The sequence below is a fragment of the Prionailurus viverrinus genome, chromosome D1 (genome assembly GCF_022837055.1).
Source record: "Prionailurus viverrinus isolate Anna chromosome D1, UM_Priviv_1.0, whole genome shotgun sequence".
NCBI classification, from domain to species: domain Eukaryota; kingdom Metazoa; phylum Chordata; class Mammalia; order Carnivora; family Felidae; genus Prionailurus; species Prionailurus viverrinus.
Window position 1 is genome coordinate 111,163,811 of NC_062570.1, and position 138,029 is coordinate 111,301,839.

The following is a 138,029-nucleotide window of genomic DNA, read 5'->3' on the forward strand; positions in this document are numbered from 1 at the left end:
CAAGTGAGCATTGAAACCAACCGCAGGGCCTTTCTGATTACTGGCTTTTGTGACTGCAGGGGTGGCCCACCCATGAAGCTGGGCCTGCCTTGAAGGCCTCCTAAATCTGCACCTGAAGGCCACCCAGCTGCAAACCTCAAGGAATTCTGTGCTCACCCCACTTGCTGCCTCTGGGCATCTGTTCCGAATGTTCCTGCCGCCCAGGGTGCCCTCCCCACTCACCTCATGTATCTGCGCAGCCGTGGGCTAGATGCCAGAAAGCGAGATGGGATAAATCAGACCTTGTCCTGACTCTGCAGGGGAAGTGCTCAGAGGGCATCTGAGTGCCAGCTCGGCTGCGGCCCTGCCCCCCTTCGAGGGCCGGAGCACACTGCTCTCTGTCGCAAGATGGACGGCACGGGGGGGGGGGGGGGGGGTGCCACCCTCACCCATCCATGTGGGGCTTTGCTCACAGCCCCTCCTCCCTTTCTGCAAACCTGAGATATGACTCACTATACTAGAACACTCATCCTTTTAAAGTGTACAACTCAGTGGTTTTCAATATATACACAACATATGTCGCTACTGTGTAATTCCAGAACATTTCCCACACGCTCTCCTAAAAGAAGCCTCGATCCCAATAGCGGAGCTCCTGCCTCACCTGCTGGCCCTGGCAAGCACCATTTTACGTTCTGTCTCTATAGATTGCCCAGAGGCGAGAGGTGCCGAGCCCCCCCCCCCCCCCCCCCCCCCCCCCGGCTCCCACTCTGACCCTGAAATACCCTCCTAGGTCTCTCTGGAAAATATCCACTTCGCCTTCAAAGTCCAACTCAGATACCACCTGCACCAAGAAGCCTCCCCAGATTTCCCCGGAAGAGGACTGATAACCCCTTCTTCTGGGTCCTCCTGCAGGGCCCGGTTCCAGGACACTCCACCCTTTCTAAGACACGAGGCGCCTCCTGCCCCCACCCCAGATCCGGAACTGCAGTCGAGTCCCATTCCTGAGGCCCCGGCTCAGCCAACCGGCCAGAACTTTTGTGGAATGGAAAAGAGGGAAATTGGCTGGACGCTAATGGGCCGCCAGATAAGCTAATTATTTCCTTGAGATCACTAGCTTTTGCCGGGAGGAGAGCAGGGCCGGGAAATTCGGGGGAGGGGTGGGGTGGGTGGGGACGCGGAAATGACAGGCGTGGAGGGAGATGGGGCGGGAACAGCAGGCCGGAGGCGGCCGGCCGTGGCAGGAGGCAGCTTCGTCTTCAAACGCCCAGTTGCGTCGCGCCCTAGAATTTGTGCTTTTCGTGCAGGAAGCTCGGTGAGCCTTATCTGTGCTGCAGCGCCCTCCCCTGCCGGCCCGGGTGCCCCGGGAGCGGCCCGGGCCAAGGGCGCGGCCAAGGTCCCTGGCACCCCGCACAGCCGGAGGTCCTGGCGGCGGGAAGGGTGCGGGGAGGCGGGGAGGCGGGGAGGGGCGCCTCCCCTCCCCGCCCCTCTTCCTCTGCACTCCCTCCCTGCTCGTTGCCGGTCCCCTCCCGGCCCACCCACAGCCTCATTTGCGTCCAGGGTCTCGCAGGGCCGCTGCTTTGCGCTCGGTGGGGGCAGCGGGCGGTGGGAGTTAGCTGGGGCGGGGGGAGAACGAGATCGGCCTTGGCCGCGGGGGCCGCCCCTGCCCGCCGGGGCACCACCCCCCCCGGAACCCCGCCGGCACCCCGAGCGCCGGGACCCCAGGTGCAGAGCTGCTCGCAGCGCCCCCGGGGCGGGACCGCCAGCTGGCTGCCCACAGGTCCCTCTGTAAGTTTTCACATTACACGGTGCGTTCCTGGTGGAAACACGGGAAACCCTGAAGGGTCAAATAAAAAGCTTCACAAAGTTGCCTCGCGCTCGGCGGCATTTCCTTTACTGCCTTTTGTGCTGCTTTCTATGGATCTTTCCACTGTCCCTTCGTGCCTGTTTACAAAATGGAAGTCGTGGGGCCATAGAAACGTTTCTGTTCTGTTTTTCCCGGTGTAACGTTATTCATTCTCCCCAGTAGATGGATTGTCTTGGGAATATAAGGAAACTGCACAGAAGCCCCCTGGTCACCTACCACCCCCCACCCCACCCCCCTCTATCCCACTCCCCTCTCTGGAAGTAACCGAAATTGTTAGCTGTGTCTTCTTCCAGACCTTTTCACTTCTGACACCAACCTTATATATCTCTCTCTAGAAATGGACAGTTTTATTTTAGAGATCTCTTTTAGGCAGATCAGATTGGGTCGTATATACAGTTCTGGAACTTGCTTTCCACCCACCCCCTTAACAGTAGGTTTTGGAAATCAGTTGGTCTGGACCTACCTCCTTCGCTGCTTTGATGTTCCACAGTTTGAGTGCACCTTTATTCATTTCGAGCATTCTCTGTTGTTGTTAGTTTGTCTCACTCTATCCAACCATTCATCCCAAGCATGTTTCTTTTTTTTTTTTTTTTAATTTTTTTTTCAACGTTTATTTATTTTTGGGACAGAGAGAGACAGAGCATGAACGGGGGAGGGGGCAGAGAGAGAGGGAGACACAGAATCGGAAACAGACTCCAGGCTCTGAGCCATCAGCCCAGAGCCCGACGCGGGGCTCGAACTCCCGGACCGCGAGATCGTGACCTGGCTGAAGTCGGACGCTTAACCGACTGCGCCACCCAGGCGCCCCCCAAGCATGTTTCTTAAGCACCTGCTGTGTGCCCCACCTCTTCCAGGCTGGGGAAGTACAATAACTGACCGAAGAGATGCCACCCTCTTGGGGCTCACTCTCTAGAAGCACAACGCACGTATGTGAGGAGGGGATATTGTATTTCTTGAACAGGGAGTATGTTCGAATCACTAATATGGTTCAAATAGCAAGTCAGTATTTTAAAAAATATCTAGAGGGGCGCCCTGAATGGCTCAGTCGGTTAAGCGTCCGACTTCAGCTCAGGTCATGATTTCACCGTTCATGGGTTCGAGCCCCGCGTCAGGCTCTGTGCTGACAGCTCGGAACTTGGAGCCTGCTTCGGATTCTGTGTCTCCCTCTCTCTCTCTCTCTCTGCCCCTCTCCTGCTCATGCTCTGTCTGTCTCTCTCTCAAAAATAAATAAACATTAAGGAAAAAATTGTTTTAACTATCTGGAGAAAAGTCGTACCCCCACCCCTGTCTCCTCTGACATACAGGAAACCACGTTTATGCTGCTTTTATTATGCTTCTGGTATTTCCTTATAAAAACCCAGGGGGGAATAAACAGGCAAATCCAGCAGGTCTCGCACTTATCAGGGAAATGCAAATCAAAACGACGGTGAGCCATCAGCTCCCACCTGTCAGCATGGCTAAACTCAACGACAAAGAAACAACAGACGTTGGCAGGGATGTGGAGAAACGGGAACCCTCTTGCGCCGTTGGTGGGAATGCCAACGGGTGCGGCCGCTCTGGAGACCGGGACGGTGGTTCCTCAAAAAGAACTACCCTACGATCAAGCAATTGCGCGCCTGGCTTTCTACTCAAAGAATATAAAAAATACTATTCCCAGCGGGGGGGTGGGGGTGGGGGTACGGGGATGGGTTAAACAGGTGACAGGAATTAAGGAGGGCACTTGTGACGACCAGGGGGTGGTGTGTGGAAGTGTTGAATCACTATATTGTCCACCTGAAACTAACATCACATTGTATGTTACCTAACTGAAATCTATTTATTTATTTATTTATTTATTTTTAATGTTTGTTTATTTTTGAGACAGAGAGAGACAGAGCATGAACGGGGGAGGGGCAGAGAGAGAGGGAGACACAGAATCGGAAACAGGCTCCAGGCTCTGAGCCGTCAGCCCAGAGCCCGACGCGGGGCTCGAACTCCCGGACCGCGAGATCGTGACCTGAGCCGAAGTCGGACGCTCCACCGACTGAGCCCCCCCGGGCGCCCCTGAAATTTCTTTATTTATTTTCCTGGCTGCTCGGAGTTTATTTTCCACTCGGTGTAAGGCACACGGGTACAGGGTGTCGGGAAGGCTTGCCTGCTGCAGCCTGCCTGGTCTACGGGGAGGGGTGAGGAGGGCAGGGGGAGGGTTTCTGATGAGCCTAGCACCTCCAACGCCATAGCCGCGAACGGGAGAGTGGACTTCTGAAAAAGCAGCTGGCCCACCAGTGACCTGGGTCGGCCGCCGGGAGACTGGGGTGGTGAGTTCTGGCTTCCCCAGGATACAGTGCACTTGATCGGTTATGTCACTGGCAGTGGAACCCAGGTGGTGCCGTGAGCGGCGGGCGGGGACGGCTGCCACGCTGTTGCCTGTGGGCTGGTGGAAACCTCTAGCGCGACCCCTCGAACCCTCGGGGGGCCTAGGCGTGCGATTACAGATCACAGGTGGCGGGGACAGGGACACTAGGCCACGGAGTCCATTTGCAGAGGAGGCTGCCCAAGGCTGCTCCAGGACCCCAGTGCCAAGTGCGTGCGGGGAGACAGTTAACTAACTGGAATTTAAATAAAAATGCAAGAGGCCTGGGTGGCTCAGGGGGTGAAGCATCTGACTCCTGATTTCAGCCCAGGTCATGATCTCCTGGTGCCAGCCCTGCATCAGGCTCTGTGCTGACGGTGTGGACCCTGCTGGGGACCCTCTCCCTCTCTGCCCCTCCCCTGCGTGTGCTCTCTCTCTCTATCCCAAACTAAATGAATCAACTTAACACAGAAATTATCATGACAACAGCAAAGAAACCCGAATATACCTCCCTTCTTTCTCTCTCGTGTAAAAGGAAGCTTGCTAGGACTTAAATTTAAAAAAAAAAAAAAAAAGTGTCTTGTTGTTATTTTCCTGTAATTGCATAGAGAGCTTCCTTGAACTTCATATATCGTTTGAAGGTACACAGTGTTCTATCGTATAGTTTATTTTACCGTGATTTATTTGTGCCTTGTGACATTTGATGTCTCCTGTCTTTTGCTTTAGAGACATCGCCACAATGAATAACCGTACAACGGTCGTTTCTTCCACGGACAAGTCTATCCACAGGTTAGATTCTCAGAATTGTGATAGTTGGGTCAAGGCCACGTGTGTGAACGCTGTCGATATATATTACTGAATGGCCGTCTGTACTTAAAAAAAAATTTTTTTTCTAATGTTTATTTATTTTTGAGAGAGAGAAAGAGAGAGAGCAGGGGAGGGACAGAGAAAGAGGGAGACACAGAATCCGAAGCAGGCTCCGGGCTCTGAGCTGTCGGCACAGAGCCCGACGCGGGGCTCCAACCGATGAACTGTGAGATCGTGACCTGAGCTGAAGTCAGACGCTCGACCAGCTGAGCCACCCAGTGGCTACTAAACCAACTAAACCCTGTATTAGTTAGGGTTCTCCAGAGAAACACAACCTATAGGATATTATACATATACCTTAATATAATACAGTGATTTTTTTGTAAGGAATTTGCACCTGCAGTTATGGAGACCGACAAGTGCCAGAGTCTGCAGTAGGCAAGCTGGAAACCCAGGAGGGCGGAGGGGACAGTTCCAGAGTGTGAAGGCCAGCAGGCTCAAGACCTGGGAAGAGCCAATGGTTCTCTTTGAGTCTGAAGGCAGGGGGAAAAATCAATGCCAATTCCAAGGCAGTTAGTTCCTTCTTAGGCAGTTAGGAGTGCCTTCTCGTTCAGGAGAAATTCATCCTTTTGGTCTATTCAAGCCTTCAACTGATTGGATGAGGCCCACCCACATTAGGGAGGGCAATCTGCTTTACTTAATCCGATGATTCACATGTTAATCTCATCTAGAAGCATCCTCACACACACACACCCAGAATCACGTTTGACCAAATATCTGGGCCCTCCTTGGCCTGGTCAAGGTGACAAATAAAATTAACCTTCATATACCCTCCTTGGACTTGTCCCGGTTTGCCCTCCCCCCAGCTAGGGATGAGAGCAGTGTTTCTCCTGGTCTCACCAAAAGTGTGTGCCAAAGTGTTGGATTTTCCCCAGTCTGAGAAGTGATTCCTGATGTCTTAGTGCGGTCTGAGTTTGCGTTTTTTCATTATGAGTAAGGCCGGCTATCTTTTCACAAACTTGGGGGCGATTACTTTTCAGGGTACTGCTCAGATACTTTGCCCATTTGTCTACTAGCTTGTGGACCTTTTCATAGATTGAACTGAACAGTAACTTTTTTAACCAGCATGTCTTTTTTTTTTTTTTTAAGTTTATTTATTTATTTTGAGAGGTGGGGAGGGGCAGAGAGAGGAGGGAGAGAATCTCACGCAGGCTCTGTGCTGTCAGCGTGGAGCCTGAGGCGGGGCTTGATCCCACGAACCCTGAGATCATGACCTGAGTGGAAATCAAGAGTCAGACGCTTAACCGGCTGAGCCACCCAGGCACCCCAACCAGTGTGTTTTTGTTTTTTTTATCATAGCATTATCAAAATAAAACTCTGTATGATACAATTCATCCATCTAAAGTGTATATTTCAATGGTTTTTAGTATAGTTACAGAACTGTGCAGCAATCACCACAATCAATTTCAGAAAAATTGCATTATCCCCTGAAGGAAGCTTTGGCCATCAGTAGTCACTTGTCACTGACCTCCAACATTTCTAGGCCTCAGCAGCTACTAATGTCCTTTTGGTATGTGTGGATTTGGTGTTCTGGACGTTTCATACAAATGGGATCATACAATATGTGACCGTTAAAAAAATTTTTTTAATGTTTATTTCTGAGAGAGAGAGAGAGAGACAGAACATGAGAGGGGGAGAGACAGAGAGAGAGGGAGACACAGAATCTGAAGCAGGCTCCAGGCTCCCAGCTGTCAGCACAGGGCCCGATGCGGGGCTCGAACCCAGGAACCTTGAGATCATGACCTGAGCCGAAGTTGGACGCTTAACCGACTGAGCCACCCAGGTGCCCTGATATGTGGCCTTTATTGTCTGGCTGCTTCCATTTAACATAATGCTTTGGAGGTTCATCCATGTTGTAATCGGTCCGTACTTAATTCCTTTTTTAGGATGGAACAATGTCCCGTGGTGTGGACAGACTACATTTTGTCTTTCCATTCATCTATTGAGCGACACTTGGCTTCTTTCCACGTTTTGGCCGAGGGCCATCTTATATTCCCAGCAGCAGTACAGGAGGGTCCCCTTTAGCCACATCCTCACCAACACTTGTTATCACCTGCAGCTTTGCTTGTAGCCACTGTTAAAAAAGGAATGATAGGCCCCCAAAGGGGGTCACCTGTGCCAAGCCCACGTCAGCAAATGGAGGCTTAACGCCTAACTACAGTTTCAGCCTTCCCAGAAGTGGGATTTTAAACCGATCAGTCTGGAATGTCCTGATCAATACGGGGGGGGGGGGGGGGGGAGATGCTTAATCGCCCCCTGCCTTCCCCCAAGGGAAGGTAACCTTGCCTGAAGCAGTCCACTCTTTGCTAGAAACTTCTCCGCCCCCCCCCCCCCTTCTGCCTGTGAAAGCCTTCCATTTTGTACAGCTTCTCAGAGCTCCTTTGTATTTACTGGGTGCGATGCTGCCCAATTCACGGATCATTAAATAAAGCCACTGAGATCTTCAAGTTCACTCGCTTGAATTTTGCTTTTCGACACCATCCTTGGGTATGAAGGAGTATCTCATTACGGTTTTGATTTGCGTATCTCTGATGGCCGACCGGTTTGTTGACCTGGATTTTCTTATGAGGAGTGTTTTCTGTAGTCAAGTCCACTTTCTTTTCTAGCTTCCGAATATTAACTCATAGAGAAAACTGTCCCCGCTCTAGGATTATAGAGAGATTTTCCTATATTCTCTTCTAGCACTTCTATGCTTTCAGATTTTACCTCCCAACTTGGATCATTTGGATTTCAATCTGGCAAATGAGGGGAAATATACATCAGCCTCTCTCTTTTTTTCCGGAAGCATGCTGTGTCCTGGCACCGCTGTGGGGAGGGATTCTGAGCAGGTGGTCAGGAAGCCCAGTGCCAGGAGGTGACATTTGCACGGGGACCCGAGTGGTAGGCGGAGAGAGCAAGCCTGCGTCGCAGGTGAAGAGATCTGCAAACATAGGGGCCTGAGAGTGGGAAAGAGCTCGGCAGTTTCTAAGAACAAGACGAGGGTGGCTGCGGGGGGTGAGAGTCCAAGAATGTAGAGATGGTTCTCGGAGGTGGCCGGGTCACGGAGGGCCTCCTAGGGAACTGTGAAATGGGATTTTATTTTGGGTTTAATGGCACTGGACTGCTGCAGGTAAGAGCCTGACAGCTATTTCCTCGGTAAGAGAACACCTAGAAAGGTTCAGGGCAATTCGTATTTTTCAGCGCATCGCCAAATTGTTCTCCGCAAAGGCTCTGCAAAATTTCCCCCTCCCCCCTCACTCCCCTCAGTTTGTTATTTCAATGTTATTTGCTGCCGAATTCAGGATTTTCGAAACGTGGTTTAATGACAACATTAAATGTGGTTTTTTTTTTTTAATTTTTTTTTTTTCCAACGTTTATTTATTTTTGGGACAGAGAGAGACAGAGCATGAACAGGGGAGGGGCAGAGAGAGAGGGAGACACAGAATCGGAAACAGGCTCCAGGCTCTGAGCCATCAGCCCAGAGCCTGACGCGGGGCTCGAACTCCCGGACCGCGAGATCGTGACCTGGCTGAAGTCGGACGCTTCACCGACTGCGCCACCCAGGCGCCCCTGTTGTTTTTTTTTAATGTTTTAGCATTCATTTATTTTTTGAGAGGCAGAGAGAGACAGTATGAGCAGGCAAAGGACAGAGACAGAGGGAGACACAGAATCCAAAGCAGGCTCCAGGCTCTGAGCTGTCCGCACAGAGCGTGATGCGGGGCTTGAACCCACGAACAGTGAGATCACGAACTGAGCCAAAGTCAGGCACTTAACCGACTGAGCCACCAGGGTGCCCTGTTTTGTTTGTTTTTAACATTTTGTAAAATGTTTTTTGTATCCATTGGGAGAAAGGTGGGGAGGGGCAGCGTGAGGGGAGAGAGAGAATCGCAAGCGGGCCCCGTGCTGTTAGCGCAGAGCCAGATGCGGGGCTCGAACTCACAAACCTCGAGATCACGACCGGAGCCGAAGTCGGACTCCCAACGACTGAGCCACCCAGGTGCCCCTCCCTGTGGTTATAATACTAGAAATCACGCTCAGGGGGTGGAGCTTTAACCTGCTCAGTAGATGCCCCACACGAGGCAGCACGACCTCTGAGCGTGCGGGTTGGTAACGAATCCCCCCCACATGCTTCCACGGCACTCTTTTTCTCGTCGGTTTCTTTAAAACAGTCCGTGGGGAGTCAGCCTGAGAATTCTTTGCTCTGTGTGCCCCGCACCCCTTGCAGGAGCATAAGCCCCAACAAAGCCTTGATGGGGACCGGTTTGGCCTCTTGTCAGTTTCTTATCGCTTGGCGAGGCCCCGGGTGGGTTGGGTCACTCGCCCTCCATCCCCAGGGAAAGACCAGTCTGCTTTTTTGATAACCGCACAGTGCCCGCCATATGGCTGTCACCTACTTGAGAATTCCTCTATCGCTGGGCGTCCACATTTATTCTATCTTCGCTATTTCTTAATCCAGCTGTGATACATGTCCTTGCACATGTGTATCTCTCCACACACCTGATTATCTTCTTCTTTTTTAAATTTAGTTTTATTTATCGGGACGCCTGGGTAGCTCAGTCGATTGAGGGTCCGACTTCGGCTCAGGTCACGATCTCATGGTTCATGGGTTTGAGCCCCCCCCGCCCCGCGTCGGGCTCTGTGCTGACAGCTCAGAGCCTGGAGCCTGCTTCCGATTCTGTGTCCCCCTCTCTCTCTGCCCTCCCCTGTTCTCGCTTTCTCTCTCTCTCAAAAATAAATAAGCGTAAAAATAAATAAATTTATTTGTATTTATCTCTTTTTGAGAGAGAGAGTACCATGCATGTGCCAGCGGTGGGGGGGTGGGGGCAGTACAGAGAAAGCGGGGGAGAGAATCCCAAGCAGGCTCCTGGCTCTCAGCGCAGATCCCGTGAACCGGGAGATCCTGATCTGAACCAAAATCAAGAGTCGGATGCTTAACCGACTGAGCCACCCAGGTGCCTCTTTCTGACTATCCTCTTCTTCTTTTTTTAAATGTTTATTTATTTTTGAGACCATGCGAGAGGCAGAGTGCAAGCAGCGGAGGGGCAGAGGGGAGACACAGAATCCGCAGCAGGCTCTAGGTTCCGGGCTGTCAGCCCAGAGCCCAACGCGGGATTCGAACTCACGAATTGTGAGATCATGACCTGGGCTGAAGTCAGTCGCCTAACTGACTGAGCCACCCAGGCGCCCCCGTTGAATCTTTTTAACACACACATACACACACACACACACACACACACACACACACACACCCCTACCTCTCCAGCTGTGGTTCAGATACTTCTGCTGGCTGTTTGGGGAGAGGTACGTTTGCGGCTGAGAAAGAGACAAACATTAACCTTTGATGGGATTGCCTTTGCCCCGGGACTCTAAGGCAGTCCGTGCCTTGATGGGGTCCAGCCCGCCACAGCCCTCCCTCCGCCACCCTACAGAATTCTGGGGGCTCTACACCCGGGATGGCGAGATAAATACCTAGGGTCAACTTCTGTACCTGGCTCCTCCAGGAGCGACCGGGGCGGGGAGGGGTGGGGGCAGTTCCGAGGCGGGTGCAGGGGAGAAGTGGGTTTGGGGCACCAGCACTCCCCACCCCACAACAGGCCTCTTTGGCCTTTGGGTTGCTTTGAGCTAAGAGCCATTGAAAACCAGCAGGTTCAGCAAAAGCTCTAAAAGCCGGGCACGAGGGTTTTGGGGTTTTTTTGTAAAGGAAATTTACATTTATAAAGGTAATTTCCATTTGTAAAGCGTCTCCCTCTCTCGGACGGAAGTGGAGGACCCTCCACACTAATCAGCAGAGGCGGCTGGGACTTCCGTCTGCGTAAGGAACCCACGGTTGCCATGCTTTTCTTGTTACCCCCGTCCCACAACGGGTCTAACACCCTGAAGCCAAATCCCCTTCCCCCTGGTTTTAGCCTAGGTTACTATTATGGTTATTATAAGATGGTATGTTTAGGTCCAAATTCTGACCACCGTGCTGGGGCACTCGACCTGGTACGCTCCCGTTTTTGTGTGCGTGTAGTGTGCACGTTAACACGCTTCTGTTTGATTTTCTGCCTCTAATCTGCCTTTGGCCGTCCGTTCACAGGGCCCCGACCGCGGAACCTAGGGTGGGCAGAGGAAAATATTTTTTCCCTCCCCTGCAGGCATTGTTTACAAAAATGCATCCTACATTATATAACACTTAATCGAGACACATGCGTTGAAAAAAGTCCGGAAGACTTTGCCATAAATTGTTCCTTCTGGAGAGGATGTGCATTTGAATAACGGCCAATAAAAAGGGATTCTTTTTCTTCCTCCTCCCTCCCTCCTTTCTTTTTTTCTTTCTTTCTTTATTCCTCCTTCCTCCCTCCCTCCTTTCTTTCTTTCTTTCTTCCTTTCTTTCTCCTTTCTTCTTTCTTTCTTTCTTTCTTTCTCTCTCTCTCTCTCTCTCTTTCTCTCTTTCTTTCTTTCTTTCTTTCTCTTTTCTTTCTTTCTAAGGCAACAACAGGCCCAAAATGGAGTACCTTCACTCTGGCCCGCCAAGACTTCTCACCTCATCTGACTGCGGTTTCAGCCTCTCCCAGGCCTGGGGCTTGAAGCCAAAGGTCTAGATTTTCCTGGTCACGCTAGTGAGCTCACCTGCTTGATAGACTCCCCCCAACCCCGCCCCCACCATTCTCCGACCCTGCACCCGAAAGGGAGGTGACCTTGCCTGAAACAATCCTTTCCTTTCTTTTGCTAATATCCTCCTTGTCCGCCTGCTCAGTTTCTGCCCATGAAATCCTATAAAATCCTTCCGTTTTCCTCAGATCCTCAAAGCTCCTCTTTACCTGCTAGGTCACCTGCTTCCCAATTCATGAATTGAATCTGTTGAATAAAGCTGATTAAGTCTTTAAATTTGCTCAGTCTCGGGGCGCCTGGGTGGCTCGGTCGGTTAAGCATTCGACTTCAGCTCAGGTCGTGATCTCGCGGTTTGTGAGTTCGGGCCCCGCCTCGGGCTCTGTGCTGACAGCCTGGAGCCTGTTTCAGATTCTGTGTCTCCCTCTCTCTCCGCCCCTCCCCTGCTCGCGCTCGGTCTCTGTCTCTCAAGAGTGAATAAATGTTAAAAATTAAAAATGTGCTGTTCCATTTCTGTTACGCTCCCAGGTAGGCCAGTGAGTGTGTTGTAGCTTCTCTAAGCTTCAGGCTTATTATCTGTAAGGCGAGGATCACGAAACCTACCTAGCCGGATTTTTTTTTTTTTTTTTTTTTTTTTTTTTGAGAGAGAGCTGGGAAGAGGGAGAGAATCTCTGAGCCCGACCTGGGGCTCGATCCCCTGACCCTGGGATCTCGACCTGAGAGAAATCAAGATACTCTACCCCCTGAGCCACCCAGGGGCCACCCCTCCTCCGCTTTCTAAATATAGTTAACCCACCCTGCAGGATTGCAGGATTGTTGTGAGAAATCCATGGGCGTGATGGTTGATTTTATATCAACCTGACTGGGGCGTCTGGAGACCTGGGAAAACAAGGTTATTTCTGGATGCGTTCTGCAAAGGTGTTTCCAGAAGAGATCAGCCGGTGGCGGTTAGAGTGAAGAGGGTCGCCCCATGTCCCCAGGGATGCGGGCGGACACTGTCCCATCCTCGGGGGCCTGGATGGAACAAACCGGCACCGGGGGGACGAACTTGCCCTCTCAGCTTGGGCTGGGGCCTCCACCTTCGGTCCCCGGACACTGGCCTCTCCGGCTCTCAGGCCTCCGGTTGGCTCTGGAATCACTCTTTCCAGGGTGTTCGGCTTGTACATTGTAGATCACGGGGCTTCTCCGCTTCCCTGCCCGTGTGAGTCGGTCTCTCACGATAAATCTCCTCCCGTGTGTCTCCACATATCCTGTGGGTGCTGTTTCTCCGGAGAGCCCTGACTCCCACGGCGCGCCCATTTGGTGACGTGCAAAAGGGCTATGGTGCAAAGGGTGCCTCCTTGCCCTGAGAGACGCACTCGGGCCAGACCCTGGCGGCAACTTCCAAAGATATTCCGTGTTGTGACGCACATCGACTTGTCTGTAATTCTTTTCCCAAGTGAAATGGTGTCTGAAGACGGCTAGCTCAGGGGCGCCCGGGTGGCTCCGTCGGTTGAGCGCCCGACTCTTGATTTTGGCTCAGGTCGTGATCTCACGGTTCGTGGGTTCGAGCCCCGCGTCGGGCTCTGTGCTGACAGTGTGGAGCCTGCCTGGGATCCTCTGTCTCCCTCTCTCTCTGTTCCTCCCTCACCTGTGTGCCCTCTCTCTCTCAAAATAACTAAATAAATGTGAAAAAAAAAAAAAAAAGAAAAAAGGAGAGAGAGAGAAACAACCAGCATAAGCACCTGAATGTGCCCGGCCGAGGACGTCCCAGCTCTGCGTCTGGGTCACCAGTACTGCGTGGCTGGGACCCTACACAGGAATTTGGTTTCACCTGTGTGCGAATATTTTTCGAGCATAACTGGTCTGAGAAATCAGCTTGCCAGGCAGGCCTCTCTTTAAAACCAGCATTCATTCATTCACTCATTCACTCATTCATTCTTCCTTTTATTTACACAGAGTTCACGTCATATTTTGTTGTATACCCTTCATATGACTCCATGGGGTTTTGACCATCTTGCAGACAAAAAGAGTGAGCCAGAAACAGGTTAAGCAACTTTGTCTGAGCTCCCATGGCTCACAGGGGCAGAGCTGGGATGCCAACCCCGAAGGTACCCTCCAGCGGAGACATGCAGCACTGGGCTCCACCAGCCCAGGTTGGGGAACGGCTTGTCACCTTGTCCCGTGTGGGGTGCCGGGCCAGGCTTTGTGCAGAACGCTGAATCTACGATTATGTTGTCCTTGTTTGCGAGGAGCTCAGCCCCCCTGGCGGATAAACAAAAAGACTTGGGGAGCTTCTGAGTGCGTGTGTCAGGACCTGGAATGAAGGGTGAACCCCGAGGCAGGGAGACCGGCCCGATGGCTCGCGCGGTGACCCAGGCATCAGCTTGCCACTGTGGGGCCAAAGGAAACAAATGGATGTCCCAAAGGAGGGACAATCCAAGCGCTGCTGTGAAGGTTCAAGGGCAGAACTCCTGAGCCCTTGGTTCGAGGAGGAGGAGGAGGGGTGCGTGATGGTGCCCCGTCCCCGTCGGGTTCCTGGAGCAACACGTGGCTGGGGGCCCAGCCACGGTCCCCAGATGATTTCAGAAAGAACTCCTGATCCCGTTACACGGCCCCTGGGGCTGGCCTCGTGTCCCTGCATCTGAAAGGTGACGTTTCATCACCAAAAAATGTACTATAATGGATTCAAATGCACATTCACTGGGTTCCACTTGCCCCCCCTCCCCCTGCTGTCTGTGGCCACATTTGGGGTTAAGGGATCGGCAGGGATGGGAGTCAGAAGGAAGGAACAGAAGTTGGAACCGGAGGTTTTGTTCTTAGCCGCCCCTAGGACGTCTGTCACAGGAGAATTTAGATCCATGCACCTCGAGGTGACGTCTTAGCAGCTCTGTCTGGCAGGGACTCGAGGTGAAGGGTGACAGGCTGGCGGGTGGGCCTCTGGGGCCGTTGGGTTGGCTCATTCATGACTCCAGCCAGCTGGCGCCGGGCGATCCCTGGAGGGGTGTGGGATGCCAGGGCGAGGAGGAACCGGGTGTCTGGGCAGCTGGCTTGGCCTTTGAAGGAAAATGTAACACATGTGGATGGAGTCCATGGCTAGACCCGGGCAGGGCCACAGGCTGGGAGCCGCGGGGCACGTCAGCAGAGTTCAGGGCTGACCCAAGGATGAGCCTTTGGTGTCTCCCCCACCCCCGCCCCGTCTTGACCACTGTCTTGGGCTTGGGTTCCTGGGCCTGCTGGATGAAGGTCCCGCAGACCGGGGATGGGGGACGGTGGGGGGTTCACACGATTTGTTGTCTCGCGGTGCCGGGGGCTGGAGTCTGAGATCACGCCGTGGGCAACGCCACATTCCCCCGCAGGGGCCGGGCAGGCGTGTGTCCCGGGGCCTCTCCCCTGACTTCTGGTGGCCCCTCAGCTTGTGGCTGTGTCACATGGTGACCTCGCTATGTGTGTCCACATGGCCCCTTTTCCCCCAGGACACCGGTCACGCTGGATCAGGGGCCACCCTAGTCCAGCGCGACCTCATCTGAACTCATCACGTCTGCAATGACGCCGCCTCCGAGTAAGGCCGTGCTCTGAGGTGCCATGTGGGCCGGGGGGGGGACACAGTTGAACCCGTGACCACCACCCACCCCGTGTTCTTTTGGCCTCCCTTCTCCGTGTTGGTCCCGGTGGTGGCTACACCTGTGTGTGTGTGTGTGTGTGTGTGTGTGTGTGTGTGCCCTCGGGGTGGGTGCTTGAGGCTGGGCTTTGGCTTCCCCTCCAGTAGCCTGAGGCCCGGGACTTGGCTCCTGGGTGACGAGAGGGCGCTGGGCCCCTTGGGAGCAGAAGCAGCGCGTGGCTGCGGTCAGAGAACCGTGTCCTGGTAGGTGGCTCCTCCCCGTGTGGCCGTGAGCAGAGTTGAGGAGACGCGCCTGCCCACGGCCTCTCCCGTCCGCGCGCAGCCCGAGAGGCCAGCTGCCTTCCAACCTCTGTTCACGTCCAGATCGCAGATTCCCCGACAGGTGTTTCCCGAGGGGCCCCCCGCGTGCCAGGTCCAGTCGCCACCCGGAGCCCTCGAGGGGCTCCGCTCTGGGAAGCCGGCCCAGCTGCGATTTGTTCGTGGCGGACCCCGGAATGCGGCTCGGGCGCATCCGGTAAGTAGCGAAGCGTCTTGAAACTCAAAACGCATTTGCGTCAAAACCCGTAATTTACTCTTACCCCGGGGAGGAAGATTTCTGCTCCACGGTCCAGCTTTTTGTCGCGGAGTCTCTGGGTCTCTCGCACGACACTGGGTCTCATCGTGGACTCAGAGATGGAGGAGTCTCCCGGGATGTTCTGCGTGCGCGTGTGCGTGCGTGCACGTGCTCGTGCGTGTGCATGCACGTGCGCGCGCGCATGCATGTGCTTGTGCGTGTGTGCATGTGCTCGTATGTGCGTGTGTTCATGTGTGTGCGTGTGTGCACGGGCACGTGTGTGTGTGCATGCATGTGTGCTTGTGTGCGTGCATGCATGGATGTGCTTGTGCGTGAGTGCGTGCATGTGCTCGTATGTGCGTGTGTTCATGTGTGCATGGGCACGTGTGTCAGTGTGTGTGCATGCATGTGCGTGTGTGAGTGCGTGCGTATGGGCAGGCCTGTGTTTGGCATGTGCTCGTGCGTGCGTACATGCGTGTGCTTGTGCGTGTGTGCGTGTGTGTGTGAGTGGCTTCCCCAAGAGCAAGGAGCAATGGGCAGTGCTTTGCCGTGTGCTGAGCATCATCACACATGGGATTGTATTGAATTTGCACAAGTCGCTGAGGGGTGGCTTGCTCTGAATTGTGTGTGGGGAATAGAGGCTCCCAAAGTTTCTGTTTTGTTGGTCCAAGTGTATGTCAACTGTGTCTCTGATTTTCTGCATTTCTTTTTCTTATAAAAAAATTTTTTTGAAGGTTTATTTTATTTTTTTTTCAGAGAGGGAGAGAGACAGAGTGTGAGCAGGGGAGGGACAGAGAGAGAGGGAGACTCAGAATCCGAAGCAGGCCCCAGGCTCCGAGCTGCCAGCACAGAGCCCGATGTGGGGTTTGAAAGCACAAATCATGAGATCATGACTTGAGCCGAAGTCGGACGCTCAACCGACTGAGCCACCCAGGCGTCCCTATTTTCTGTATTTCTGAGGCTCTGGCAACAGGGGCCTTGCTGACCCTGGAGGGACAGCCTCTCCCAGGGTTAGCGATTCCTAGAGACAGCAAATAACTAGCCTGAGAGGGTGACTTTCAAAGGAGCCCACGCAGAGCCCTCTCTCCCACCTGTCTTACTGGGGTCTCACCCTCAGGACCACGGTCCCGTGCCCTGATCAGCCCAGGGCAGGTCCCAGACAGCCGGGACAGAGGCCCTGAAATGATCCAAACTCGCCAAGCCCCCGCTTGCTCATTCTGCCTGCCTCTTCCTTCCCTCGAAACCACAGTGATGGTTCCTGCCCCCCAGCCCCGTCTCCCTCTGCCTCCTGACCGACCCTCGTGCTTTCCCGTGTGGCCTCCTCCTCTCGGGCTCTGCGAGCCGCAGATCTGTTGTCCTCACTGTACCTGAATGACAATGAAAACCTAGATTCAAAAAACAGAGGGGTGCAGAAGAGGGGAGGAGGGAGGTGGAGCAGGAGGACCCCAGGCTCGTCTCGTCGCACAGACATGACTAGATAAGCCATCGGGTCTGAAACTCCCAGAAATTGACCCGACAGAGCAGACTTCACAGCTGCAGAGAGAGAAGAATGCTTTTTGCTGCACGGAATCCCACCTCGCGTATTTTATTGCACAGAAAGCGGAATGCAGAATTTAACAAGCCCAGTTATAGAAGATTTACGTCAGATGCAAAAGAATAAATAATAAGAGATACAACAGAGGGACGCAGCTCCCCGCCGGCCAGGAGAAGACGTTCACATAGGTGACCACCTGGCACAGGCGTTGTGGTCCCGGGCAAGGGTACCGAACGGCCAGGGAAGGGGTCATCGTGTCCTTCTGGATACTAAGACTAATGGCCCAGGCCAAGTGCCTCCTTGAGGTCAATAGCACTGTGGCCCCATTTGGCCGAGGCTCGGGAGGCGAAGTCGTTTGCCCATCAGAGCTGGGACTCTGAACAGGGTCACCTGTCCTGAGGCGGTGGAGGAATCCCACCAGAGAACCCCATACGGCCCCTGCAGAGTGAGCACAGCAAACTCATTAATGCTACGTGTCGTTCGTACAGGGATGTTGAAAATCTGATATAATTGGGGAGGGCACGGGGGAAAAACAGGTGGGCTTTAGGGGGGAGGGAAAGGTGGTGTGGGGGAAGGGAATTTTCTGGGGTCACGGAGGGCTCTGAACCCCGGTCTCAGATCCTGCCCCCTGAAATAACCCCACTTCTAGAATCTTCTCTTAACATCCTAGGATTTTTTTTTCCCCCCAGTTCAAACATTCCAGGAGAGAGAACTCCCCAAGCTGAGCTCCAGGAAGTTCTGGGCAGCAGACAGAGGAGGGGCTGGGGGCATGTGCAGAAGGAGACATACTTGGCTTTCACATTGGGCATCAGGCTGGTCAGGAGAACAAGTTCCCTTAGGCTCCTTCGGAGACTTGGAAGGTCTTCTTAAGGAAAACACTCCTTATCGGTGGAAATACCAGTTTCATTTCAAACTATGGGGTTGACAATTCAGTAGAGTCTTCCCTGAAAGGGCAGGCAAATCACGAGAGGCCACATGTCTGCACTGCATCATCCTGTGAGAAGAGTCTTTCCTCGGGGCGCCTGGGGGGCTCAGTCAGTTATGCATCCGACTTCGGCTCAGGTCATGATCTCACGGTTCATGAGTTTGAGCCCCGCATGGGCTGTCTGCTCTCAGCATAGCCCACTTTGGATCCTCTGTACACCCCTCTCTTTGCCCCTCACCTGCCCTCTCTCTCTCTCTCTCTCTGAAAAACAAATAAACATTGGAAAACATTAAAAAAAAAAAAAAGAAATTGGGGCACCTGGTGGCTCATTGGGGTTGAATGTCCGACTTTGGCTCAGGTCATGATCTCGTGGTTAGTGAGTTCGAGCCCCGCTTTGGGCTGTTTCAGATTCTGCGTCTCTCTCCCTCTCTCTGCCTCTCCCCTGCTCTCACTTTGTCTCTCTCTCTCAAAAATAAATAAGCACTAAAAAAAATAATAAGTAAAATGATCCTTTTAAATTTTTAAAAAATGTTTATTTATTTATGGGCTCTGTCCCTCAGAGATCATTCCCAGAGACAACCTGTTAAACTGCTGACCCTGAGGTCTGGTGAGGAGCCTGGGGGCAGGTAAGACCCCCTACCTCGCAGTTCTGTTCCACACACGGAGCCCAGACCCCTTGGCCCTGCCTGTCGTGGCGGCCTTCAGCCGGAGGAAAGAAAGAAGAAACCTGGAGGGCGTCTTTCAAGGACATCAGGCGGCCTGGGTTTCTGTGTCTCCAGTCCCTCCCGTGTGGCTGCACAGGAAGCGGGTCAAAGTGCACCCAGCCTTCCAGCTGCTTGGCCGCTGCTGTGCCCGCCTCCACAGAAGTGTCCTCGGGCCCAGGTGTCTGAGGCCCTGGGTGTGGGGATGCCGGGAGGAAAGGTTCTGACCCTTGGGCTCCCGGAGCCATGTGCAGACAGGTGAGCTCCGTGGGCACCACTTTATTATTTTAGTTTTTTAAAGATAAGTGTCCTCTTTTTGATATATATAAAGTTCATGCATTTATTTTTGGGAGAGAGAGAGCATGAGTGGGAGAGGGGCAGAGAGAGAGGGAGAGAGAGAGAATCGCAAGCAGGCTCTGCACTGTCAGCACAGAGTCCAGGGCGGGGCTCGAACTCACAAGTGTGCCATCGCGACCCGAGCCGAGGCCGGACTCTCAACCACTGAGCCACCCAGGCGTCCCCCTGGCCGACCCTTGTAGACATCGCTGAGTCCCACCTGCACTTTAATGCTTCCAGGGCTGTGTCTTTCCGTGGCTCCGTAGACACTGGGCCCCACCTCCTCCACAACCTCCCGGTCATCAGCCTCGCCGGTGAGTAACACAGAATCTCATCCTTATCCTGGAGCTGGCTGTCCAGGGAGGGGAGAAGGCCAGCGAGAAACCCGGGACAAATAAATACACATGTGCTGACCCAGGGGAGGGTCCTCCTGAGATGAGATGGCCTGGCAGCCCCCTCTGAGCTAAGACGCAGACCCCTCGGCGTGCGGGTCAGGGCGGGACTCATAGCCGTTGTGCCAACCCCCTAGGAGGTCCTGCCTCCCAGTGTCCCCTTTCATGGTTTTCTTAGTCTGCCCCCCCACCGTGTTCTCAGGACATTCCAGGATCCGCTGGGAGGCTCTGAGAGGGTGAGCGGACTCTGCAGGCCAAGGTGGGTGGAGGGAGCAGGGGGCTGGGTTAAAGGGAGGTGAGGCAGGCAGGTGCCTGGCCACACCCCTCCCCTCCTCCCCCCTCCCCCGTTGTTCCTGGAGCTGCAAGGCGACCCCGGTGGAAAGAACGGAAAGCTGGCCTAGGGGAGCAGGGAGGTGCTGCGGCCCCCCTAGCGCCCTACCAACCCCGGGGGGCGGCCTGTGGCGTGGCTTCCGCCCCAGAACAGCACAGCTGTCGGGAAGGGCCTGTAAGGAAAAGTTCACACTCTGCAAAAATACAGATGTGGATCTTTGTTTTTCAATTTTTAAAAAAATGCTTGTTTATTTTTGAGAGAGCAGGAGTGGGGAGGGGCAGAGAGAGAGGGAGACACAGAATCTGAAGCAGGCTCCGGGCTCTGAGCTGTCGGCACAGGGCCTGACACGGGGCTCGAACCCACGGACCGTGAGATCATGACCTGAGCCGAAGTCGGACACGTAACTAACTGAGCCACCCGGCTGCCTACCAACTTAACCATTTTCAAGCGACAGTTCGGGAGCATTAATGACTGTCACAATGGTGTGCAGCCATTACTGCCGTCTACTTCCAGGCTTTTCCATGACCTCAAACAGAAACCCTGTACCTATCCAGCAAGAACTCCCTGTCCCCTCCCCGCTGCTCTCAGCCCCCGGGAACCTCTATGCTTTCTCTACGGATTTGCAAATTCTAGACGTTTCATACACGTGCAGTCGTACGGTTTGTGTGCTTTTGGGACTGGTGGCTTTCAGCATCGGGTGCTCAAGGTTCACCCGTGTGGTGACAGGTCAGGGCCCCGTCATTTTTAGGGCTGTATGACATTTCACTGTGTGCCCACCGCCCACATCTATCCACCCACCTGTTGACGGACACGAGTTCTTTCTGCATTTTGGCTACTGTGAACAGGCCTCGTCCAGTATGCTCAATGCTTCGTGGGCACCCGGCCAGCTCCCCGGAGCGGGGGTTCCGCCTCTTTCTAGGTGGCGCGCGCGGTCACTTCTTGTCACCCGAGTCCTCACAGCCGTCCAGCGAGGTGGGCACCGCACGCCCGGCTCCGTCTGGCTCCAGAGCCGAGCGGTACGGCCGGAATCTGTTCCGCGTCCCGGCGCGTGGATGCGCCAAAGGCAAAGAACGTGGAAGGCGGATCCCGTCCTCAACTGTGTCAGCACGAGGACGAGGACGGTCCTCGGAAGTTCCTGGCGTGGCCTCGGCGGGAGTGCACCCCACGCTCCGGGGCTGGCTCCCGCCACCCCTCACACCCGGGCATCACGGTGGGGGGGGGGGGGGCGCTGCTGCCCCCTGGCGAGGCCCCGTCCTGCAGGGTTGCGCCCCCTGCTGTGCACGGAGGGCACTACGGGAGGGAGAGCCCCCCAAGGGTGGCCGGCATGGGGGGGGGGGGGCGCCTCCGCCTACAGAGCTGTCTTCTTCCTTCCCTCCCCTGCCCACCCCCCTGCAGGGAGGACCTGACAGGCGACTACCCCCCCTCCCCATGACTCCCCGACCCCCCAAGCAACTCCCCAGGACTCCTGCCGAAGAAAGCATTCACTCCTGTTCCACAAAAGGTTGTATTGTGCGACTTACAAGCCCTAACTGTTCTTTGGGAGGAAGGCCCTGCCTCCGGGAAGGACACAGAACAGGGGACCTTGCCATCGGAGAGCCCCTCTCCCCCACTGGCTCCCCCTGTCCCGGGCCCACTTTGGGTTCAGGACCTGTCGTCCCTCCTTGCCTGGGGGGTTAGCTGGCCTGACTCCCGGCACACAGATCTGGGCGGCCCCAAAGGCTTCTGGGACAGGCGGCTGCTTCCAGGACCCACTTGGGAACCCCTCCCGCCCCTCACCGCTCCAGGCTGCCCACTGTCCCTCCTCCCGTCCCCGCTGCCCCGCCCTTGGTGAGAGCGCCACCTCCCTGCACCGCAACCCTCCTTTCCTGCTGGACCGAGAGCAAAGGACAAGAACAGGGACTCTGGGCCCAGAAGGTTTGAACCCCAGCTTCTTGAAAAACCCAATCACTAGACACAGGTATACTCGGAGATGGGGTCCACTCGCTTTCTGTCCACCCACCTTGCCCAGAAGTGGAAGCCGGACTGTTTCTCTTGGCGTGGGCTCCCGGGTCCCGGCTGCGCCCCCCTCCACACCCTCAGGCCCCACCGCCTGCGCTGGGGTGGAGGACAGCCAAGAGAACCACAGTGTCCCTTGCACAAGCCTCCAGGCTGCAGCCCCGGGAGGGCCGTGCTTGTAATTCTTCCCGAATTCCAGGCTTCTCTGGCTCCGGGAGGCTGGCTGCTTAAAAAACTATGCTCACAGACGGGGGTTCAAGCTACAATGGCCTGTCACGGGCACGCGGAGATTTTACGTCACAACTCAGAAACCCGGTCTCCGGAAAACGGGAGTTTATTTTTATACTCTGTAAATAGTAGCTTCGCGATCAACACAAACACGGAGCGATCTCAATGGTGTTCACCCGGAGGACAGTCTGTGGGTTCACGATAACTGGAAAAGACAGACAAGAGGGTCACCGCTCGGCCACGGATTCTGCCGCTGTTCGTGAGCTGTAGTGAAACCCTGCTGCTGGGCCACCCGAACTTTCCATGGGGTTGGCCTCACACCGGCTCTCCCCAGGCGGCAGGCACGTGTGGGCCCCGCCGGCCACCTGCCGTGAGCGCGTCATGGCGGGTGCTTTCCTCTCTGCCCACACGGCCCACGGGCACCATCAGACACAGCAACACCAGGGCCTGGAGGCCAGGAGCGTCCTGGCCTGGGGGCGGACGGCCCGTCTGCCCGAACCTGGGGCTACCTGATGGCGGCAGAGTGTAGGAGAGGCTCCTCCTGGCCTGACCTGCGGGGAGGCCGGCCTACTGGTTCGGGATATTTTAGTGACTCCCCACTATGAACAGCTTAGGCAGCCCTTACGGCGTCACCAAGGACCGTGGGTGCTATACGCTCCCGGAGTCAGGATTCCGTAGCCCGTGTGTCCCAGCCACGAGGAGCCCCCACCCTGTCAGTTAACCGGGCAACGGAAGGTGGCCGTCGACTGGGGCAAAGAAGGGTGACGTGTGGGGGTCAAAAAGAACGGGGTGGCACGGGCCAGGCCTCGGCTGGGCGCTCCCCCAGGCCGGGGGGCAGAGAGTGGGTAGTGCCAGCTGGACTGAGACCCAGGCGGGTCTCCTCCAGCCTGGGGCCTCCTCCCTGTGAGCCCAGGTGCCCTCTACCCTGGATGCGTGGAGCCCGGCACCCACACCAAGAGGCTGGGCGGGGAAAGCCGGCCTCCTGCCCTTGCTCAGGGGACGCTCTCGCCTTCCTGACCCCTCGCATCGCACCCTCTGCAACACTCCTGCAGCGTGCTCCAAAACGCCCCGGGATGAGGCCTCCTCTCCCCTTCCCGCTCACTGGCCGCTGAGCCCACCCCACGGCCCCTCTCTTCCCTCATGTGCTGCTCACGAGCCCCTGCCTGTGCACCCACGCGGGGGACACGCACAGGTGACACGCACGAGTGAGGTCTCTGCTGTGAAGTCACCCCCCCAGACTCGCTGCTCCCAACTCCACCCTGGGTCTCCCCGACCGCGCCAGGGTGCCTCCTCCCTGCGCGGCTCAGGCGGTCGGCCACCGCGGGTCAGGGCCTGCCTTGTCCCGTCGTCCCCACGCTGCAAGCTGCCCGAACCGACATCACGCGGCTCCCCCGGTCCACGGTGGGCTTTGCCTCTTCCCTCTCCGACCTCTGACCTCACCCCCTGCCACCTGAGGGGAGCCTGAGGCTCCCGGGCCCTCCCTCTGCACCCCTCCACCTGTCCGTCCCCCTCAGACCTGTGAGGCCGGGCAGAGCTCCCTCCCCGGGGTGTGGCCGCTGTACCCCCGGCGGAGCACGAACAAGGTGCCAGCCACACTTTCTCTAACTTACCTTTCTTCTTCCTGTAGTTTTTCCTTCTCTGAAATTTCATATTGATTTTTGGCCATGATTCTGTCTTTTCAATGACTGTGGCTTCTACCCGAACGAGATCCTTTCTAGAAGACAGAAAATACCCTTTCGATTATTTTCCAAGCTTACTAATGCTTTCTGTAAGAATTTCCAAAATGAAGTTTTACCGTTGTGTGTGTGTGTGTGTGTGTGTGTGTGTGTGTGTGTGTGTGTGTTATAAAAGTGATATGTCCTTTACCCTGCAGACGTTTTGAAAAGCACGTAGCAGCCTGATCAAGATCAGTGCAGAAAGGGCAGGGCTGGGGGGACTGGCAAAGCAAGTGAAGAGGGATAAACTCCCAGTGATGAAATAAATCAGTCACGGGGACGTGACTACAGCAGAGAATACAGTCAATAAGGCTGTAATCGCTTCGTGTGGTGACAAACGGTGACCAGGCCCGTGGGGGGCGTGCACTCTGCAACGTACGAAGGTACCACACGCCTAAAACGAACGCCGTGTCGTATGTGAATTATACAATTCAACACCATAAAAAAAGAACAGCGTCAGGGTGCCTGGCCGGCTCAGTCAGTGGAGCACATGGCTCTTCATGTTGGGGTTGTGAGTTCGAGCCCCACATTCGGTAGAGTTTACTTTAAAAAAAAAAGAAAAGAAAAGAAAAGAAAAAAAGACAACAGGGGCGCCTGGGTGGCTTAGTAGGTTAAGCGCCCTGACTCTTGATTTTGGCTCAGGCCACGATCTCACGGTTTGTGAGTTCGAGCCCCGCGTCGGGCTCTGAGCCGACAGCAAGGGGCCTGCTTGGGATTGTCTCCCTCTCTCTGCCCCTCCCGCTGCTTGCACGCATGAGTGCACCCTCTCTCCCTCTTTCTCTTTCTCAAAATAAACAAACATTAAAGCAAAACAAAACCAAAACAAAATCAGCAAGAAGATCGCAGCATAGTCCGTCAACAAATCGTAAGGGCCTATGCCGTAATAAGTTAGTTAACGGGACAACGCTGTGGTCCGGAGATCCTCTGCCTGGCGACCCTGCGGTGGCCCGCGTGGGTCCTGGACAAAGCCAACGTGAGCGAGCGTGTTACCCGAGGAGCGGCTTGCCAAGTAACGTGAAGTTGTCGGCTCCCACCAACAGCACCTGCGGAGCGAAACAGACACGTTACCGGCAAGTGACACGAGAGCTCATCGATCAGGCGGCGACACAAACACCCTGGAGAATGAGACAGTGTGCCGATGGCATGCCGCCGACCAGGCTACCTCATGAGTCGGTGCCTGGGACGGGAGCTGCTCAGGAGCTGGCGAGTGGCAGCTGGGGCAGGAAAAACCGAGTCCTCGACCCGGTGATTCGGTGGCTCTTTTGTTTTTTTTTTCCTTTTTAACTTTTTATTGGGGGGTGCCTGGGTGGCTCGGTCGGTTCAGCGTCCGACTTTGGCTCAGGTCATGATCTCACGGTCCGTGAGTTCGAGCCCTGCGTCGGGCTCTGTGCTGACAGCTCGGAGCCTGGAGCCTGTTTCAGATTCTGTGTCTCCCTCTCTCTCTCTCTGACCCTCCCCCGTTCATGCTCTGTCTCTCTCTGTCTCAAAAATAAAATAAATAAACCTTAAAAAAAAAAAAAAAAGAATTCTTGGGGCGCCTGGGTGGCTCAGTCGGTTGAGCGTCCAACTTTGGCTCAGGTCATGATCTCGCGGTCTGTGAGTTCGAGCCCCGCGTCGGGCTCTGTGCTGACTGCTCAGAGCCTGGAGCCTGTTTCCGATTCTGTGTCTCCCTCTCTCTCTGAACCTCCCCTGTTCATGCTCTGTCTCTCTTGGTCTCAAAAATAAATAAAATAAAACGTTAAAAAAAAAAACTTAACTTTTTATTGGAAGTTATGACATAGACAAGGAGAAAAATGCATAAATCATACTGGGGTACTTTTTTTTTTTTTTTAAGTTTACTTCTTTATTTCAGAGAGTGCAGAGCGAGCAAGGGAGGGGCGGGGGGGGGGCGGGGAGAGAGAATCCCACGCGGGTTCCACACTGCCATCAAGGAACCCCACGTGGGGCTCAAACTTACGAACCGGGAGCTGAAATCAAGAGTCGGATGCTTAACCGACTGAGCCCAGCGGGGGTCTCGTTCTGTGGAATCTTTTGAAGCAGCTTGTAATGCTAACCCTGCGCACTCAGGTTCAAGTGTATTTTCTGAGGACTGCGGAATCCCATCCAGCAGCCTTTCCCGGCACGGCCAAGTGCGGCCTCCCAGGACGACCTCTTTGCGCTGCAAGGGCAGGGTTTTTATTGAAGTTGGAGAACCATCTGAAGTTTGACTGGTAAGAAAAATACCTGAGTGTATGAAACTTAAACATCTAAAGGCAAAAAGCGTCTTTTGTAGCAGTGTAAATGGGCTCTTTATGCCAAACGATGACAATCAAAAAACTTTCACGGTTCCTTCAAGGACGATGTGTTTCCTGCTCCTAGAATCTAGATTTCCTAAGTTAGGAATAAACAACCCGTGTTAGGTGAGGCTTTCGTCTATGTTAACGTGATGTGTTTGATGTCTTTGGGAGGTGCCTGGCCAGCTCTGTCGGTCAAGCGTGTGAGTCTTGATCTCAGGGTTGCGAGCTCGAGTCCCATGTATAGAGATTGTTAAAAAAACAAAACAAAGCAAAAAGCCTTTTTAGAAGCCTTCACAGATACACTCTTAAAGGCTCCCGTTACTTTAGACATCACAGAGTAAACCCGCTCGTGCTCACGAGCTCATGAGCGGCCACTGTGTCATTGAGGAGAGGAGAGTTCTGAGGGTTGCTGATGTCCAAAACAGTTAATTAGTCCAGCTCTGGGCTCAGATCACAGGCTGGGAGAAGAACTTCTTAGAAACAGAATTTAATGCTCTGCTTGGTGAAATACATGAAGAGTCTGCAATCACAAAGGAAGAAGTCTTAATGAAAAAAACCACACGTGTCATGGTACGTTACGCTAACAGTTAAACCTATCCTACAGAAATGACCTAGTGCAGAGAACTTAAATTTTGCATACTTTTATAAGTAGAACAGGCCGAAAACAAATAGAGCCGCCCAAAACAGCAAACAGAATGCTAAGTGATGGGTAGAAACGCTAAGTTCACAGACGGAGCGGTGTAGAACAGCCGGCAAGATCAATCAGTCCCAGGGAAATGCCTCTGAATCCATCAGGGGCGCCCGGGGGGGCTCAGTCTGTTCAGCATCTGACTCTGGATTTTGGCTCAGGTCGTGATGTCATGGTTTGTGAGATCGAGCCCCACGTCGGGCTCTGTGCTGACAGTGTGCAGCCTGCTTGGGATTCTCTCTCTCCCTCTCTCCCCTGCTTATGCACGTGCTGTCTCTCTCTCTCTCAAATATAAAAAAAAAAAAAAAAAGAAAAAAAAGCAGCAGCCATCGATTCGAAGGCCAGAGTGGTGTTCCAGCTGAAACATTTCTCCCGTAACATGGGGTTGAAAGTCTACGTGTTCGCCTGGATGCCCATTATGTTCTGTGGGAGCACGTTACGGAGACGGGAGACGAATCAGCACACGTACTTTCCTCTGCGGAACGTGCTGCCTGCCTCCCTGTGACAGGGTCTCCTGGGTGGGTGGGTGGGTGGGGGGGCAGCCGCCCGCCCCTCCCTGCCTGCCACCCTCGGGGAGGATGCTGCTCTCCTGCCCCATGGGTATGCTTGCTTCACCCGCCGACCTGAGGGAGCCTCCCCAGTGATGCGCCCGGGGAGCGGGATGGCACGTCTGGTGACTGTCACTGACGGTCTCACCTTCTCCAGCCGGATCCTCTCCCCACACGCGACGTCTAATTCATTGTCAATTAAAATCAGGTCCTCGGAGGTCACTTTCCACTGGTGGCTGGCAAAGTGCACCACGGCGAAGAGCCTGCCGTACTGGCCGGTGGCGATCAGCTCGTTCACCTTCCCCACAACCTCTGGGGGAAGGGGGGGGGAGAGGGAGAGTCAGGACCGGGCCGGGTCGGTCAGCTACTCATGACCGGACGGCAGCCGCTCCACCCCACCCGGCCCCAGCCGCTGTGACCGTGGTACAGGACCACGTGGCCCCTGCTCCCTCTCAGCGGGACAGGAAGCTTCCCCGGCAGCTGGCACCCTCGAAAGGGGAGCTCACAGCCGGGGGGCTGCTTCCTCTCCCTGCCGCGGGCAGTGTCAGCCCGCTGTTCCCAGGAGCACAGGCGCTCGGGGCACGTGGGGCTTTTCCAGACCAAGTCCCCAACCCCACACGATACCCCGCTCTGGCCTGAGCACTGTCTCTCTGACTCTGGGGAGGACAAACCTTCACCCTGTTCGATTCCCCGTCTTTACTAAGAAAAGGCCAGAGGACTGGCAAAGCGAAAGGAGAGGCCGTTTTGCAGGTAAGGAAAAGCTAGAATTATGCCACATAGCATTGGGGTCTACCTGGAAGCTTCTGCCCACACAGCTCCCTGCTTCCGCCGCCCCGGCTCGGGTCGCAGCCCCTGCGGAGCCCTGACCCACCAGCCTGCGCGGGGCCGGGTGCGCGGGGGAGGAAGACATCCTTCCTGCCCTGAAAGCGGAGTCCAGGCCGGAAGCCGCACCGAGGAAGGGCAGGACGCTGTTTAGCTGGCGCGGCATCTCAAAGACGCCACCCGCTACCCTGCGTGTCTAGCTCTGTAAAAAACACCGAGGGTGCCGCGCCCCCTCATGGCAGCCACGGCGGCCGGCCACCCCGTCCCTCCTCACGGCCACAAGCCCCGGGCGGACACCCGTCCCGACACCCCGACGGTTTCTCCAACGCCCAGGACGGCACGGGCTCCCGCTGCCCGCCGTGCACCCTGTTCTTCTGATCGCGGACAGATCTGTCCCTGACCCTGTGCTCCTACCGTGGCGGGAAGCACGGATGGCCCGGGGGCCCCTCCCTCACTTACGCAGCCTGCCCTGAACGTGCTCGGTGCTCAGGAGTATTTGCTAAGTGAACGACGGTTTAACTTTTTGTGCTCGGTGGCGAAAATGGGCCTGAGCATTCACACTGGGCCTCAGAGCGCCCGGCGACGCGACGTCCTGCCTGCGGCCAGGTGACCGCCTCTGTCAGGGAGGGGGGCACCGCCCTCCAGCTTCTGCCCCCGTTACCTGCGTGCTGTCTGGTCTCCTCAGCTGGGTCTGGCAGAACAACTTCTGGCCAAGGCGGTGAACTCAGCGACGTTTCAGGAACGTACCTGTAAAACGTTTTCACACGTGTGCGTCACCGTTCAGAATCTGTGAGACGGGGCTGCGCTCCCAAGCCCGGGGGCCGAGGCGGGGGCACGGCAAGTGCAAACTCACGGCCGTGCTGCCACGTGACGACCGAGGACAGGCTCCCGCACAGCCTCTCGGAAGGAGCAGGGATTCCAAGGAACACCCACTAATCACTCGTAATTAAAACGGAATTCCGACCATCTTATTCCAGAAGATCCCCTCCTTGGAATAACCACACCCCGGGGCCGGTGGCCCATCCGGGGAAGCCGGGCCCTCTCAGTGTCCCCAGGGCACACATGCTCGCTCGCTCAGAGGTAAGGGCTGCAGCACTGTGCTCCCCTCCCCCCAACACTCCACAAGAAGATAAGAAGCTCTCAGCACCTCCCCCCACCCAGCCCACCGGGCTCCTGTGTCTCATCTAGGCACTCGAGGGCCCTGAGGGCAGGACTCCAACGTCAGGACCGTTTCCTGTGCTCTCCCCCTTCCCCGCCAGCCCGAACCTCTAACTCCCACCCGGCAGGGGCCTGCTCGGCCTTCATGGGGGACAGGAGCCAGGCAGGCCTGCGTCTGAGGCCCAGCTCTGCCGCCAGAGTAACGCGACCTTGGCAAGTGTCTCACTAGCCCGCGGGCCGGTTTGTCTCACTGAGCAAAGGGGAATAAAAGACCCCCCCACCCCCCCGGGGCCGGGCAGGGTCAGGAGGGTCAGTGTGCCCGGAAGGCTGGGCAGGGGGGACGCGCTCAGGAGCAGCAGCAGTGCCGTCGCGTCTGTCCTGTGCCGCAGCCAGGCATCTGCCCGCGGCACAGGAGCCGGGAGCACCGGGCAGGGAGCCTGGAGGCAAAGAGGGCCGCGGGGTCTTTCTGACTTCCGGATCTACTTCTGCCTCCAACTACTGTCGCCTGCAAAGCGGGGAGAGCTCGGGAGAGCCCACACTGAATTATTCAGAAGCGTCTTAGAGCTTCTGTCCCTTTGCTGCCAGATGGTGACAGGTCGGCGTTTCTGCTGCAGAGCTCCAGCAAGGAGGAAAGGCCACTTGACAGGCAGAGCCGCCGACTGCGCAGCAGGACCCACGTCGCCGGCGGTCAGCAGGTGCTCAACACAGACCTGTGAGTCAAACGCTCTCCGGGACGGGGTCCGCTGGCCACAAAATTAAACCGGGCTCGTCCGCTGTGCTGACCTCGGAGCACCCAGAGACACGTCCCGGCTCTGCGGCCAGGCAATGACCTCTGACGGACCCGGAGGCGCGGAGTCTGTGTGTGGGAGCCCTGGTCCCCCTGCCGGGTTGGGCGGCACCCCGCTGCAGACTGGCGAGCTGGAGGCCCGTGGGGAAATAGGAAGAATCAGGCAAATTAACTACAATCCCCCTTCAGGGGCTCTCTCTGTAAGCGGATTCTGTCTTTCGACTTCTTCTCAACGTAAGAGAGCCCTGAATGTCTCCATTTCTGAGATCCTGTGACCCAGGGGCAGCTGACACTGTGGGACAACTTCCCGTCCGACAGGCACTGCCCTAAGCTCTTTAGACGTGGAAATTTACTGAGTGCTCACAGGACTCCACCGGGATGGACACGAACATCACTCCCATCTTGCAGAAGAGGAACGGAAGCTCAGAGTGGACCACCCGCCCAGGGACCTGCCCCAGGCTGCGAGAGGCGGGGCCGGGATAGGAGGCGGGGATAGGAGGCGGGGCTTCCTCGCTTTTAACTGCTACTAGGGCGTGACTTTGTCAGATTCACTTCCTGTAGTTTTCCCCAAAGCGTGATGCTTTAATACTGAATCCGCTCTTCCCAGTGGTATTTAAGCTGTTCCTAGAAATTCTGATACAACCTTCCATACTCCCACTTGGAAGTCTCTAACTCGGAGTTAAAAACTTTGCTTAATAAAACACAGCTACGTAAGGCCCGGGAGCACACTCGTCTTCGGGTTTCTTGACGCCCCATCCACACTTACGTCGAAGGTTTTAGAAAAACTTTCAAAAAAGTTACATATTCTCGAAAACCCACGCATGTGCAGTTTTGGCTTTAGAACGACAGTCCCACAAACGAAGGGTCGCCCGAACCCACATTTGGACATTACCCTTGTGGAACTGAAGTGCTCTGTGAACCGAACCTTCGGGAAGCCGACCCCAGGGAAGCTGAGGGGACAAGAAAAAGGGGTAGTTACTGGTATGAAATGCCACAGCTCTTCACAAAGCTAAACACACAACGCTCTTGCTGGTGCCCGAGTCAGACCACCACACTATCACGTGCCTGTGGAATAATCTAGGTCACCGAAGCTAAAAGAACGTCACTTAGTTACTGCTTGTGTGTGTCCAGATGTGCTCATCACACCATCGGAAGTTTTCAAGCAATCTCTACACTCGATGTGGGGCTCAAATTCACGACCCCGAGACCAAGAGTCACAAGCCTCTTCTGACGGGGCCAGCCGCGTGCCCTTGACCGCATCATTGAAAAGAGCCCCAAACCGGAATCCCTCACCCACGCATCCACTCCTTGACCACCAGGGGCCCAGCAGGTTCAGATGCTGTTCTGGGCCTCCAAGACGGCCCGAGGGGCTATTCTCACCCCCGTACTGTCCCTCTCAGATGGAGCCGGTCTCTGTGACCGATGGCACATGGCATAAGCGATGTCGCAGAACTTCTGAGATTAGGTTATAAAAGACTGGAACGGAGGGCTCCTGCCGACAGGCAAGGAGTGAGATTGGAAATGGACTGTCCTGGGGGCGCCCGGGGGGTGGCTCAGTTGTTTGAGTGTCAGCTCACGATCTCACGGCTCGTGGGTTCGAGCCCCGTGTCGGGCTCTGTGCTGACAGTTTGGAGCCTGGAGCCTGCTTTGGATTCTGTGTCTCTCTCCCTCTCTCTCAAAGATAAACAAACATTAAAAAAAAAAGAAAAGAAAAAAAAGAAACGATTGTCCAGCCCCAGCCGACAGCCTGACTGCCATCTAATGAGAGCCAGAACCACCCAGCAAAACTGCTCCCGCACCCCTGACCATCCGAAACGGTATGACATAAAGTTAGACGTCTTTAGCGGCTGGGTTTTGGACTAACTTGTTATGCAGCAGGTGACCAATACACCAAGGGACAAAGGCAGTCGCCCCCTACTGAGTCAAGAGCCTGGAAATGAGATGCAGAGCTTAGGAGCAAAAAGAGCAGCAACTCAGTGATCGTTGAGGGTTTATTTATTCATTTATCTCTGAAGATGTTCTGTTATTAAAGTTCTTTTGCGGGGGTGTGTGGCTGGCTCAGTTGGTAGAGCATCTGACTTTTTTTTTTTTTTTAATTTAAATGTTTATTTACTTATTCTGCAAGAGAGAGGGAGAGCATGAGCTGGCGAGGGGAGGAGAGGGAGAAACCCAGGCAGGCTGCATGCTCCGTGCAGAGCCTGACGCGGGTCAAACCCACGAACTGTGAGATCGTGACCTGAACGGAAATCAAGCATCGGATGCTTTTTTATTTTTTTAAAAAAAATTTTTTAACGTTTTTATTTATTTTTGAGACAGAGAGAGACAGAGCATGAACGGGGGAGGGGCAGAGAGAGAGGGAGACACAGAATCGGAAGCAGGCTCCAGGCTCTGAGCCATCAGCCCAGAGCCCGACGCGGGGCTCGAACTCACGGACCGCGAGATCGTGACCTGAGCCAAAGTTGGACGCTTAACCGACTGAGCCACCCAGGCGCCCCTCGGCTGCTTTTTTAAAAAACGTTTTTAAAGTTTATTTATTTTGAGAGAGAGAGAGAGTGAGCAGGGAAGGGGCGGGGAGGGAGGGAGGGAGGGAGGGGGAGAGAGGGAGGGAGAGAGAGAGAGAGAGAGAGAGAGAGAGAGAATGAATCCCAAGCAGGCTCCCCAGTGTCAGCACAGAGCTCAATGCAGGGCTTGAACTCTCGAACTTGAGATAATGACCTGAGCTGAAACCAAGAGTCAGATACTCAACCGACTGAGCCACCCAGGGGACCCAACGTTTTTTTTTTTTAAAGTTTTATTTTTATTTTGAGAGAGACAGAGACAGTGCAAGTGGGGGAGGGGTGGAGAAAGGGAGGAGAGAATCCCAAGCAGGCTGCACGCTGTCAGCCCAGAGCCTGATTCGGGGCTGGGTCCCACAAACCGTGAGATCGTGACCTGAGATGAACTCAAGACTCGGATGCTTACCTGACGGAACCACTTCCGTGCACCAGAGTAGACAACTCTTGATCTCAGGGTTGTGAGTTTGAGCCCCATGTTCGGCATGGAGCCTACTTAAATTAAAAAAAAAAAAAAAGTTTCCTTTGTATCTATTTTTCTGTTTTCGTTATGAACACACGTTGACTTTTGTCAAATATTTCCTATATCTATTGACGCGTCTTTTTTTTTTTTTTTTGAGCTATAATTGACATACCATAAAATTCACCCTTTTGTAGCTACCTGTTAGCAGGTGTTCCCAACTATGGGTCTCTCAGGTTGGTTTCCTCCTCTCCTCTGCTACCTCGCTGCGCCTGGGGTTTAGATCTTGGACCTTCTCTCTCCTGTATCTACGACCACTCGTCTGGTGACTGTACTTAGCTGGATGGATTTGAGGACCACCAGGATGCTTAAGGTGCAGCCTGGACCTGACTCCCCACTTGACCATCTGCCATCACCACTTGCGAGTCTAACAGGCATCTCGAAACCTACAAAGGCTCCAGGTTCCCCCGAGTGCCTGCTTCTCCTCCCCATCTCACGTGACCACAACTTCATCTCTCCAGGTGCTCGGGCCAAAAGTCTCCATCATTTCGGACCCTTCTCTCTCCTGCCTTCACGGCTATTGGCAGTTCCTCCTGGTTCTCCTCTTCAAGAGATCCGGGTTCTGACCACCTATGTTCTCCAGCCCACCCCCACCTCCCGCCTGAACTACCACTAATGTCCTGCTCTCCCCATTACCTCCCTTCTCTGCACAGCAACTAGAGTGATCCTGCTAAAACCTAGGTCGGATCCTGTCGCTATTGTGCTGAAACTCTCCACGAGCCTCCTATTTCATTCAGAGAAAAAGCCAAAGCCCTTGCAGTGGCCTACAGGGCACGGGCAGCGTGATCCCCTCTGTCTCTCTGAGCCCATCTCGTTGTTCATTCCACACCCGCCGCTCAGGCTGCCTGGCTATTCCCATAACATGCCAGGCCCGTGCCAAGCACATGCCCACCTCAAAACCTGTGTTCCTTGACCGTTCTTCCCCTGGAACCTCCCTCCCCCGCAATCCACAAGGCTAATTCCCTTCTTTTCTCTGGGTCTCTGCTCAAACACTATCTCAGTAGAGAGGCTTCCTTGACCATCCAATTTAAAACTGATCCCCTCCCTCCCAACCTACGCTTTCTTTTTCTCTGTAAGACTTATCAGCTTCCAGCACACTATGTAATGTGTGTATTTAAAAAATATTCTTAAAGTTTATTTTCTTGACAGAGTGTCCAAGTGGGGTTGGGTTGGTGGGGAGGGGGGGAGGGAGGGAGAGAGGGAGGGAGACAGAGAGAGGGAGGGGGGAGAAGCAGGCAGGAGGGGGAGAGGGAGAGGGGGAGGGGGGAGAGAGGGAGAGAGAGAGAGAGAGAGAGAGAGAGAGAGAGAGAGACAGAGGCAGAGAGGGAGAGAGGGAGAATCCTAAGCAGGCTCCACTTTGTCTGTGTTTCTTAAAGTGGGCGTCCGGACTTGAACACGGCATTCCAGGGGTGGTTTTACGTGGGGGTAGAAAGCAGTGGTTTCCAGTGCTTTTGTAAAAACGTTCCTGCCAACTTAAAGCCAAGTTTCACCAGGGCACCTGGGTGGCTCAGGTCATGATCTCACGGTGGGTGAGTTGGAGCCCCACTCGCGGCTTGCTGCTGTCTGCTTGTCAGCACACAGCCCACATCGGATCCCCTCTCTCTGCCCCAACCCCGCTTGCACTCTTTCATCAACAAACAGTTAAAAACAAAACAAAACAAAAAAACCCTTCACCATTTCCCAGACGGGGACAGGGAAGGTTGGAAGAGTGGCTCGTAGCCTGGGGGCGATGGTAAAGCACAGGCGTCTGGAGGTCTGTATCCCTCTTCCCCCACCTCCCCGCCGTGTGACCCTGGGCAAGTTACCTAAGCTCTCTGAACCGAGCCTCAGTTTGCCCCCCCGGGTAACACCGGGCCTGCAGAGAAGTTGAAGGGCTGCGGTCAGCAGCTAAGCTCCTAAAGGACCCAGGATCCGAACCCAGGTTTCACCCACCGCAGGGCCGGTGCTATATTCGCCGCATCAGCGAAAGCGGTCAACACCGAAGGCACCGGGGCGGACACAGACACGCGCGCCCCGACCCCTCCTCTCACCCCGCCGCCCGGGTCTCACCCGCTCCGGGCCCCGACGCGCTCAGGACGCAGCGGCTGCAGGCGGACGCCAGCCGCCCGAGGCCGACCCGCACGGCCCGCGCGGCCATGGCCGCCGCCATCTTCCCGCGGCCTCGGCCGGAAGCGGAAGCGGCAGCGGCGCGAACCTTGTGCGTCGACGCACCGGGCCCGGCCGGGAACTCCGCCGCGCGCCGCAGCGGGACCTCTGCCGCCGCGGGCCCGGGCCGGGCGGCGGTCATGGCCTCGGCGGCTGTGGAGAGCTTCGTGAGCAAGCAGTTGGACCTGCTGGAGCTCGAGAGAGACGCGGAGGTCGAGGAGCGCAGGTACTGGGTGGACCGGCCGGGATTTGCCCTTCTGCCCCCTGAGTCCCGCCCGCGGCGCTGTGCGTGTGTGCGTGTGTGCGTGTGTGTGTGTGTGTGTGTGTGTGTGTGTGTGTGTGTGTGTGTGTTTGGGGGGGGCTCGGCCGCCTCTGGAGATGGGACCCTGTCGCCTCCCGGGCGGCCGTACCGGTTTGGGGCCTTCAGGAAGCCCTTTCTTCTTGGCCTGGAGCCCCCACCCCCGAACTTCCAGTCCCAGGCCTTGCCCCTGCCCCCAGAGCGTCCTCAGCCCTTCTCTCTTTTGGGGCCGGGCCGGTGGGAAAGGGCGACGATGCGGCCTCCTGGGCCCTGGTCTGGGTAGGGGACCGGCCTGGCTTTGGGCGGGGGGTGGGGGAGGTGGGCCTGGCTTTGGGCAGGGAGTGGGCCTGGACCTGGGCCTGGGGGGGGGGTAGTGGGGAGTAGAGGGGTTGGGGGGGCAGGGGGTGGGCCTGGGCCTGGGCGAGGGGGGGGGGTGTTGTAGGCCTGGCTTTGGGCAGGGGGTGGGCCTGGGCCTGGGTGGGGAGTGGGGGGGGTGGAGGGGTGGGGAGTGGGGGGGGTGGAGGGGTGGGGGAGGTGGGCCTGGCCTTGGGCAGGGAGTGGGCCTGGGCCTGGGCCTGGGCAGGAGGTGGGCTTGCCTGGACCGTTACTTCCAGTTGGGCACACTCATGCTGTGTGTGTGGAAAGGGCTGTGCAAGCTCGGATGGCGACCAGCTCCCCCTGGGGAGGGCGAGGCTAAGGCTGGCTTTGGGGACAGGTGGTGCCTGAGCAGAAAAACAGGAGTGAAGGTTTCCTGGATAGAAGAGGAAGGAGAGGAGCCTTGAGGAGCCTTCCTGGATGAGATGGGAGGGCAGCCTTGCACCTGAGGGTGCGTGCCATAGAGAGCCCGGCTTGCTTCTCAACGCGAATATTCATCTAGCTGAAGAAGTAACAGCCAGGGCTTATGGAGAGCTCACTGTAAATGCTCTTTCCAGACCCTCGTTCCTTCAAACCTCAGTGTTCTTCTCATTTGGTGCACGAGGAGGCTGTGACAGAGCGGTTCAGTCACTTGCTCAGGGTAACACAGGTGGAGTCAGGATCGGAGGCTAGGAGTCTGATTCCAGGGTCCGCACTGCAGACATCGATGGGCTTTGCTTTGTGTGTGGCTGTGTGACTTTGCAGGTTACGTCTCTGAGCCTTAGAGCCACCTCGCCTGTAAGGTGGGATTATTCCCACCTCATGGGTTTGCTGTGAGCACAAGATGGCCTGCTGTCAGGTGCCCAGCTCAGTGCCGGGCGCAGTGAGCACCCACAGAAGGGTAGGCATCGGTCAGGTTGAGAAGGGTCTTGCGGGTGAGCTTGTGTTATATTCCGTGTGCAGAGGCCGGCTCTCCGCATAGGTAAGAGGGTGGGGTATTCACCTTAGAAATAAAACAGCAAGTTCCTCTCCTAGCAAAATGGGTTTATTCGTAACAGCAGAGGATTGCAGTTCTGGACATGGAATCTGTGGCCTAAGCTCTAGGCTAGTGCAACCAGGGAAGGGGAGGACCTTTATTTTGTGGAGGAAGGAGTTGGGAGGGGTAGTTTCGAACTGAAGTCCGTTACAGAAGGGGCGAGAGTTCGGGAAGACGGCCGCTTCTCGCTAGCTGCGTCCAGGGGTAGTGGATTTCTTGTAGGAGTTGCAGGGTGCATCATTCCTGTTGTGGGATGGTCTGGCCTCTTTGCTGTGGGGGGGTCTGTCACTGACAGTTCTGGTCGCTGACATCTGTAGGTGCAGCTCCCCCTTCTGGCCTCCCCGCTGCATTTCAGTGAGGTTTTTTCTCTTCGTTTTCACGGGTGGGGGGAGGGGAGGCAGGTGAATAGATTCGTGTTTTGGGTGGATTGCTTGGGTGCTGCTGCTTGGGTCTGGACAGGGCAAGCCCCAGAGGTGAGGCAGTTAGGAGGCTCTGTCTAGTCCAGACGATGTAGTTGGTGTGGGTTGAACCAGGGTTATGGTGGGGAGGATGGAGGCAGAGGCGGATTCGCGAGGGTGCAGATGGCGGGGGGTGGAGGGGGCTACGACGGACTTAGTGACAGGTGGGAACCAGGATGTGCAGTCAGAGCAGAGCAGGGCCAGCACGTAGCTCTACCTGCAGGAGGATGTGGGGGAGCCCGATCCGAGGGGCAGATGTGGAGCCCCCTTGGGGTCTTACTTGGTGCCTGTGCACAGATGTTTGTGTCTCTCTCCCTTTTTCCTTCCTCCTGTCTGGGTGGAAATACAAGCTGGTGGAGTGTAAGTGTTGAACTCTCAGTGTTGGGTATCTTCCAGGTCCTGGCAGGAAAACATCTCTCTGAAAGAACTCCAGAGCCGAGGGGTCTGTTTGCTGAAGCTGCAGGTGTCCAGCCAGCGGACCGGGCTGTACGGGCGGCTGCTGGTCACCTTCGAGCCCAGGAGATGTGCGTCTGCCACGGCCCTTCCCAGCAACAGCTTTACTTCTGGTCCGTGCGTCTGTGACGTTGGCATATGTTGTTTACTGCTCGCCTTCCCGACTGCGACTTTCGCTCTGTAAAGGCTGGGTTACGCATGACTGATTGGGGAATAAAGCATTGCAGTGAAGACCCCTTAGTTAGATATTCGCCAGTCACGTGGGTTTTTGGCAGTCTAGGTCAGCACCGTCCAGACGGCAGCCACTGGCCACACGTGGTCATCGAACACTTGAGATATGGGTCGCGATTGCCGCAGGCATACCGTGCACACCCGGTTTGGAGATTGAGTACACAGATGTCTAGGCTATCTGAAGGGTAACCTTTTTTTTTTTTTTTAATATTTTATTATTTATTTTTGAGAGAGAGAGGCAGAGCGTGAGCGGGGGAGCGGCAGAGAGACAGGGAGACCCAGAATCTGAAGCAGCTCCAGGCTCCGAGTTGTCAGCCCAGAGCCCGACGCGGGGCTCGAACTCATGAAACGTGAGATCATGACCTGAGCCCAAGTCAGATGCTTAACCGACTGAGCCCCCCAGGCGCCCCGGAAGAGTAATCTTTTGGAAACCTGACCACTTGTGGAAACAGTGTTTGTCCTATATCGGATGAAGTATATCATCATTAAAATAAGTTGACTTGTTTCCTGAAGATTATTTTTTTCACGGCTACTAGAAAGGGCAGAATTACGCGTGACCGTGGCCGTGCGTGTCTTGGGCAGCTGTGGTACAGCACGTCTCCTTCTGTATTCCCACAGCCTCTCCATGCCGAGCGTATTCGGGGCACCCTTGTGCCGGCCCTGCCCGAGAGGAGCAGCGGCCGGGAGGAGCTGGACTTGCTCTAGAAGAGTCCGCCTTGTTTTGGTGGTGATGGGCTTTTGATTTCGTATTCGGGTTTCCCAAACTCCTGCCCGCGGTTGTTGGAGTGGTGGCTGGATTTGGAGATGGGGGGACAAGGGGGGCTGCTGGCTGCAGTCCGGTCTTCCGTGTTCTTGTTAAGCGAGCTAGGGCTCACCACTGCCTGCCCGCTGCCGACGGGCCTGGGGGCGCCTTGGCACATTTCCTCCTCGCCGTCAGGGTTGAATGTCCATGCGGGGGGTTGTAAACTCTGAAAACCGAAAGTGAAAACGCATCCAGTGGCGTATACAGTTAGCAGGCATCACGGAGTGTGATCCACGAGGTTGGCGAACGGTTCGGAAATGGGAATCAGGGAGCGGCAGTTGGGCGCGAAAGGATCCGGCTGAGAATCTGCCGCGTAGCTGAGGCTGTGGGCCAGACCCAGGTGGAGCTGTTAGTTTCTCGTCTCCGGAAGAGCAGTTTTAAGGCTCAGCTTAGAAATGTAAATTCCTTTTTTTTTTTAATTAAAAAATTGTTTTAATGTTTTTATTTATTTTTGAGAGAGAGAGGTGGGGGGGAGAGAGAGAGAGACAGCGTGTGAGCAGGGAAAGGGCAGAGAGAGAAGGAGACACAGACTCCGAAGCAGCTCCAGGCTCCGAGCCGTCAGCACAGAGCCCGACGCGGGGCTCGAACTTGTAAACTACGAGATCGTGACCTGAGTCGAAGTCAGACGCTTAACCGACTGAGCCCCCCCAGGCGTCCCTAGAAATGTAAATTCTGAGACGGATCGTATTCAGGGCACTAGTGGGGAGGTCACAGTAGGGACGGGGTCCTCTGTGCTCAGCCCCGTGGCGCGCACAGACACAACTGGACTCTGCCCCTGGGGGATTGTTGCCACCTGCTGTCTGTCTTTATAAAGTTGGGGAGAACACAGAGAAACGGTTTAAGGTGCGGGTGAGACTCATTGCTTGAAGAAAAACAGCGCAGGGTCAGTGGGTCTGGTGCCTGGTTGACCTGGGGCACACGCTTTCAGACACGGAATGAATGGGATGTAAGCGTGTGGGTGGCTCTGGCTTTATCTCAGAGTGGAGTCTGTTTTGGTTGGAATGTCTCCCCTTCCAGGTGATGAAAACCCAGGCCACGCTGGCTTGGGCAAGAAAGATTGCGTTGGTTGGGATGCTAGAAGGTTGGCTTCAGGGCCCACGGGAGGTCGCTCGCACTTCTCTCCGTTTCTTGGCTTTGCCCCGTCCTGGGGTGGCTTCCTTCTCAGGCGACACGTGATAGCAGCTATAGCCCCCGTGTGCCCTCAGGTTTCTGGTCCAGCTGGACGGAGGGAGGGCCCTTTTGCCAGGTGCCAAGCAATAGTCTCACCGTGTTCAGGGGGCTCACATTTGGTCCCGTGCTCATCTCTGAGCAGTCACTGTGGCCAGGGACATGGCAACAGCGATTGGCTGAGGTGTAGGTTGTGTGCTCTGTCCCTGGCATCAGGGAAGCCCCTCAGAGTCACCCGGCGGATGGGCGAGTCACCCGACAGGTACTGTGGGAAGTGGGGAAATCCGTACTTGGGTGGGCAGCAGATGACCTCTGTCCCCCTGTTGATGCTCCCGTTCTGCCTGGAATGTTCTCCTCTAGATGTGCTCGTGGCCCCCGCTTCGTTCAGGGCCCATCCTGCTTACCTGTGGCCGCTCGGGGGCCCTGGCCATACCCTGTTTCTAAAATGACACGCTGGGGCGCCTGGGTGGCTCAGCCGGTTATGCATACGACTCTTGATTTCGGCTCAGGTCACGATCTCACGGTTCGTGGGTTTGAGCCCCGCGTCGGGCTCCGTGCTGACGTTGCGGAGCCTGCTTGAGATTCTCTCTCTCCCTCACTCTCTGCCCCTCTCTCACTTGTGCACGCCACCTCTCTCTTTCTCTCTTTGAAAATAAAAAAATTAAAAATTAATAAAATGACACCCCCGTCCCTCTCCATCCCCTCCTGGGCTGCATAATTCCTTGAAACCTCCAGTGCTGGCACGTGTGTCTTATTTCTAATTGGACCAGTACCTAGACCAGTGCCTAGCACGGAGTAGGCACTTCAAAAGGTTTTATTGACTGGCACGTTTGTCTTAATTTTTTTGTTAAAAAATTTTTTTAAATATTCATTTTTGAGAGAGAGAGATTGAGAGAGAGGGGGATATAGGATCCGAAGTGAGCCTGGTGCTTATAGCAGAGAGCCTGATGCGGGGCTCGAACTCACGAACTATGAGATCACGACCTGGGCTGAAGTTGGACACTTAACTCACTGAGCCACCCAGGTGTTGTCCCTGGCGTGTCTGTTTTATTTATTTAAAAAAAAAATTTTTTTTTTAACATTCATTTTTGAGACAGAGACAGAGCGTGAACAGGGGAAGGTCAGAGACAGAGGGAGACACAGAATCTGAAACAGGCTCCAGGCTCTGAGCTGTCAGCACAGAGCCCGACGTGGGGCTTGAACTCACAGACTATGAGATCATGGCCTGAGCCGAAGTTGGATGCCCAACCGACTGAGCCACCCAGGCGCCCTGTGGTGTGTCTGTTTTAAATAGTTCATTGATCTCAAGTCAACTTTTGTACGTAATTTAGATGTCAGTTAAACTTTTTTATTGCTATTGATTTCATTTCTAAAGAAAGTTAACAGGGTATTTGAAATAATGCTGGAATTTATCATAGAAAATAATCCACAGTTTAACTTGGCTCAGTGTTTGTATAACTGGAGTCTCTGTTCCTGCAGGAGATATAGTGGGTCTGTATGACGAAGGCGGTCAGCTGGCCACGGGGATCCTGACCCGGATCATGCAGAGATCGGTCACAGTAGCCTTTGATGAGTCCCATGATTTCCAGCTGAGCTTAGACCGAGAGCGTGCCTACAGACTGTTAAAACTCGCCAATGACGTCACTTATAAGCGGCTGAAAAAGTAAGGGCGAGTGAGCCTGGGAGTCACATGTTCTTTTTCCTTTAACGTGGCTCACTCACCCTGGCCACCTGTCCTGTGGTGGAAAGCAGTGCAGTCGAGTTGAGTCTGGAGTCGTTCGGTGCCCCTCCCAGGGGGTGGTGGCTGCAGGTGGCTGTTGGGACAGGGGCTCGGGCACTGAATCAATGGCTGGTTTTCACCCAGCTCCTAATTCTCGTTTTTCTCCCCGGGCAGAGCTCTCATTACCCTAAAGAAGTATCATTCTGGCCCCGCGAGCTCCCTCATAGAGGTCGTCTTCGGTGGATCACCCCCCAGTCCTGCCAGTGAAACACGTAAGAGCCTTTTCTTCCCTGGTCGACGAGATCACTCCGGAAATACTGGGAGCAGAGTGAGCTGGGGTGTTTCAGCAAGAGGTTGAGGATGTACAGTTGGAGGGGATGTCTGTGTCTTTTTTTAAATTTCTTTGAGTGACTCACATGGACTGGACTCTCCAGTACTCGGTGCCAAGACGCAGCTCATTCCGACTTTCCAACGTTCTTTCGAGTGTTCCTAAATACATCGTTTTGAAATGTGAGGATGTTCTAGCTCAGTGATCCGTGAAAATACGTGATGGCTGGGTATAGCGTTTGCCCAGTAGCATTTTTTGTTTGTTTGTGTGAAAAGTCTCCGTCCTAAGTGCATTTTGTTACTTTTTCGGCGTCTTTCAAGCCGCACGTGTTCTGGTCTTTTCTACGTATACAGACACACGTACACGCACGTGCTCCCCTTCCTCGCCTGCACTTTCTCATACCCCTCAGTGGTCTTGAAGAGCCTCATTTTGAGGGGGCTTGTTGCCTCCCAAGCACCGCCCGCGATGTCACACTCGTCCATCTCCTGACTCGGCAGTGCTCGGCCTGTCCCTGCTGCCTGGGGTGGCGGGGCTCATTCACACCCTCGTGATGCCGTGCCAGGATCCTTTAAAGATGTGGCTGCCATATGGTACTTCTCCACATTTTGAAAGCACTCACGTCTCAACGTTTTATTCTGTCACTTATTTATCGAGAGGCTGCTGTGCACGGGAAACTGAGTTAGAAGTTTATTTGCCATGTTTTAAGGAGCACGCTACGTGGTGGTTATGGCAGGTGTCCCTGAGGAAAAGGGATGCGGTTCCAAGAGGTGGGGTGCGCTGGGACTTCGGGTCAGGTGATCGCTGCTGCTTGCCAAGCTGGTTTCAGTCTGGCCTGCCTCGACCAGGGCGCTGTGCCCGGGAGGCGTGCTCACTCAGGGGTCGGGTGCCCTGCGGCGGGTGCTGGGGGCAGAGCTGGACGCCCAGGGCCCGCTCTCGGAGCACAAGGCACACGGAAATGCTTGGCGGTGGCCGGAGGCCGCGTGTAAGCGAACGGGCGTGGCTGGGTTCCTGTGAGACCGGACGGCCGAAAGCGGGCAGCAGGCTGGTTGGGGCCCGTGGTCCACAGCCTGCCGCTTCCTGTTCTGGGAGGAAGCTTTTGGAGACAAAGCAGGTGGGTTCTGTGTTGACGGGCTGATGCCCGCGGAGACCCAGGAGGCTGGTGCGCGCTTCCTTCCACCCGCGCCGTCCGCAAGGAGGAAGCGCCGGGGGGTGCGGGGGCCCGGCCTGACCGTGTTGCCCCTCCCGCAGAGCCGCCGCCGTTCTGTAACACCTCCCTGGACGCCTCCCAGAAGGAAGCCGTCTCCTTTGCGCTGTCCCAGAAGGAACTTGCCATCATCCACGGGCCTCCTGGCACTGGGAAGACCACCACTGTGGTCGAGATCATCCTTCAGGCTGTGAGACGGGGCTTAAAGGTGGGCGTGGGTGCCAGAGCCCCGACAGGGCGAAGGGGTTCCACGTGCCCGGCTCGCGGGTGCTCAGCAGTGTCCTCGCCTGCGCTGTGGGGTTGGTCAGGAACGTTCCCGAGCGTGGACTGATTGGGCGTGGGGCTGGGCCCTGGCTGATCTCTGACAGCTGCAGGGCGCCTGGGAAGGGCACACGCTTGGGAGCATCGGTCCGCAGGGTTCCGCTCGGCGCGCTTGCTGTGCCCGCGCTGTGCGCAGGCCTGTCCGTGCCCTCAGGAGCCCTGCGGTTGGTCGAGGGAGACAGACGTGTTGCCGTTAATGGGCGCGCTGCCCGTGTGTGGTGCCCAAATGACTGATTTCCCGAGATGTGGAGCAGGGTGATTGTATGCTGTTATTCACGCACGTTTTCAGTGGTCCCGACGGGGTCTTTTGTCCTCGTGTGCATCCACGTGAGTCCTCGTGGGTTCTGAGCCCGTGGAAGACTTTAGAAAGCCTTTCTCGTTTAGAAACGTCAGATGGTGATGAGAATTAGAGTGATAATGGTCAACGTTTGACTTTTTTTTTTTTTTTAATTTTTTTTTTTTCAACGTTTATTTATTTTTGGGACAGAGAGAGACAGAGCATGAACGGGGGAGGGGCAGAGAGAGAGGGAGACACAGAATCGGAAACAGGCTCCAGGCTCCGAGCCATCAGCCCAGAGCCCGACGCGGGGCTCGAACTCCCGGACCGCGAGATCGTGACCTGGCTGAAGTCGGACGCTTAACCGACTGTGCCACCCAGGCGCCCCAACGTTTGACTTTTTACGACGCAGTTCTCCTGAGCGCTCTCCGCGTGTTCGCTCAGGTCGGGGCAACCCTGGGTGCTGGGGACCATTGGCACCCCCAGGTCCCAGAGGAAACCAGGCACTGAGGTCCTGTGCCCCGGTCACAGTGCGTGGCAGGGCCAGGATTGGAACTCGGCAGACACGCTCCCCAGAGCCTTTGCTCCGTACCTCACGCTTCTCCGCAAGGCAGAGCTGCCGTCGGGAGCGTAGGGAGGTCTGTCACTTGGTCACGGGGCTGTCCGGTGGCTTCGGTCAGGTGAATGACACTTGAGAACTGGATGAATGACCATTCGCTGGTGGGAAGCAGGTCTGGTGGCTTGATCGGATGCCTTCCGTTTCCATAAACGGTGAAACAGGACACGCTCGTGCTCACGCTCGGGCCCTCGGTGGGGGTGAAGGCGATGGGGTGGGGGTGGGGGGGGCGCCTGCCGCCGAGGCTTGTGTGTGTACGGAGGGGCTCTCCTCTCCACCTCCTCTGCCAGCTGCCAACTGCTGCTTTTTGTTTTTAAAGTTTATTTATTTTGAGAGAGAGAGAGAGAGAGAGAGAGAGAGAGAGAGAGAGTGCGTGCGTGCCCGTGAAGGGGAGGGGCAGAGGGAGAGAACCCCAGGAAGGCTTCTCACTGTCAGTGCAGAGCCCGATGCGGGGCTGGAACTCACGAATTGTAAGATCATGACCTGAGCTGAAATTAAGGGTCAGACGCTCGACCTCCTGAGTCCCCCCAGGAACCCCCTCCACCTGTGTTTCATAGTGGAACTTGAGGTTTTTCTTTGCTGATGGAAGGCACTACAGAAGAGTTCTAGAAGCAAGATTGAGCTCATCAGAAAGATTTTTCCCTCATACCTCTTTGTGAGTTGATAAAGTGATTTCATTGGTAAGAAGCTGGATGCTCCAAACCTGATAATTTATTTCAGAGCACACTTTAATCTTTGAGTCCTTTTTTTCCCCCCAGTTGCCAATTATTTAACATTTTTGGTGTTTTGGTCACCAGTAGTCATTATTTAAAAAAACTTTTTTTTTTATATTTTATTTTATATTTGAGAGAGAAAGAGGCAGAATCCGAAGTAGGCTCTAGGCTCTGAGCTGTCAGCACACAGCCCATCCTGTGGTTTGAACTCAACGAACCGTGAGATCATGACCTGAGCCGAAGTCGGATGCTTAACCGACTGAGCCACCCAGGTGCCCCTCAATAGTTCTTAAGACCAAAGTTCCAGATACTGTGTCAGTCTGTGGTAATGTGTTCTTTCTAAAAAATGTATATATATATATATATATATATATATGGGGTGCCTGGGTGGCGCAGTCGGTTAAGCGTCCCAACTTCAGCCAGGTCACGATCTCGCAGTCCGTGAGTTCGAGCCCCGCATCAGGCTCTGGGCTGATGGCTCAGAGCCTGGAGCCTGTTTCGGATTCTGTGTCTCCCTCTCTCTCTGCCCCTCCCCCGTTCATGCTCTGTTTCTCTCTGTCCCAAATAAATAAATAAACGTTGAAAAAATATATATATTGGGGCGCCTGGGTGGTGCAGTCGGTTAAGCGTCCGACTTCAGCCAGGTCACGATCTCGTGGTCCGTGGGTTCGAGCCCCGCGTCGGGCTCTGGGCTGATGGCTCAGAGCCTGGAGCCTGTTTTCGATTCTGTGTCTCGCTCTCTCTCTGCCCCTCCCCCGTTCATGCTCTGTCTCTCTCTGTCCCAAATAAATAAATAAACGTTGAAAATATATATATATTGGGGCGCCTGGGTGGTGCAGTCGGTTAAGCCTCCGACTTCAGCCAGGTCATGATCTCGCGGTCCGTGGGTTCGAGCCCCGTGTCGGGCTCTGGGCTGATGGCTCAGAGCCTGGAGCCTGTTTTCGATTCTGTGTCCCCCTCTCTCTCTGCCTCTCCCCCGTTCATGCTCTGTCTCTCTCTGTCCCAAATAAATAAATAAACGTTGAAATTATGTATATATATATATATTTTTTTAAATACTTATTTTGCGTGCGAGAGTGTGCGCACGTGTGTGGGCGGGGGGGGGGCAGAGAGGAAGGAGAGAATCCCAAGTAGGCCCTGTGCTGTCATCACAGAGCCTGACTCAGGGCTCAAACTCCCGAACTGTGAGGTCATTACCTAGGCCAAAAATCGAGGGTTAGACGCTCCCCTGACTGAACCACCAGACGCCCCTGTAGCACGTGTCCTGTGGGGCGTGTCCACTCATGCTGCGTCTGCGTGTTTATGCGTTGACACGACCTCTTGTACACGTTCCGATCCTCCTCTCTTGGCCTTCAAGCCTTCCGGTCCGTTTTAGCGTGAACTTGAGTGGTTAAGTCACTGAACGCGAGCCTTGCTTCCCCAGGTGCTGTGCTGTGCCCCCTCTAACGTCGCCGTGGATAACCTGGCAGAGCGGCTGGCGCGGTGTCAGCAGAAGGTCCTGCGCCTCGGGCACCCTGCCCGGCTGCTGGAGTGCATTCAGCAGCACTCCCTCGACGCCGTGTTGGCACGCAGCGACAGCGCCCAGATCGTCGCAGACATCAGAAAGGACATCGATCAGGCCTTCGTACGTCCCTCTGTGTGGCTTCTCATCTGAGGTCTCTCCCGGGAGACATTTCTGTCTGTGTTTCTCTCGCTTTTTTTTGGCCTCCGTCAGCTCCTCTAAGAATTTCAAACGTTAGGGGGCGCCTGGGTGGCTCAGTCGGTTAAGCATCCGACTTCGGCTCAGGTCATGATCTCATGGCTTCATGGGTTCAAGCCCCGCATTGGGCTCTGTGCTGACCGCTCGGAGCCTGGTACTTGCCTCGAATTTTGTGTCTCCCTCTCTCTCTGTCCTTCCCCAGCTCGTGCACTCCCCCCCCCCCCCTTCAAAAATGAACATTAAAAAAAATTTCAGATATCAGGATGGCCCATTAAAAATTTTTCCCCCAAGTTTTACTAAGAAAGGAAGGGCTGCCTGTTTTTGGTAGAGACTTGTACTCGGCATCTCGTAGGGACTCGACTTGTCAAGGTAGTTTCGTGAGTAGGTGAGGGGTCGTCTTCAAGAGGACCTCTCTCTAAGCGCCTCTGCATCTGATCTTGCTGGCTGGGTCACGTCGGCAAGAAAATACCCAGCGGCCTGAGAATAAAAGTTCAAAAAATATTCATCCTCCCGGTCTCTGGTCCATTTTACACCCTCCCTGTGGAAGAGAGGCAGCCGGCAGTGGGTCAGGCGGAGACGTGTTTCTTCTTGCAGTTGGGGCTCTGGAACTCTGTGGTCCTGTGACTTAACGTTCCGCTCGGTTTGCTCACTGTCAGCTGGCCTCACGGCCTCACGTTGGCGTGGCCTCCTCCGTGTCCCCGCCCCACAGGGCTGTGAGTCAGCCTTCCCGCGGGCCTGCGGGATAGTGGGATGGCGCACGGGATGCCAGCGTGGGCCCAGCAGAGGTGGGGACGAGTTGAAAATACGTCATTCAAGGGTACAGGTGGCGTGGGAATGTGCGGCGATGGTATTTCCTCCGTTGCAAATGCGGATGATTTCTCTTCTTGTTCCTGCTTAATCGGTGCTTTCGGGATCTTCTTCTCCATAAGGGAGGCGCAGTAAAACCCCTCCGCCAGCCCTGGAAACCCTGTGCTCCAAAGCAGAAACCACAGATAAGGAAGGATGTCTTTTTTAGTATTGCAGGAAGTTGGGGCTTAGCTAAGCATTTTATGGGCCCGGGAAGACCTGTTACTCCCTTGGCGGATGTGGAGTGGAAACTGGCGTGCAGCCTCTCCTCTGTAAGCAGCGAAAACCCAACTCCTGGGCTGGGAGACTCTCTTTGTTGCGTGGGCGTGTGCAGCAATTCCGGGCAGGGTCGGGCAGGGCCCAGTTTCCGGTTTTGGGTGAGCTTCCAGTTCAAGACACCGTCTGCTTCGAGGGCCTGGCCTTCGTCTCTCTGCCTCTGCCGGGGCAGGTGACAGCAGCCGTAAGGCCACAGAGGGCGTCAGGTGCTCGGTCACCTGCGTGTGTCTGTTTGCTCCGTCGAGAAAGGTTTTTGACATCTCAGTGCCCCTCAGGGAACTTCACGCGGTGGACCCGCTGGTTGTAAACAGAAGCGCTTTGGGAGCGAGAGAGAGCTAAGCAGGTGCAAAGTCACGTCCAAATACTTACGTTTTCTTGGCTTTCCTTTGTAGTTGAAGAACAGGCAGACCCAGGACAAGAGAGAGAAGAGTAGTTTCTGGAACGAAATCAAGCTGTTACGGAAAGAGCTGAAGGAGAGGGAGGAGGCCGCCATGCTGGAGAGCCTCAGGTCGGCAGCCGTGGTGCTGGCAACGAATACAGGTGAGGGGGCCGTGCGCCCCGCTCGCGGGGGCCCCCCTCGACGGAGGCGCGGTCCCTCCCACGGGCTGCGGGGGGCGGGTTTGCATAGAACCGTCCGTCGGTGTCGGGTAGGGTTCCCAGGGAAGCCTTCGGGCCTGCGGTCTTCCCGTAAGGAGGTTTCTCGAATCGGTATGGGGGTGCTCACGTTCCCTCTCACGGAGCCAGCTGGCGTCTTCCAAGGAATCTGTTCGTTGAGTCTACGTGATTGCATTTGTAGGTCTAGCGTTCACTCTTTCCCCTTCTTTGACAGTGTAGCATCTCGGGCGACCTCACTTGTTTCCTTCCTGGTGTCGGTAATTTGACACTTTGTCAGGACAGTGATTAGCGGGGGCGTCCGGGCTGTGCAGGCCCGAACCAGCCTTCCAGCAAGTACCGTAGAGTCAAGTGCCTCCAGGTGCGCCTGGGTGGCTCAGTCAGTCGGTTAAGCGTCCGACTTCGGCTCAGGTCATGATCTCGCAGTCGGTGAATTCGAGCCCCAAGCACTTGTCGGTCTCCATAACTGCAGGAGCAAATTCCTTACAAAAAATCGCTATGTTATATTGAGGTATACGTATAACATCCTATAGGTTGTGTTTCGTGGTGGGTTGAGCGCCTGACTTCAGCTCAGGTCGTGATCTTACGGTTCGTGGGTTCAAGCCCCATGTCGGGCCCTGGGCTGACAGCTCAGAGCCCGGAGCCTGCTTCTGCTTCTGTGTCTCTGTGGAGAACCCTAACTAACACAGGGTTTAGTTGGTTTAGCGTCTGGTCTCGGGAGCCGTCCTGTGCGATACAGGTGGTGCCCACGTTTGTAGATGAGAGAGGTTCAGGGTTGGGGGCCCTGCCCGGGCTCACTGCTGTCTGTGGGGGTTGGCGCGGGGCCCGGGTCATCCTCACACGTGAGCTCTTGCCACGGCACTGCCCTTCCGAGGAGGAGCCGGGGCCGTGCTTTCGTGCCGTCACACACACGGAGGCTTCCCCCTGGATGGACGTTCAGTTAGTTGTTCGGTACGTCTGGGAGAGCAGCAGAGAGGGGAATTAATGAAGCTCGAAATTCAGAAAATGATACAGGAATAATATTTAGAAAAGAGACGGCCTTCAGGGGACTTGGGCCCAGACCCAAGGGGGAGATCGATTCTGGTGATTGGACTGCGGGAGTGGCCCTTGGCCAGGGGCCCGCTGCTCACACTTAGACGCAGCTGGGCTGGAACGGGAGGTTTCTCGTGACCTCCCCGTTTTTATTCTAAGACGCCCAGAGTCCTTCTTACACAGTCTTCATGCCAGGCCGGGTTCTGAAACCCCGGCCCGTCGCGGCCTCGTCCGGCGTGGGTGCGGCCTCTGGCACCTTCTGTGAAGGCTCACGGTTCCGATTTCCACCAGGCGCTTCTCCCGACGGCCCTCTGAAGCTGCTGCCCGACGGCCACTTCGACGTGGTGGTCATCGACGAGTGCGCCCAGGCCCTCGAAGCCAGCTGCTGGATCCCCCTGCTGAAGGCCGGGAAGTGCATCCTGGCCGGAGATCACAAACAGCTGCCGCCCACCATCGTGTCCCCCAAGTAAGACCGCTGCCCGCGGCGCTCCTCGGCCCTCACCCGCCACCCCTTCCGTCTCTCCTTGGGCGCAGCGGCCCTGACGTGCCCTCCTGCACGTTCCTGATGACGGCCCCTCGCGCCCGTTTCCTTTTTTCTTTAGTGTTTATTTTTGAGAAAGGGAATGCGCGCGTGAGTGAGCAGGGGAGGGGCAGAGAGAGAGGGAGACATAGAATCCGAAGCCGGCTCCAGGCTCTGAGCCGTCAGCGCAGAGCCTGACGTGGGGCTCGAACTCATGAGCTGGGAGATGATGACCTGAGCCGAAGTCGGACGCTTAACCCACTGAGCCACCCAGGCGCCCCAAGCCCTAGCACCCGTTTTATTGCGTGTACTTGTTTAGAGGTCAGGCGATCCCACCGTGTGCTCCTGAGGCCGGGGTCGTGGCCACCACACGCCCGTCTGTAGCGTCAGCACCCGGCGCCGTGGCCGGTCTTGCTGGTGGCACGGAGCTTCTCTGGCGAGGCCGGCAGGCTGATGTGCCCGTTCCCGCCAGGCGAGCCTTCCTGAGCCGAGGGAGGCGCCCCTGTGGGCAGGCCGGCTGGCCTCCGGGTTCGTTGGCGCACGGCCTGGCACGGGTTCTTCCAGTCCTGACCTGTAGGCGCGTCCTTTGACCTGGGCCACAGGGGGGACTCTGTAGAGACACAGCGGTCCCTGCTGTTGCCGAGCTGCACTGGTCTTGCCACCCCTCCCGCACCGCTTCGGCCACACCGGCCTCTGTCCTTGCTGTCCCCGTCTGGACGGCTCCTTCCCGGACCCTGGGTGGCCATGCCCTCCCTCCACTCAGTACTTTCTCAGGTGAGCCCACTTCGTGGGCTCTCGTGACCACCCTGCCTCAGCGGGTCCCCACCCCCTGTGGGTCCCTTGTTACAGCTGCGCGTTCCTGAGCGCTCACTGCTCTCTGGCGGTGGTGCGTGTCTCTCTGTCCGTTCCCTGGCTGGCCCACCTAGAATGGAAGTCGTGTGCAGCCAGGACCACAGCCAGCGCGTGGGTGTCTCTGACTCAAGTGCATCTCTAAGTGCGCCCGGGACCGTGGCCGCTCCAGCCACCCCTGAGGCGGGGGACAGCAGACTCCCAGAGCCCGGCGCCGGGGCTCTCCCTTCACGCAGGGGGCTTTCTTCTTGTCCCCCTGCTGCCTGAGCCCGGCCTCTCCTTCGGGGTGAGTGTGGACGGGCCGCGCTTGACCGCGGGACGCTCCCTACTCGTTCTGAGGTCCAGCAGCCCTCGGAGATGTGGGGGGTGTGCCCGCACATCTGTCGGGTGGAGCCTTGCTGGAGGGGGGCGCGGCCCCCAGAGCGGGGGCGGGGGGGGCGTCAGGTCAGGATCCCTCAGAGAGAGAGGGCGTTCCATCCACGCGGTGTGGTTGGCAACCGGGGACTGCGTTTGGGAAGTTGGTTGTGGCCGGGGAACGGCCCCCGCGGTGGGTGTCAGTGTGCAGACTGCAGGACAGGAGCGGTCTGTTCCGGGGTCCCTGGGGGTCCTTGAGAGACAGCGTTGTCCTCCACAGACCTTTGTGTGGAGAACGTCTGGAGCTGTGCCCATGGGAGCAGGGACCCTCTTGTGTCTAGGGGGCAAAGTGTCAAGGGGACACGTGCTGGGTGCTTCCGTGTTTGCCGTTGGGACCGGTAACCACTTCACTCGTTTCTCTGGCGTTGTTTTTGGTGGACGCCTTTATTACAAAAGGTTAAGCGCGAGATCTTACGAGCTTCCGGGGAAGGGCCCCCGAGCTAGAATGAGTGAGCGTCCCCCGGTTTTAGTGTCACCCACGCGGCGAGAGCTGTGGTTAAGACGGCGGCTCCGGAGATCGCTGGCTGGGCGGCCTTGAGCTGCTCCCTTAACCTCTCTGGGTCGCACCCTCCTCCTAGGGAAGGGGCAAGCGCAGCGGTGACCCCCGCCTCAGGTTTTGTGGGCGTTAGGTTGACAAGTATCAGGGGTGCAGAGCGGCACCCGGGACCCAGGAAGCGCCCAGCGCACGTCAGCCGTGGCTGTGCTTAGCAACGGATTACTTGCGGCCGAGGGTATCGGCTGTTGAAAAGTTTACCCGTAACAGCTCGCTGTTGCCGCTGCGCTAGATTTTCACAGACACGGACGAGGTAGGTTTGCGTGGGTTCGTCGTTCCGCGGTTCTGGAAATCAAAAGTCCGAAGGCTTCCTCGGTGGTTCACATCCAAGCGTTGGCAGGGACGGGTTCCTTCTGGAAGCTGCGGGGGAGGATTCACTTGTCGGCCTCTTCCAGCCGGCCGAGGGGCCGCCCCCTTCCCTCGGGGCCCCTGCGGAGCCGCCGGCAGCGACTCCCGCCCTCCGGTCCCGTCTTCTCTGCCCTGACCCTCTGAGGAGGAGCCCGTGGCGGCCTCGGGCCCACCTTAGCTTCGCGCTCGGAGGGTCACACATTCGCAGGTCCCAGGCTCGGGACCCGGGCTTCTCTGGGGGCCGGTGTTCAGCCGAGCACACCCTTAACTTTAGGCGGGAACTTGGGCGGAGCCGGGTCCCGAGGTTTGAGGGCCGGTGTCAGGCGGGACGGGGGGGAACCCAGGCGCCCCTTCCCGGTTCCTCTCTTGGGGCAGGGCTGCGGCGGCGGGCCTGGCGCGCAGCCTGATGGAGCGCCTGGCGGAGGAGCAGGGCGCGAGCGTGGTGCGGACGCTGACGGTGCAGTACCGCATGCACCGGGCCATCATGCAGTGGGCCTCCGAGGCCCTGTACCACGGGCGGCTCACGGCCCACCCTTCCGTGGCGGGCCACCTCCTGCGGTGAGTGACCCGTCGTGCCCTCCCCGGCCCGTCCTGCTGGGTCCTCGTGCCCCGGAGTCCCCTGTGTCCCCCGAACCACGCGCTGTAAAGACTTCAGAGTCACCCCCGAGGCCGCTTTCCGGGAGCGGGGAGGGGCCTGGCCCTGGGGAGCTCCATCGGCGCGCTCGGTCTCCGGTGCTCCCGGGGCTCCTCGTCCTCCAGAGGGAAGGGCCCGCACCAGACGGGGCGAAGGGAAGCCTCAGTCCTGTCGGGAGGGCCCTGGCTCTGCTTCGTTGCCCTGGCCTCACGTGTTCAGTGTCCGCCCGCGGTGCAGGGACCTCCCCGGGGTGGCCGCCACGGAGGAGACGGGCATCCCCCTGCTGCTCGTGGACACGGCCGGCTGCGGGCTCTTTGAACTCGAAGAGGAGGACGACCAGTCTAAGGGGAACCCTGGTGAGCCTGCCTGGGCAGGGCCAGCCTTTGGGTTTGGACAGACCCTGAGCTCCTCTGTGTGGACAGCAGAGGGCCTGTGATTGTGGACCTTAGGGGGCAGGTGGGGGGGGGGGTCCCCCGGCGAGCTGCGGGGTTCCAGCCGGACGGGAGCGCGCGGTGCCCTTCTCAGCGGGTGGCGCTGCTTCGGCGAAGGAGCCGGCCCGGGAGGGTGAACGGGGTGGTCCCTGCTCCCCCGAGGTCCCAGCCCGCCGGCTTGCACCCAACGCCGCGGGGCCCGCGTCCTTGCTGGCTCCAGCCGGCCCGCCTGCGACCCGGCAGTGCCCCAGGCCGACGCTGGGTCCGCTGGCCGGGGCGGGCGGAGTCCTGAAGAAACCGGCAGCAACGAGGGCGTGACCTGGCCCCGCGGCCTGCTTGCTCCCCAGGCGAGGTGCGTCTCGTCAGCCTGCACGTCCAGGCCTTGGTGGAGGCTGGCGTCCGAGCGAGCGACATTGCCGTCATCACCCCGTACAACCTCCAGGTGCGAGAGGGCCCCCTCTGCCGGTGTCCGCGGGCTGCGGCTGACGGGAAAGGGGTGATTCACGGTCTCTTCTGACTGCAAACTGCAGGTGGAATCGACCACCTCATGACCGGATCCGGGGCTCACGTGACCTCAGCAAGAGCCTCTGTCCGTCCGTCTGTCCGTTTTACTTGCTCTAACGTGTCTGCCCCGTCCCGATGTCCACCTGCTTCCCTGGTTGGCTTTGTTTTCTGGCCAGCTTCCCGGTAGCCCTGTCCGGGGGCGCTGTCCTTACGGGGCGGCCCCGGGGACCGCCTGACCCTCCGCGGCATCTCCCACAGGGTCTCAGCCTTGGACCTTCCGCGTCGGGCTCGGGTCCCCATCCCTGAGCTGGTTGCCGTGGCTGGTGCGGGGTCCTTGCCCACCTCTGGGCGGGGGCGCTGGCTGTGCTTCCTGGGACGAGCGTGGGCGGACGGAAGATCGGGGTGCCGCCTGGAGGAGGGGTGGGGGTGGGCCGGCAGAATGACCCGTGCTCACTCCTTTCTTTTCTGCTCACGTCTTCTCTCTCGGTGCCTGTGGGCTTATCAGCAAAGCCCGTCTTCTTTGGTGGGAAAGACGCGGCCACGGCAGGGTGTCGTGGGGTCCGTGGGCGGGCTGCCACCCCTTCCCGGCGTGTGGACACCACACCAAGGGGCGTCTGAGGCAGGTGGCTGTCGTGAGCCAGAAGAGCTGCTGTGATGTCAGCGCTGGGGCGTGGGTCACGTCCGACCTGTTCACGTGCTGCCTTGTGCGTTCACGGACACCTGTCGGACAGCGGCTCCGGGGCTCTGCAGGGCTTCCGTGCCGTGGTTTTGGTTCTGCAGGCTGAGGCCCTCGGCGGAGTCCAAGGGCGGGCGGAGTGTCGGGGCCGCCCTGGCCTGAGCTGCGATGGGGACGCGGCCTTGCTTGGTGTTCCAGGTGGACCTGCTCAGGCAGAGCCTCGCTCACAGGCACCCCGAGCTTGAAATTAAGTCGGTCGATGGCTTCCAAGGCCGAGAGAAGGAGGCTGTGGTCCTGTCCTTCGTCAGATCCAATAGGAAAGGTACGTGGGGCTCAGCAGACTCCCCTGGGAGCACAGAGGAGGGTCATCCGGGGGGTGCGTACCAGATTTCTTCTCCGGGCTGTGCAGTGCGGTGCGAGTGTGGCCTCCGTGAGCTCAGCATCGGGCGAGAGGCGGGCGAGAGAGCGGGCAGGCGTGGGGCGCAGTGAGGCCCTGACCGGAGCCGCCGGGGCCGGGAGGATCCCGAGGGGCTGCCTGTGAGCTGGGTGTTGTGGGGGGTGTGGGGGGGGCAGAGCTGGAGGCTGAGCAGCGTGCAGGTGCGGGTGTGCTTGGACCACCTGGCATCCTGCCCCGGGGGCGGGCGGCGGGGCTGAGGCACAGAGCCTGGCTTTTGGCCTCGAGGTGCAGTTGGCCTCAGGGCCTGGTGTTTCCGCCACTGGGGCTTGTGGGTCCTCCATGTGGAGGGCGTGTGGGACCCTGAAAGGGCTTGTGTGGGCTTCGTAAGGCGCTTTCAGTGGATGGTTGAAGGCAGACAAGAGAGGTGGGGTAGACGGGGGTCGGGGACGGGGGAGAAGCTACTGGAGCATCCCCCTCGCTTTCCCGGGTCTCGGCTGCAGCCACCCCCTGGGTTGGGCGGAGGGAGGAGCCCGTACTTGGAAGTGACCGACGGTTTGGGGGTCCCACACCCGGACCGGGTGCCGTGGAGCCAGACTTGGGAAGCCGGGGTCGGGCAGCGGGGAGTCTGCGCAGGCATGATGTCCCGGCCGTCTCCGGAGGGGGTGTCGGCTGATCCCTGCGGTGGGCAGAAGCGTGATTTCCTGTTCCTCAGTCTCGGGTCTGCTCGGCCACTCACTCCTGCCTCGTTCGCAGGCGAAGTGGGTTTCCTCGCCGAGGACCGGCGGATCAACGTGGCCGTCACCCGCGCTCGGCGCCACGTGGCGGTCGTGTGTGACTCCCGCACCGTTAACAACCACGCCTTTCTGAAGACCCTGGTGGATCACTTCACGGAGCACGGCGAGGTGCGCACGGCCTTTGAGTATCTCGATGACATCGTCCCTGAAAACTACTCCCACGAGAGTTCCCAGGGCCACGGCCAAGCTGGCGCAAGGCCCCGGGGCCCTGCCGCGGCTGCCGGGAAGCCTCCTGGAAGCCGGCCGCGGGAAGGGGTCCGGGAGGCCCGGGCGGCCGCCGGGCTGCAGCGGAAGACGCCTGGCGGGAAGCCCTCGGGCCCCGAGGTCGGTTCTCAGCCCAGCCTCAACGGAGGCGGCCTCTGCCTGGAGGCTGCGGACGGCAGAGACCGCGCGGACCGCTTCAGGGCCGAGATAGCGGAGTTTGTGGCGAGTGAGAACACGAGGCTGGAGTTTCCCGCGTCCCTGAACTCACACGACAGGATGTGGATCCACCAGATAGCGGAGGAGCACGGGCTGAGGCACGACAGCAGCGGCGAAGGGAAGAAGAGGTTCATAACCGTGAGCAAGAGGGCCCCGCCTGCCCCGCCGCCTCCAGCGGGCGGCCCCACGGCCCCCGGCCCCATGGAGGCGGAGCCCCCTCCCGGGGAGCAGAGCGGCCGGGACCCCCCGGATCTGAAGGCTCTGCACCTGGAAAGGCTGCAGAGGGAGAAGAGCCGGCGGGAGCCGCAGGCCGAGCAGGGGCAGCGGGCCTCGCGCTCAGGGCCGCGCAAGTTACCGGAGAAGAAAAAGAAAAAAGAAGCAAAAGGTAAGCGAGTTTACCTGAGGAGAACACAAGCTCGGTGTCCCCTTAACGGGGGCGTTTGCCCCGTTTGAAATCCCCCACCCCCTCCCCCAGAATTGGGACTTCCTCTTGGTGCCACGGCCCTGATTCCGCGTCCCGCGCCTTGTTTTTAATCAGTTAGCTGTGAGCTCCCCGAGGGCGGCGATTGGCCACAGTGACCTCTGCCCCCCCCCGGCTCCTCAGGTGGGGCCCGGCAGGTAGGCAGCCGTCGTGGTGCAAGAGCCAGGAGGAGGGGACGAGGACGGCGAGCAGGAGCCCTCGGGCAGTTATGGACCCCCGTGCGGGCGGCAGTCTTGTTCACTCACAGCCCAGCTCGCACGTCTGCCGTCCCGGGTCCCCGTCCCAGGAAAGGGGCCGCCTGCGTCCTGCACTGCCCCGTGGGGCTGTTTGCTCTGCCCCCGTCCCGCGCAGTGGTGGGGCATCCACGGGCATGACGCGGATTTCCTGCAGACTCTGGGTAAAGTCGTACTCCTGCTGTTGTCCTCTGAGCAGGGCCACGGAGCGTTTGCTTCTTTCACTGAATTCCTGGGAGCAAAGCCGCGTAGGAATCACGAGCGTGATTCCTGGTCTGTGAAAGCACCGCAGAGCGAGGGTGCAGCCGATGTCGTTCTGGGGGACTTAGTGGCCTCTAGGCGCCCGGCCGTGTGCTGGGGAGCGAGGTCAGCCCTGCTGCCCAGGAATGGGTGTTCTGGCAGAGGATGGAAATGTCAGGTGCCTCTTTAAACCACACCAAGAAGGTGCTGAGTGCCGTGCAGGGCAGATGCTGGGACGAGATGACAGGAGGACCTGGGAGAAGGTGTGTGGTGTGGTCAGTTGAGGACAGAGCATCCCGGGGAGACTTTTCCCCACGTAGGGGACAGTAGCACCGCTTAGTTTTGAAGCGTTTCTTCAAGCCGCTTCCTGATTTCGCCTTGCCGCTCAGGTCAGAGCGTGACCCAGCAGGACAGGTCCCCAGAGGCTGTGCCGAGGTCCCAGCAGCTGAGAAGCCGAGGCCAGTCTGAGCAGGCCCCTCGGGCCATGGCTGGGGGCCCCCGCGGGGAAGGGTGCCACTGAGTGATCAAGGGCTGCCTGTCCCTCCGGAGGGCTGGGGGAATGACAGGTGCTCAGGCCCGCGGGAGAAGCGGTCAGTGCTCTGTTGATGAGAACTCATTTTCTGGTTGGGGCCCGAACACCGTCTGCCTGGTCCCTGCGGCGTGTCCCTTTCCCGAGGTTGCCAGTGAGCAGCCAGCACCTTCTCGGGCCTTCTCCGAGCTCCCCTGGTGCTGCTCCTGGGGCATCAGCACATCTGGCCCGCCTTGCCCTCCGTAGAGCTCGCCTCCTACCACGGCCCGTCCGGGGGGACAGGGCAGGGGCACGTCCCCCTTCGAAGGTGACCCTGCCCGGAAGGGTGGCAGTGGCTGCAGCGGGGGCACTGGGAGGCCCTGTGGTGTACCGGCTGCCCCCCCCCCCCCCCGTCCCCTCCGAGGCTGACCTGGCCCGTGTACCTGGCCCCACGGTGCGCCTCTTGTAGAGAATCTGCTCGGGGAAACGGCACGCTGCCTCGCCTTGTCTGTGCCCGTCAGCCACATAACTGACGAGAGCCACCCGGCTGGTGCCCCCCCGTGTTCCCTGCCTGTCTGTGTCTGCGCGTGCGTTTGTGGTGGGGGCGTGTGTCCCACAGAGTTACGGGTGTGTGTGACCTCGTGTTCTTTTCCACTTGTGAGCGTTCCGCAGGAACTTTCCAGGACTTGTGTGCACCTGGTCAGGAAGCTTATGGCCCCCTGGCGCTGGGGCCTGTGACTACGCCGTGGTTCACCTGGCCGTCCCGGGTACGGCAGCGTCCGTTGGGCTTCGTTTGTACAGTCGATGGCATGAGGCGCGTTCTTGTCTTTAAATGTGTGCTCAGCGAAAGAGGATGTGCTTTTCAGAGGCGCTCTCCGTGGGCTGCCACCCCTCCCGGGGAGTCCGCACGGTGCTCGCACCTCCTGGCAGTGACAGTTACTAGCTCACTAAGGAAAGGCCACCCCGGGCTGGACGGGGGGTCATTGCCTGTTCACTGAGCCCGAAGGCAGGAAGCTGGGCAGAGCGGCTCCGTGGGGGTGAAGGTGGGTCCAGTGGGGGAGTTCTCGTCCTGCTTCTGTGTCCTTCCCCCGCGTGAGTGACACTTTTCTTCCCCTAGGACACGTGGCCATAGACTTGCCCGGTGAGGAGGACTTCGACGCCCTGGTCTCGGCCGCCGTGAAGGCCGATAACACCTGCGGCCTTGCTAAGTGCACAGCCAGCGTCGCGACCCTGGGTCAGCTCTGCCTGCACTGCGGCCGCCGCTTCTGCCTCAGCCACCACCTGCCGGAGGTGCGCTGGCCCTCCTGGGGCTCGGGGCGGTGGGTGGGTGGGGGGACGGTGGGGCTGTGTCTCTGGGGCTCGGTCCCGGCCAGATGCGCTCCCGACAGAAAGGGTAGCGGGTCACGGGCACGGAGTCTTTTAAAGCGGACACAGACCTGGGCTTGGTTTCTGACGCGTCGCATTACAACCCAGCCGGTGGGAGTTCCGGGCAGAGAGGATCTTGTTTAAGCGCGTTTGGGGTCTTTCGGTGGCATAGTAGAGGGGAGCTGGGGCCTCCGGCCCACGGTCTGAAATGGGCTGGCTGCCTGGCTGCTGCTTCATTCGTTCCTTGAGCAGGAGTGGCTGGGGATCTCCACCCCGGGGGGCATGGGCCGTGGGGACCTGGGTGTGAGAGCAGTGGATGGTGTCGGGTGCCGAATGTGTGGAGGGAGGGCCTCTGGCAGCAGGGGTGGGGAGCCGGGCCGGGGAGGGCATGCGGGCAGACCCCCGGGGAGGGGGCGCATGCATGCAGCTGGGAGCAGAGCAGGGGGCAGGGGGTCAGGGGTGGAGGCTGAGAGGGCCTGGCTCTGGAAGCTGCGGGGAGCGTTGGGGACCTGGCCGGGATGCGGAGGAGGTCTCCGGCAAGGCTGGGAGGTCCTGGGGCTTCCCCTGGGGCGGGCAGTGGAGGGCGTGCAGGGGGCCCCTGGGCCCCTGAAGTGGTTGTAGGTGACGATGAGAGGGGGAAGGAGGGCGCACGGTGGCCCTGGGGTTTCTGGTTTGGGCCGTGGGAGGAAGGCAGTGGGGCTCTTGGAGGGAGAGGGAGGGGCAGGCACAGGGGAGGGATCGTGGCACCTGGGGCGTCACTGTCCTGGGCCACCTACGTGGGGGTCCTCACGGTGTCCCTGCGCTCTGGGTCAGGGCTTGTAGTGCTTGCCCGCAGGGAGCTCTGCTGCCTCCGACCCTGGAAAGGGCCTCCTCCCTCCCCTCTCCCTCCCTCTTTTCCCCTCTCTCCCCCCTTCTCCCCCCTCCCCTGCTCTCTCCCACCTCCTCACCTCTTCTCCTCCTTCATCTTCTCTCCCTTTCTCTACCCCCTCCACACCTCTCTCTTAACTTCCCCATCTTTCCCTCTCCTTCTCCCCCCTCCCCCTCTTCTCCCCCCCCCCCTTCTCCTTCTCCCCTACTTCCTCTCCTTCTCACTCTTCCTCCCCTTCTCTTCCCCTCCCCCCTTTTCTTTTCCTCCCCCTTCCCCCTCCCCCTCCCCCCTCCCCCTCTCTCTCCCCTCCCCCCTCCCCCCTCCTTCTTCTCTTCCCCTCACCTCCTCCCTCATTCTTTTCCTCTCCCTCACACCCTTCCTCCCCTTTGCCTCCCCCCCTCCCTCCCCCCCCCCCCCGCACATGCACACTTTCTCCACACGCACGTGCGCAGTCTGTCGATGCCTGTTGACAAAGTGTATGGTGTTTTAGAAAGATTTTCTTCCAGAATGTTTAGAAATGGACAGATGCCAGGTTTGGGAGGCCAGCGTGCGTTACTGGCATGGCCTGTGCTGGTCCCTGGTGCCGGGCGGTGGGAGCCCGCAGGGGCGAGTGGACCGTGCGGTCCCCGTGCCGTCCGTGGAATAGCCCGTCTGAGCACGGATGCCGCTGCGGGCCGGGCCGCGAGTCTGTCTGCTCTGAGCTGCTCTGCGGGATGAGGCCCAGGGCTGGGTGGCAGGGACCTGGCCTCAGAACCCGCTCTGTCACCTGCTCCCTTTGTGACGTGGGCAAATTCACTTTCCCCAGCCCTCACCGAGGTGCCGGGAGGAGCAGCAGGCCGGTGCTGGGTGTGGAGGAGGAGGGCCGGGCCCGAGGGCCACCCGAGGGCCACCCGGAAGGGGCAGGAGAAGGGGACGCCCACCGAGTGGGGAGGGGACGGGCGCGGCACAGGGGTGTGGTGGGCTGTGCACAGTGGGCTGGGTGAGCCGCTGAGCTGTCCGTTCTGGGGCCTTGCTGAGTCCAAACTGGGTCCCACCCGGCAGTTCCCAAGGAGGCAGCCTTCATTTGTGCAACGGGGAAGCCCAGGCTTTCCAGAAGAAGCCGTGGACTCGCACACGTGGCACCGTGGCCTCAGTGCCGGCGCTGGGGAAATGCTCAGGGGGCTCCTTCTGTCTTCCTTCTCCTTTCAAGAACAGAAGGGGTCACGTCAGAGCGTCCTCGAACCGCCGGGGCACGTCATTAGCTGATGCACGTTTCGGAGCTCCTGGGATGGGCCTAGCACTGGGGTTCGGTTAGAGAAAACGGCCTGTCGCCCGGAGCAGCCTGCTCGTGCTTTGGCTGCGTGCTCGTGGAAAGGCGGTGTGGCTCGCGGGGGCTCGCGCTCTGCTTTCAAATGCCACTGCTGGTGGCACACACAGGTGTGATGTCCCCCTGCCAGAGGACGGCGTGGCTAAGCCGAGGGCGGGGCTGGAGGCTGGGTGCGGGTGCTCCCTCCGGCCCCCCCAGCCCTGAACGTGCAGGATCCGGGTGCAGGAAGGGTGAGGAGCCCTCCAGGACCTGGTCCGGGGGCAGCAGGCAGAATCGCGGGGCCTTTGTCCCCACTTGGCTCAGCACCGACTGCTGTGTGCCCCCCAGATCCACGGCTGTGGGGAGAGAGCTCGCGCCCACGCCCGGCAGAGGATCAGCCGGGAAGGAGTCCTCTACGCCGGCAGTGGGACCAAGGACAGGTCCCTGGACCCAGCCAAGAGGGCCCAGCTCCAGAGGAGGCTGGATAAGAAGCTGGATGAGCTGACCAGCCAGAGGAAGAGTAAACGGAAGGAAAAGGAGAAGTGACGGGCTTGTGTCTTTGAAAGAACGGGTGAGGGCGAGCACGGCTGCCTTCTGCTTCCTGTGGCTGCTCCCCGTGACAGCGTGCAACCCGACCCACCTGCTTGTGCCACGGCCATGTGGGGCTCGGGATCTGGGGGAGAAAGGGTGGGCTCTTCTAACCTGACGGGAGGGTGCCTGGGCATGTGGTCAAGGCCAGGTAGCCCTCTCCCCGGGCATGCCCACACCCTACATCCTCCCCGTCACTGCCAGGACCATCGCCCGGTGCATTCTCTCCTTCCCGGTCAGAACCGAACCCCCCCGCCCCCATCTGAATCTTGGGGTGTTGCCGTGAGGGTCAGTAAGTTCCGTTGGAGACGTGCCTCTGTGTCCCCTGCCCGGGTCCGATGCCCCCTCAGGCTTTGTAAAAGTAAATCCCGTCAGGGCCCGGCCGGCTTTCGGCCCATCAGAGTGAGGGAGAGCACCCGAGAACTCAGCGCGCCTGAGATGGGCTCTGAGAATGTTCTCTGGGGCGCTCCTCCCGCACGTCCCCCTGCAGCTGGCTCACCCTCGTCCGTCCGTCCGTCTCCTGTCCCCTGTGGCTGCCGTGAGCCACCCTGTCCCGCGGGCGGCAGACACAGCTCGGGCTGCACCTGCGAGGTCTGGAGGGCCCCTCGCGTGTGGCCTGTGCGGGCCCTGTGTGGGTGGAGGTCTCTGCCGGCTGCCTTATTGAAGAGAGCCTCAGAAGCGCGTCCTGTTTTAGCCCCAGGGTGTTATTTGTGTAAACGGGATAGAAATTATTTGAGAAAACAATAAAGACATACGCACATCACCCGGTGTCTGTTACGTGTTCACGGGGAACGTGCTGTCCCGTTTGCTCAGCGTCTCTTTCGTGGAGCGAGGGGCCCAGAGCTCAGGGTGAGCTGATGTTTGCTCTCAGCTCTTGGCCTCCAGAAGGCATGAACTGCACTCTGAGCGAGGAGGGGGACGCGCAGGGCCACTGCAGGGGTGGGGGGTGGGGGGAGCTTGTCCCATTAACAGACGACAAGAGGAGGAAAAAAATCCCCTTTCTACCGGTTGGGACGAACGTTTGAAATCGGGAAGGTCGGGGAACCAGGCCGGGCTCCGTGGCCATACCGTGGCAGAGCGGCTGCCCCCCGAGGGAAGAAAGAGGGAGGTGCCAGAGATGCTGCCTCCCTGGGGGCTCAGAGCTGCCTCCCCCTCACGTCCACCCACCTGCTCGCCCGACTCGCGATGTCCTCTGCCTGCCTTCCACCGGCCCCCCGGCCCCCCTCGCGCAGACCTCGCGTTCTCTGGCCCTGCGTGCCGTTCGCGTCTCGGCCTCCCTGACCGGGCGTTCGAGATGTCTGCGTCGTCCTCAGGGGCCTCCTGGGCCTTATCCCCGTGCCGCTGCCCCCGCCAGCGCCGTTTACTCAGCACGTTTATTGCCTGTGTCTCCGGCGCCAGGCCCGCGTACGTAGGCCACTCTGCTTTGCCGGTGCTGGGCCACCGTCTCGTGGGGACAGCCCGTTCCCACACGCAGGACGGTCGGGTGCAGTCCTCATCGCCCCCAGCAGCCCGTGGCTGGCGGCAGGCAAGGAGATGACCGCAAGGTGGGGAGTTCCGTGCACACGACCCGCTGCTTCACCGTTGTTGACGGGCACAGAGGCGCTCTCCTGGCTGCTGAGGACGCTCACTCTTTCTTCCTGTCTTTGTGGCCACGGCCACGGCGAGGCCAGGTACAGGGACGGGCCTGAGTCCGGCCAGGGAGCATCAGGGTTCTAGCCTGCGCTCCGCACGCAGATGCTGAGAGAGATGTTGGTCGTTCTTCCTGAGGGTGTGGCTGGTAGCCAACCTTCCACCTGCAGGAAGCGTGTCTGCAGGAGAGGAGGAGGCCGACACGGAACCAGCCAAAAACTGGGGGAGGGAAGGAACACGATCACACTCTTTGAGCGCCTGGATCCAGCCGCACCTGACCCCCACCCCATTCTTCCCGGTGTCCTGAACTAGTCTCCTTTCTCAGCTGAAAACAGTCTGTCTTGAGGTTCTGTCACTTGCTGCTAGGATGACCTTTGCCGGTCCCGTCGTGCCTTTGTGTATCCCATTGGGTGCACCCGGCCCCAGCAGGGAGGCGGTACCGAATCAGGACTCCTCTGCTCCTTAGAGAGGGAGCGAGTCTTGTGCCTTCACCCACGTGGTCTTCCCGTGAGCCATCCTGCCAGGAAGAGCTCAGAGAAAGGCCGCGGGGCTTGGGCTAGGGTCGTGGGAGGCCTCCGCGAGTCCCCGCCTCCCTGAGCCTGTCCGCTCCTCGGCGATGAGCTCACGGGGTTGAGACCCGTCTTCACCTCGCCAGCCGTGCCGACAGGCCCACAGGATGATCGACGGGCAGCGTCATGTGTTGCAAGACCTGGGTGTGGGTTAGCAGGCTCCGTGGCGGTGGCCCGGCACGGGGTTCGCTGTGGCCCCCATGCCCCCCCCCCCCCCCGAGCCTTCACCCTCCACCGCTGACCTCCATTCAAGCTGGTCTTGACGCATCGTTGAAATATCAGAGTTGACCATTGCAACGCGTAAAGCTGCTGTTTGTCGCCCCAGAGAGACCTTGTTGGGACAATGTCCTACATTTGGCCTGGACAGGGTAGCCCCCCAGAAAGGAAACAACGTGCCAAGCCTGACATCTTAGCCAGTGAGTGTGGTCTGCCGGTAACCCGCAGGCTGCAGCCCTTCCTGGGGGAGCAGCCTGGAGTGGAGGGGTCCCTTCCGGGTGGGCGTGCTTCCTCTCCTCCGAGGCACCGAGCCGGGAGCCCTGCCTTTTCTTTTGGGGGGAGGGGGCACCGTGGCACGAAACGGAGCCCCTGCTCGGAGTGTGTCAGTCCCGGGGCGGGGGGGGGTGGTTCATTCTAGATTCACCCCATGTGTGGCTCATGCCTCTGTTTCCTCATCTGTGAAGTGGGCAAATGACAGGACCCGTCTCCCAGGGTTGCTGCAAAGATGAGTTAGTTGCTTGAAGGTCACCAGGCCCCCAGAACGGTGCCTGGTGCTTCAGTGCTCAGGGGGCGCCCGCTGTCCTTGTCGTCTCGCAGAGCTGCGGCAAAGGTGAGGTGAAACCCACGGCCCTCCGCTCAGGGCCGAGGCGAGGGCGCCCAGGGCCCCAGGCACTGGTCAGCTGCCGGCAGAAGGTGTGGGTGCAGCGAGCCCTGGCCCTCCGCGCGGGCACCCCGGGCTTCCTTCGGAACAGCAGGGCTCAGCCTCGCCCCCTGCCGGCGGCCCAGGCTGCCCACTCTGTGTTTACCCAGGTTGTTTGGAGCGTTACCCGGAGGGACCAGTGGGCTGACTGGCACCGCGCTGCTTTGGGACCTCTTAGGCCCAAGTTATAACCTGGCACTTAAAAGGAACTGTGTTCTGTGCCAGGAGCACTGCAAAAGCTGCAGCCTTATTTGGTCTGGAAACTTCTTTGCTTGGACAAAAAGCGGACTAAGTAAGCAGGCTTCTCATCCGGGCGGGCAGATTTTTAATTGTGCTGGGGATGGGGCGTCCGGTCCGAGGATCCTTCGGTCGGTGGCCGCCCGGCCGCCCGGCCCTGCCCTCGGCGGCCAGCGAGCTGTCCTGGCGTGCGGCTTTATTGAAGGTGTGATGGTCACGCCGTGAACGTGAACTCTGCCAGCCGTCACCCCACCCAACTCCCTCGTACCCGTTTGTAGTTATCAGGCCCGAAAGTTCCCCTCCGGCCTAGTTTGCTGAGAGTTTTTGTTTATTTACTTGTTTATGAAATTGTAAAAAAAATGTTTTATTTTTGGGAGAGTGCCAGCAGGGGAGGGGCAGAGAGAGAGGGGGGACACAGAATCGGAAGCAGGCTCCGGGCTCCGAGCCATCAGCACAGAGCCCGACGCGGGTCTCGAACTCACAGACCGTGAGATCGTGACCCGAGCCGAAGTCGGACGCTCAGCTGACCAAGCCACCCAGGGGCCCCACGTTTATACATTTTTTTGTTTTTTAAATCATGAATAGACTTGGGACTTCATCGTATGCTTTTTCTGTGCCTGTTGAGATGGGGTTTGTCCTCGGTTGTATGAATATGGCCTGTGGCATTAGTTGATTTTTGCGTGTCAGATCAGCCTTGAACTCCTGGGTGAATCCCGCCTGGCCACGGTGTAGTTTATGTCTATGTTGTCGAGAGGGGTAGGTGACCAAGGAATATTTGGAAGCTACCGTTTTGGGACCTGCTCCAGATCACAAGTGACTCTCCTTCTATGGGGCAGCCACGGTTGGGTTCTTTTCGCGAAATGAGACAGAGAAGTCGGTACCTGGAGGCACAGACGCGCCCAAGGGTCCCCCCATGGAACGCAGCGCCCAGACCGTCCTCCGTTGTGACGCCCCTCACGTTAGCCCTCACCCGGAGCGCGGCATCAGCAGGCAGGGTGGTCCCGGCCCGGCTGGCCTGTCACCTCTTGGGGTAGACGGCAGCGGGCCCCCACGTAAGGCCGTGCAGGGTGGGCTTGAGGGGCGAGTTGGGGGCTGCAGCTCTCGCGCCTGCTGGTCAAGTCACGTACACAGGCTGTCGCCACTCGGAGGAAGGGGTGCCAGCTCCCGGTTTGCACAGCGCTGCCGTGGAGGCTGCTGGCGGCCCTGGCTCTGGGCAAGGGTGCGGGTGCCGGGCTGGGATCACACCGCCGACCCTGCACAGGGAATTTCTGGTCTGTCCTCGTGTCTTTCGCACTCTTTCCTCGCGTGGAGAGGACAGAGCCTGTGGCTTCCTCCTTCCCGCCTTCCTCCCCCGCTCCCTGCCCTTAGGCCCCGGCAGACCCCATCCAGAGTGCTAGCTCGCTCTCTAAATGTTCGGGAAAACGCCTTGATGCAGGCGGCCAGCGCGTCGTGGGGCAGGGTCCCGGGAGCCGCAGTGGTCCTGCCCCTCGCTCCCGCCGTGCGGCCGCTCAGCTGTGCTCCGGGCGAGGCCTCCGCCAAGGACTCTATCGGTGGGGCAGCGGGGCTCTCAGGCCTCGCCGGGGGCGCCCCCAGCCCCGTCACGGAGGGCGGCCCGCGTTGCAGGAGGCCGAGGTGACGTGGCCGGTTTATGCCGAGAGGCACCGCCCCCCACCCCCGTCTCTGAGCCGGTGGAGAAAGTTTTAAAAACACAGAGCCACACCCGAAAGAAGATAAACATCCGTGTTTTTTCCAGGCACCGAGCAGGGCGGTCAGCTGCGTGGACGCTGTGGGCCCGCGAGGTACCTGGTGTGGCGAGAAGCAGGAGGCGCTTTGCCGTGGGTGACAGGGACCGCAAAAGGGCCGATTCGGAGCCGGGATCGGAGCCAGGTTCACACTGAACCTGGCAGCCGGGACGGGACTCCCCGATTCATCACAGGAAGAAAGGCTATTCCCCTTACTACAGCCGCGTAATAAATTGACCCGAAACTGTCGTATGAAACGACCAGTTACCACGCTCGTGGGTTCTGGGCGCGGGCAGATTGACTAGCCCTTCTGTCCCCCAGAGCTGCCGCGGAGTCAGGCTGACGGCCCTGGTCTCCAGCCAGCTCCCCCTGAGCCCACCCTGCTTCCCCTCCGTCTTCTCCCCAGTGGCCTCTCCCAATAAACCCCACGCCCTGGAGTTCCGTCTCGGGCTCGTGTCCCGCAAACTGGGCCTGAGCCGCTGTGCGCCCAGCCTCGGGGCTCCCCGCTGACGATCGGCTTTGCTGTCTGCCCCCAACGCCGAGCGATGAACTACTCACATCTCCCCTTGGATATTCAAGACGCATCTCAAACCCAGCGTGTCCGAATCCGTGCGGCCTCATCTGTCAGCCCCTCGGTGGTGGGCTGAATGGTGACCCCTGAAAGATACGTCCACGTCCTAATACCCAGAACCTGGGGATGTGATCTTACCTGGAGAAAGGGTCTGCAGGGGTAACGAAGGATCTCGAGAGATCATCCTGGAGGCCGGTGGGCCCTCGACCCAGCGACAGGTGTCCTTGTAAGAGATGCACAGAGGACAGACACACGAGAGGAGGGGATGACCGTGTGAAGTTGAAGGCAGGGTCCCCAGAAGCTGGAAAAGGCAGGAAGGACACCCCCCCCAACCCCCTGCAGAGCCTTTGGAGGGGGCGTGCCCACACCTTTGGATTGCAGAAGCCAGGAACAAAGGAATTACTGTTGTTTTCAGCCTCCCGGTACAGCTGCCCCAGGACACTCACACGGCCTCCAGATCTGGAACCTCATCCTCCAGATCCCCCAAATTCTTGCAGTCATCCTGTCCCCCCTCTTTCTCCCACACTGCACACCCGTCAGCCAGCAGCTCCTCTTTGCTAGGCCTTCAGCAGGTGCTTACCTGCCCCCTGGGTCCCGGCGCTGCCCCCTCCTTGTTCCCCTGTCTTCACACGGGGGCCGCTGGCTGTTCCCATGGAGTTGGGACGAGGGACTGGGGTCCTGTTCTTCCCTGGCCCTCCGGGTGTTCCCCGCCCCCCCCAGCGGTGGCAGCTGTCTCCTGCCCAGACTTCTGGTCCTTCCAAAACCAGCCTCTTGCCTGATCTCAGAGGCCACACGGTGCCCCCTGTTCTGTGGGGCCTGCCCCGTGAGCTGCTGCGTTCTGGACACCCTCTGTGTCCCTTTTGTCCTGCCAGGGCTGACGGTGGTCCCTGGGACGGTGACTCAGGTCCTTCCCTCTGTGGTTAGCGCAGTGCCTTTCCCTGCTTCTGCCCAGGGGAGTTTTCCGAAACTGTTTTCCTGATTGCTCTCCTCTGTGTGGTTTCTCTCTGTCCCCTTCCCGGAACACCTCCCAAGCGTGTGGCAGGTCTGGGCCCAGTTTCTAGTTCTTGTGTCCTCTTCCGTTTCTATCTCTTGGTCTTTTGCATGAAATATTTTTTTCTTTATTTAAAAAAATTTTTTTTTTTTTAGCGTTTATTTATTTTTGAGACAGAGAGAGACAGAGCATGAACGGGGGAGGGGCAGAGAGAGGGAGACACAGAATCTAAAACAGGCTCCGGGCTCTGAGCAGTCAGCACAGAGCCCGACGTGGGGCTCGAACCCACAAACCACGATATCGTGACCTGAGCTGAAGTCGGATGCTTAACCGACTGAGCCACCCAGGCACCCCTGAAATATTTTTTTCTAAAGCTTATTTATTTATTTTGGGAGAGAGCGCGCGTGCAAGCAGGGGAGGGGCAGAGGGAGACAGAATCTGAAGCGGGCTCTGAGCTGTCGGCAAAGAGCCCGACGCAGGGCTCGAACCCACAAATGGTGAGATCATGACCTGAGCTGAAGTTGGACGCATAAGTGACTGAGCCACCCGGGCACCCCCCCCCCTTCATTTTAAAGGTTATTTTATTTATTTTGAGAGAAAGCATACGTGCGAGTGGGGGAGAGGGAGAGAGAGAGGATCCCAAGCAGGCCCCACACTGTCAGCTCAGAGCCCGATGTGGGGCTTGAACCCACGAGCCAAGAGATCGTGACCTGAGCTGATGTTAAGAGTTGGATGCTTAACGGACTGAGCCTCCCAGGCGCCCTTGGATGTCCTTCTCTTTGTGTGGGAGCCCCCGCCCCACTGCGCCCCGGGCCCCGAGGAGCGTCAGTCACCTGTTTTAACTGCTGCGCAGACAAGACCTGTGTTTAGTCCTCGCCCAGACTGGCTCGGAGCCCTCACTGAGGGGCACAGCGGTCGGAGGACCTGATTGCCGCTCCTTCTTTTTTTGGTGGTGAGATAAATGACAATACAGTTTGCCATTTGAATCCTTTTAAAAGGGACAGCTCGGTGGCATTTACTGCACACGCACTGTTGTGTGGCTGTCACGGATGGAAACTGTGTCCCTGTGAGACGCTGACACCCTCCCCCATTTCTCCCTCCCTCCGCCCTGTACGCATCCGTTAGCGGCCCCCCGCCCCGCCCCCCAGTCCCTACAGACCCGTTTGTCTCTATGGCTTCCCTATTCTGGACATTTCGTATAAATGGAATCACCCAGCGTGTGGCCTTTTGTGCCTGGCTTCCTTCGCTGAGCAGAATGTTTTCGAGCTTCCTCCACGCGTCAGGATTTCATCCCTTTTGGGGGCTGAATACTATTTTGTATGGATAGGCGACACCGTATTTATCCATTCGTGATTAATTATCCATCCAGTTGGTAGACATTTGGATTTTTTCCACTTTTTGGCTGTCGTGAATCGTGCGGCTATGAGCATTTGTGCACAGGTTTTATTTATTTTGTATTTTTTTAAAAAGATTTTGTTTAATTTTTCTAAGTGAGCTCCACACCCAACGTGGGGCTCCAACTCGTAGCCCCGAGACCAAGAGCCGGGTGCTCCGCCGACAGAGCCAGCCAGGCGCCGCGGGACGAGATTTGACATGAACGTATTTTCGCGGCTTGGGCATGTGCCTGGGAGCGTAAGTGCTGACTCATGGGGTCACTCCGTGTCCCCCAGACTTCTTGAAACGCACATGGAACTTCCTGCCTGCCCTCTCAGCCGGGTTCTTTAGAACTCTCCGGTCCTTTGGCCCTGACTGTCCTCTGTGACGGAGGCGTGCTGGCCAGCTGCATTTTTCCAGCGAGGACACGGAGGCACAGGGCAGTGAGAAGACGGGTCTGGCCTCCGTGCCTCTGCCCTGTGGCTCCGAGGCCACGTCCCTCGGACAGAGGAGCTCGTCTCGAGCCTGTGTGGACCGGGCCGGGCCTGCGGGCAGGCCAAGGGGCGCCCGCGGGACACTTGCTGGCTCAGCTGTGGGCACAGAGCCGGACGCGGGGCTCAAACTGATGAACCGTGAGATCGCAACCTGAGCCGAAGTTGGACGCTTAACCGACTGATGCCCCCAAAAGTTACTTTAGTCGCTGGCCGTGCCGCGTCCCCCGGCCTCCGAAGTTTCGTTTTATGCCAGGAGCCAAGAATTGTTGTATTGGTTCTTGAAGAAAAACGTGTAGAAATAATGATGAGCACCCCTGCGCCCCTCATGATTTGCTGACTCAGCCCGGCTGTTTCAATGTGCAGACCACCCTCCACAGGCTTTTGCATAATTTTGCATAGTCGCCATCAAGCTGGTCATCCCCTTGTGTGTCGTGCTATTTTTCACCGAACGAGTCACAAACATTTCCCGTGTTTTTTGCCTTTGTCCCAACTGTCATTTTAAAGAGTCTCACAGTCTCGCATCATGGGGCTGTCCATAATTTAGTAAACCATCCCCCTAATGTTTGTTCTTCAGATCAGGAATTGGCAAGTATAGCCCGCAGGCCCACTCTGGCCCAGCACCTGGCCCACAAGCTAAGAAGGGGTTTTCCATTTTCATTTTATTTTATGTTTTACGTTTATTTTTGAGAGAGAGAGAGAGGGAGGGAGAGCGCCAGAGAGAGCATGTGAGTAGGGGAGGGGCAGAGAGAATCCCTAAGCAGGCTCCACACTGCCAGTGCAGAGCCTGACGCAGGGCTTGAACTCAAGACCCATGAGATCATGACCTGAGCCAAAATCAAGAGTCAGACGCTTAACTGACTGAGCCACCCAGGTGCCCCAGGTTTTCCATTTTTAATGGTTGAAAAAAAAAAATCCAGGGGCACCTGGGTGGCTCAGTCAGTTAAGCGTCTGACTTTGGCTCAGGTCATGATCTCATGGTTCGTGGGTTCGAGCCCCACGTCGGGCTCTGTGCCCACAGCTGTATGTTGGAGCCTGCTTCGAATTTCGTGTCTCCCTCTCTCTCTGCTCCTCCCCTGCTCATGTTCTGTCTCTCTCTCTCTCTCTCTCCTTCAAAAATCAATAAAAACATTAAAAAAATTTTTTTAAATATAAACTTATCATCGGGGCGCCTGGGTGGCTCAGTCGGTTGGGCGTCCGACTTCGGCTCAGGTCATGACCTCACAGTTCATGGGTTTGAGCCCCAGGTCGGGCTCTGTGCTGATCAAGCTCAGAGCCTGGAGCCTGCTTCGGATTCCGTGTCTCCCTCTCTCTCTGCCCCTCCCCTGCGCGCGCTCTCTCTCTCTCTCAAATATAAAATAAAACCTAAACATTTTTTTTTAATTCAAAAGAAGATCTATGATAATGGTATAAAATGCACATTTTAGTGTCTGTTAGTAAAGTTTTATTGGAACACAGCCACGCCTATGTGTTTACTGTTGTCTATAGTTGCTTTTGACTGAAATGGCAGAATCCAGTAGCTGTGTGGGGACCGTGTCATCCTCAAAGACTAAAATGTTTCCTATCAGTCCTTGACAGGAAAATGTTTGCTCACTCCTGATTAAGATTATTTACAGGTTTGTTTTTTTTTTTGGTTCTGCACTTTAAAAAAACATTTTTTTTAATGTTTATTTTATTTTTTTGAAAGAGAGAGACAGAGACAGAATGCGAGCAGGGGAGGTGCAGAGAGAGAGGGCGGCACCGAATCCGAAGCAGGCTCCAGGCTCTGAGCTGCCAGCACAGAGCCCAACATGGGGCTCAAACTCATGGACCGCGAGATCATGACCTGAGCCGAAGTCGGATGCTCAACCGACTGAGCTACCCAGGCGCCCCTTGGTTCTGTACTTTTTTAGGTGGCAGGTGCTATCTAAGCTTTGGGGTACAGTGGGACATAGAGTGAACAGAGCATGCAGGGTTCTTAAGCCCTCAGGGCTGGAATGTTCTGGAAGTGATGTTGGGTGGGGTGAGGAGAGGGACAGTGAAATAAGATTGTCTCAGAGAGTGGCCAGGGGAAGCTCATGGGGTCTGGGAAGTCCTCTCCAAGGAGGTGACACCCAGGAGGTGTTGTTAGAACTGAGATCTGAATGTTAGGAAGGAGCAGCCATGCACAGACCATGGAGAAGGACATTCTGGGTCAAGAGAATAGTGAAGGCAATATTAGCTGAACCGATTGGGGTAACCGTTTGGCAACATATGTAAATCAAATCATTGCACTGTATGCCTTAAGCTTATAGAGTGATGTTTGTCAATTGTTTCTCAAACTGGGGCAAAAAAAAAAAGAGTCAGAGGAAATACTCTGAAACAGGAACAAGGTGGACACTGTTGAGCCAGTAGGAGGTGAGTGTGAGTGGGACAGAGAGCGATTGGATGGTCCAGGTGGGGCGGGACCTCAGAGGCCATGGAAGGGAGCTTGGATTTTACTTAGAGTCACCCTGTGTGAGGGTCCTTAGCAGACCCCCGGGGCTTATAGAAAACAGGTTGCAGGGTTAGAGAGAGTGCAGGGTTGATGGAGAGAATTGGGTGGGTGGAGGATATTTTAGAGGTTGGAACTTACAGGATTGCTGAAAGGATGTGGGAGATGAGGGGTTGAAGAGAGGGGTTAAGACACCTCCTCGGGTTTTGGCTTGGGCAGCTGGGTGGATGGGGTCATAATTCCTGAGACAGAGCAGATTGGGAGAGGAATGAAGTTTTGGAGCCAGGATCTGCAGGACTGCAGGGACTCTGCTGATGGTATGCTAGGTCTGTGGAGCCTATTAGACACCCAAGGAGAGATTTTTTAAGAAGTCAGGTCGATAGCAGAGTTTGAAGCTCAGTAGGGAGGTGGGTGATGGGATACAATAGCGGAGGGGGAGTCACTGACTCCACAATGCATTTAAGGGATGGGATGGGATGGGCTCATGCAGGAGGACAAATCAGGGTAGAAGAAAGAAATATGGTAAACTCTGACTACATTTCCTTCTTGGACAGCTCTTTGTTTTTACTAGTTATTCATTGCCTTGTTTTTCTCATTTGCTTAATTTTCTATGTACTTTTCACAAATTCATCCTCAGACATTCTCACAAAACTAAAAACCCCTCTTTCTTGGTTTTTGGTATTAGTGACTTTCCTGAGAAAGAGTGAACGGGAGGTAGTTGGTTTTTGGTTTTGTTTTGTTCTTGAGGACGTTTCTTTATCTAGTCTCAGTCTTGAATTGACAGTGTGGATTCTAGGTTGAAGATCGTTTTTACCCTGGCATCAGAAGGCATTATCTTCTGCTGTTTTGCTTCTTCCCTCAACACCTTGCATGATCTGTTTCCTCTGAGTTCCTTTCTCCATTTTGTTTTGGCACCTCGTCTTTCATGTTTAAGCGTTCCCTGGAGATCATGGACTCTATTTTTATTTTATTGAAGAGTGCAGTACTAAGAGCTGATGGCAAACTCTGTTGGGTGGGGCACCTGTGATTACTGGTTTCACTATCAGTTTATAGGGAAGGGCTCATTGGTTTCTTTGGGAAAACCTTACACACTGTCTGTAGGTCCTATCTCTTGGGCAGGCCACTTCCCACAGTATGGTAGACAGACTAATGGCCCCCCAAAGATATTTGTGTCCTCATCTCCAACGCCTGTGTATATGTGACCTTAATGGCAGAAGCTACTTTGCAGATGTAATTAATTTAAGGAACTTGACATAGATTATTCTGGATTGTCCATGTGGGCCTAATTAAGTCCTTAAAGAGGGAGGCAGGCATGCGAGAGACAGAAAAGGTGAGCAGAGAGAGGGATCTGAAGGTGTTAGCCTGCCGGCTTTGAAGGTGGAGCAGCGGCCACAGCCAGAGAATGCAGATGGGCCACTAGAACCTGGAAGAGACAAGGACACAGATTCTCCTCTACAGCTCCCAGAAAGAAGTCGGCCCTGCCCATCCATTTCAGATTTCAGACCTCCCAAACTGCACGACAATGCATTTGTGTTGTTTGAAGCCACTAAATTTGTGGTCAATCACGGCAGCCCCGGGAATCTAACACACGCGGTAGAGAACCCTCCAACCTTCCGCCCGGCGAGCTAGGGGGGCGTCTCTCTGCTCTGACCAGCGGGTGCTTCTGCTTTTTCTCCAGTTTTCAGAATGGCCCCTCATTCCTGTTCTTGGCCTTGTCGCTGGATACAGACCTGAGGTTGGTTGGTTTTACGATGGAGAATACTAAGCATTTGTTGACCAGTGCGAATTTGTGCTGGGCTCTGAGTTTGCGCAAGAGTGGGAAACCTTCCCACCTGGGTGCCCACTCTCTGGGGGCTGAAGAGCCTGTGGGCCAAGTTCATGGATTCTGGAGCCCAATTCCTGGCTTCTGAGTCCACTTCTGCTGCCCCCTGGTTTGGTGACAGGCCACTCAACCCTCCCCCCCCCCCCCCCCCCTGCCCCAGCTGCCTCAGCCCTATGAGGAGGGTGCTCATAACACCTGCCGGTGCTGTTGGGTACCGGGCGGTGCCTAGAACCGTCCCTGGCCCCCAGTGAAGGCTCCTGACTGCTGCTTAACAACCACGTGGTGAGTGTGTCTCACGTGCCTGGCATTACACAGTCCTTCACCTGCTTTCTCTCATGTCCTTTTCCCTGTGGCCCCATAGGGTTGATGTAGTGGAATCTTTCCCTGGGAGAAATTCCCTGGAATGGGAAGTCTTGGGTCAGTGTCGCAGCTGGGGATAGGGGAGGGAGGGGAGTGCTGTAGTCGTCATGCTTTGGGGCCTTACTCAGCACCCCCCCCCCCACCCCGACCAGGCGGGGAAGGGGGAGGCTGGTCTCAGGCGCCCCTAGGATCCAAGGCCCAGAGGCCAGGGGATCCTGGGTGGGGATGTGACTGGAGGCAGTTGGCACGAAGGGGGCTCTAGCAGGAGGCAGCTTCAAGCCCTGCGTCTCTACCCCGACAGGACTCTCCAGCCCTGCTGGGGAATCCTTTTTAGGAGGCGGAGGGTGGGGACCAGGCACAGCAGGAGCGTGGGTGTGGTGTACTTGGGACTTTGCTCAGGGAGCCACTTGGCAAAGGGGGGACTGGGGGTGGGGCTGGGAGGGGCTTGGGGCGGGCGGGGCTGGAGCTTGCGTGTGAGTGGAGCCGGGTGGAGCCGGGGGCGTGGCTTACACAGAGGGACCTGATAGGGCGGGTGCTGGGATTGGGGCGGGGCTTGTCTGGGCGGGGCCGATTGGCAGGCGTGGGGTTTGCACAGGATGCTGGCTCGCGTCCCTCTCTCTGACCAGGTTTTGTTTGTGCAGGACCAACAGCCCGGCCCGGAGGAGAGGCAGCCTCGGGTCACTCGGAGGGCTGGGCGCTCCGCGAGGTGGTCCCTGTGCCCGGGCGGCCCGCGTGCCCCTCTCGTGGGGCCCGAGATGCTTATGCGTCCTCATTGCAGGGTCTAGGGGCTCTCTTAAGCGGCCGTTTCTTCTCTTCTCCCCGCTCCCCCATCACTGCTTGAGAAGGGAGAGGAGTTTGGGGAGGGAGGAAGGCTTAGTGAGATGACAGGCCATTTGTCCTTTTCTCTCTGCATTTCCCTCTTCCGCGTGCTCCTGGCTCTGCCCCAGTCAGACTGCAGTGCGCCAGACCTGGAAAAGGCAAAAATGTTCCCTTTGGCAAAAAAGAGGTGAAAGGAGCCTCTGGGGGCAGGGGATCTTGGCAACAGAGCGGACTGGCAGGGAGGTTGTGTACTATCATCCTGGCTGCCCTGTCTTCCTGGCCTCCCTCGGTCACCTTGACCTCCTGGTCATCCGGGTGCCTCTGGCTGTCCTGACTGCCCTCTGTTTACTCTCCCTGAGCAAGCCCCGAGTTCTCCACGTTTGAAGTGGAATTTCCCAATCAAGGATGAGTACAGCCCTGCCACACAAAATGACACATAGACCATGCAAGAGCCAAGTAAGTCATGGCCTTATTTGGGATGCGAGCTCATCCTCTGGGAGCCTGCAAGTCTCCTGGAGGGTTGACATCTTTTACCTGACCCTACCTGGACCCGGGACAGGATAGAGAGGGCCTGGGATGGCTCAGGCAGGGCTGGGCTGGTTAGACGGCTCTATAACCCACTACAGACCCCTCATTGGAGGGGCCCAGGATTTCGCCTTTGGAATAATACTTCTCAGTGCCCAGTGATGGATGGATGCGGGACCTGTGTGTCCTTTCCACATTGAAGAGTGGTAGAGGGTGGATTGTTCCCATTATACAGATGGGAAGACAGCTCAGAGAGGGTGCAAGATGGGCCCAAGGGCACCCAGGACAGTGGTGATGGAGCCAGGGCCAAAGCCAGTCCTTTCCCTCGATCACTATAACAGCTCAGTGAGCTTTTTATGACTGACTCCTGGTGGGATGGTAGATCCAGGGCACAGGCCTGCCCACTGTAGTGCAAAGGTGCAACTCAACTCAATTCCCAGTAGTTTACAAGTGATATAGCTAACAGATAGGAACACAGAGAGGTTGAAAGTCAAAGGAGGCAAGAAGAAACAAGCACCAACCAAAAGAAGCCTGGTGGAGCCAAGTTAATATCAGATAAAATAGATTGTAAGGAATAACATGACTAGGACCGAGGATGATAACTTCATAATTTATCACCAAAGCGCCAGCTCCCCTGGATGACATAACACTCCTAAAGCTGTATGCTCCTAATAACATCATCTCAAAATTGATAAAGTTAGGTAGCAGCTCATGCATGGACTTGTTTTTTCATTCCTGAAGTCAGGTGTTGTTTTGTTTTGTTTTGTTTTGTTTTGTTTTTGATGGACTTCAGTCTTGGCCAGCAGCCTTGGGCAAGGCTGAAGAGTCAGGCCCTCCTCCTAGGGAGTTTGCCCTGTAGAAGGGAGAAAAAAAATCACAGATGCATGAAATAGTTGGAGACCAGGGGCTGGCACTAGCTGAGGAAGGTGTGGGTTTTGTACTGTAGACACACTCACGCTCACAGATGGCAACACCACCAGGTAGACACATTCCTTACTCTCTCATTGACACAGTCACACACGTGTGCCCACAGGAACGGTCCTCCCACCCAGGTATGGGGGAGGATGCTTAGGGGTTTCATTTGAGGACGGCCCTCTGGGAGGTGAACTGTGGACTTGAGCTATCTGGATGACCACTCTGCCTCACCGCTGTGGCTTTCTCCCTGTCCCTTGTCTGGACTCCCACAGTGTGCCTACCAGTGGGCTTCCCATAAACATGTCCTGGGCCCCTGTCTGCCAGGCATCATCCTAGGCCTGGAGCACAGCAGTGACCAAAATGGTCACGGCCTCTGCCCTCTTGGTGAACACGTAAACACGTAACGTATCGGTCAGTGGTGAACATACCAGGGAAATGAGGCAGGGTGGGAGTGCATGTGTATCACAGTTTTAAAAATATTTATTTTTGAGAGAGAGACAGAGTGAGCCAGTGGGGGAGGACAATGAGAGAGGGAGACAGAGAATCCCGAATCCCAAGCAGGCCCCACCCAGACTGTTAGCACAGAGCCCCGGGTGGAGCTCGAACCCACTAACCATGAGATCATGACCTAAGCTGAAATCAAGACTCAAACGCTTGACTGAGCCACCCAGGTGCCCCATGTATCACATTGTTTTATGTCAGGTGATCAGGAGAGGCCTCTCTGAAGAGGTGATATTTGAACAGTGACCCGTGGAAACTGAGGAAGAGAGCTCTGTGCACGGCTTGGGGAGGGGCGTTCCCGGCAGCGGGCACAGCAAGTGCAAAGGGCCTGAGGCGGATGCTTGGTGGACTGGAGTAAGTCCCTGAGGCAGGGACACCTTGCAGGCTGTGGCCATGACTGTCGCTGCCCAGGAGTGTGTGCAGGAGGTGGGAAAGGGCCCAAAGGAGAGTGTGAAGGAAGTGAGGGTGTCCTGCATCTTGCAAGCCGGTAGTGTTATTCTCACTGGGTCAGACATGTTAAATGCCTACCGTATGCGTGGTCTGTGCAGGGTTGGGATGTGTCTCCTGGGGGGCACTGACCCAGCAGGGTGGCAGTCACTTGGGGGGCTGTGCCCACCCCTGCTCCCTGTTCTGGCATGCAGGTCTCTGGGTGAATGGGGCTGGTGCAGAGGCCCATGGTCCCGACGGATCCCGTGGCCCCGGATGCCCCCTCCCCTCCCAGCACCCTCCCGCCCAGGCCAGGTCTCCTAGAAACGCTGCTCCCATCAGGTCCTGTCTTCCGGGGTGCCCTTCTCCGCCCGTCCCGCACCACCTACCTGGCGGCTCTGTAGCCACACCCTCTCTTGCCCACGGCCCACGGCCCCGCACAGCCTCCTGCCAGTGTGGAAGGTGCTGCTCATGTGGCTGGGCACGGGGTGGCCGCCCCGTCTGGTCACCGTGCGGGCTTTCAGCTGCTGTGTGCGCAGTAAGGCCCTGAGGCCATTGAAATGCGGAACCACCTCCTAACCGGTTGACGCCTTGCCCCTTCCTCGCCCCCCCTTCCTTGCCCCTTCCTGGCCTCCCCCCACATCCCCCGCCGTGGCCTAGTTGCTCATCTTCTTGCCCAGGACCCGCGGGACCTCTCTCTCAACATCAGATTCAGCATCTGAAGGGTGGGCACCCGGCGGCTGCCCAAGGCTGTGGAATGCCTGCCTCCCACACCTGACTGGTGTCAAGATTATTCTGTATAAACGTGCCTGGGTGGCTTGTCCGCCTCCTCTGTGTCCTGCCCTCGCCCGCAGGACCCGCCCCATACTGGCCGTTTGCCAGTTAAGCGGCCACTGGGCGCTCAGAGTCGGGGAAGGGCATGAGCCCGGCAGGGAGCCGTGGGGCAGAGCTGTGAATGGCCAGTGTCAGCGGGCGGCCCCGGGGCAGGGGCGTCCGGAGGCCCCGCTCTCCGGCTCGGACCTGGTTGGTGCTGGGGGAGGGCGTCCGCGCTCCAGCACAGACTCCCCGTTCCGCGCCCTGCGGAGCACGGTCCCCAGGATCTCACGCGGGCTCGCGCCGCCCGGACCGCCCGTCGGGAAGTAGATGACAGGCTGGGCGCTGTGGCTCACGGCCTAGGACAGGCACTCCGGGGGGTGGAACACAGTCTTCCTCCGCCGGGTTGGGGGTGGGGGCCGGTCGGGCCAGTAGATGCCGAGGGGCGAGGAGGGCGCAGTTGAGGAACACCAGGACGGAGGCCGGGATGACCGCGAGCGGCGGCGTGGGCCGCGGTCGCTGCCAGGAGCTCCTTTGAGTCTGGATGACGAAGACCGTGCTGGACGGGATCGTGATGGTCCCGGAGCTGCCCCGCGTGAAGACGTGGAGGATGGTGTCCACGTGGAGCCCTGCCACAGGTGGGCGTTTCTGGGCGCGCCGTGGAAGGACGAGGCCGGCGTGGTCGGCAGGAGGGGCAGCGGCCGGAGGGTGGCCCGCCCCGTGCTTGTCACAGGTGGGGACGAGGACTGAGAGGCAGGGCTGGGTGCCGGTGAACTCCAGCGGGCTCAGGCCTGTGTGCCGTAGGCCAGGTGCCTCACACCCCTCGTGGCTCGCAGGGGCCGCCTGGGGGCCGGCGTTCAGGATGGTCAGGCCCGAGGAAGACGAGGTCGGCCGTGGCCGGGTGGAGGACTGACGTGCCCGCGGCGCCCCTTTTCACGGGGAAGCTCAGCGGCCGGGCCACCGCGCCTTTGCCCACCATGGCACCCACGCAGGGGAACGCGGCCAGGGCGCCGGGCGCCTGCCGGACCCCGCGGGTGAGCTCCTCTGTGTGCGGCGGCCCCCGGCAGGTGGCTCTCTGAGGAAGGCGTGCAGCCGGACGGGGGTTGTCAGGGGCCGTGTGGCCCTCACGGGGGGGGGGGGGGCACCCCACCATCTGTCCCTCAGGCCGGAAAGCCGCGTGTTGTGTGCTTAGAGGGAATTAGCACTGGGGGGGGGGGGGCGGGTAGGTGGTGCATTCAAATAGAAGTCTTCAAATGAGGAGGGAAACGATACCGTATCTGGGATTTGCTTTAGAATATTCCGCAAGAAGATGGGGCGCGCCTGGGTGGCTCAGTCGGTTAAGCGTCCGACTTCGGCTCGGGTCATATCTCACGGCTTGTGGGTTCCAGCCCCGCGTTAGGCTCCGTGCTGACGGCTCGGAGCCTGGAGCCTGCTTCGGATTCTGTCTCCCTCTCTCTCTGCCCCTTCTGCAAACTCTATCTCTCAAAAATAAACACACACACACCAGCGAATTGCCATTTTTGCTCTTTGGGCCCCTCCCTCGAGCACAGAGCTCCAGACTGGGGTGCCCAGGGGAGCCAGAACATGTAAAGGGGGACATTTCCAGCCATCGAGTGGCAGGCACAGTGGCCGAACCATCATCTTCCTGGGCTGTGACAGTGACAAGCCGTTGGAGGGTCCCCATGCCGGTCCTGGATGCTGGTGGTCATGGGCAAGGATGGGCCCTGTGGAGCCCAGAATGACGCAGGAAGGGGGCAGGCAGTGAACGTGGAGCCCTGGGTGGGCACAATGAGGGAGGGTCTCCCGGTGTCCTCGTGAGCCACCGTGTCACTTGGCACCAAATGTCACCGCTCCCCGATGGCGAGAGAGAGTGCAGAGCGGTGGGGACCTCGGGGACCACGGGGCCAAGCCACCTGGGTTTACACCCTGGCTCTGCTCCTTAGCTGGTGTCCCCGCAGGAAGTCACAGAACCCCTCCTGCCTCGGTTTCCTCATCTGTAAACACAGGGCAGGAAGGGTTCTTGCTCAGGGGCTGACGGAAGGATTCGGTTTGTTAGCCAAGCCCCAGAGGGACACCAGGTGTTACTGTCGTCGGATCCGTGAGGCAGACAGTTTAAAGGGGGATTAAGAGACGTAGAGAACAGAGTGAACGAAAGGCCCTATGGGCAGTGGGAGACAGGATCCCTGGAGCCGCAGCCCTGTGTCCCTGGCGGACGTCACACTGTCCTATTGGAGTTCACTTTGACAAACACAAATTCAAGACAACATTGTGACGAGTTTCGAGAAGGCAGCTGCAGGGCATGAAGCCCCCTGCCCCCCACAGGTCCTCTGTGTGCAGGCCCGAGCCACCACACCGGCCGCACGCCCCGCGCGGGGCCTGGGGTCCCCTCCCCACCCCGGAGGCTCCCGCGCCCTCAGGTCCTCAGGGGGATGAGGCAGTCGGGGGTCAGAGGGAGGACTGGGGGAGGCAATCAGGGAAGGAATTTCCTGGGAGGAGGTGGCTGCTGCGGGTGCATTCTGGCCCCTTTGGGGCTAATGAGGGCTGGGGGTGAGGGGCTCCGGGAGAACCGTTGGAAGAATGTGACCCCAGAGGAGGCCTCGGCGTGACTCACGCAGCAGCGACCCACCCGGCAAGGAGGAGGCTGCCCGAGGCTCTGGCGGTGAGCCGAGGGCGAGCTGCTCGTGGTCGGATGTAGATCTCTGGGGGGCTTCCCTCTCTGCTTCCCCTGGGGGCTCCTGGGGCCTCCAGGCGTTCCTTGCTTTGTGGCTTCGTCACTGCAGCCTGGGCCTCTGTGGTCACACGGTCTCTTCCCTCCTCTGGGTCTCTGTCCTGTGTGTGTCTCAGAAAGACACCTGTCCAGGTTGCGGGTCCTCCCCATGATCCAGGCCAGTCTCCTCGTGAGATTCCTGACCGGATTCCAGCAGCAAAGATCCTTTTTCTAAATAAGGCCCGTTCACAGGCGCTGGGGCGTGGGATGCGGACGGGTCTTTTGGGGGTGCCATCCAGCCCGTGCACCCCTCTGCACCAGTCGTCACCCCGAGGGAATAGGGGGTGCTTTCACCTCTGATGTGCGGACTGTGCTGATTAGCTACTGCTAACGCCAGATCCCGCGGCCCCGGCCGGCAGATTCCCCCCATCCGGGCTGGGCCAGCTGGGGCCCTGGGCTGCCGTCCTCACCCTGAACCTGACACGGCGACGCTCCCGCAGTGGACCACGGAATGCCTTTGTGTGGCGGCCGCTGCCCCGTGAGAGCACGGTCAGAGCGGCACAGAGCCTCGCACAAGCCGCGGAGGGCGTCCCTCGGATGAACTGGAAGGACACAGATTGCGGGTCACCTGCCCGGAGACCCCCCTCCTGGCCCTGAGGCTGGCCGTGGGGGAGTGTTCTCGGCCCCCCACCCGTGCTGGGCCTGGGAAGCCGGCTCCACACCTCTCCGCTTTCCAACGCAAACAGCCACCTCGGGAGAGCCTGTGGGGTGGAAGGAATTCTAGTTCCTCCGTTGTTTGTGTTCGTCAAGTAGCAGAGTCTGAAAGGAGAACAGCATTGCCTGAAATCAGCTCCCCCCCCTCCCCGTTATTCTGTTTTTTCCCACCTACTTCCTTCCATCGAAGCAGATGAAGGAAAAGACACCCCCCCCGGCCCCCCCCCCCCCGCCTCCACTTTGTCTTTTCTTTGAATAAACAGAAGCTTACTGTGTCTTCGAGATACAAGCAGACTGAGGAGGGACGGCCGTCCGCTCTCAGCTTGGGCCCCTCCCACGCACGGACAGCTTGGGCCAGCCCGTGCCCAGGCGTGCCACGAGTGGCTGTCCCCGTGGCCGGAAGGGAAGAGGGACGGTAGCAAGGTCAGAGGAGCGGCCAGGGTCACCCCGGGAACGAGCGAGTGGCCGAGGGCAGAGCGGAAGCTGGGCCGGCCGTGGGTTCCCAACCACCGCGCACCCCTGCCTCCCGCTGAGTCCTCCCACCTCCCGCTGCTGCCGCCGCTGAGTCCCGTCCTCGGACGAGGGTGCCGGCCGCCCATGAGCCGCTGTCTGTGCTGCTCCCCTGGCCAGGGGGGCCAGCTCGGTCTCCTGATGCTCCCGGAAGTCCCATCGCTGGGACCAGGCTCCCTATCCTCCCAGAAGCGGGAAGAGGGGTGCGAGGTGCACAGTCTGGAGGCCCGGGGAGGTGGGCCTGCCCTGAGCTGCAGCCCCTATCAGCTCCTGCCCAGGGGAGGCTGGCTTTGTGGGGGCCTGGAGGACCAGAGCGGGGGTCCCTGTGCCCAGGAAAGTGCAGCACTGAGCCCTCGGGGACGCGGTAGGGCTGCGGCCCGGGGCCTGTGCGTGCGCGCGCGCGCGCGTGTGTGTGTGCGCGCACGCGTGTGTGTGTGTGTGTGTGCGTTGGCTGACCAAGGCTGTCGGGCTCCGGTCCGTGGGTATTTCTGGTTCTCTGAAGTTCCTTCTGCACTGGGGCCTGCAGCCCAGACACCAAAGCCTGGAAGCCAGAGCCCTGGGACCCTGTGTCGTTCTGTCCCTGGTCTAGCTTTGGCTAAGTGACCCTGGCTCACCCTTCAGGTGGGTCCGAGCCTCACTCCCCTGGTTCCGTCACTTCCCTGTGAGAATCGGGCCAGGTGGTGCCGTGAGAGGCACCTGTCTCGTGCCTTCAAATGGTGGACAGTCCTTGGGGGGGGGGGGAGGAGGCACAATCATGGCCCCCCAAGATGTCCACGTCTGTTATGGGCTGAATCGTGCCCCCCCCCCCCCCCCCCGCCAAAGAAGAAACGCTGGGAGGCCTAACACCCAGGACCTCCGAATGTGACCTTTTTTGGAAATGGGGTCTTTGCAGATGTGACCAAGTGCAGATGAGGTCATGAGGGTGGGCCCTGATCCACTGTGACCCGCGTCTTTATACCAAGAAGAAATTTGGACCCACACCCACGCCAGAGGGAGGACGACGTGAACACGGAGGGCTGAAGCGGTGTGCCTACAAGCTGAGAGCACCGAAACCTGCAGGCAGACCCCAGAAGCCGGAGGGACGCTGGACGGGTCCGTTCCTAGCGCTGAGGAGGGCACACGGTCCTGCCGTCACCTTCACCTCAGACTTCTGGCCTCCAGAACCGTGAGACAATACATTTCAAGCCTTAAAAAAAAATTTTTTTTTTTTTTAATATTTCTTTATTTTTGAGAGAGAGAGACAGGGCGCGAGCAGGGGAGGGGCAGAGAGGGAGGGAGACACAGAATCCCAAGCGGGCTCCAGGCTCCGAGCTGTCCGCGCAGAGCCCGACCTGGGGCTCGAACTCACGAACCTCGGGATCATGACCTGGCCCAAGTCGGACGCTTAACCGACTGAGCCCCCCAGGTGCCCCGGCCTGTGGGTTTTAACTGGGGAAGAGGTGTGCTTGGTCTAGTTTACGCGGGTCCTCCTGAGGCGTCTGTGTGTGGGCGGCTGTCCTCACCTTTGTGTCCTCACGGGGGCGCCGGTCTGTGCGTGTCTGTGTCCTGATCTCTTGTCATAAGGACGCCCGCCCTGATCAGGGTGCCATGTCTTTCAAGGCCCTATCTCACAACGGGGTCCCTTTCTCAAGTACTGGGGTTAGGACTCCAACCTGGGCATTGCACCCCACAACAGAGCCTTGGAAAAATGGGTGGGGAAGGTCAGGATTTCAGAGGCTTCTGGGCGTTTCCAGGAAGGCCCCCGCAAGAGCCAAGCCAGCATCCCGGAAGCTGAACCATCTGAAAATAGGAATAATAAAGCCGTGTGGAGAGAGGTCCTTTCTCTTTGGGGTCAGCAATTGAGGGGGGCTGAGAGTCCAGTGGTCTGAGCCCATGGTGGGCGGTGGACCCAGTAGAGGCGGGAGTCCTACCAAGCCTGGGGGAGTCCCTCTGTGAGCTCTTCCTGCCGGAGGAGCTGGGCACTGTCCCAGCTGTAAGAGCCATCTGTCCCCTCAGCTGTGACCTGGGGACGGGACGGGCCAGATGAGCCCTATCGGCGAAACAGAAATCAAGTCCCAAGGGAACTCACCAACTCATAAATACAGCAGTGACTTTTATAGCAGCTACCCCCACACAACCCGGAATGCAGGGGGGGTGGCCCCGGGTGACTGCAGGGCTACACCGAATTCCCACCGGCCGTTGTCCTACTCTGGGCGAACGGCCACCCCCTCCTCGCACGCGTGAAGGGCGCCGTTGCACTCGCTGGGACATCCTGATTTTTCGGGGGCAGCGCGTCGACCGATGGTCCGCACAGTTTGTCACATTCTTCGACATCCGACTGGAAGGTTAGCTTCAGCTCAGCCCCACCCCGGAAGAGCAAATGGGGGGCTGAGCCGGATGCAGGCCCGGGGAAACCAAGAGCTGGGGAGCGGTGGGGCCTCACGGCCTGCGGTGTCCGTGGGAGGGCCGAGAGCTGGCTTTGATTTGCGCCCAAGGAGGTGATGGACCGTGTATACTCCACAAGGCAACCCCGCTTTTAAGGGGGTTGGCGCCCCGCCAGATCCCAGGCGTGGCCGGCCTGGTCCGAGCGCTCTCACCAAGACCAGACCTGAGTGTTTGTCAGCGGGGAATCCCGGCCGCACATCTGGTCCCTCTGAGTGTAACACTCTCCCAGCTGGGACGGTCTGCATATCCCATTCTCTTGGCCGTGTAGTTACTTTGGGAAGAGGGGTATCTCTCCAGTTCAGTAGAACTAGAATCTAATTTATCCAAGAAGGGTCAGTCCCGGGAGTTCTGTGGTGAAAGGTCTCTCCTTCTGGGGTTGCCGGACAAGGCAGAAGGGAGGTCTGAGAAGGGAGACCCATTATGCCAGCAACGAGTGGGCAGGGAGTGAAGTGCCCAGCGGTGTGTCCCGATGACACCTGGATCCACCCGTGCCTGAAGCCACGATACGTTTTCAAGTTTTTAGTTATACCGAACCACTACATTGCTTTTCCCTTTTGTCCATTTTGACTTTCAGTTCTGTTCCCGCAGCCTCAGGCGTCTTTACTTAGGCAGTTGCTTGAATGACAAGAATAAGAGATAGTCCTAATCAGCCCTGTCTGACTTCAGGAAAAAAGGAGAGAAAACAAACAGAAAGACACTGATGAGAAGCAGGTCAGGGAACCGCCGAATTATTGGCTCCCGGAGAGCAGGGTGGGAGTGGCCCAGGGGGCCTTCTCTCTGAGGTTAACTGGGCGTCCTGAGGTCCCGTGTCGGTGCCCTGGGGCAGCCACAGCGTAGGACCACAAATCTGGGGCTTTAAATGCCGGGAATTCATTTTCTTGTGGTTCTGGAAGCCAGAAGTCTGCAACCAAGGTGTCGGAAGGGTGGTTCCCTCTGGAGGCCCTAGGCAAGAATCTGCTCGAAGCCTCTGTCCCGGCTGCTGGTGGCTCCCCCAGCCCTCCGCCAGCTGTCCTCATCGTCCTTGGCTGTGGTCGCATCACCCCAGGCTCTGCCTCTCCTTTCTGTGTCTCTGTGACTCTTCACACGACCTTCTTGTAAGGACGTCAGTCATTGGGTTTAGGGCCCATCCCGATCTGGTGTGACCTCTCCTTGCCCTATTTTCAAATGAGATTGCGTTTTGAGGTTCTAGGTGAACGTGAATTTTTGGGGGGACACCATTGAACCCAGTGAGGGCCATGTCTACACCCCATAGTTGTGTGAGGCGAGGAAATGAAGTGTTTGCAGGAAGGGGCCCCTCTGGCTTCTGTGGCTGAAGATGCCACGTTATCCGCCCCCTTCCCCCCGCTCATCAGGAGCCGCCACTGAGGAAAACCACGAGGAGGTTCCTCAAAACATTAAAACTACTAGGACTTCCTACGATCCAGCAATCCCGCTTCTGGGAATGTGCCCGAGGGAGATGAGATCAGCATCTCAGATTGGTGCCTGCATCCACGTTCATCATCGCGTTATTTGTAGCGGCCGAGACGTGGAAACATCTCAGGTGTCCGTGGGTAGACGAATGGATCTTGTTTTAGTTTAACTTGTTTGAAGTTTGTGTATTTATTTTGAGAAAGAGAGAGAGAGAGCGCGAGCTGGGGAGGGACAGATAGAGAGGCAGAAACAATCCCCAGCAGACTCTGCACTGGCGCTGGGGAGCCCCACGCGGGGCTTGAACCTTGGAACCGTGAGATCGTGACCTGAGCTGAAACCAAGAGTCGGAGGCTCAACCGACTGAGCCACCCGGGCGCCTCAACGAATGCGTTTTAAAAATGGGGTACGTGGGGAATATGGTTCGGCCACGAAAAGAAGGAAATCCTACTGTTTGCGACATGTTTGAACCTGGAAGACATCGTGCGAAGCGAGTCAGGCACAGAAAGCCAAGTGCCGTGTGGCCGCACGTACACGTGGAACCCAGACGCGTTGAACTCCCAGGAGCGGAGCGGAGACTGGTGGCTCTGGGGGCTGCGGGGTGTTGGTCAAGGGGCCCAGGCGTCCAGCTATAAGACGAGTAAGTCCTGGAGGTGTGATGCCCGTGTGGTGACAGAGTTAACCGTACCGTATCGTGAACTTGAAAGTTGCTCAGAAGGTAGGTCTGAAGTGTTCTTTTCCCTTTGTTTATGGAAGAAGTTTTTTAATGTTTATTTATCTGTGCAGGAGAGATAGAGTGAGAGACAGACAGAACGTGAGCAGGGGAGGGGCAGAGAGAGAAGGAGACACAGCATCCGAAGCAGGGTGTGGCACGGGTCCATGCGCACGGCCACATCCCACTGGGTCTTGAGGGGCTCTGTGCCCTCCTCGGTTAAGCGTTCCTCCAGACCCATTCCTACGCAGATCAGCGGGAAGTTGACTCATACGGAGTACGGAGTCCCGGCCTGGCTCAGGTCGGGGGCTGGTCCAAGGCAGGGATGACCACGCCGGGGAGGCGGGAGGATTATGATTTCCTGCAACAGAGGCCTGGGGAGGTTGGAGGCCTCCCCAGACGGGGGAGGAGGGAAACCTTTCGGCGGGAGAAGCCCGTGGGTGGTTTCACAGAGTTTGGCTTTTCGGGGTCAGCACCTGCCCTTTGGCTGAATAACAGACCCATGAAGTGTGAATCCGACGGATGTTCTGATTCAGCCAGTTGCCAGAGCGCATCGTGAGTTTTGTTTTTCTGTGGTTCCCCCAGGTCAGTCTCGGCCTCCCGGCTACCAAAAAAAAATTTCTTTCAGCACTGACCTAGAGGGTCCCTAAATTTCAGTCCGGATCTCACATCAAGAAATCAGAGATTTGAATTGTCCTGAGGTATCCTGTCCTCCAGAAGTAACCCCCCTGCCCTGTGGTCCCGGGGCTCCCGCCGACTCTCGGTGGGGGGGGGGGGGGGTCTCTGGCAGTGGCCAGAGTGGAATTTGGGAATTCCTCTGTCCTCCATCCAGGGACAGATTTTGTGGGGACCAAAGCTTATCAACAAGAGGGGGACACCCCTTCTGAGAAAGAACACAAAATCGTAAATTCAAAGTTAGATCCAACGATGAGTAGGTCTTTCAAGCGGGAAGAGAAATCGCACCAGACTGTCGATTTTTAAAGGCGACAAGTACCACAAATAATGCGAAACACAGAAAAACAGATGCACTGTTTTTTTCTACCCATTTTTTGCTGCACGCTCTTTGATAGCTTTTTCATATGTCCGCAGTTTTGAAAGATTTCCAGAAAGAGAACTGAGAGAGAGCTCATTTTTTTTTTAGCACGGTCGATCAAAAATTGTCTTGTGTTATTTTTTTGATTATTTTTTTAATGTTTATTTTTGAGAGAGAGAGAGAGAGAGAGAGAGAGAGAGAGAGAAAGTTCGCCCACATGTGCCCACGAGTAGGCGAGGGGCAGAGAGAGAGGGAGACACAGATTCTGAAACAGGCTCCAGGCTCTGAGCTGTCGACACAGGGCACGCGGGGCTCAAACTCGGGAAGTGGGAACGGTGAGATCATGACCTGAGCCGAAGTCGGACCCTTAACCACCTGAGCCGCTCAGGCGACCCCCAAAATTGTCTTGTGTTATTAATAGTTAAGAGATTTTTCGTAGTTTCATAACTCATTCTTGGTAAGGTTCTGCACATTTTTAGGACTGTTATCAACTCTGGGAAGATCTTCTGTCCTGTTTTTCATGCACGGATAGTAAAGTTGCAGGGCACGTCCAGTTTTCTTGTATGGCGGTTAATCTGAAATGGATGATGCTCGTTGATAGTTTTCTTCTCCCTTTCCTTGCTGTCGTGGTGACTTACGACTTTCAGCTGCCGTCGCTGATGTTAAATTGGCACAGAACGTAAATATTTCCCAGTGTGTTAGGAGATTATCATTAACCGGATTATCAGAAATCCAGTAGGCTCTTGATTTCTTCTTTTCCAAAAGGATCTCTCCCTCTTGGTGAATTACTTTGGGTTAAATTCAGTTCTCAGTTGCAAACTTATGGCTGTTGACTTCAATATTTATCTTTACCCCTTCTGTCTCATAGTCCATTCATTTTTTTTTAAATTAATTTTTGAAAGAGAGAAAGAGAGAGGGAGAGAATCTCAAGCAGCCTCCACACCCAGCACGGAGACTGTCATTGGGGTCAAGCCCGTGACCAAGAGATCATGACCTGAGCTGAAATCAAGAGTTGGACATTCGACCAACAGAGCCATCTGGGCCCCCCACCTAGTCCATTAATTTTAATCTGAACTTTCTCTTAATTGTTCACAAATAAACAAGATTAGAGATAACCAAAGAAGGTCCCCTTCTTACCCATTTAAATCAGAAGCTTATAAATTCTCACTCTTTGGGGGGAAATATTCCAAAATATGCCTCCAAATTTGAAAAATCTTTTCTTTTTGTTTGCAATCCATGCTTTCCTTTCAGCTCCAAAATGTAGCTTGGAGTCTTGAGAATGTCATTGTACCCACAGCAGAGGACTTGAGCGGCTTTGTGAGGAGAGCCCATCCCGCCTTGTGTTCAGCTCTTTATTTTATCTCACTTTTTATTTTTGTCATGTTTATTTTTGAGAGAGAGAGAGAGAGAGAGAGAGCGCACGAGCAGAGGAGACGCAGACAGAGAGGGAGACACAGAGCCCGACGCGGGGCTCGAACTCACAAGCCGTGAGATCACGACCTGAGCCGAAGTCAGACGCTTGACCGACTGAGCCACCCAGGCGCCCCTGTGCTCAGCTCTTTCAAAGGAAAAGCCCAGTCGGCGTGTGCACTAAAGCACACGAGAAGAGAACCCATACCCACTGAGAACTCTGAAGTGCTTGGCACCCGCTCTGATGACATCTGTCCTGCTTTTCTGGTTGTTTGCCGAATTTTCAAAGCCCTGAGAACGGGTTCTTCCCCTTACAATGGTCCGAATCTGATTGGATGAATCCCCCACAGACTGGCTTCTGGCCTTTACGTTTCTCCTCCACCCCTACCTCCTTCGTGTCCTGGGTGCCACGGGGGCACCGTCATAGCTGCAGACAGCCACCTGAACACGTTGCAGGACCCCCTTCCAGGACGGAGGCTGGAACAGTCCTGTGGCTTAAGCTTTACGGGCCTCACGATCTCGGCCGGGCGGGGTGGGGATGGGGTCTCTGTTCTCAGTTCCCCGCGTTTACTAACCAGAGGGTCCGCACGCGCAACGCTCTTGCTGATGGTTCTTGTGTCCGTGGTTGCAGGCAGCAGGCCCCCACTGTGGCCAAGTTAAGTAGTAGATAGAAATAGCTGGAAAGATGCGGAAGAGCCTCCGTAATCAACACACAGACTGGAAAACCTGGCATCTGAGCAGAGTAGGCATCAGAACAAGATCTCAGGGCAACGTCAGGTTGCCACCAGATGGATGGTTTCCAGATGCTTCTCCTGTCTTGTTTTGCTGCCCAAAATTCAGAGTCCTGGGACAGAGTCGGCCTGGCCCGCTAGGTCCCAGGCCAGCCCCTTACATGTCCTGGGGCCGTGGGGACCAGTAGAAAGACGCAGAGAAACCCAGGGTCTCTGGAGGGGTGGACTTCCTGATGAGCCACATCTTCCTACAATGAGGAACAGACAGTCCCCCAACAGCGAGCTGCGGGCTCCTCAGGAATGGGACCGGAGGCTGCGTAGCAACCCCCCGCCTCCGATTCTCCCAAAGGTCCATGCACAAAAATAGTGACGACCCCTGCGTCCTGGCTGTGTGCCAGATAGAGCCGAACCCAACATGATCGCCTCGTCAACCCCTCGGCAAACCCACGAGACGGGCACGTGTATTTTTCCCGCTTCCGAGATGCACGACTAAAGAATTAGAGAGACCGCACGGCAGCATGTGGCGGAGGCGAGGTTCACCTCCCGTACCCGGCCCCAACCCCGTGGCCCCAGAGTTCTCGCTCCTGCAGATTTGGTAGTGTTCTCTGTAGAGAAAACAGAGAGAGAACTCACCGATCAAGAGAACTCACCGATCACTTTCATTGAAAAGCACTGACAGCCGGGGCGCATGAAACACGCACCCGTACGCGTGGACATCTTTGTAGTTCACGCTCTGGCTCCCGATCAGGCCTCCAAAGGCAGGACGTCGGAGACACTGTGTTTCGCACATTTCCCGTCAAAAGAGAGGGTACGGCGTGTTTTCTGATCACACGTGCTGTGGGATCGGGCAGAGTCCCAACAGGTGAGAACCTATCCAGTTTTCTGCGTCCGGTGATTGGAGGCCTTTCCCACAGACGAGCTTCTGGTCCTGCGCGTGCCCAATCTTGTTTCTTCTCCACGAGCCGCTACCGCCACATGGCTGTGGTGCTCGGCTCACGATGGCCTAATGACACGCAGAGGCGACCGCGAACCGCACCCCTGTGCCCCCACGAAGCCCAGGCTGCAGGCTCAACCTCTCCTTAGCCGGACCCCCCAATACCTGTGGCCCCACCGGTGCCGCCTGGCCTGAGGCGGAGAGAGACGGAGGAGAAGTCGGGGTAGAAGGTGACCGCGGCCCCAGGTGATGCACCGTATTGACAGTGGCACCGAAACGTGACCGCGTGAGCGATCTCCAGGGTTCCTCCCCTCCCACGTGCAGCTGCCCCGAAGGGGCGAGGTTGTCCTCGTCATCAACCATCTGCTTCTCACCGGCCACTGTCACTGCCGTGTTCGGAGAAGGACCACGGAGCAATGGGGTTTGTGGTGGAGACGTGCGGGTTGAGCACTGGCCATGTGACGCTGGACAAAACTTGGCTTCTCTGAGCGCCCCTGCTATACAGCACCGGACAGGTGTCGGTTATTAGCCGCATGAGCACTTACTGAGTGCTAATGGCATGCAAGGCCAGTACCGGTACTGGGTGCTCCCTTAGATGGCTGCAGTGACTGATAAAGGACCGCCGCCCACCCCACAGGCCTCCCTGGGGCACGCAGACTTGGGGGGCTGGCTCGAGGTGGGAAGGCAGGTGACCCAGGAAACCGAGGGCCGCTCCGAGCTCACACGCTCCTTCTGGCTCAGGTCAGTGAGTGCCCAGGGGGAGCCGGGGCCGTGGATCCCAGGCCCAGACACATACGCACCTCACTCCCAGGACTCTCCTGCCTCCTGCGACAGGGGGGCACAGACCTGGAGATCTGCTGCCACGGGGCGACAGGCTATAGATTATTCACGCCTTTTCTCTTCCTTTCTGAGGACGGGAACTGCGTCCCGGCTGGCTTGCAGCCTGTCTTTCGGGACGAGATGGGGAACTGTTCCAGAAGGCTCCGCAGGGACCACCTGTCACGTGCCCTTTCCGCCCAGGCTCCCCAGCCACAAGGCTGGACACTGCACGGTAGGAAAAGTAACACAAGTGTCCACTCTTTGTTCTGGAACCAGGAGACGGAGGGAATAAAAGGGGGGAGGTGAGGGAGGAAGCATGCTGACGTGTGTCCCGAATTTTCTCTAGGGCCAAAGCCCAACAAGGGGAGAAGTGTTTCCAACAATGTGGCAGGGGCAATCAATCGGGGTACAGACTCTTGCTCTGTTGGCCATGCGGGTCTGTGGGATGAAGCTGCCTCCAGGATGCACATCCCCCTCTCCCCCCTCCCCCCCCCCCCCCCCCCCCCCCAGCTCCCAGGGCACAGCCTCACCAAGGTCGACTGTGCATCTCCAATCTCCAGTGAGGCCAGACACAGGCTCTCCTGGTTCCAGCCAGCTTCCTCCCGGAAGAAAGCAAACAGACCAGCCGTGGTTGCCAGGGACAGTGTTGCAAGGCGACCCAAAGGCAAAAGCCAGGGGTCAAGTGCTGGCCAAGGCCACGTGAAGGATGCGGCAGTCTCATGGCTCACGGCCAGCAGGAGTTTGATCAGCGACGGACACAGTGGACCGGCTGCAGACGGCGGTCACGGAGGGGGTCGGCAGGACACCTAGTGGAAGGCGGAGCAGGGCCCTCGCCCCTGTGGTCAGCTGGTGGCCCCGGCACATGCCCAAGGCCCAGCGTCCGGCCACAAGGTCACGGGAAGCACATCCTGCCTCCCATACAAAGACGTCATTGTAGGGAGCGGAGGGGGCCGGGAGCGCAGGGGGCCGGGAGCGCGTGCTTTCGCCTTCAGATGGGTGATGGGTGCCCGCTGCCTGTTTGCAGAGCCTCTGCGGAGACTCGGCCGTCAACAGCCAGGCCTCAAAGCTGACATGTGCCCTCTGACCAGGAGGTCCTCCGCAGACAACGAAATTGAATTCCTTCTTCCCCCCGGGGTCCCGTTGCGAGACCCGGGACAGGCAGTGCTGTGGGGGGGCTTTGGCATGGAGGAGAGGGACCCCGACGGGGCGAGAGGCGGGCCTTTGGGGACATCGGCGGCAGGCCAGACAGGCACCGGGCAGGGTGGGCACGCACACCCGTAGGGCGCGGCGGCCCTCGGACCCCCACCTCGTTGGTGCCGGTGGACGGCGTCTCCCTCCCCTCCAGCTCGGGCTCCTCCCTCAGCGCCCGGTGGAGCGCGCCCCCCAGGGGCTCCCGCAGGCCCCGGCCGCCCCGGCTGCCCACCGGGAAGTAGAGGACCGGGTTGGCCCTGCTGCTCGCGGCCGAGGACCGGCGCGCCGAGTGGGAGAACGGAGTCTTCGTCCTCTGGGGCAGGTCCAGCCAGTAGAGGAGGAACCAGCGGATGCCCAGGGGCGGGGTGCGGACGAGGAACACCAGGACGGAGGCCAGGATGACCACGGACAGTCGCGCAGGCCGCCGCCGCCGCTGTGAGCTCCCCCGCGCCCGCGTGAAGAGGGTCGCGCTGGACGGGATCACCGTCGCTCATGTGAAGGACCCGATGATGAGGACGCGGAAGACGGAGTCCGTCACGAAACACTGCGCTTCCCAGAGGTGCCAGAACTTGCCGCAGAAGAAAGAGGCCAGCGCGTTCATCAGGAGGGGCGGCGCCCAGAGCAGGGCTCGCGTGACGGCCGGCAGGTGCTGGGGCCGGTGACGCTTGTACCAGATGGGGAAGGGGACAGAGAGGCAGCGCTGTGCGCTGATGGGCCGCCAGCGGGTATTTTGTTCTCTGCAGCACCTCGCGGGCCAGCAGGGGGGTGTCTAGAGTGGGCATGGAGGCCGTGCAGAGCAGGAGGAGGAGGTCGGCCACGGCCAGGTGGAGGACGTCCGTGCAGAAGGGGGTCCTCTGCGCTCGGCAGCCCGGCAGCCAGACCACCATGCCATTGCCCGCTATGCCCGCTATGCTGCACGAGCAGGTGCACACGGCCAGGGCACTCAGCACCACGGGAGCCACGGCCAGCGGGTCCGCCCCGGGGTGGCTTGCGGTGGCCTTTCGGATCTGGCTGCCGTTCAGAGTCTGGTTCATCCTGTGGCAGGAAGATGGACCGGCATGAGGTTCTGTGTCGCTCGGGCCCGGAGGGACTTCTGAATTTCCTTCTTCGGGGCTCTCACCCGGGTTCTGTTTGCAAGAAGCCATGACCAGGAGGCTGGACCCCTTCCCCGCTCCCCTGGCTCCCACCCCGCTGGCTCTGCCACCCCCCACCCCCTCCACCGTGGAACATGCACCCGAAGTTGTTCAACGTGCACTTTGTCAAGTTAGAGGCTCTCTTGTATGAGTCTGTTTTTTTTTTTTTTTTTTAATGAGAAGCTGCATTCATTCATTCATTTTGAGAGAGAGTATGCAGGTGCATGTGAGCGAGAGTGAAGGAGGGCAGAGAGAGGGAGAGAGAGCATCCCACGCAGGCTCCCTGCTCAGCATGGATGGGGCTCGATCCCGCGAACCATGAGATCATGCGTGACCTGAGCCTCGACTGCCCCGCCTCTAAGTGTTTTAAATGTACACAGGTGTTGTTGTGATTTAGAATTTATGCAGTTTTTCTTCGCTCAACGGTACATTTTTAGGATATTTGCAGGTGGCCGTGTGGAAAAGTAGTTTGTTGTTTTATAATGTACATTGGCCCCATCTTGTCCATTTCTTCATTTCCAGGATCGTTGAAACGCTGTGTTAAACAGGCTCATGCCTGGCCCCATTGGCCCCGGCTCAGGATTTTTCTGGGGTGTCCTAGGAGTGGGGGTTCTGGGTCACAGGACCTGTGCATGCCTGGCTTCACTAAATATTTCCTGCTTCTCTCCCTGGATGACTGTTTCAGTTTCATTTCCACTGCGGCACAGGAAGGATTCCATTTCGTCATTCTTTCACCAAGACTCGCTATCACACACTCTCCTCATTAACTGCCAACACAACGGTGGCACGGTAGATTTTGCCGACATTGAAATTTGCACTTCACTGACGACAGTGAAGTTGAGTATTGTTTCATTTACCCGCCACCCCAGGGCTCCCCTTCTCGAACTGCCTGTTCACAGTGATTGCCCATTTTTCAGTTGGGTTTCCTCCCCTTTCCTTTCCGTCTTGATTTGCAGCAGTCTGGATCCTTGCTGGTGTTAGACACCGCGGGTGTCATTCTCTGAGAGCTAGCCTCAGTGTGGTGGCTTTATCTGTGGTGAACGTGAGTGGCCAGATACGCTCAACTTTGATGCAATCAACTCCCATACATTTTCACCCTGAAATGTTGTGGCTTTTGGATCATTAAGTCATTCCATGTCCCTGGATGAAAAAGATATCCTCTTATATTTTCCTTAGTTACTTTTATATTTTTTCCCTTTTAGAGTTTGCTCTTGAATCCAGCTGGAACTATTTTTATGTGGGATAAAGACAGGATACAGCCCGATTTTTCCTCCAAATTATGAGCCAGTTTTCCCAAAACCGTCTCCAAGGCAGCCTGTCTTTTCCCTGTTGACTTGTCAAGTTCCCGTTTACACATGGGACTCTTTTAAAACTCTCCATTCTGGTTTCTCTGTTTCTTTACAGTGTGTGTGTGTGTGTGTGTGTGTGTGTGTGTGTTTAAAAAAAAAAAAAAAATATATATATATATATATAGCTTCATGTGCGCTCTGAGCGTTGTGTAGCTGACAGCCACTCTGTACTTGTTCTTGGCCGTTTCCATGAAGTTTGATCCTTCGGGGAGGGAGGCCACCGAGTTCCACCTGACTTTTCCCACTTCCCGTGACACTGTCCAGAGAGCACCCCGCCCCCACCGGCAGAAAGCCGGGGTGATCGCAGGGTTCACCTCTTATATTTGTCTTCTCTCAGAGTTCATATGCCCAGGATGCCTCTTGTCCAATATCTGAAAACAGTTGTGTCTTATGTTTTCTCCAGTTTTCTGCTTGTTTAGAGTGGGAAGGCTGGTCCAGTGCCATTACTCCCTTGTGGCTGGAGATAGGAATGCCTCTATTTATATTTTTCTCTTGATTATTGCTGGTGTGGAGCGACACCGTTGCTTTGTGTCGTTTTTGTTAATCAGGCAAACGAGCTGGTTTATTGTACCATGCTGTTGGTTTTCTGTTGACTGTTTTGCTTTTCTGTGCAGCTGTCCTCATCCATCTAATTTCTTTTTCGTGTCTTATAGCATCGCCCAGAACATCTAGTTCTCTGATGAGCAATGGTTGGAATTAGGCATACTCGTCTTCTCCCTAATCTTAAAGTTTCTATATCAGATGTGATGGGTACTCTGAGCTCGTAGTATTGTCTTTTATCAAGGTGAGAAAGTTCCCTTCCTTGTTGTCTGAGAGTTTTTCATCTTAAATAATGGAATTTATCACAGTTTTTCTTTCTGCATCTACTTAATCGCCTTCTTTTTTTCTTCCTTTTGTCCATGTGGCAAATATATAGTGATACATTCCGTGGTGTTTATTCATCCTTATGTTTTTAGGATAGACCATTTCTAGTTTGCTCTGGTTCCCCGCCGCCCCCCCACCAGGCGTCCTGATTTTATTTAGAAAATTTTAACCCGTGTCCCTAAGTGAAATTGGCACGTAATTTTCCCTTCTGCTGCTATCCTTGTCTTTTTATTCCAAAGCTGTAAAATTATAGTGGTTTCATAAAATGACTTGGAGAGATTGCCTTTTTCTCTACCCTCTGGAACAATTTGTATCATGTAAGGATTATCTTTCTTTGAAGATTTGGCAGAAGGTAAAACCATCTGGTCTGGCGATTTTTATGTGTTAGTGGATACGCATGGCTTTGTAAAAAGAAAACTGCAACTCCAATTTATTTAATGCTTTAGGTTTATTCAGACTTTCAATCTCTTCTTGGGTTAGAGTAGGTAGTAGTATTTTTCTGGAAAATAATTCGTGCTTTCTGTTTTCACATTTATTGGTATAAATCTGTCAATACTCCACATGGTCGTCTCTTCTAATTTTTAAAACCTCAATTCTATCTGCCATGTTAAATTTGTGGGCTCACTGCTTTTTAAAAAATCCAGGTGTGCCTGGGTGACTCAGTCGGTTAAGCGTCTGACTTCGGCTCAGGTCACGATCTCACGGTTTGTGAGTTCGAGCCCCGCGTCGGGCTCTGTGCTGCCAGCTCAGAGCCTGGAACCTGCTTCGGATTCTGTGTCTCCCTCTCTCTCTGCCCCTCCCCTGCTCTCACTGTATCTCTCTGTCTCTCAAAAATAAATATTAAAATAAGATAAGATAGAATAAAATAAAATAAAATAAAATAAAATATCCATTTGCCAGAGGTTTGCTTTTTTTGAGAACTTAACAAAAAATCATCTCTGTTGTTTTTTTGCTTCCAATTCCTTAAGTGGTGCTTTTATTTCTTCTACTGTCTTTGGATTTACTTTGTGATTGTTTTTTTCAGCTTCTTGCATTGGGTGCTTAGGCAATTTTCAAGCATTCTTCTGTTTCTAATGAATATTTAGGGTTATAGATGTACTACTGAGTATCTCTTTAGACGTTTCATGAGTTTTGGTAAGCAGTGACGTCATTGATGTTCTTGCCTAAGTATTTACAAACGGAAAACCACTGAAAATATTTAAAATGTAGATTTCCATGGATTAGTTAGAAACGCATTTCACAACACTACAAATATTTTGACCTGCTACCAATGAGTTTTGTCATTTTCTCTTTACTTCACCTTTTTTGAAACTTTGGGAAGTGGGTACCAATCCAAGATGAGCCTGTTACCCTGGTCAAGCGTACCTGTTAGGTTGTGGCCCCCTTCATTTTTAACGCTTAGATTTGCTCCCGCACATTTGGCACTGGCTTCTGTTGGGGGACTCACGGGATCTCTCTGGCCCAGGACCAGGCTTTTGATGGCGCTGCTGGCTTGGAGATGTGGCATCATGCGAGTGTCTGTAAACTCAGTACCTGTGAATGTGGCAGATCTGGGGCTTTAGTTGCCGAGATCGGTGCCCGGCTCTGCTCACACACTTCCCCCCCCACCGCGGTCTCCAGCAGGGAGACCCTCCTAGCGGCATTCTGTGCAGAGCCCCCTTCTCTGAGCAGCGGGGACTTCCTGGGCTCTGGCCTCCTAGAGGGGTACCACAACACACAGTTTCCAACCCCCCAGAGGCCCCGTCATTACGGTCGGAACGCCCTCCCTCCGATGCCACACGAGCTTAAATAGTACTTATCAGACGTGGGGCGCCTGGGTGGCTCAGTCGGCTAAGCGTCTGACTCGGTTTCGGCTCAGGTCGTGATCTCAGGGTCTGTGAGTTCGAGCCCCGGGTTGGGCTCTGTGCTGCCAGCGCAGAACCTGCTTGGGCTTCTCTCTCTTTGCCCCTCCCCTGCTTGTGCTGTCTCTGCCTCTTTCAAGAAGAAATAAACTTAAAAAAATATTTATCAAACTTACACTGTGTGCCAGATAGATACATGGTGCTCCATACGTATGTACGTAACACACACAAATCCACGTGTATGCACACGGGAAATAATACGTAGACATAGACACGTGCGGATAGTACAAACACGCATATACACATAGCACGTATGCACACACACACAGCACACGCACACACATACAGCAAAGACAGCGACAGACAAGGCCTGTCGTCACAGAACTACAGTCCGGGAGAGGAAGCACACCACAGACACAGTTACCTCCTCCCTCCTCTGGGCGGGGTGCCTAACAAAGAGGGGACCCAGGGGGGCGGGGCGGGAAGGCACTGAGGCTGGGTGGGGGGGGCAGCTGGGAGAGGCCAGGTGGAGGGTTTGCCATGAAGGACGGTCTGGGGTTCCTTCAGGGGCTGGGACCCTGTTCCGCCGGCCCCTCAACGGCCAGCAGAACCCTCACACACGCCCCCCTCTGCAGCCGCTACTGATTGGGTGTGGCCCACCACAGGGCTCGGCGAAGGAGAGTCCACACAACCCCACACGAAGTGAGATGTGTTTGGGCCACGCTCCTGGGAAGGGGGGACGCAGGCGTATACCTGCCTAGGGGACGGGACAGGGCAGGAGGCACACTGCTGGCCTTCGGCCCCTGGCCCCCCAGCTCCGTGCCTCCCCCCAGTCCAGACACCTCTGGGTAGGGACCCCCTGACTGAATTGTGACCCCCTCAAATGATCCGTTGAAGCGCCAAGCCCCACCCAGTGTGGCCGTCGGGGCTGGGCCCGTAAGGGGTGAGTCAGGGTCAATGGCATCATGAGGCGGGGGCTCCCTCTGATAGGATTAGCGTCCTTTTGAGAACAGACAGGGGGCACGCGCTCTCCTGCCCCGGCCGCCTTTCCCCGATGGGCTTGTCCCGGGGTTCCAGCTGGTGCGTCCGGGGCCCGTGCGCCCCTCGGGCAGGCCTGCGTCGACTGGAGCCTCTCCACAGGTGACCTCTGCTGACGGTGATGGTTTGCAGTCTCGTCTCTGATGCGCTAGCCTCCATACCCCTGTCCTCTCGCGCCTTGTTTCACTTTTGGTCTACACCACGGAAGACTTAGGGAAGCGTGTCATTCCCCGCGAACTTTGCCCATCTCTCTTTGTACTTCACACGCTACGTCACACACACGAGGCGGTAAGGCAGTCTCATTTTAAAAGATCCCAATGGAAGGCGCGCCCGGGCGGCTCGGTCAGCGGAGCGTCCGACTCTTGATTTCAGCTCGGGTCGTGGTCCTGGAGGCTTGTGGGATCCAGCCCCGAGTGGCGCTGTGTGTCATCGGCGCGGAGCCCGCTCGGGCTTCTCTCTCTCTCTCTCTCTCTCTCTCTCCCCTTCTCTCGGCCCCTCCCCCGCTCGCTCTAGCTCTCTCAAAATAAAGACCCATTAAAAAAAAAAAATTTAAAGCTCCGAATGGTAAAGAAGACATGATTTTGGCACGCCCCCGGGTCACCACTCTGAAGGGTTGTCACCTAGGCTTTATTAGCCCATCCTGTTTGGAAGGTGCCGGCTCGGAGGCCCAGAGAAGTCGAGGCACGCCCCGGCATCCAGCTGCACCTGGCAGAGGGGGGACTCTCGCCCGGGGGTGGGGGGAGGGGGCGAGTTGCAAGGTATCGCCTGTCACCGCCACCCAGACAGTAAAAACGTGAGGCTCTCACCTGCTCCTGGCGTGGCGCTCGGCTCTCCGGGAAGGGCAGCCTGCCCCTCCCGGCTCCGGTGCCTGGGGGCGTCTCCGCTTGGCCCCGAACCCGCTCAGGGCTGCTCTGAGCTGTCCCTGGGTGCTCCCCACCCCGCCTCAGAGGAGTCCTCTGCCCCCGAAGCCCCAAGAACCTTCACTCTGCTCCCTCTGAGGTGCTGGAAGGGGAGCTTGAGGTAGAAATGCCAGAAGGGGGGCGCCTGGGTGGCTCAGCCGGTCGAGCGTCCGACTTCGGCTCAGGTCACGATCTCACAGTTCGTGGGTTCGAGCCCCACGGGCTCTGGGCTGACGGCTCGGAGCCCGGAGCCTGCTTCGGATTCTGCGTCTCCCTCTCTCTCTCTGCCCCTCCCCCACTCATGCTCTGTCTCTGTCTCTCTCTATCTCTCTCTCAAAAATAAATAAATATTTTTATTTATTAATTTTTTTAATTTTTCTTTCAACGTTTTATTTATTTTTGGGACAGAGAGAGACAGAGCATGAACGGGGGAGGGTCAGAGAGAGAGGGAGACACAGAATCGGAAACAGGCTCCAGGCTCTGAGCCATCAGCCCAGAGCCTGACGCGGGGCTCGAACTCATGGACCGCGAGATCGTGACCTGGCTGAAGTCGGACGCTTAACCGACTGCGCCACCCAGGCGCCCCAAATATTTTTAAAAAATTAAAAAAGAAATGTCAGAAGGTACCTGCCCCACCCACCGGGAGGCTGGGGGCTGATGGCCCGGTCGGGCGTGGCCTCCCGGGCTCCAGGGAAAGGAGAAGGCGGTTGGGGGCCACAAGGAGCTGTGGGAGGTTCGCCCCTCTCCTGTGCCCTCCTGGCAGAACCTCCTTCTCTGTCCCATGTGGGACAGCCACAGAGACCTCAGAGCATCAGCAGGCCCCGTCATCTTGGAGTTAATGTTGGTCTGTGCAGGGAAGAGGCCGGGAGAGAGCCCATTATGCCCGCACAGCTGTCCGCGCGGGGAGAGACTCTGACGGTGCAAAGGAGGGAACCCTGGCCCCCGAGTCCAGGACCCGATCTCAAGTCCGAGTCTTGCCACTTACTAGCTGGGGAGCTGTGTGATGTGGTGACCCCTCCGAGTGTGCAAGTCCTCCCTGGAATTCATGGAATCCCTTCCAGCTTGTGTCCCCTCCTGGCGGGAATCGGAGGTGATGCATCTCGTCTGCCACACGAGGCAAGAGGGAGGGGATCAATTCGGCCCTGATTGGTGACCTTTTCCCCACATAAAACTGAGTCCCCCGCAGGGCAGGGTGGAGGCTGACCTCGCCCCTGTGTCCCCTGGTGTGCCAGGTGACCCGCGGGACCCGGCAGGTGCTGGGGGGACTGCACACGGCGGGTGGCCGGTGGTTGAGGCCTGGAGCTGTCGTGCTGACGAGAAGGCGAGGTAGGTGTGGGAGACTTTGGGCCTCGGCTTTGGAAAGAAATGTGAGGGGAGAAAGGAAAGGTGGGGAGGTCAGATGCTGGAACGGTCCCCAACCCCATATGTCACTAACAGGTGACTTAGGACAGGGTCCTCTGCTGTGCTCCTCCTGGTCTCAGAGGAAGAGTTGGACCAGCCCAGGCCCTTATTCGGGTCTTGCTGAGCTGGGGCCGTGGTGGACTCTGACCTCCAGGGGGCAAGGCATAGCCTGAGGTCGGGCCAGGACAGAAACACAGGGCCTCAGACCCAGAGACACATTCAGGCCACCCAAGAAGACACGAGCTTCCGGAAGGCAGAAATTCTCACGTTCGTGACCCTTCTGTGCCCAGAACAGTGCCTGGCAGGTACAGAAATGGCTCATGTTTCTTGATTAATTACGGGTTGATCGACGTGAACCCTGGATCCGGGTGTCCAGACCAGGTGCTCTTGGACCCCCTTCCACACCTGGACCTCTCAGTGATGCGAGCCGGTCATGTGACTCTGCGTTCCGTGGGGATTCCGTCACTTGCAGCCAAGAATCCTAACCGGTGGGGACACCCGTGCCTGGAAGAGGCGTGTCACAAGCCCTCTCCTGCAGTGTGGCCGGGCTCTGGGGGTGACGGTGAGGACTGTTCAACCCCGCCGGGCACGTCAGGCCGTGCGCATCAGGAGGCAGACGGGTTCCGCTTCTCCACCCAAAGCGATTGTTTTCACGCTCTGCGGTCTCGCGGAGGTCATCCTCTGAGGCCAGGGGGACAGCGGCGTCTTTGACACGGAATGATGGCGCACCCTGCAGTAGGCTTTGGCTTCAAGGACCATGACTCAACAGGGGATCTGGGTTGTTTTTTAAAGTTTATTTACTTGTTCTGAGAGAGCGAGAGAGCGAGCAAGCACGGGCAGGGAAGGGGCAGGGAGAGAGAGGGAGAGAGAGAATCCCAAGCAGACTCCATGCTGTCAGCACAGAGCCCCACGCGGGGCTCGATGCTACAAACCGAGAGATCATGACCTGAGCCGAGATCCAGAATCAGAAGCCTAACCGACCGAGCCACCCAGGTGCCCCACGGGATCTGGTTTTGGTTGCTAGCTCAGGGAGCTGACGGAAACAAAATAACAGGGAAAGAAAATTAAAAAACAAAAAAAGCCAGAGTTTGGAGGGCTGCGTCGTCAGAGATTCCCCCAACTCGGCACCAGATGGCTCACCCTGTAGGGCCAGAGCCAAAGCCTTCAAACATCTACCATTGGGATGCAGGCTCTGGGGGGTCTCACCAAGAGGCTCAGCTGGGGAAAGATAGTTTCCAAGCTCACGTGGGTGTTGACAGGATTAAGCTCCTCACTGGCCGTTGGACTGAGGGCTTCAGTTCCTTGCTGGCTGTTGGCCAGAAGCTGCCCTCAGCTCCGTGCCATGGGGAGATCTCTAGTTTGGCAGTTCACAATATGGCCGCTTGCTTCATTAAAGCCAGCGGGGGCGGGGAGAGTCTGCTGGCAAGATGGATGTCACAATCTCTAATTATTGTTGCTCCATTCTGTTGGTTAGAAGCAAGTTTCCTGGTCCAGTCCGCGCTCACAGTACGGGGTTACATGAGGCTGGGAATACCAGGAAGTGGATGATGGGCGCCATCTTGGATTCTGGCTAGCATGCTGGCTGGCTGCCCGACACCCTTACTGCTTCCCGTCCAGTATGGAATACCCTATGGGCCGATTGCGTGTGGTTGCTGTTCTTTCCTTTCCCAAATGGGATTTTGAAAGGATCACAGTCATTCTGCCGTGACTTGTGCGTCTTGAGGGTGGCGATCATTTGTCATAGGACGTATCTCCGGATCCGGAGGAGAGAGACGCAAACAGCCCACCGATCCTGGGCTCAGTGGTGGGGAGGCAGTCCCTGGAATTGATTTTGGACTCTTTCTCTTCTGGGGGGAGAGGAGAACGCACAGTATAGCTACAGATTTTGGGTAGGAGCATTTAAAATCATCTGTGGGGAGGAAGGGAGTGTGGTGGTGTCCAGGAGGACCACGGCCCTTGCTTGCCACCTTGCCTGTCCGCGTCTCCTGCTGCCGACACACCCAGGTTTTCCCTTGAGCTCACACCTCTTCCCTGCTTTCAGCCTGTGGGGTTTGGGTGAGTTGCCCCCCTCGCCACCCCCAGGCCCCACTCTGGGGGACGGTGTGGGGCTCTGCGGGCCAGTGAGCACAGTCGTTGGGACTCGTCTTACAGTTACGAGGAAAGGGACCGTCCGCGGGGGGCTGCTGAATTTGTGGGATGGAAACAGGAGCTGCTGGTTACCGGCCGTTTCGTTTATTCGTTGAGAATAAACGCGAAGCGGGAGAGAAGGGGAGGTACCCTTGAGAACATCACTTGAGGCTCCAGATCCAGCTATATCTGAAGCGGAAATCATTTCTGGAGCGTCCCTGGTGGGTGAGGCAGTCGACTTCCTTAAACACACACACGCACTTTCCCCACCCCCACCCCAAGCTGGATCACGCTTGGCCTCTGTTGCTTTACTGGTCACCAAGAGGCGTGGCCGGTTAGCGAATACATCTGCCTGTGAAGCGGGTCTCTGATCTGGAATCTCTTTGGCACAAAGCAGAGGCGAGCGGCCGTCTCCGGCTGCGGGCGGAGCCGTCGCGGGGTGGGGCTGGGTGCTCTGGGGCACCGGGACATTTTCGTGGGGGGGGCGATGGCAATGTTCTCTTGGGGGAGGATGGAAACATTCCACGTCCTGATTTGGTGAGGACGTGGGCCTTCGTACCCGTGTCAAAGGTCATCGCGCTGTTCGTTCCGTGGGTGTATTTTATCGCGTGGAAATTAGGCCGCAATTCAGTCCGTCACAGAGATTTTTGTTTTTCACAAAACCTTCCTGAGTAGGTAAGCCTTCCCTGGAATTGCCAGGAAACTTCGCGCTGGCATCCTGACTCACTGGGGCAGAACTTTCCACGAGGTTTCATTTTGTGAACTGTGCCCTGTTGTTTTCTCTAGGCCCCACTGGCTACCGTCCGGCGCCCGCTGGGCCCAAACCTACGAGTTCTGCCCGCATTCTGAGTTGCCCCTGTTCGGGAAGATCTGTGCAGCGTGTTTTTGCAGCTTCCCGGCACGTCAAAGGGCTTGTTTCCTCGGGCTGGGCTTCTCCCCTTCTGTGGGACCATAAACGGACCCATCCCCTGGTCCCACCTTCCAGATGAACCCCGTGCCTCCTGGGAAAGACCCGTCGCCTTGGCGGAGGATCCTGAACCGAGATGCGCATGTGTGAAAAGATCTCGCCCTTCAAAATTCTGGCCCAAGATCCCAACCCCAATCATCTCGAAACCACAGCTGGCGGGGGCTCGGGGAGAGCTGGGCGGGTGCCAGGGAGGCATTCCGTTTCTTCTCACTAAGAGGGGAGACGAAGGCAGGAAGAGGCGTCAGCTGTCCGGCCGGGCGCTGTGCTGTCTGTTGGACACGCGTCCCTTTCCCATGTCCCGCTCGCCTCGGCCTCCAGCAGCCTGGGCCTCGGCCTGAGCTGCCCCCCCCGCCGGCTTTGGTCTTGAGCGATGGGCCGGCCTGGGTTGAACTCGGGCTGTGACGGGCCTGTCCTGTCTATTCCACGCGGCGCCCCTGGACCCCCAACTCGCAGTGCTTTGCTGGCGGGGGCTTACGGGGCCACTGAGCCTTTGGAGGGTGACTGTGGCTCCACAGTGGGTGCGAACGGGCAGTCCTTTGGAGCCCTGCTGAGAAGATTCACTGGTTTTGCAGGTGGAGCTCTTAGCCCGGGGCCCGCTGCGCCTACTATGTCGTCCGTAATAGTCCCCAGTGCATGGGATAGGCCGTTCCCCTGAATGTCCCTCCTTCGGGGCCACCCTGCTGCCTCCTGACCACCTTGCTGCTGCCCGTGCGTCACCAGGGATTTAGCTCCTGAGGCCTGTGCCCGGTATGTGACAAAATCCATGCCCCACAGCTTATAGGTGGCAGCCCCCTGTCCCTCTGGGGCTTGCTCCTGACTTTCCAAATTTGGCCCCTTTGCGTCGTCTAGGAGTGCGCTCGTCGGCTGGCTGATCGCCAGGGAAAGCTCGGCCCGCAGCCCAAACCCCGGCCCCTTCACCCGCCCACCCCGCGTAGCCCGCATAGCCCGTGGTGGTAGAAAGTCGGGCTTGGTAACCGCTGGGGGGCGGGGCAGGGAGACAAGTGTTACTCGTGGCTTGCGAGCTCCTCCCCAGGGACGCTGACACCGCTCGCTGAACGCTGCCGACCAGAGGTTGTCGGGGGAGGATGGCCAGACCCCTTGCTCCAGACAGTTCCAGGGTGGATTCCCGTGACGCTCAGGGCCTCCGTTTCCTGCCTTCACCAGACACCCAGGAAGAAGGAGGCTGGGGGTGGGCCCAGCTGAGCTGCCTGGGGAGGGGTAGGTAGTGAAGGTGCATCTGCCCCACCCCGCAGCGAGCTCCCCTCCCGGCCCTTTTAATAATTAAATACCCCAGGAGGGAGGAGCGAAGCGGCCGTGAGCCTCTCTGCCATTAGCACAGAGCGAGGTGGTCCAGGCTGTGGCTAGATGTGCAGGCTGGATAGGATAGGTGGTCCAGGCTCGGGGATTGGAGGGGGAGGAGAAGGCGAGCTCCCTGGAAAGACTGTATCGATCCACACCCGAGAAGGGGCCAGAGGCTGGGGGAGGCCCGATCCCCAGAGTTCACCCCCAGCCTCCCAGGCCTGGCGCCCACCCAGCTCAGGCGGATGTGCCTCCCCATAGGGGCTCAGCCCTTCCCTGACGCCCAGGCCCTGCAGTGAGTGAGGGCCGCCCGCCCACCTGCCGGCCCGGGCCTGGGTTCTGAGCTCCTGTGGCCGGACCTGGGCAGCGAGGCGGCTCCAAGCTCCTGGGGGTGGGTAGCTCCCGGCAGCGGACTCGGGGCTGGGTGGGGGGCTCCTGAGGAACCCCTGGGCCCCCTTCAGGACTGGAGGCATCTCCACCCGCCTGGAGGCCGGCTGCTGGAAGCTTTTCCAGGGAGGGGGTCCTGCTCTCGCCCCCCCCCCCCCCCGCAGGTGTCCTCAGGACCCCACCTGCTTCTGAGTCCCCAGGGGTGTCAGATGTGAGGCCCCCAACTCTGCTCCTCGGGGACTCTTTGACTGGTGACGGGGAGTGTGTGTGTCAAGGGTGTCGGGGGGCTTGGGGGGGTGGAGTGGTGGGGAGAGATGGGGGTGGGGGGATGGGCGTCGGAGGGTGTGGGGGGATGCGGTGTGTGGGGGAGGGGGTGGGGGGATGGGGGTGGGGAGCGGAAGAGGTAGGCATACTGACCCCCACCCCCTGAGGCTCCTCTGCCTCTGGGCACACGGACACGTGGACACGCGGACATGCAGACATGGATGCAGACACGCAGACACACGGACACACGGACACAGACATGTGGACACGCAGACAGATGCAGACACGGGTGCGTCTCTCCCTGCAGAGCAGCTGCCTCGATAGGAGGAGCAGCCGGGTCTGTTGGAAAAGGGAGCAGTGGCCTGGAGGGGCCGGGAGGGATGAGTCTGGCCACCATGAAATGCACTTGGGGGTCAGCCCACCCGGGGGGGCTCCTGTGGCCCCTGCTCTGGGAGTGAGTCCAGGGTCTGCGAGTGGAACGCTGGCCGCCGGGCGGACCCGGAGGTACTGCTGCTCCCTTAGCCACCGGCCCCCTCCCAGCCCCTCCCGGCCTGCCCCCTCCCAGCCCCCTCCCGGCCGCCGGCGCACAGGGGCCCTGCTCTCTGCCCTGGGCTCTCCTTGGGCCCATGAAGTGAGCAGAATCCCCCCAGAGCTTCCCCAAAACGGGGCTGGGATCCCAGGCTGGACACCTAGAGCCTAAGACGGGCCTCTTGGGACGCTGGCTGGAGGACAGGGGTGGGGGCGGGGGGGGCAGTCAGGGAGCCTCTGGCCTGGCTCTAGTTGAAGTCTCCCCTGGGAGGGGCTCCAGCCTATTGCTGGGCAGTAGGGAGGTGCCACCCCCAGCCCCCACCCTGGAGGGGTGCATTCCGGACAGGGATGGAATCAGCAGCCCAACCCGGGGAGCCCCTGTGTGGACACACTGTGGGCCTTACAGGCAGGGACTGCATTAGCCAGCACCAGGCCTGGCAGTGACTAGGGACCATGAGGAGTGTTTCCAAGGGGAGCAGGGGGGCCCAGAACGGGTGAGAAAGGGCACAGGCTTTAGCCAAGAGGACAGTGTGGCTGACCAAAGCCCCTTCTGGCAGAGGGGTGGAAACCCTACCGGGAGAGGGAGCACCCTGGAGGTATAGACAGACCAGCCAGGGGAGGGGGCATCCCGGAGGTGTAGACGGACCAGCCAGGGGAGGGGACACAAGAGCTGGGGTACAGAGCAGGTTGGGTGGGGCACAGCATGGGCAGGCGGCCATCTGGGCCCATAGGCGCTGCAGGGCGCCCTCACCGCGGAAGAACACAGACGGGACCGAGGGCAGGGAGCCTTGCTCAGTGCACGATATAAAATGTTTATTGATACACATTTATTGGCTTCCATAAAACTTGCATGGGCTGCACAGGGCCACTGTGCTTGCAGGTGGGCTGGGGTGGCCGGGTCGAGCCAGCGCCTGCTCCCAGGCGGGGGCTGGAGCCCAGAGGCTGCTGGCCGGTCTGCCGAGCCCCGAGGACCAGGCACATGGCAGCCTGCGCTCCGGAGGGGGTCCCGGGGCTGGCCTCATGGAGTCCGAGAAGGGAGTGATCTGCCCACGCTGGCCCGAGCTCCGTCCCGGCAGGCTGCTTGCCATGACCGGAAACCACCCCCCCTCTGCCCCCATTAAAGTCCCCAAAGGATTCCTGGACGGGGGCTGGGGCGTTGTGTGCAGAAAGACCGAACTCCAAGGCAGGTTAACCAGAACCTTCTCCCAGGTAGCACCATTGCGCTCAGGTCGGCTCCCCAACATTGCTTGGACTGGATGGAATGGAGAGAACAGGTGCCCTAGCGGGGGCGCAGCTGCTGACCCCGGGGGCGACCGTGCTGGCTGTGTCGTTTTCAAGGAGGGCAGATTCAAAGGGGCAGGAGGCGGATGGGCCTGGATGACCCCCCGCCTCCCCTTGACCGGCCCGGGGTGACTTCCATACAGTAGGCCTCTGGGCGCCGAGGACAATGTCTGGGTGGGGGGGGGGGTCTGTCGGGGCCCGTTTGCAGGTGGCTTCTCAGTCTCCCGGTGGCCCCTAGAGCCTCCAGCCCGCGGGGAAGGAGGCGCGAGGGCAGGAAGCGACTTTTCTCCTTGCACTTGGGCCCCGGGGCGGTGGCCGAGCTCCCGTCCTGCGGCAGAAGGTCTCTGGAGGCCGTGGTCCCTGCCTCCCCCCACCCCGGGCGCTGGCCTCTCAGGAGGCGTTCCCAGAGGGGCACTGCATCTCCATGGTGACCGTGTTGGGCGTGCCGCCCCCGGCCTCCCCCAGCTCGGCGCCGTCTCGCAGGGCCCGCTGGAAGACCACCCTGAGAGGCTCCCACAGCCGCTGTGACTTGTCCCTCCCGGCCAGGAAGTACACGACCGGCTTGGCACTGCTGTTGATGCAGATGCACAGGTCGGTGACATACTCGGGGAAGGGGGCCGGGATCTGGAAGACCCAAAAGAGGAACCAGTCGACCCCCAGGTAGATGGAGGACACGAGGAACACCGAAACCATGGCCAGGACGACGTGGCTGAGCTTCGCGGAGCGCTGGCGCCTCCGGGCCCTGCACTCCGTGTGCAGGATGAGCACCAGGCAGGGCAGCACCATGAGCGGGCAGAAGACCAGGAAAAGCAGGATGCCCAGGAAGGCGTCCATGTGCCTGCAGCCCACGCCGGACGCTCGGTGGCCCAGGAACACGCAGAAGTAGTTGTGGACGGTGGTGACCAGGAGCGACAGGGCCCAGAGCAGGGCGCACACCACGGCCGACAGGCGCTTGGGCCGACGGCGCCAGAACCAGGCGGGGAAGACGACCGACAGGCAGCGCTCCGAGCTGATGGCCGGCAGGAGGCTCACGCCGGCGACAAACATGCAGAGCCCCGCGACCCTGCACACGGCGCGGACGTAGGCGGCGAACGTGCCCAGGAAGCCGCCCGTGTTCAGGACGGAGAGCACGGTCTTGCTGCAGAGGTAGCCGGCGTCAGCGCCGGCCAGGTGCAGGAAGTAGACGGAGAAGGGGCTCCTCTTGATGGAGAAGCCGAAAAACCACAGGACCAGCCCGTTGCCCACCAGGCCGCACAGACACAGGAGCAGGAAGATGTAGTCCATGACGGCCGGCGGTGGCGGCGTGGCGATCTGCTCGATGGTCAGGAAGCCACGGCCGTAGAGCGCCGGGGCCTCGCTCACGCCGGGACACATCTGTGCGGGGGCAGAGGGCAGACGCCTGTGATGCTGGCTGGGCCCCGCCCCCACCCCCCGCACCTGCAGCCCGCGTGCTGGGTCCTGCTTACGGGCTCGCGGAGCGGCTGGCTCTGGAGCAGAGGCCACCCCCGTTCCCGCCTAGTGCCACCACTCTGCGCCGCGGTGTCGCAGAGCCTGCGGCTAGCAGCCTGGAGAGGGCCGACAGGGGCGACGTCAGTCCCCCGGAAAGGCACCCGATCGCCCACCTGTCGGAACAGACTTTGGGCCACGAGTGTCCTCGTCACGAGGGGTGAGGAAAGCCCGGGGGACCTTTCCAGATTGCAGGACAATGAAGCCGCGACCGGAAAGGCCACGCGGCGTCCCGGACCTCACGGTGGCTCTAAGGGTTGCCGGAGAGGATGTCACGAGGTGCCGGGGGGATGTGCGAATGGACCGCGTGTCCTGGGATGGCACCAACCCTGGATTGCCTGAACGGGCAGATGCACTGTGGCTCCGTCCTGGAATGTCCTTGTTCTTAAGGGGTACGGGCTGTTTGGGGACCAGGGGGCTTGATGTCTGCAAACCTGCTTTCCAACAATTCTGGGAAGGAGCCTATCGTGAGGTGCACAGAGAGAAAGCGCAGGTGGTAAGAGGCTGACGATGAACCGGTGAAGGGCGTATCTGCATATGAGCAGCTCTTGCCCGTCTCCCGTACGTTTGCCATTTTCCCACCCAAACATGAAAATACTTAAAAAAAATAATAATAATAATTGGGGGCGCCTGGGTGGCTCAGTCGGTTGAGCGTCCGACTCCTGGTTTCGGCTCAGGTCGTGATCTCACGGGGTTCATGGGATCGAGCCCCGAGTCAGGCTCTGCGCTGGCAGCCGGGAGCCTGCTTGGGGTGCTGTCTCTGCCCCTCCCCTGCTCGCACGAGCGCCCTCCAGAGCTCTCTCTCTCTCTCTCAAAAAAATGATAAAGTTAAAGATAAAATAATTGATTTTAAAAAGTGGACCCTGGCCCTAACTGGAGCAGGACTGTGTCCCATAATGGGATCGGAGAGGCCTGGGGAATCAGAGGCGGTCCCCTGGGGGGCCAGGGAGACTCTGGCTTTCTGGATCATGACGGGTCTCGGTGCGGGCCAGGGATTCGCTGGGGAGGGGGAGACACTGGAGGCCACAGCTGTTTATGCTCTGGGGAAGCACTTTGATACTTGAACAAGCTGTGGCTGCCTGAGGGCACCCGGCTGGGTTTCTGTCTTGCCTGCTGGGTCTGGGCGAGGTGGGTCCCCTGCGACTATGGGGGAGGGGCGGCAGATCTGAGCAAGGTGGGCTTTGCTCCAGCTGCTGGGTGCTGGGGGGGGGGCGGGTTTTGGGGGGGTGGGGGACAGGACCGTGGGCCCAGTGGCCCCATTGCCCTTTCCCCAGAGAAGCCAGAACTCTGGATTGTAACGTGAACCTCCCTGATCTTTACGTGTTTGCATTTAAAAAACATCCTGTGGGCCAAACACAACACATCTACAGGCTGGATGCATTCTCAGGCTGTCATTTTGACCTCTCATTCCAAGTGACAAGGCTGCCCAGAGCGCTGTCACTGCCTTCTCTCAGCCCGGGAAGATATCACTAACCCTTCCCACAGAGCCTGAACCTGACCCTTGACCCCGGGGTAACGCCGGGTATTCCTTCGTTCCCACTGCTCGTGACTCCCTCCCAAAGAAAACAAACAGGTTCTGGAGGCTGGAGCGTTCTGCCACCTTCCAGATGGCCCCCAGCTCTGCCAGAAAGCTGGGGCCTGATCCCCCGTAACAGCCTTTCCGACCTGGCTCCAGTCAAGGGGAATCTGCAAGCAGGGGCCGGAGGGCGTTGGCCAAACTTTGGGGAGACTCTGTGAGGTCAGGGTAAGCTCTTTAAGGGCGTCCTATTCACCACGCATCATCCTCTAGGTACATTTATTGGCTCAGCATCTCTGTCTGTCTGTCTGTCTGTCAGCCACCAAGCCCCTTGGCTTCCTCTTTGCTCAGCCTCTCCTGTTGGTGGCTTTGACTGCTCCAGGCCATGGAGCCGTGCCACCCACCCCACCCCCCACCCCGCCCCCGGCTGGGGCACCAGACCCAGAATCCGTAAGACCCGGTGCCCAGACAAGCCCACGCAGAGGGATCACTCAGAGCTTCTCCAGGCTGGAAAAAGTCTGCAATCCCTTCCTCGGAGTCAGAGCGGGAGGGCCGGGTGAGTCACGGGGCATGTGGCTGCCATCTCCAGCCACATCCCGCCTTGTAAAATGCCTGCCCCGGAGCCTGGCCCCCCTCCCGGGGCTCTGGTTTTCTCTGGAGATTTCTGGAGACTTCTCCCCAGCCAGTCCCATCGCTGCGTCCCGTGGCTGCTGCTCCACGGTGGTCACTATGGGAGGAGGCTAAGGGCCACGGGCCCCGGGCAGGAGTCCGGCCTCTGCTCAGACCTCGGGGCTCGTCCCAGTCTAGTTACTGGCCCATCGCAAGCCTGGGTCTCCTCGAATGTGGATGAGGTCGTACTAGGTAAACTCGAGGGGTCCCTCCAATTTGGAGACTGTTTCGCCTGGGATTGAGAAGGGAATTCCAGAATTCTCAAGGACCTCAGAGAAGTAGGGGGCTGGGAAGAGAAGAAGGGGTGTTGGCCTGGTGCGTTGTCGGAGTCTCGGCCCCGGCGGGTGCCTGGGCCGCCAGACCCTGGCCTCACGGGGTGGCCTGGAGCAGGTGGTGCTCCGTGGGGCACACGACATCAGCGCCACCTTGCAGCCAGTGTCTCAGGGCCTCCTGGCAGGGACTGGCCACGGGAAAATGCTGACCACCCCGTCTCCACGGGGGAGAGGCGGAACAAGGCCGGTCAAGGTGGTAACGGAGCACAGGATGTGCACAGGGAGGGATTCGAGGCTTCGGTTCCCTGTGCTTGTCTCACTGATGAGGACACTGGAGACCTGGGGGGCCACACGGTCCAGAGGGCCTGCCGCCCACCTGTTCGTCCTTTGACGGAGGATGGGCCCGGGCGGCAGAGTGCAGGGGGAGGAGGTCCTGGGCTCTGTCTGCCTCTCCCACCACACCCGGCCCGACGGTGCCCGGACCCCCTCTGCTGCCGGCCAGCACTTGCCTTGTTCCTGTCCCCGGGATGGGCCTCCCAGGAACAGTTTCCCACCATCTCCAGGCCCGGCGAGTCCAGACTCCTCACGGCTCCGCTCATGGCTCGCGGCCCCGCACACCTCCCCTGGCAAAGGAACAAAGGGTCACGTCAGGGCAGCCGTGTCCCCCCCCCATGCCCAGAAAGCCCCTCCACCTTCCGGATCCCCGTCCCCAGGCCCCAGGGGCTCTCACCTTAGAGGAAAAGGCTGACAAGCCAGCACGTGGCTCCCTCCGGGCAGGGCTGTGTGGGAGGCACAGAGGTCATCCTGCTGAGTACGGGACAGGTCACATCCATACGCACTGTCCCCTCCTGCCTGGGCTCCTCGTCCCCCCCCCCCCCCATGATACTCTAGATACTCGCTGCTGCTTGCTGGGGGAGAAGCCCCTCTCCTTCCCCCCTTCTTGCTTGATCTGTGAGATTTCTGGGGCCAGATGGCTTCTGGGGACGTGCATTTATACCCGTACCCATTCCTGGGCTCCTCCTTTCTGCCGGCCCACGGTGGTGGCACAGGGGTCCCCCCGGCAGTCGGTGGCAGCCAACCCAATGGCCACCATCGCTTTTGGTCTTCATTCCCCGTTACGGAGCAGGTAGCATTGCTCCCCCATGAGGGGCACTCCAGGGCTCCGGGAGGTGAGGTCCCCTGCCCGGGGTGCATGTGACAACAGCAAGTTCGGAGATTTTGTGCGTGCTTGAGACTAGAGGGGCTGGAGCAGCTGGAGGGAGCCAGCCAGGACGGCTCTGGGGGTGGCGGGGTGGACATCCCCGCCTGGGAGAGGCTGCTCCCCGCTGGCCAGGCAGAGCATTGGTCCGTCTGCCCCAGGTGCCGCTTCGAACGGTCTCCTGTCCCCCAACCTGAGCTCTGCTCCAGCAGGCAAGCACCCGTCCCTCCCCCCGTGCAGGTGGGGAAACTGAGGCTGAGCCGCAGGCCGCCGGCACCCCCCTCCCCGTGCGAGGAATGCTGCTGCTCGGCGGCCTCCCCCAGAATTCCTTCCCCGACGCGGCAGGCCTGGGGAAGGCTGGGGCGGGCCGAGCCAGGCGCGCCGGTCGTTGGCCGGGAAGGGGGGCCGTCCGCGCGCTGCCTGCACCCTCTTTAACGCTTGGTCCTCTCGAGCCCCGAGCCCCGGCCCGGGGGGATGCGCGGAGAACAGGAGAACAGCGCGGGCATCAGACCCCTGGCCCGCCGGCGGCCCTGCTCCCTTCCGGGCCCCCGCCCCCCACAGCGCCCTTCTGCCCCAGGCCCTTGGGCAGAGTGGCTGTGTGTGTTGTGGGCAAGCGCTTGTGCGCCCGGCAGGTGGGTCTGGGTGTGGCCTGCCGTGACAGTGCCTGCTGGCGCCAGTGCCCCAGGTGGCTGTACGCGGGGTGGGGGCCCTGGTGCTCGACGATCAGCGGGCGAGTCTGCGTGCGTGTGCGTGCAGAGCGCAGGTGCTGTGAAGGGTGGATCTATAGCCCCCCCCACCGCCCCCCAGGCGTCCTCCGGGCTCCAGCCCCTGCACTGTCCCCACTGCCTCCCCTGGGTCTCATGCTTACCCACCCGCTGGGGCTTCCCCCTCCTGCCTGCAACCCCAAAGCTACCGGCCCCTCAGACCCTATCCTTCCTGGTCCCCTTCGCCCCCGTCCCCGGCGTTCCCGCTCGGCCGTCCTGGTCGCACGCCATCCTGGGTCTGGGCCCCCGGGGACGTCCTGACTGCAAACCTTGGCCTCTCACCCCAGCCGAGCTAGGCCCCCGGCACACAGATGCCCCGAAAGGGCAGCCGGCCGGGGCCAGCCCGTGATGCCCAGCTTGGACCTGGCTCGTAGGAAGGGCTCACCTCTGCCGGTTGCTTCCACGTGGGGGCCTCCCTACTGTGTCTCCTCCCGCCTGCCACGGGCAGTCCGGAAAGCTATGGCGCCCGGGCAGAGATCTGGAAGCCAAGCGGACCCCCCAGATGGACGATGAGAAGACACGTGTGTGTGACACGCGTAAGGCGTGTGCGTGAGCGGCGTGTGCGAGCAGGGGCGGAGGGGTGGGCGCCTCGCGCATTCTCGGGGTGGGGTCTGGACTGTGGCAGAACCAGCTGCTGCTACGGCAAGACGACAAAAGCTGTCGGCTCGGTGCACCCCTGACCCTCCCTTCAAGGCACAAGGCCCACTGGGGCTCCGGCCGCCTGTCTGCCCCCTCTCGGCCCACCCTGCCACGAGCCAGCCCCCAGTTTGTCGGGGACGGGGCGAGGCTGTCCTCCAGTGGGCACGGTCAAGCCCCGCTTCCCTGATTGTCTTCCCAGCCCCTCTCCTCGCCACCCCACTGCCCCCCCCCCGCCCCCCCAGCTCACAACTGAATCGAAGAGGCTACTCTGGGGACTGGAGAGCCCACAGCACTCCAGGTGCCATCTGTCCGGGAGAAGGTGGGAGGTCGCGGGCCGTGCAGCAAGCCCCTGGGAACAGTGGGAGCCATCTCTCTGCACTTGGGACGCTGCCGGCTGGGTGTTCCCTTCCCGCCCTTCCAGAAAGCGGACTTGGACGGCTGGCGAGGGTGGGGGTAGGGCCAGAGGGGGAGGTCGGGAGTGGAGGACAGCATGGGGGTCAGGCCCTGCCAGGATGCCGGCTCCTGCCGCCCCCGGAGGGGGGACCGTCAGGGCCTCGGGAGTGTGCGGGAGGCGGCTCTGGAGTGTCAGGGTTCCTGCTTGGAGCCACGTGATTTCTGGGGGCTGCCCGCCCTGACGGCGCCCACCTCATTCTCCCTCCCCGCCTGGCCTCCTCCCTGCAGCCCTGGTTCCCAGAACGCCCTGCCCTGGGCCCAGGGCCCCCGCAGACCCACCTGCAGCTGCCCAGGTCCTCGGAGGTCTCTCCTTCCTGGAGCACGACACCGGCCTCTGGCCGCCGACCCGCCAGGGCAGCGGGCCAGCCCAGAGCACTGGCTGGAGCCTCAGAAAACGCGAGCTCAGAGCAGAGAGAGGACGGCCCTTGCTTTGGGAGCAGAACCCGCCCCAAACCCAATTCCAGGCCCGGAGGGAAGGGGAAGGGGAGGAGGAGGGGGGAGGAGGGGCCGAGCCCCAGCTGGGATGAAGCTTCGGGAAGGAATGCCCCGCTCGGGAGCCCCCCCCCCCCTTCCCAGGCCTCGCTGGGCGCTCATCCCCCGGCCTGGTGACGTCATGTTGGCCCGAGCACTGCTTCGGGAGTCCAGCTGTTCATCTCCCTTGCGCCCTCACAGCTCCGCTGGGCTGCTCTGGAGAAACAGCACTGGGCTGTCCGCTTGCCTGGGATTGGCTCCCACTGGGCATTTCGGGGCGCGCAGGCCCGCCAGGGGCAGGTCCCCACCCGGTGGTTTAAATGCACTCAGGGCTGGTACGGAGGAGACGGGAGGTAGCAAGGTGAGGGCTCCGTGGAGAAGGTGGCACAGGCACTTTTGAGAGGTAGACTCGGGGGCAAGATGGCAGTGCCACCCAGGTGTGGCCCCATCCCCCTTCCCACCTGGAGTCTGCCTGGGGCGGGGGGGGGGGTGCCCTGCCAGCTTACGGAACCGGGATTTCCCTTTCTCCAGCCCTAATAGCAGTCAGATGGCACAAGGGGAAAATCACAGCGCTCGCCTTGGGGGGTGGGGGGACTGGCGGGCTGTGCGTGCCTGACCCGCGGGAGGATGAGTCAGGCTTCCCCCCCTACCCTGGGAGCCTCCTCAGGGTCCTGGGGCAGCGAGGCAAAGCCTGAGGCGGGCGTGGTGGGGGGGGACGCAGGGGCCCCAGGGGGGACCGTGAGGACGGGGAGTGGTGAGGAGTGGCTTCCCCGGGGAGGCACCAGGAAAGGCACACACCCCTGCCCTGGGCCAACTTTCTCATGACCTCGGGGAGCCCGAGGGAGTTCCCATCAGTGCTTTCTCTGTGGGAGGAAATGGTGCCCAGATGGGGGGCGGGGTGGGCACCCTGAAGAGGACCCAGAAATAGAGCGCGGCCCTGGCACCTGCCCTGGGGCCACAGGCCTCCTGACCCTGGATGGAGGGACCCGACGTCCCTGCAAACCCGACGTCCCTCCAAGGGGGGAGCCTTGGACCGTGCCCTGCATGGCCCAGCGGGTCTTTGGGGGCCTTCGTTTTTAGGGAGGGGGTGAGAAGGAGGGCTCTAGGATGCTAAAGCTCATGGCTACGCCCCAGAGAGAGAGAGAGAGAGAGAGAGAGAGGGAGGGAGGGAGGGAGAGGCTGGGCAGGGAGCAGGCAGCAGGGGTGACCCTCCCCTCCTCTCCAGGGCAGGCCAGCTGGGGCCCAGCTGGGCTGCTTGTTTACGTGGGGGGGCCAGGGGGAGGTGGGAGGAGGCCGGGGGAGGCTGGATGCAGACAAGTTCCAAGTGTAATTGCATTTGGACACTTAAAAGGAATTGTGCGAAGTGGACAGGAGCTCTAAAGCCTTATTTGGTCTGGAAATTTCTTTCAAGACGAGTGGGAGGGACTCCTAAATGGGAAGGTCGTCCTTTACCTGGGTTTTTTCTGGGTCCCCCAGCCGGTGTGCCCACCTGGAGCAGGGAGTCGGGGCCGTGGGGGGCAGGTCTGGGGGCTGGGCTCCCGCAGGGACAGTGAGGGAGCCCCCGCCCCGGGCTGGCGCTCGGCCTCCCGCTGCCTCAGGCTCTGTGTGTGGGCTTGTCGCCATTCATTCATTCATTCATGCCCGGGCTCCCTCCGCAGGGCTTAGGACGGTGCCGAGGCGCCAAGGCCACGGTCGGTCCCTCCCTGCTCTCTCACATCCTGTCCTCGTGCCCTGAGCCGCCGCCACCCTGCCATCCTCCCAGTACAAAGGATCTTTATTTGTAATTGTCCCCGGCCACCGGCCAAGGGTGCAGGCCGGGACCCTCCTCCGCTGGGGCTTCCTGGGAGGCAGGTTCTGTCTCCTGACAGGGCCCTTCTGGGGTCCACGATTGCCCTGCTGTTGCCGGATGACGGGCCGGGCGGGGACCAGCCCTCCGGCGGCCCCTCTGAGCCGCACCGCACGGCCCCCAGGGAGTTCCCTGCTCTTGCTGGCATTCACTGAGTGCCCGCTAAGTGCCGGGCGCCGTGCCCCAGGCTGCCGAACAGGACGGTGGAAGTCCCGCGGAGGCGGACCAGAATCAGACGGCCCAGACACGCGTGAAACCACACCTGAGCAGGAGGCCAGGTAGCTCAGGAGGGCTTCTCTGAGGAGGTGATGGTGGAGCCCGTGGAGAGTTGGGCAGGAGTGACTCGGGGGAGAAGGAGCAGGAAGGCATCCCCAGCAGAGGAAGTGGGCACGAGCAAAGGCCCTGGGGTAGGGAGGCGTGCCGCACAGGTGAATTGGGGTGGCTGCGACCCCAGCCGGGCCGCTCTGAACGGCCCCTCCGGGCCCTCCTTGTGCCGTCCTCACCCTTCTGCTGCCATTTGTGCCATGCGCTCAGGGGACAGGTGCAGGGGTGACCAGGACAACCACAGCCGCACCTTCCTGTGTCCTGTGAGTCGGGTCCGCCATCAGTTCCGTCATTCAATCCTACAACACCCCCCGTCTCACAGGTTTCATGCAACACGTGTATACTGAGCACCTGCCCTGTGCCAGGCGCTGTTCTAGGCTCTGGGAAGCCACTGATGAATGAAACAGTCGTGAGCCCTGCCTGCAAGGTGCCCAGATTCTGGAAGTGAGGAAACTGAGGCCCAAGGAGTGACTGTGTGTTTCCCTTGGACACCTGCACCCCCCCCAGCCCCCCACCCGCACTGCAGGACTTGAGCTGGGGGCTGGGGCCGCTTCATCTCTGCACCCCCAGCACTGGGCATGGAGGCATTGAGATACGGGGAGAGGTCCAGACCCTGGGATCTCATCCTGGCTTTGTCTCTGATGAGCCAGGGGAAACTGAGCCTCGGTTTCCCAAGTTGTACTACAGAGGGATGGCAGGGGCGGGGGGGGGGGTTGGTGATGCTTCTGCTCTATGCCCCGTGCCCATCTTCCCCTCCAGCTCCGGTAGGCCAGTCTTCCCCCTTCTCAGCAGGGCTACTGAGATCTGGTTCACACAGCAGACAGCTCGCTTCTTTAACGTATATGGTGGTTTTAGTGTATTCACAGACTTGTGCAGCCGTCACCACCGTCTCAGTAGGGAACGCGTCGTCACCCCCAGAAGAAACCCTGTACCCGCGAGCGGTCACTCCGCACCCCCCCCTCCCCAGCCCCTGATGACCACGAATCCACCGTCCGTCTCCCTGGATTTACTTGCCTGTCCTGACGCTCGATGAAAATGGAATTACACACGCAGCGGTCTCTCGTGCTTTGTTCCTTCCCCTCGGTATAAAGTCGTCAGGTTCACCCGTGTTGTGTTATGGCCCGGTACTGCACCCCTTCTTACGGTGAGAGGCTGGTTCCTTCGGGCCCTGTGGTCCGCCCTGTTCTCTTGCTCTTGGCTGAGATCCTCCAGGAGACGAGGCAAATGTGGACGTGGTCTGGGTCTCCCAGGTTAATGCCTTTGCCCTTTTGGCTCCAGCTCTGCAGATTACTCAAAGGTCTCTGCAAGGCCTAGCTGGCTTTCCTGATGGGCAAGGGTGAGTGCGAACCCCTCCTCCTCCACCCTCCTCCTTTCTCCAGCTAGGCTGGACCACCTGTGATGGAAAGTGCATCCTGGGAATGAAGGCAGAAGCCGACATTTTCCTCTGTCCTTCATGAGGGAGATTATTCATTTGTTCATTCATTCGTTCATCCACGTATCCATCCAACAGTCCGTCCATCCGTCCATCCATCCACCATCCACCCACATGTGATCTGTCCATCCGTCCATCCATCCATCCATCCATCCATCATCCATCCACATGTGACCTGTCCGTCCATCCATCCGTCCATCCATCATCCACCCACATGTGATTTGTCTGTCTGTCCATCCATCATCCATCCACATGTGACCTGTCCGTCTGTCTATCCATCATCCATTCATATATGATCTGTCCGTTCGTCCGTCCATCCATCATCCATCCACATGTGATCTGTCCGTCTGTCTATCCATCATCCATCCATATATGATCTGTCCGTCCTTCCATCCATCCATCATCCATCCACATGTGATCTGTCCATCCGTCCATCCATCCATCCATCCATCCATCATCCATCCACATGTGATCTGTCTGTCCATCCATCATCATCCATCCATATATGATCTGTCCGTCCGTCTGTCCATCCATCATCTATCCACATGTGACCTGTCCATCCGTCCATCCATCCATCCATCCATCATCCATCCATGTGTGATCTGTCTGTCTGTCCATCCATCATCCATCCACATGTGATCTGTCCATCCGTCCATCCATCCATCCATCATCCATCCACATGTGATCTGTCCGTCCGTCCATCCATCCATCCATCATCCATCCACATGTGATCTGTCTGTCCATCCATCCGTCCATCCATCATCCATCCACATGTGATCTGTCCATCCATCCGTCCATCCATCATCCATCCACATGTGATCTGTCCATCCGTCCATCCATCCACCATCCATCCACATGTGATCTGTCCGTCCATCCATCCGTCCATCCATCATCCATCCACATGTGATCTGTCCGTCCATCCATCCATCCATCATCCATCCACATGTGACCTGTCCGTCTGTCCATCCATCCATCCATCATCCATCCACATGTGACCTGTCTGTCCGTCCATCCATCCATCCATCATCCATCCACATGTGATCTGTCCGTCTGTCCATCCATCATCCATCCACATGTGATCTGTCTGTCCGTCCATCCATCCATCCATCATCCATCCACATGTGATCTGTCCGTCCGTCCATCCATCATCCATCCATATATGATCTGTCCATCCATCCATCCATCCACCATCCGTCCACATGTGATCTGTCCGTCTGTCTATCCATCATCGGGTGTGGAGTTTGGTGAGCTCTTTATAGATTTTGGATACTAGCCCTTTGTCCGATATGTCATTTGCGAATATCTTTTCCCATTCTGTTGGTTGCCTTTTAGTTTTGTTGGTTGTTTCCTTTGCTGTGCAGAAGCTTGTTATCTTCATAAGGTCCCAGTAATTCACTTTTGCTTTTAATTCCCTTGCCTTTGGGGATGTGTCGAGTAAGAGATTGCTACGGCTGAGGTCAGAGAGGTCTTTTCCTGCTTTCTCCTCTAAGGTTTTGATGGTTTCCTGTCTCACATTCAGGTCCTTTATCCATTTTGAGTTTATTTTTGTGAATGGTGTGAGAAAGTGGTCTAGTTTCAACCTTCTGCATGTTGCTATCCAGTTCTCCCAGCACCATTTGTTAAAGAGACTGTCTTTTTTCCATTGGATGTTCTTTCCTGCTTTGTCAAAGATGAGTTGGCCATACGTTTGTGGGTCTAGTTCTGGGGTTTCTATTCTATTCCATTGGTCTATGTGTCTGTTTTTGTGCCATGTCTATCCATCATCCATCCATATATGATTTGTCCGTCCTTCCATCCATCCATCATCCATCCACATGTGATCTGTCCGTCCGTCCATCCATCATCCATCTACATGTGATCTGTCCGTCCGTCCATCCATCATCCATCCATATATGATCTGTCCGTTCGTCCGTCCATCCATCATCCATCCACATGTGACCCATCCGTCTGTCCATATCCATCCATCATCCATCCACATGTGACCTGTCCGTCTGTCTATCCATCATCCATTCATATATGATCTGTCCGTTCGTCCGTCCATCCATCATCCATCCACATGTGACCCGTCTGTCCGTCCATCCATCATCCATCCACATGTGACCTGTCCATCTGTCCATCCATCCATCATCCATCCACATATGATCTGTCCGTCTGTCTATCCATCATCCATCCATATATGATCTGTCCGTCCTTCCATCCATCCATCATCCATCCACATGTGACCCGTCCGTCCGTCCATCCATCCATCCATCATCCATCCACATGTGATCTGTCCGTCCGTCCATCCATCATCCATCCATATATGATCTGTCCATCTGTCCGTCCATCCACCATCCATCCACATGTGATCTGTCCATCTGTCTATCCATCATCCATCCATATATGATCTGTCCGTCCTTCCATCCATCCATCATCCATCCACATGTGATCTGTCCATCCGTCCATCCATCATCCATCCATATATGATCTGTCCATCCGTCCGTCCATCCACCATCCATCCACATGTGATCTGTCCATCTGTCCATCCACCATCCATCCACACGTGACCTGTCCGTCTGTCCATCCATCCATATGTGATCTGTCCGTCCATCCATCCATCCACCATCCATCCACATGTGACCTGTCCATCCATCCGTCCATCCATCCATCCATCCATCCATCCATCATCCATCCATATATGATCTGTCCGTCCATCCATCCATCCATCATCCACCCACATATAATCTGTCTGTCTGTCCATCCATCCATCCATCCATCATCCATCCACATGTGATCTGTCCGTCTGTCCATCCATCCATCCACCCACATGTGATCTGTCCATCCATCCATCCATCCATCATCCATCCACATGTGACCTGTCTGTCCGTCCATCCATCCATCCACCATCCATCTGTCCATCACCCACACACCATCTATCCTTTCTTACCTACATTTACCACATATTTACTGAACACCAGCAATGGTGCTGGGAAAGAGTAGTGGATAAACCAGAACAGGCAGAGGGGAGAGGTTAGGGGAGGTTAGGGGAGAGGAGCCGGCAAAAGAAACGAACGAACACAGAAATTCCCACTGAGATCCATGTAGTGAGGAGGAGGAGCAAGTATGGTGATCGAGACTGAGGGACGTGTGACGTAAAGTGAATAACGGCCACCTGAAATGTTGACCTCCGGATACCCAGGGTTGAGAATATGTGACCTTATAAACCAAAGGAGACTTGGCAGATATGATAAAGCTAAGGACCTTGAGACGGGCGATTATCCTGGATTATCTGGGCGAGCCTGCAAATTATAAGGCCCTTAAAAGACAGAGGCAGAAGGCTCCGAGCGATGTGTGGTGAATGGGGTCGGTGGGGAGAGGCAGTTGATGTGATGACTGATCAAAGAGGTTGGAGGGATATGAAAAGGGACTTGAGCCAAGGAACTCAAGTGGGTTCTAGAAGTTGTAGAAGACCAGGAAATGGCGTCTCCCCAGGTGCTTCAGAAGGGACCAGCCCTGCCTCCCCCTTGGTTTTAGACTTCTGATCTCCGGAGCTACAAGAGAATAAATGTTCGTTGTTTTAAGCCCCTGAATTTGTGGTCCTTTGCTGCTGCAGCATCGGGAAGTAATACAGGTGGCCGGTAGGGCTAGCCAGCAAGGCCAGGGGGATAAAATCTCTTTCTGCTTTAGCGAGACCTGCAGCATCCGGGACAAGGGCAGCAGGTGCAGAGGCCCTGAGGTAGTAAGGATTTGGTGCGTTGGAAGAACAGAAAGGGTGACCGGGGGCAGGAGTGGGGAGGTGTGTGTGCTGAGGCTGGGGAGGTGGGTGCAGCCGCCAGCCCCCTGTCAGCCCAGGTGAAGAGCTGCCTCCTCAAGCCAAGGTCAGGATGCCTCCAGGCACAGCATCTGGCCGGCGTCCCATCGCTCCGGTTTGAGACTCTCTGCCCAGTTTCCAACCCCTCACTTCCCTAGTGCCTGGAAATTTCCCAACTGTGTCCACTTCTCTCCCTCCCCAGGGCCATTACCCTGGGGCGGGTTTTTGGCACCTCTGGCCCAGACTCCTTGCCAGGGGCCCGGCCTCCACTGTGTCCTTCCCTCCGCTTCAAGTGTACTTAACATGCCGGGGCAGTGCAAATAGTCGACTCGGGTGATGATCCTAGGAAGCCCTCCAAGGAAGCGGGGAAGTGAGCCAGGGAGGAAAGCCGTTGTGAGAAGATCCCACCTTGTCTGAGGGGACTGGTCTCCAGCTCCCCGTGGCCTCACCCTCCGTCATTGGGTCATCGTGACCACTGACGCCTGCAAACCCGGGCAGGGGCCCCGGGAGGGCGGCGGGCACAGGAAGAGACAGGCCGAGACCAGCAGTCTCTAGACCCGGTTTTCCCGGGTCTAGTGCAAAATCGCAGAGCTGCGCTTGGGTCTGAGTGATCTGGTGTCTTCTGTGTGTGGGAGGCCACGGTTCCTTAACTTTCTGGCACAAGTAGCTGTTTTCCAGATAAAACTCAAGATCGTTTTGCTGCTGGTACATCTATCTGTTTGATCTGGAATTTGCCCCGAAGCCTGGTTCTGTCTGCCAGCTGAATAGATCACACTGGGGTGTGTGTGTGTGTGTGTGTGTGTGTGTGTGTGTGTGAAGTCCTTTTTTTTCTTTTCAAGAAGTTTTAAATTCCAGGATCTTAAAAAAATTGTGGGAAAATACACGTAACACCAACTTTGCCATTTTATAATTTTTTTTTCAACGTTTATTTATTTTTGGGACAGAGAGAGACAGAGCATGAACGGGGGAGGGGCAGAGAGAGAGGGAGACACAGAATCGGAAACAGGCTCCGAGCCATCCGCCCAGAGCCCGACGCGGGGCTCGAACTCACGGACCGCGAGATCGTGACCTGGCTGAAGCCGGACGCTTAACCGACTGTGCCACCCAGGCGCCCCATCCAACTTTGCCATTTTAATCGTTTTAAGGGCACGGTTCCGTGGCATTTAAGCGCATTCCCACTGCTGTGGGACCGTCCCCACCGTCTATCTCCAGAGGTTTTTGTCTTGCAGAATGGAAGCTCTGTCTCCGTGAAACAGTCACCCTCCAGCCCTCCCCCACCCTTCCCTGCTGCCACCTTCCCACTTGCCTCGAATTTGGCGACTCTGGCGGACCTCACAGAAGCGGAATCACACAGCGTCTGTCCTTTCGCGACTGGCTTGTTCCGCTCAGCGTAGCGTCCTTGAGGTCCGTCCAGGTCGTGGCAGGTGTCGGAGGCTGACGACTGCTCCGGGGTTCTGATCGACCCCGTGGTGCGCATCTGGTCGTTCGTGGGCGGACACCTGGCTCGCACGTTTTGGCTGCCGGGAATCGCCCTGCCGTGAACACAGTGAGGGCCTGTTTGCCAAAGTCTCTTGGAGACGCTGCTTTCCCTTCCCGTGGGGATTTGCCAGACGCAGAATTGCGGGGTCACATGGTGATTCCAGTTTCAAGCGTTCGAGGGCTCACTCCGGTCCTAAAGGCCCCTTAACCCATCTCTGGGTGGTGGTGTTCGCTCCTTGTAGCTGAGCCACACTCCCTTCTGGATCCTGTAACTGGAATACCAGACACGGGGCAGCCACTGTTAGCACATTTTTTAAAAAAATTTTTAAAGTTTATTTATTTTTGAGAGAGAGAGAGAGAGTGAGTAGGGAAGGGGTAGAGACAGAGGGAGACACAGAATCCGAAGCGGGCTCCAGGCTCCGAGCCGTCGGCACAGAGCCCGACGCGGGGCTCGAACTCACAAACCCTGAGATCATGACCTGAGCCGAAGTCAGATGGTTAATCGACTGAGCCACCCAGGCGCCCCTAACACATTTTCTATTAGCTGGCACAGGAGGGGAGAAGGGGAAAGAACCCATCCACACCTACAACAGCCCTTGTTCCTGTGGTTCCAGTGGGGCAGGTGAAGCCTCCTTTCTCTCTGCCCATCCCAGACCGTTCCCTTTGCCCTCTGCGCCCTCGGGGGGCCCGCCTCTTGGGGGTTGCTGGGGTTCCCCCCACACACGTACCGGGACATGGGAGCTCTGAGGGGAGCCTCAGAGGCTCTCCTGGGGTCCAGGCACACACTCCCTACTGCCTGCCAGGCCCCAGGACCAGGCATCCCAGACAGCATCGTAACCCCCTTCTTGGTTCAGAGCCCGGACTGCATCCTAGGGTCCTGCAAAGTTTTGTCACCCAGCCATCCAAAGGGCCACCCCTTCACTCAGCAGTACCTAGGATGATGGGAAACGAGGCGGGACGGAGTCCGGTGGGCAAAAGCCTACCGATGCACTGCATTCGTGCAGGAGTGAGTTCCCCGAGCAGAAGCGGTTGTAGGACTTGTGTGGGGACCAAGGCGTTTCCTCAAGTCCACGGACGGTGATTGTGTCGGGGCTTCCTTGCAAGCGGGGCAGGCGTAGTCACGCTAAGGGCGGGTGGTGGTTCCAGGAAAAACAACCGTCCCTTCTGTGACAGGGGAAGGGGTCCGCCGAAATCAACCTGTCACCCAAGTGGCTGGCCGTCCTCTGGGGAAGGCTGTCCGATCCGGGGCTCCCGGCTCTCGGCCCCGGCTGAGCTGTATCAGCTTGGATGGGGGGACAGCAGGGAGGCGCGGAGCCATGCGGAGCAGGGAGGCTGAAGGCGCGGGCCGACCCACATCAGAGGGCGTCACCTTGTCCACTTGACTGCGGGGCCTCTTCTGGGATGCTGGCCTCACACTTTGTGCCCACTGAAACCTCTCCTTCCTCCCCGTGCCTCCTCCCCAGACCTCCTGTGACCAAAAGCGTTCCTTCTGAGTCCCTCCGGTCCCTTAGGCCCCGCCAGCGAGGCGGTGGCGACCCACATCTCTGACCATCTCTCCTTCCGAGCAAAATGAGAAACCCGGGCGCTGTTGGAAATTCTTTAGCGGAATTTTCTCTGATGTTTACTTTTGAGGGGAGGGGGAGAGGCCGAGAGAGAGGGAGACCCAGAATCCGAAGCAGGCTCCAGGCTCCGAGCCGTCAGCAGAGCCCGACGCGGGGCTCGAACCCACGAGCCGCGAGATCATGACCGGAGCCGAAGTCGGACGCTCAACCGACGGAGCCCTGCCCCAGGCGCCCCTTCATTTTCAAGGTTCCTGCTTTTGTTTGTAGTACTCGTTGGCTCTCACGTTCCTTTCTGGTTTTGTTCTCATTTCTTAATTTCCTCTCCTGTTTTCATTCTTTTTGCCGCCACCTCTTTCGAAATTGTCCTCTTCTCCGATCGCTTCACTTCTGTGCTTGTTCTAATTCTGGCTTAGGCTCTTCGGGCGTGATATTTCTAAATATCTCAAATGGTAGCTATTATTCAGCCCTAAAAAAGAAGGAACTCCGGCCAGTTACAATAACGTGGGTGGATTTGGAGGCCCTCGTGCCGAGTGAAATCCGTCAGAGACGCAAATGCTGTGTGATCTCACCTGCACGCAGAATCTGAAAAAGTCCAAACTCGGGGCGCCTGGGGGGGCTCGGTCGGTGGGGCGTCCAGCTTCGGCTCGGGTCACGATCTCACGGTCCGTGGGTTCGAGCCCCGCGTCGGGCTCTGTGCTGACGGCTCGGAGCCTGGGCCCGGCTTCGGAGTCTGTGTCTCCCTCTCTCTGCCCCTCCCCCGTTCGCACTCCGCCTCTGTCTCTCTCAAAAATAAATGCCTCTTTAAAAAAAAATAATAAAATAAAAAAACCCCAAACTTGCAGACACAGAACAGATCGGTGGTTGCCAGAGGTGGGGGGAAGGGGACCGGGGGACGTGAGCGCAGGGGGTCAAAAGGGACGGACGTCCAGTTGCCGGATGAGCTCTGGGGATGCAAACGTTTTAAAAATAAGTAAAATGGCCGCTCATTTTGAAATGTCACACGTCCTCCGTTTGGAGGGCGCGTCCTCGCGGCTGGTCTTCACGGGCTGGGGCGGGCCGTCGCTGTTCCCCGCCGTCCCTTTCGCGGCGTCTCTGTGTGGGTTTTGACCGTAGTTCTTTTCTGCTGCTTGGGTATCTCCCGGCGAGGTGAGGTTTTGTGACTACTGGGAAGGAGGGGAGGGGGCCGCGAACTGTCCCTCTTTCCCGGACCCCTGCCCATCAGAGGCGACCCCCAGCCGGTTCCTCTCCGAGGTTTTGCTTTGTCAGCTCAAGACGGCTCGGGCACCGAGACCTTGCCACCACCTGCTTGGGCTGATGGCCCGTGTGTCCCCTTCCAGTTCCCTCTCTCCTGCTCTCCGAGGGGGCCGCCCAGCTTGCCGGCCAGTCCTTGGCTCACTTCCCTTCCCGTCCTCTCCTGCGCTGGCTCGCAGCCCGTGGGCGACTCGCCCCTGCCCCCTCGCACGTGCCGCCTCGTTCCGCCGTGCGTTTTGGGTGTTGCTCTCCCAAGGTGCCCTGCCCGTTTTTACAGGGCAATCTGGGGGGATCAAAAAACGATAGCATCACTGTTCCCTCTCCCCCCACCTGCCTTCAAGCCCCGCTTGCTAAACAGCAGCAGAAACATCTGCTCTGAAAGCCAAAGGGTTGATGACAGCTCGCAGCCGACCATTCTTCAATAGAAACAAGCAGCACCAGAGAGCTGAGCACGAAGTGTGTGGGCATCCTGGTCTTTCCAGGCCCCCGGCACCAGACCGCAGAGGCCCTGCGAAGAGAGCCGCGAGTAGGCCCGCCATGTACCGTGGCTGGGTTGCGCACTGCTCAAGTGCGCCTGGCTGACAGGGTGGGTGAGGCTGAGTTTCAGCTCGTGCTGTTTGCTGAGCCCTGGGTTCCGTCCTGGGGCTGCACCCCTACACCCCGACGGCTTCCCTGACTCTGGGGGAGGCTGCGACTTCCCGTCTTTGAGGCCTCTTTCTGCAGTGGGATTCCCTGTGGGAGGGGAGGGCAGCCTGCAAAGTGTAGGCTGGGCCCAAGGTCTCTCCCTGCACGCAAGTGAATGCACGTCCCCCTGGTTCCAAAGTCCCTTCCGGCAGAAATGCGGACTTTCCTCGCTTCTGTCTTCACCGGTGGTGTCTGTGGCCGCCCTGGGGAAGAAGCTTCAGGAATCGGAAGCAGGCAGACCCTCAGCCAGGCCAGAAGCTGGGCATCAAAGGAGCCTAACCAGTTAGGGAGCCGCTGGACCGTCCTGGCTCAGCTCAGGCGGGGAGTACCTGGCAGAGGGACACCCCTCCCGGAAGGGTCCCCTCAACCTTCCCAGCCCCACCCCAGGCACGGACTGCTCAGTTCCCCGGTTGGTGCGGCCCCTTCCAACCTCCAGGCCTGTGCTCACGCGATTCTCTCTACCTGCTGTGCCTTGGAAACCTCCCATGCGTCCTTCAGGCTCCAGCTCAGACGTCACCTCTTCCAGGAAGCCTTCCCGTAAAGCCTTGCTCCTCACCCACACTCAGTTCGTTACTCTTTCCTGAACACGGCCACTGCCCCACTGCTTCCGTTCAGCGTGGGTAGCTTTGGTCAGTCGTTCAACAAACGTTGGCCGAGTTGACCTACTACGGATTCAGCCTCCGAGGGGAGCCCCCTGGGGGTGAGTGAGACAATCCTGGCTCCTGGCCCCCCGAGAGCATGCAGTCCGGTCGTCAGTGCTCTGTGCCCGTCTGCCCCTTCCCGGGGATGACACCGTGGCAGACCCCGTGCTGACCCCCATGCCCCGTGAGGACCCCGCTTGATGCACAGTGAGTGTCTCCACTGAGGCACCCACGGTCGGCTCCAAAGGCATCCTCTCCGAGCGACTGGCCGGTTCCAGCTGCCAGGATGCTGCCGGCTCTCTGCGGGGCTCGCACGGCCCATCAGCCCCCCGAGGGACAGGTGGGGACCCCCGCTCACCCCACAGAGCAAACCTTGCCCTTGAACCTCCAGGTCCCCTGGCCTGGCTTGGGCTCTTGCAGGTCAAGGCAGGACCAGTCCTCCCAGCCTGGATGATCACCAGTGCCTCCTTGGCCTCCAGTCCTGGTCGCCCCCCCCCACCCCCTTCCAGACTCCAGGCCGTGGGATTCCCGGTCCTGGTCTCTGCCCCGTGGGCCTGGGACGTGCCCAGGAGCCCTGGGCAGCTGGCCTGGCAGCGAGCTCAAAGTCCAGGCCGCATTCTGGATGGTTCCGGGGTCTGCTTCCGTGCCTGCCCCAGTGTCTCTTGCTTAGCCATTCTGCCTTTCCTGCAGCCCCGAGGCGGGCCTCCCCACACAGCTTCCTTTCTGTGCTGTGGCACCCCAAACTTTTCTCTCCCTGCCTGGGCCTCATCGTGTCCCACCCACGGCCCTCTCAAGGCACGGGGTGTTGGCGGGGGACGTGTTTCTGCCACGTAACCCCTGGCACTAGTCCCGTGATCCCCAGGAGGCGTCCGGTCTCCTGGATGGGGGTGGGGGTCTGCTTCCTGCTCCTTCTCATCCACCACCCCAACCCCAGCCCACCACGCTTCGAGAGCACAAACCCCATCGTGTCTCTGTCCCCCACCCTGACCCTCCAGCAGCCCTGCCCTGGATCCGCACCCTCAGCACGGATGCCGGGCCGCGCGGGGTCAGCTGCTGTCCCCTCACGTCACCTCGGGCCCTCCCCTCAAGGTCACTGTCCTCAGCCCGCTGTCGCTCCCTCCACAGGCCACGCCTCCTCCTGCCCCACTCTGTGACCATCTCGTCCTCATCCTTCAGACCTCAGCTAAAATGTCACCTCCTCCCAGAAGCCCTCCTTGATCATCTCATCTAAAGGTGGCCCCGCCACCATGCTTGATGTAATTCGCCTACCATAAAACCTACCCTTTTGAAAAAAGTTTATTTTATTTTATTTTTGAGAGAGAGACAGAGACAGAGACAGAGAGAAAGGGGGGGAGGGGCAGAGAGAGAGAATTTCAAGCAGGCTCTGCACTTTCAGCATGGAGCCCAGTGTGGGGCTCGAACCCACGAACTGTGGGACCATGAGCCGAGCCGAAGCCCGACGCTTGACTGAGCCACCCGAGGTGCCTCCCACATTTACCTTTCCAAAGTGCACAATTCAGCTGCTTTTAGTATAGTCGCACGGTCGTGCAGACGCCACAGCCGTCTAATTCCAGAACGTTCTCATCACTCCAAAAGAAACCTCGAGCCCACTGGCGGTCAGTCCCCACCCTGCCTTCTCCAGGTCCAGCTCCCCCTACCCTCCCTCTGTCTCTGTGGACTTACCTACTCTGGACGTTTCACACAAGTGAACCTGCCTTCCTCCACTCGGCAGAATTGTTTTTAAGACTCGGCTCTTCGCCCGGCTTTGTGGCCGAAAAATATGCCATTGCCTGGACATGTCCTGTTTTGTCTGCCCATCCGTCGGTCCCTCCGTGCACGGATGCCACGGATGCTTTTTCATTTCCCCGAGTCCCTTCTCGTTTCCGATTTCCTGGACGGCTCGCCGCCTCCGAGAGAGAAGGCCTGGCTGGGCGCTCCTCCCCGCGCCCCGGAGCCCCGCACACGGGGTGCTCAGCGAGCAGGGGCATGGCGGGACGGTCGCAGCGGCTGCCCCGGCGTCCGATGGTAGCATCGCGCGCTCGCGGGTCCCGGTCGGGCTGATAGGACAGGGACAGGCTAGGACAGCCTCTCAGGCAGGTGGGACTGTGCCCGGGTAGCTGGGGGCACATCGGCTTCCTTGACCATAGAGGGGCTGGTTCCGCGAGGTCCCCGCTGGGACTGAGCCCCGTTGCTGCCGGCTGGTAATGTGCCTTCTGTGGCTTCCTTCCCTTCCCTGGCTTCTCCAGCTTGCCTCCAGCCCTGTGTTGGGGGCTGCACCCCGGGCCCCCAGCCCAGGAAGACGTGCTTGTGCTTGGGTCAGACCTGGCAGGGCCCCGGATTCCGCCCCGCTCGCCAGCCTTCCAGGTGGCCCGACTGGGCCCCGACTCTCCCAGACCCTCACTCCAGGCTCGCCACCCTCGGGCCTTCTCCCCAGGGCGGCACCCCAACCCCACACGCCCCGCCCCCCCTCCCGCCCCCTGTCACCCACAGCCCCTCCCTTGGCTGCCGCCCCGAGCCGCGCCGTCCCCAGCACCGCAAATGATGTGGGTCTCCCCAGATCTTTGCGTGGGTTATGTGTGAGAGCGCTGAGAATAGCAAGGCTGTGGCCTGGGCCGCATTTCGGGTGTCCCCGGGGCCCTGACCGGGGGGGGGGGGGGGGGGGGGGGGGGGGGGGGGGGGGGCGGCGCTTGCTCACTAGTGCTCCTGCAGGCGGCCGCAGGCTCAGCAGCCGGGCTCTCCCAGTGTCTGGCCAGGCTTGGCCGGGCCGCTGTGTGACTGCGGACAGAGCCCGTGGCCCCTCTGAGCCTCAGTTTCCCCAGACACGACAGTGGGAAAATTTCTGCTCTGTTCTCAGCAGCGGTTTCGAGACTGAAGAGTGACAAGGGGTTTGGGAATTCTTCGTTATCTTAAAAGCCCGTGAGCCCCTTCCTGTATTATTCCACAGCGCCTGAGGCAGTCCTGGCGAGGTAGGTGGGCAGCAGGTGGGTGGACGAATGAGTGAAGGAATGAGTAAAACCCACAAATAGGGGCGCCCGGGGGGCTCAGTCCGTTAAGCGTCCGACTTCGGCTCAGGTCATGATCTCGCGGTCTGTGAGTTCAAGCCCCGCGTCGGGCCCTGTGCTGACAGCTCGGAGCCTGGAGCCTGTTTCGGATTCTGTGTCTCCCTCTCTCTGACCCTCCCCTGTTCATGCTCTGTCTCTCTCTGTCTCAAAAATAAATAAACGTTAGGGGCACCCGGGTGGCTCAGGCGGTTAAGCGTCAGACTTTGGCTCAGGTCATGATCTCGCGGTTGGTGATCTCGCGGTCGGATCCTCTGCCCCTCCCCGCTCATTCTCTCTCTCTCTCTCTCTCTCAAAATAAAAATAAGTAAATAAATAGTTTATTTATTTTGAGAGAGAGAGAGAGACAGAGAGGGACAATCCCAAGCAGGCTCCACACTGTCAGCGCAGAGCCCGATGCGGGGCTTGAACTCACAAACTGCGAGCTCATGACCTGAGCGGAAACGAAGAGTCAGAGGCTTAACCGACTGAGCCACCCAGGTGCCCCTAAATAAACTTAAAAAGCCCCATAAAGCCACCTTTAGAAACACCTACGTGGGCACATGCTCCCTGCTCGTGCAGCTAAGGAGGGACCCCAGCCCCGTGGGGAGGGGGTGGTGAGTGGCCTGAGGTGCCCAGGAAAGAAAGGAATACGACCAAGAAGCATCCAGAGCAGGTGCGGGGTGCCTGACCTGTGACGCCTGTGTCTCCAGGCTGCAAGGACATTGGGCTCCTGTTGTGACCTCCCATATACCCCTGCAGCCTCACCAGGAAGGTTCCATAATTCCCCCTAGAAAACAAATGGGGAAAAAAACAGCGAGGTTGTTGGCACTTTGCCCCAAGTAACATATCTCCAGGCATGTGTTTGGGAACCGAGGGGGGCATTAATTTTTTTTTCTTTAATGTTTATTTATTTTGAGAGGGAGAGAGAGAGAGTGTGTGTGCACTCACACAAGTAGGGGACAGGCAGAGAGAGAGAGAGAGAGAGAGAGAGAGAGAGAGAGACAACATGAGCAGGGAAGGGGCAGAGAGAAAGGGAGAGAGAATCCCAGGCAGGCTCCAAACTGTCCTTTCCGAGCCTGACACGGGGCTCGAACTCACGAACCGTGACATCATGACCTGAGCCCGAACCAAGAATCTGATGAGCAACCCACTGAGCCACCCAGGTGCTCCCAGGGGGCCATTTCTGATTTTCAAGCCAAGTTTCAAGCAACCTCCAGGTGGGTGTCCTGGGAGAAAAAGTTCCCTGTCGACGGTGCAAGCCTCCGCCAGTGGCCCCGGTGTGATGTGAAGCGATCCTCAGGCTGAGCCCGCGTCGGTGTCCCCACCCAGAGGATGCCCTTCTCCACTGCAGGTCCCTGGGGAGACTGGCAACCAACGCAGCTGCGTGGTGGGGGGGGGGGGGGGTGTGCAGGGGGAGGCGGCGGAGAGGGCGCTGTCCCCCGGTGAGTCTCAGGTTTGCTCTCTTGTCTGGGGGCAGGGCAGGCCCAGGATTTCGTGCCAAGCCTCCCTGTCTCATCTACTCCGCCCACTACCGGCTCTGACTTTGCCCCAGCGCCTCCTCTGGGCTGGCCTCATCTCACAATCCAGGCCTGTGCCAGGGCCCCGCCTGGCCCCTCCCCCGCTGTGGCCTTCCCCGCCCGGGGCTGAGTCACTGTCCCCCTTCATCCCGTGCTGGGTGGGTCCTGTGCTCGTGGACTGAGCTGAGGGCCGGTCAGGGCTGTTTTCGGACACGGTGCTTCTAGCCCCCTGGGGTGATGCAACCTTGGGAGGAATGTCACTGAGACCCTCCAGCCTCAGTTTCCTCATCTGCCAACAGGGAAGAGGGACAGCCGTCTTGGCCCACAGGACTGATGGGAGAACAGGCAACTGTGGTGTGGGAGATGACCTGAGGGGCACAGGAATTAACACGAAAACAAAGCCTTGTCCCCTCTTGTGGCTGGCGTCCTTCAGAGATGAGCCCCCGCAGCCCCCCACCTGGTGTTCCTGCTTCCCTCCTGTGACCCCCTCCCCTTGAGGGGGAGAGCAGAACCTAGGGACCCTCACCAACAGGACACAGCAGGAGTGAAGGGGCCGGGTTATAAGGACTGTGGCTGCTACCTTGTTAGTCCTCTCTCTCTGGCTTTTCTCTCTAGACAGCACTGACGACCGACCGTGACGTGAACTACTCTAGCAAGAGGCCTGTGTGGCAGGGAACGGAGGCCCTCAGCCCTGCAGCCACCGAGGGAGACCTGAACCTCGAGATGGGTGCGGCCTCGCTGGACCCCTGGATTGCCGCCTTCGAGAGACTCAGAGCCGTGGGGGGCCCGTGGCCAAGCTGCTTTCAGATTCCAGCCTAAGAAAAACCGAGAGACAATTAATGTGCTGTTAAGTTTTTTTTTTGTTTGTTTGTGTGTTTGTTTATTCATTTTGGAGAGATAGAGAGTGTGAGCCGGGGAGGGGCAGAGAGAGAGGGAGACACAGAACCCGAAGCGGGCTCTAGGCTCCGAGCCGTCAGCACAGGGCCCGACGCGGGGCTCGAACCCACGAACCGCGAGATCACGACCTGAGCTGAAGTCAGACGCTCAACCGACGGAGCCCCCCGGGCGCCCCTTATGACTGATGTGCGCTTAAACCATGAAGTTTTGGGTTTGTTTGTTATGCAGCAGTAGATAACCAAGAAACGTACTTACCGCGTCTCGGAAAAAAGATACAATAGCGGCACGTCCTTTGGGTTTGCAGACGTTTATTGGGTGCAGCGAAAGGGAAACGAATCTGTTTAAATCGACTGGAAGAGAACTATAAAATAAAAGTACGAACGGCAAAGCTCGCGAGATGGCAAAGGTCGGGAGGGGCAGGGACAGTGATCGAAGTTCCCTAAGGATGAAGACGTTGATGGGACGCAGTATTGAAGCCACAGCGGGCATATTCAGCATTAGAAATAATTAGGGGTTGGGGCGCCTGGGTGGCGCAGTCGGTTAAGCGTCCAACTTCAGCTCAGGTCACGATCTTGCGGTCCGTGAGTTCGAGCCCCGCGTCGGGCTCTGGGCTGATGGCTCGGAGCCTGGAGCCTGTTTCTGATTCTGTGTCTCCCTCTCTCTCTGCCCCTCCCCCGTTCATGCCCTGTTTCTCTCTGTCCCAGAAAAAAAAAAAAAAAAAAAAAGAAATAATTAGGGGTTATGTCAGGGGCAGGCTTCTCTGCTTCCTGGCTCCTCTTTTTAAAATTCGATTTAATTTGAGAGAGAGAGAGAGAGAGAGAGAGAGGGTTGAGCCAAGGAGGGGCAGAGGGAGAGAGAGAATCTTAAGCAGCCTCCACACTCAGCTCAGAGGTGACGCGGGGCTTGACCCCCGGATCCTGGGATCGTCACCTGAGCCAACACCAAGAGTTGGCTGCTCAGCGGACTGAGCCCCAGGCGCCCCGCCCTGGTCCCTCCTGGCACCACAGCCTAAATGTGTGCACTGTGTCCATCGGGGGAGGGACAGCTTTGTGGCCTGTTGACTGCAGCCTGGTGTCCGGTGGGGATGTGGGCACCCCGGTTCTAGGGCGGCGTCTGACTGTGGCACTTACCTCCGTTCTCTGGGCAGAAGGGGTTGGGGCAGGAGAGGAAGGAGAGGGGGGGATGGGGTGGAGGGTGTCGGATGATGTCACAGTCACACGACGGCGCTCCTGCAGAGTTGCCTCCCGGTCCGGGGCACCAGCAAGACCCACGGACCGAGCGGGTAGGAGGACTCGTGACCTCATGCGACTTCAGCTGCAGACAGACCTCGGCCGAGCCCTTCTCACCTCTGGCCTTAGTTTCCTCACCCCCAAATGCAGGGCAGAGGGCCTTGGGGTTTTGTGTGGCCAGAGCCAGCTGTGTTCGTCCCTTCCGGCTGGACCTGGGAAATGCCCTCAGCAAGCCCTCGTCCCCAGTTCTGTCTCCTGCATTGGACCGGAGGGACAAGGAGCCCTGAGGGTAGGCTGGTGGGCGGGGTGGGGCCCCAACACCCAGGCAGTTTCCCAGAGCGCCTCCCCCCTGCCCCGCCCTTGACAGGTGTCACTTAAACGCTCCCAACATCCATACGGGGAAACAGGGGCTCCGAGAGGAGGGAGACGTGCCCAGGGTCCCCCAGCTGGGTCACCCTGAGGGCAGAAGTCGCGGGGCTGAAATGCACGCGTCCCAAAGTGCCTGTATTTTTTTTCGCTGCTGTGGCCCCAGCCCCTAACTAGCGCCTGGCGATCAGGAGATGCTCGTGAGTACTGGCTGGACTGGGCTGGACTGGGAGGAGGCGCCTGGTCGACCCCAAAGGAGGCCACTGGGGCACAGACACGGGCTGTGACTCGCCTGAGGCCGCCTGCTCGGCATCATTCTGCCAGACTAGCACTGCTCCCTCCGCCCTGTGCCCCCCGGCCGGTGTCCCCTGGCCCAGGAGACCCATCCATGGGACCACAAGGCTGGCGTGAGGACCCGGCTACCCAGAGGGCCTACCGGCCACTTCTCTCTCCGTGGGCACCACCGAATACTAGTGACAAACTCAGCCCAGATGCTGCCCGTCCGCATCGCAGGGACAGCCTGGCTGTACCAGGGACAGTACGGTACCCTGGCATCTGAGAAAGTTTATTCCGGTCTTCCCTTTACCGAGAGCGCCTTCTGCTAGCCGTGCATCCAAGCCAGGCTCCACACCATAGAGTCGTGTAAACCGTGAACCTATAAACAAGCTGCCCGTTATTTTGCCAGCCAACGTGGGTTTACTCGGGAACAGCAGAGAATTGCAACCGGGGAGAGAGGAGCCACAGCAAGGCCACAGGCAACTCTGCAGAGAGGACCCCCTCCTTTACAGGGGACGGAGGGAGTTGGGTGGGACCGCTGTAAAGAGAAAGTTCATTGGAGCACTTTACTCCAAGTGCCCTGTGTCGTGGCTTCTCATTGGTTGAGCGGGGACTATCCCTCATTGGCTGGGCTGTCGCTGGGGGCGGAGAAAGTCTTCCTCCCGCTGGGGTAGGTATGTTCCAGCTGGGACTGTAGGGTACATGCTCTTCCTGTTGGGGTCTATGATTGACCGCCAGGAGTGGTAGTGGGTGAGAGTCCCCTCCTTCTGTCCTCCCCACTCCATTTCATTTCCTTTTATTTTTAAAGATTTTATTTTTAATCTCTACACTCAGTGTGGGGCTTGAACTCACAACCCCGAGAATAAGAATTGCATACCCCACGGACTGAGCCAGCCGGTGGCCCCTCCCAACTCCATTTATTTTTTATTTTTTATTATTTATTATTTATTTATTTTTGAGACAGGGAGAGACAGAGCATGAACAGGGGAGGGTCAGAAAGAGGGAGACACAGAATATGAAGCAGGCTCCAGGCTCTGAGCTGTCAGCACAGAACCCTACGCGGGGCTAGAACTCACGGACCGCAAGATCATGACCTGAGCCGAAGTCGGCCGC

The 138,029-nt window shown here is 58.1% G+C and overlaps 4 protein-coding genes across 14 annotated transcripts; 1 reads left to right on the forward strand and 3 right to left on the reverse strand.

The window, feature by feature from the left end:
• Positions 1-22,298: 22,298 nt before the first annotated feature.
• MRPL21 (mitochondrial ribosomal protein L21) lies at positions 22,299-35,470 on the reverse strand. Its single transcript, XM_047823681.1, has 7 exons — positions 35,324-35,470; positions 31,095-31,152; positions 28,919-29,004; positions 27,584-27,747; positions 24,914-24,966; positions 23,819-23,922; positions 22,299-22,413 (listed from the first exon to the last, which is right to left on the reverse strand). The coding sequence occupies exons 1-7, from the start codon at positions 35,421-35,423 to the stop codon at positions 22,349-22,351; spliced, it is 630 nt and encodes a 209-aa protein (XP_047679637.1). The 5' UTR covers positions 35,424-35,470; the 3' UTR covers positions 22,299-22,348.
• Positions 35,471-35,485: 15 nt separating this feature from the next.
• IGHMBP2 (immunoglobulin mu DNA binding protein 2) lies at positions 35,486-84,302 on the forward strand. Of its 4 annotated transcripts, XM_047823670.1 has the most exons (16): positions 35,486-35,645; positions 37,962-38,131; positions 41,698-41,881; positions 42,113-42,210; positions 43,515-43,678; positions 46,821-47,021; positions 48,611-48,758; positions 50,154-50,328; positions 52,922-53,104; positions 53,418-53,536; positions 53,959-54,053; positions 54,990-55,113; positions 55,942-56,787; positions 58,982-59,154; positions 61,731-61,953; positions 83,947-84,301. In XM_047823670.1, exons 1-15 carry the CDS (start codon positions 35,560-35,562, stop codon positions 61,926-61,928), a joined length of 2,964 nt encoding a protein of 987 aa, XP_047679626.1. In that variant the 5' UTR covers positions 35,486-35,559; the 3' UTR covers positions 61,929-61,953; positions 83,947-84,301. The 4 variants fall into 4 exon arrangements, with proteins under 4 accessions (XP_047679626.1, XP_047679625.1, XP_047679627.1 ...); XM_047823669.1 differs by lacking the exon at positions 83,947-84,301 and having other exon boundaries at positions 61,731-62,733; XM_047823671.1 differs by lacking the exons at positions 58,982-59,154; positions 61,731-61,953 and having other exon boundaries at positions 83,947-84,302.
• A 6,626-nt stretch (positions 84,303-90,928) lies between these two features.
• On the reverse strand, positions 90,929-103,798 carry MRGPRD (MAS related GPR family member D). The gene is given in 6 exon segments (XM_047823309.1): positions 90,929-91,019; positions 91,422-91,546; positions 93,055-93,293; positions 93,800-94,427; positions 94,429-94,750; positions 103,746-103,798. Coding segments are annotated over 6 exon segments (1,458 nt in total).
• A 4,806-nt stretch (positions 103,799-108,604) lies between these two features.
• MRGPRF (MAS related GPR family member F) lies at positions 108,605-116,665 on the reverse strand. Of its 8 annotated transcripts, none has more exons than XM_047823677.1 (5): positions 116,390-116,664; positions 115,404-115,496; positions 113,787-113,835; positions 113,566-113,679; positions 108,605-110,467 (listed from the first exon to the last, which is right to left on the reverse strand). In XM_047823677.1, the coding sequence occupies exons 4-5, from the start codon at positions 113,653-113,655 to the stop codon at positions 109,484-109,486; spliced, it is 1,074 nt and encodes a 357-aa protein (XP_047679633.1). In that variant the 5' UTR covers positions 113,656-113,679; positions 113,787-113,835; positions 115,404-115,496; positions 116,390-116,664; the 3' UTR covers positions 108,605-109,483. The 8 variants fall into 8 exon arrangements, with proteins under 8 accessions (XP_047679633.1, XP_047679634.1, XP_047679629.1 ...); XM_047823678.1 differs by having other exon boundaries at positions 113,787-113,860; XM_047823673.1 differs by lacking the exon at positions 116,390-116,664 and adding an exon at positions 115,905-116,280.
• Between the last annotated feature and the right edge of the window lie 21,364 nt (positions 116,666-138,029).

Coding starts and splice junctions, on each gene's coding strand:
- MRPL21 (XM_047823681.1), bottom strand. CDS start 35,423: ATGGCGGCGGCCATGGCCGCGCGGGCCGTGCGGGTCGGCCTCGGGCGG. Junction 29,005..31,094: donor AGCACTTCAGTTCCACAAGG/GTAATGTCCAAA, acceptor AACGTTTTACAG/GTACGTTCCTGAAACGTCGC. Junction 24,967..27,583: donor AGAGGATCCGGCTGGAGAAG/GTGAGACCGTCA, acceptor TTCGCTCCGCAG/GTGCTGTTGGTGGGAGCCGA.
- IGHMBP2 (XM_047823670.1), top strand. CDS start 35,560: ATGGCCTCGGCGGCTGTGGAGAGCTTCGTGAGCAAGCAGTTGGACCTG. Junction 43,679..46,820: donor CTGTGAGACGGGGCTTAAAG/GTGGGCGTGGGT, acceptor TTGCTTCCCCAG/GTGCTGTGCTGTGCCCCCTC. Junction 53,105..53,417: donor GTGGCGGGCCACCTCCTGCG/GTGAGTGACCCG, acceptor CCCGCGGTGCAG/GGACCTCCCCGGGGTGGCCG.
- MRGPRF (XM_047823673.1), bottom strand. CDS start 116,149: ATGCTGTCCTCCACTCCCGACCTCCCCCTCTGGCCCTACCCCCACCCT. Junction 113,836..115,403: donor CGTGGAAGCAACCGGCAGAG/GTGAGCCCTTCC, acceptor CCTCCCACACAG/CCCTGCCCGGAGGGAGCCAC. Junction 113,680..113,786: donor TGTCAGCCTTTTCCTCTAAG/GTGAGAGCCCCT, acceptor TTCCTTTGCCAG/GGGAGGTGTGCGGGGCCGCG.